This window comes from Aulostomus chinensis, chromosome 17 (assembly GCF_037954235.1).
Source record: "Aulostomus chinensis isolate RoL2024-O1b breed Wild chromosome 17, RoL_Achi_v1.0, whole genome shotgun sequence".
Classification (NCBI taxonomy): Eukaryota; Metazoa; Chordata; class Actinopteri; order Syngnathiformes; family Aulostomidae; genus Aulostomus; species Aulostomus chinensis.
The window spans coordinates 24,555,190-24,697,262 of NC_141336.1; the positions used below are offsets into that span (position 1 = coordinate 24,555,190).

Consider the following 142,073-nt stretch of genomic DNA (forward strand, 5'->3'; position numbering starts at 1 on the left):
CACACACACACACACACACACACACACACAAGTGTGTTTACCAGTTCAGCTCCATTTAGCCTCATTTGTTAATGCTCACTTTCTATTTTGGTTCTAATCTATGCACTGGTGGGACTGGAGCAACACGTGAAATAAGCCTTTGCTCACTCTGGCCAGGCGTTGCTCCTCCTCAGTGACAACAGGCTGTCCACACAGATGCTCCTGAGAGGTAGTTGAAGGGTTTCTGCAGGTTCTGTAATGATTATCGTACCATTAAATAGCAGTAATGACATCATCCCCTTTGTCCACTGAAGGTGGTTTCCCAGCAGGAAATGACTGAATCTGCAAGTGAAACGAATATTCATTCATCTCTCCTCTTATCTGAGACCGGGTCACAGGAGCAACCTGGGTAACGCGTCACCCCTGGAAATCCACACCTCCAGCATGCATGGAAAGACTTTGCTTTGGAAAAGGCTAAAATTTCCTCCAGCATTCCCCTCTGACCACACTCCAGGATATTAGGCTCCTTGTTCCTCGGGAGTAAAGGGGACTTCCATGGTGGCCTTGTCAGTATCAGGGACATTCATCTGCCAAATTCTTTGAGATTTTGGGACGTTCCCGAGTGCCCTCTATCTTTTCCCTTACACCCAATTCACGGAATTTGAGATGTTTCCTGAGACCGGAGACCAGAAACAAGAAACCTAGTGATCTTTTTCCATGATGGCTTTGATTATCTTAATTATTTATGGAACTCCATCAAAAGTCATGGACAAAGATTATTACGCAACCACATCCACCGCAACTGAATCTGACAACCCCTTTCGGTCAGAAATTCTTAGCAGATGCTCTTTTGGTCTTAAGGCAACCACGAATGTCTGATTTGAAAAGAACACAAGATGTACTGGAAGACCTCAGTGCCCCGTTTCCAGACAGAGGCAGATTACATTTGCGTATACACAAGAATCAAAAGAAGGCACGAGAGACGGCTAAAATGATATATCTGGCTGCGCAAAAAAGACCTATTGATTCTCTGCTCCGTATCCAGACCCTAAATCCCTCCATCGTTCACAACAACATCAGTTGCCAGACAGAATTTGAATCTCTTTTGTAAGGTTTCTTCTCTTAAATCCCTGGGCTAAGTTCATGATGACCTTTTCATCTAGAGTCTGAGATTTTCCTCTGTCACATAATCACTCATCTCAGCGTGGCAATTGGCTTTCACTGCTTCTGCTTGGATCATCAGACGAAAAGATAAAAAAAAAAAAGTGCACGTGCATGACTTGTTCCAGAAACCCAAATCTATCTTCTAATCTATGTATCTAAATCTAGCTTCTTCTTCTTCCACCGGCTAAAGAAACCTTGCTAACGTCTGCATTGATATCTGCATTCACTACCAGGTCAAACGCCGCCGCAGCGAAATGCAATGATGTTTTTCTGTCTTCTCGGTTGGAATTCAGCCCGTCTGTGTCGCAGCTACCAAACATCATTCAGACGGCGCTGAGTTTGAAAAACAGATTGAGGCAACAGAGATAAAATAGTGACCTCTGCGACAGCGTCACTGCCCTCCATGCTAATTTCTAATTTACAGTTGACCCTGTTTTTCAGAGCATTTGTGACGCTGAACGTGAACCACGAGTAGAAGGAAACAGAACGGCAGCTCAGGTTCTCACAGCGGCCTCTTCTTTTCCGCAGGTTTAAAAACCCCTGCATGTATGTGAGCGCCCGCTGACACGCGCCTCTCATCCGCAGGGTACAACCGGCCCTTCAGCTGGTGGGACACGTCATGGCCGCATAAACACAGGTGTAATAAATATCATTATTTATGGCCCCGTTCCATTTAGCTGAGCCGGAGCACTAGAACTGTGCAGGCTGGTTCACCGTAACACAGTAAACAGACTGGCAGCATATTTACTTCTGGGAGGGGCACCTGTTTATGTTAATGACACAGCGCTCGCCTCCACAAACTCCTTCTTCGCCGTCGCCCTGTCGACGTTAGTAGGGCCTGAGCCTGAAGTACCGTCAGGCGAAGACCCTATTATGTTTGCTCGTTCTCTCCTCTTTTCTCTGACATATTCAGTCCAGAATGGTTGCGTTTTCCCTCTTCAGCTTCTGAAATCTTTTCTGCAGTCCTTTTGTTTTTCACCGCCCTTTTTCTCACTTGTTATTAAGTCTGACTATTAGTCGTTTTATATATATATATATATATACAGTATATATATTGTGTATATGAATGGACTGCATGGCTGAGGAAAAACAATCGGTGAGCAAATAAAACATTCAGAGTGTCTGAGATGAAGTTAATGTGACTCTCATTTTCAGTATGATACAGTCAGGAGTTAGCTTAGCATCAAAATAGTGGTAAACAATTAGCAAAGCAACTAGCAAACCAGCACCTGCCACTCTTTCAGAATGTTTTCTTTTAAAACATTTTATTAAACTAAAAACTGTATTTATAAAACACACACACACACACAAGGTGTATCACAGGTTTTGAAAGTTGGACTTCTTCTAAGAGGGGCGCAGCAACCTCAGTCTTCTCTGACCCGTAATGATTTCCTGGAAGCCTGTCATCCCTGTGCGGTTGCTAGGATACCAGCAATCTTCTCTTCCAGCTCTCAGCAAGAACTGGAACCAGCATCTTTCCTCACATGTTGATTGATTACTGAGTAGATTGGGGGTGACTGATTTTCACTCTAAGAAACAAATCCTTACTCCTGAACCCGTTTATGAACTTTTGTCTCTTGTAATGATGCTCAAGTACTTCTCACACATCCAAAACTGATCATGTTCCTCAGTGTCTAAAAGACACTCAAGGTTCTCTTAAGTCTTCAAAAGAACACGTACCAGAGCACTCAACAGTAGGGTTTGAGGTCCCGGGGTTTTCACTAATCAGACCTGGATGAGTTTTGCTATCCTGGAGAGTTTGTCACCCTGGATGCTTGCAGCTCTCCGGTCTCCATGTTCTCACGAGGAGCCGACTTCATGCTGGTGTGATACTTTGAGGGAGAAGCGTCCTCACTTCCCGGTGAATGATTGAGATGTGTGTTTTCTCTCTTCTGTTTCATGTCCAACCGTCTTATTAATAAATGTCTCACAAAAAAAAAGTTTTCCAGATTTTAAGGTCAAACAAATTAGTTTGACATTCAAACCATTTGTATATTTAATTCACAACAGCCCTTTAATTCGTGGGGTTGATCAACTGTTCGCTAATTTAAAGTTAGAATTTCGAGTGTGTTGATAAATCTATAAACACGTCGAAAATACCGAGCAGAGGCTTGATGGAATAAATTATCAACGAACACTCACAGGAAGCGACATAGCGGAAGTGCATCTCCAAACCCGGATGTACATATTCCCCAATGTGACTTACCTGAACTTAAGCTAACGTAACTGTGTATTAATACCATCGTGGAGGAGTAATCTGCAGTCTGCCAAATGTTCCTCACCTCCGTTAACCGTGAGTATGTAACGTTTGCATGAGCTGATGTCATGTGATCATGTGACCACATCTCCAACGCAGATAAATCAACCATCTCTCAGAATCTTAACTAGCTAAGTGCTAGTACTAGGCTAGCATAGCTGCTAATTCGCACCCTTAATTCGTACATACCTTTTAAAATATCTTTCGTTTCACTAGAACTTATTTGGGTTTTATTTACTTCGATTGCAACATTGCCGTTGGTGTATTTTTCCCCGCTGCAGTAGCGGCGTAGTTTGTAACATGCTACTAACGTTAGCTAGCTAGCTAGCTAGCTAGCTAGCTTGCTGCTCTTTCATTCATGAGCTCTCCTCTTGTTTGTTTCAGTGGCCAGGTCAAAAACAAAGTAAGTGAAAGTCGTTGTTTTTATTGCAATTGTAAGCATGCTAGTTCATGCATGTCTCCCCCCGTTTGACCCGAGTTGCTCTATTCAGGGCCGTCCTGGTGCAGATGGTGAGCGCTGCGGGGACAGGCTACAGCTTCAACGCCAAGAGGAACCGGCTCAAACCGAAGATGGTGCTGCGGAAACTCGACCCGATTGGTGAGATGGAGTGAAGTTTTATTAATGATAATTCTAAAGTGTTCTTTGCTTTTGCAATAAGTGTTATTGCAGCTGCTTAACCTGAAACAGGATGCCAGCAACAGCAGGGAGGCACGATAATTTGAGCTCTGACATCAGATTAGTATGAGGATCAGAACCCAAGAAAATCTAGTTTGGTGCATCTTCGGATGCGTTGTGTGATTCTACACTTCAGCTGCAACAGAGATCCTCCCGTCAGAATTATTTTGGAGTATTCTACACCTGGTGCACGTCTGGTACAGGGACAGAATCCCTCTGTGCTGATGGTGTGTGTGTGTGTGTGTGTGCTGGCCGGCCTGTTGGGGAACTGGAACTGAGCAGAACCACTGACAATGTTCTCAATGTCATAAATCAATAATGTCTCCTGTGAGCAACGTCACCGCTGGCCTCGGTGTGTTGTTTCGGATGTTTCCTCGACCAAATAGTGAATTTTGCACAAGAGAACATCGACGGTTAGTTGCAGTCCTCCCACTACACAAGACGATCTCGAACGAATCGCTTTTCATATATCAGAACATGCCGTTATTGTGTTGTAGTATTTAGTGTTTGAATTGTGTTGTTTTTTTTATTAAAAATGTGTGTTAAATAGAACAACCTGTTTTGTTGTTGCAGTGAAGCAGCACGTTCTGTTCGTAGAGCATAAGAAGATCAGGTCCATTTAAAGGAGGAACTGGAATACACGGACAACAGAAACCTGCAACAGACAGTAGAACATTTGTGGATTCTAAACATGCTCCTGTTCCTGTGTGGTGGAAGACTGGAAGTGTTGGGGAAATGTTGCAGCCCCCCCCCCCCCCCCCCCCGAAAAGTTCAGTTTCCACCACTCGAGAAGAGAAACGACTGCTCGACTTGTATTTATTGGGACCACCACAGCTGTCATGCAGTAACACGCGACTGAGCTCTTATACACTTGTGTGTTTATGTACTCCATCACTGGTTATGACTCGATGAAAGGTTTTACAATTAAAGTCAAGAAAATAAAATGAAGTCAGTTATGTTGCCTCAAGTTTCCAGTCATTAATTCCCTCAATTACTGAAATAAAAAAAAGATAAAGAAGCACAGTCAGTGTATTAAGATGCCATGTTGGCACAATACCTAGAACCGTGATGACGCGCCAAGGTTTTCATGAAAACATTGCTACATCAATGACAATCAGATTTATACGCTCATGTTCAGATTCCTCTCGAGCAGCACCTTTACTCTCGGTCCGGGAAGAGCAAGAATTAAGACCAGCGGTTCGTGCCGCCTCCTAGAAGAGCTCAGCTGGCAGCTTCTGTTTGAAGGGGAAGGAGGTCTGAGTGCCCATCGCCTGCACACTCACTGCTGCCACCTGAGAGGCTCTTCTGGCCATCTCCTCCAGAGGCATCGTGGGATAATGAGCCATGTAGAACGCCAGCGCACCAATAAAGCTGTCGCCGGCTCCCTGAGAAGAAAGCGTATCAGATCAGTGCTCAACTTTTCTTTGATGAAAACCCTTCCATGTGTCGTGCAGTTGAAACACAAAATGGCGCCAAGTTCCCTTCCTTTAAGCCTTTAGCTAGCCTAGCATAACAACACAACATTTTTCAGTGGCATTTATTATATTGGAGGGTGTTTTCATTACATTGCAGGTAGCTTTTCCAAGTGCCGGTCAATAATTTTGAAACAACCAGAACACAAATGTCCTGTAACATTTAGAATTAGAACAAAACCTGCAGGCATTGGGTGCATGACTAATAAAAGATAACGCAAAGGAAAAGGAAGTAGCTTGACAGGAATTTGCAGCAGCATATTATTTTTAGGCTTATTGCAATTTTTGTAATGTTCTTATTTTTGGCCCTTGGGCCCCACTGTGGGCAGCCCTGAATTACAGCCAGCGTTCTTCCCCCTCAGTTAATCACTAAATTGAACACTACTATTTATTCTTGGTGTACTTTTAAAGGTAGGGAGGTAAAAGAGCAGCTGTCACCAGTAGGGGGTGCTGTGGCATTTGACAGACGTGATTCCGTCCTGACATCACAACTAGTGTGGAAGGAGTTGCTGAATTCTTCCTGCGTGTGAAAGTGTCTCAGTCAGCTCTTTCAGACAAACATCTGTTTTAAGTCCATTTATGATTTTCACAAAAACCTCGTCCTTACCTCAGCAGAATGCCAACGTTAATGTAATAGTCCCAACAAATGGCTTCAATGTGGATAGAGAACGGTTGTCATATTTAGAAAGAGACAAAAATAAATTAACCACAGAACTCCATATGTGTTGACAGGATGAACAAATGATTAATACGCATATTGATTGACTCATTAAAGAGATAAAGCTATTTTCTTTGTCTGGTAATTGCTTCAGAGTGCTGTCGCTGGTTCATGACTGCTCTGTTAATCACTCAACGGTGGCTTGGACTCGCAGCGCCAGCCGCTCTGGTTTGGACCATCTGTATGAACAGATACATCATCCTCGCTCCCTCCGCATCTATTGATAGAGATGGAATGTGCTGTCTACGCCCTGAAGGGGGGTTGGCTAGGATCGGACGCCAATGGGGGAGGGGGGAGGGGATGGCTGATGGGAAAAGGCACAATGGCATGTGGCGACACGCTCATGTTTAACCACAAATGCCCCCCCTACAACGCTGGTTCTCACAAGCCCGCTCCATTACTCACCACTTCGGCTCTCAAAAGAGTTCATTGCACTCTCTCTTCTGAGCACCTCTGTTGCCCCCCCCCCCAACCCCCCTCACCCTTCAACCTCAAACTAACCCTGATGCCATGGTTTTACCAATGAAGTGGTTGTCAGTTGTGAGGGGATGATTCAGTGACACGGGGCAAACAAAAACCCCTCATCCTGACCAGGGCTGGGGCAGGGTGCCACAGCCTAGGACTGACAGGCTTCTGGAAACTCATGGGGCCAAACGGTCCATGGGGCACCCAGGGGACGTTATTATTGCCTATACTGGTAAAATCTGAACAGAGCAATAATGGATCCCACCCCCACCCTGGTGCTGGTGCACACCGCGGGTGACTCCCGGACTGCAGAGATGCTGGAAAGAGTGAGATCAGAGCTCAAACATTTCACAGGCCTGGTGGATTTCCATGTTTAAACCTGCGGTGTGTTTATGTCTCCTGTCTGGTAGCTGGGCTGGGCTACAGCACTGCGAGCGGTCGATGCAGTCCCGCTGGTCAGGCCCCGGCCAGCTCACACGTGGTGGTGGATGCTTGGAAACTGATGAGCTAACGAGCCCAGTACGATGGCGAAGAGGCCAGATTCAACAACTACATTACGTCATAGAAAAAAGCTCCTTCTGGTTTTCATGGTGATGACAATCTATGACCTCTGCGACTTGCCAGTCACCTGTTGGCACTTGTGGCATGGACCAGTGCGTCTTTGTCTAGCCAACCAGCTGTGTCTAGCCATGTGTCTAGTTTTGGAAAACTAAAACTAGACTTGCAATGGGCCATTCTACGAAAAGATTCTGCACAGAAAACTACAAAAAATATTCTGTGTAAAGATCTCTTTTGGAGCCTGTTTTGCTCAGTAAAAAAAATAAATAAATAAAAAAAATTGTTTTCCATATTTTACCAAAACCATCAATATGAATATATGAAGTTTGAAATCATTTCAAATTTTGAAAAAAAAAATATTCTGCAGGATTCAAAAATTGGAAGTGATGACAAAGAGATTACGCTGTGTTCATTTAATGGAGGAGAAATCAGATGGTTGAAGTAGAATATCCCAGGAGCTAACTAGCATTTATTAGCGAGTGTGCATTCCAATCCAGGATGCTGCTTGGCTGACGTCAGCAGGTCAACGGCGTCACAATGCTAACATGCTAAACTAGGATAGTGATGCTGTTAGCGCCGTCATTATCACACTAATCTTAGAGTTTCCCTCAAGTCACTGCAGCAGGGCTGTGGAGGATCTGTGCACACCAACTCCTAGTATTTCCTAAAACTGGATTCGTGATTTTAAATTAAAAATACTGGAGCGATATAACATTTGCAGTAGTACACAGTAAACATTAAATAAGTAGTTCTAAGGATGTATGCTCAATAGTTCTGGTCTTAAGGGACTTGCAACTCACATCTTTATAAAAAACACATGCATACACACACACACACACACACACACACACACACACACACACACTCTTCTAATCAAAACTTAGAGTACCTTATAGCACAAGACACCACCCATCGTCCTCTGAGACTGGCATGTGACGCTACTGGATCCACTGCATGAAGCTCAACAAGGCTGACAAGCATCCCCCCTTCAGCCGCGCTGCCGCTGCCCTCGACACACTGTGGTGAAGGTTAGATTTGGAGGCCTGTCAATCAAGTGACACAAGCGCTCGCCGTGGATGAGCTGTGATGCTCATGCCGGTCGTCTTCGTCCGCCGCTCCTTGACCTTTGTGCCATTCCCCTGCCTCTTCCCTGCTGGTACTCAGACTGATGTTAGAAATGAGCATGGCAGATGTGTTAGAGAGAAGCTCGCCAAATGAACCAAGCAGGATTTTGGAAGTTCTCTACGGTACAAGTGTTTGCAGTAGAAGTAAAACTTCTTTGTTTTGTGTGTATGATCCTTTGGATTTTATCAGATTACTCCAACCTTCCAAAATCATATCCTTTCTCATGCGAGGAAGATTAATTCCATGATTGCTTTGGTCAGTTTCAGGCAACATATAAAGGTATGGTGAGGCTGTTAAAAGCCTGCCCATCTGCAGCTCTCCAGACTCGTGTGTCTGGAAGGCTTTCACCGACAGGGATGTGACCTTGTTTTAATGTTTCTGGCAGTGAGATGAGTGGTGTGTTTAAAATAGTTAACACAAGCACCAGTAACCGCCGCGGCTGAACAGCAAACAAAGGAGCGCATACAGAAACTCACAAGTCCATCAACAGAAAATCCAAGGACAAAGATAACAGCAAGCGCCCACATGGTTTGATTGACAGGTGATCTTTGTAAAGTGCAGAGCAGCAACACCACAGCGATGAGTGCTAAACATGGAACTCACATTAAAAACAGATCTCAGTGTGTTTGCTGCATCCAAAGAACCTTCCAAACCTCCAGAACTGGTGGTTACATTTCCCACGCTGGTTGCCACCACACCAGGTTCACAGTTAGCCAGAGCCCTGACAGCAGAATGAATCTGTGTCGGTATTATCACAACTGAAAGTGTGTATCATGTGACGTGAGCGGAGCGTTCGTGTTCTGCTTGGAAGCAGGAAGTGGCGTGTTTATTCTGTGGTCGGTTCAGTTGCAGCACAAACACATACAGATGACTAGGAGTTGCAGAAAGTACTTTGGAGGAAAAGGAAGACCCGAGATTTTCTTTCCTTGAACTGACGACAAAGTGGAATAAAAAGTAGCACAAATGTAAGAAGGTCAAGGTCGGGGGAAGAATCTACTGGCAGCCATCACAAAGCAATACCAGCATTTTGGAGCTGCATCATCCATCATCGCTGGAGGAAACCATGGCGACGGGAAAGTGCTCACATATATAATGGACATAATCTGACAACGCAAACACTGGTGAAATGTTAGCATGAAACCCTCATGTTTGTCAAAGCGGTTTGACCGGAACACTGACATTTTCTCACCATTCCTCTGGAATGAGTCAAAGTGCAGTAAGCAAAGACAACAAGGTCAGCAACGCCTGTAAATCACTCGACTCGCTGAAGCTGCTGTTGCTTTTTTTCCAGATAAGCTTGGTGAGATGGCGACTGCATCATCATGTTCAGATGTCAGCAGTTTCGCACCCACAGTCACAAGGCGATTTAGCAACCGTCCAGTTTCCAGTGAGCGAGGTTCAGCTGCGTCACCAAAGGTCTGCGTTAAAAATATGCATTGAATTTAAAACGTGTTAGCGCGGACGGAGCAGCAGAGGCCTCCCACGATCTCGACGCCCATCTTGTTATGACAGATGGTGCTAACTCCTGAAGCCTACTGCCTTTCTCAATGAAAGGCACCCCGGGGAGAGCAAAGACCGACTCAGGGGCAGCGCTGACTCACAGTGGCTTCCACGTCCGGAAGCTGCCAAACAGCCGGGGACGACTCAAGGAGGAACCAGGGAGGAAGCTTCAGAGATCAAAAAAAGCTCTTAATTGTACCAATTAGACCTCTCGCATGTTTGATCCATCTGCAGTCTTCTTTCACCCTTTTGTGTGTAACACTGATCGTGACGATGCACTGGCAGAGGGCTGGCTAAACATCTGGATTGCTGAACAGCAGCTGCTCCTGCATACGCAGTTCATGAGAAGATGGTGATGTGGCAGTTTTCTCACTGTTTCATACCCCAGCTGTGTAGGTATTCAGGAATGCAGGAGTTGTTCCTTCAACTCCTGCTCCCAGGACGAAGTCACGCAATCGATACTCAACTCGTGAGTGAGAACCGGGGCTAATTTGACCGTCCAGACCCACTGTGGTGCTGTACTGTCTGGTTTAGACAGCGCTGTCTACCTTGTGCCTTCCACACCGGACCTCCCGGAACAGTGGAAACCAAGGCCACCCAAGTCCTGTTGGGGCAAAAAGGCACTGTGTGCGTGTTTGTGTAATAACCTCATCTAACTGTCCACACAAAAGCCTCTGATCTAAGAGAGGGAAGCCTGTGCTCAATTTAAGACAAAGGGGGGAACAGATTCATGACCCTGACTCAGCCCGTAATCGCTCATGCCATGTAAACCGTGATATTCAGACAGTTGCCGGAGGAGCAAAGCGTTGCACATGATGACAGAGTAACAGTCAGAGGAAAATGATTTAACAGCCACGTAGCAAAAGTAGATCCTCAGAGGGGCCAAGTGGGACAACCAAACTGTAAACTGCGGAGCCGATGTCGTTCCCATCAGGTCATGTGACCAGCTGAGCTGCAGCCTAGCTAAAACAGCGAGAAACCGCAAGTGATTCACTGTTGATATTGAAAAACTGCAGCACCCAATGAAGCCTCGATTCACAGTTAAATACTCGTAAAAGTGCCGAGTGGCGGCGGGAGATTTCAGTCGCTACTGCGGGAGAAAGAAAATGAAATGGAATAATGGAGGTTATAATGAAGACGCCTGTTAGCAGAACAGGCTCAGAGAAGTGAATAATCATCTTGATAACAACCTGTTTTTTTTCCTCTCCCGTAAAAAAAAGAGGGCCTTACTGGAAGAGGGATTATGATGTCCAAAAGAGTTAAACACTCCACGATTTATGGGCCCATCAAAGAGCAGAGGGGGTGGGGTGGGAGTGTGTGTCTAAATGGGGGGGATATACAGCAGGCCCGACCACAGCCAGGCTGAGCAGCTTTCTGCTGACTGATGCAGGCCCAAGAGGTGAGTCACGGCAGAGGATTGGGGGGGCTTGGGCAGATTCTCCTGGGGGCTACTGGGAAGTGGGGAGAGTGACGACAGCGAATCGGGGCAGTAATATGTGTCGGCTCCAGGGCACCGAGGAGGTCACACACCCTTGAAGAAAGCGAAGCCTTTGTTCCTGAAATGACCTGCGACGCAGCCGACCAGTTCAGCCGCGGTTCAAACACACTCACACACACTCCTGCTTTTAACTTCCTTCGCTGCCTTCTCTCTTTCACAACCTCAGATGTGGGTTCCACGTAAAGTTGCACACTCGCGCTTGTGTAACCCCACTTTTACGACTCTGCATTATGAATGGCTTTTGGGAAATTATGGCACAATTAAAGTCCCTGGGGGAACAATTCAGTAACATAATCCATTACATAAACAATTAAGCCTTTAATCAGACCTGGTACAAAGAGCTGATTAACACCTCTGTGTGATGACGTACTTGGTTGGTAGAACACGCAGCCCACAAAACCCTCAGAGACAGGAAACACAAACATAGAAGCGGGACTGCTATGACGAAAACAAGCCACAGAGGCTGGTGTGAAATGAGTCCAGCTGACTTCTTTAAAAGATTCAAATCAGGGAGGAGGAACCGGCGCCGGGCCCCACATCTACCAGCCAGCGCTCCACTTGAGCAAATCAGCAGCTCAGCCGAGCAACATGATGAAGAGACAGATTCACGTATGACGAAGCTTCGCAGTGGAATTTAGACCTGAAGATTTCTACTAGAAGATAGTAAGTTCCAGTCATTGCTGTAATTCCCCAATGATGCACACACACACACACACACACACACACACACACACACACACACACACACACACACACACACACACACAATCCCCTTTTACTAATATAGTTCGCACAACATCCTCTCAGACTTTGACTATATAAAAAACTATGCACGTCCAAAAGGTTTGAATTCTATTAGAACAGAATATTTTTCGTCAAATTATCTTTTTTTTGGTTTGCTTAAAGGGGCGGACAGTAACACAAGCAAAAACGAATAAAGATATTAATATCAAATTGTCGGGATCAACAGAAGAATGTGTCAGTTTTCATATTATTGGCATCATCATATTTCCATTGGCTGATTTTTATTTTCTAACATTTTTATTTTTTATTTTTCAGTGTGTTCAAAGTTCACACTTAATGCGCATAAAAGTTTATTCTTTCTAAACACACTTTCCTTCAAACACTTGTTGTTTTCTCACTGCCTCGTGTATCGGCTATCATTCTCCTTCAATCACCAATAATCAGAAGCAGCACTGACAAAACTTGAAGGTCGAGTCCAAGATTTAAAAAAGCTATAATTTTTTTCTTTTACAATTTAATATGTTTATTTATCAAAATCCCTGATAATTAAAAAAAAATTGTAGAAAAAAACATTTCTAGTTCTTTTTCTTCATATCCCTATTAAGGGACACCAACAGTCAGATTCAAAATATGTTCAATTATTAATAATATTAAAGGCAGCCAGTTGTCAAACTTGTGTGCCATCGACAGGGAGGTGACCGGCGGTAACTTCTACTATCAGCATGCTAACGTGGTCACAAGGCTTCTGACTCTGAACTAGTTTTGCAAACATTTGGTGTCAAAATAGTTGTTTTTTTGTTTTTTTTTTTACTGAAAAGGGCAAATTATGGGATCACTAAAAGTCAAGAGGATCCATGAATGTCAGACTGAAATAACGCAGCAACTGTTCAACTGTGCAGGGAACACTAGCACGGCTAAAATGCTACACATTCTCTGAGTGTGAGGATTTCCTGACGTGTGTCTGAGTTGGTGTGACGGTGGAACACCCTTACTGTCGTGTCCACCGCTGTGACTGCCGTCGTCGGAACCTGTTTTGGGGTTGAACCCTGAGCCCCCAGCACCACACAGCCTTGGGCTCCCAGTGTGATTATGACAGATCCACATCCTCGACTCACGAGCTCCTGAGCAGCCCGGCCCGCCTCCTCCACGGTAGCTACAGGGGAACCGGTCAGCAGCTCAGCCTGAACGGAGACACACACAGAGGACGTGACGTCTTCGTTATCATGGGACACATTTTCTCCTGCAACAGCCTCTTTTCTTATTTAGATCAGGGAGGCGCGTTAATCAGCGGTTAGGCACTAAAATGAGAGATGTGGCGCTGGTGTGGGAGAATGGGAGGTAAATAAAGAACCACATTATGGAAATTCCCCACAGCAAAACAAAACAGTGACTGTGTGTGATGCTAATGAAGGCACTAAAACGTAATATCTAATTAGCTGAGCGTCGCTGGTCTATTGCTTACCTGCTACACTTTACTGTTTGTCATTAGCAGCTTTGCTATGACTCATCTGCTAATTACACGCTGGCGGAGGTCAGACAGACTCACGGTCTGTTGAGGCTTCGCCGGCTTCGTCAGCCGTCTGTGGGGGCAAAGACCCTCAAAGAGAAAATCCTCAGGCTGCTCGGCTTCATCTGGCTGCAAACTGACTAAACAATGACAAAGCAGGACTTGAGAGCTGATGTCACAACCACAACCGCTCTTCCAGAGTGAGCGGCACCCATGAAAAGGATCCCACTCACTGGTATTGTCTGCTTTCACTGCAGCTGTGTGGCGAGTGCGTTTGTGAGAAGGGAACGTCCAGAAAGACTCAGAACTCTGTTTTCATGATGTAATTACACACCTTTTATGAGAACCACATTTTAGTGCGATTACATTTGATCTGCTAACAAAATATCAAACATGTTAGATGGTAGAGAAAAATTAATACTGAAAGCTACAGTCATATCATGTTTTATTTTCCAGGGATATGACTGACTGTAAAATGAATTAACCATGAAAATGGAAACAAACTGCAGTAAATGAAAGTGTAACCTGAAGCAGGGCAGTGCAGTAATGTCACATATTTCTAAAAGAAAAAAAAAAGCATTTTCCAAGCGTAAATCTACATTGTTTCAAACCCTGTCTGATACACGTTCTCTCTTTGTATAATCCTGAACAAACAGAGACCTACGCTGACATTTTCTACCATAAAAAAGCAACGTATTTCTTTACAAATATTCGTGGTGCAGTAAATTGTTTTTGATGAGTTTAGGAAACTGAAACAGAATGAACAAATTCAGCCGTGAAACGCTGTCATAAGTAACTTTTTTTAGACTATTTAATCTTCCGTGTTTATTCGGTCGTTTGCTGCAAATTAAACAAATCCATTCTGAACAAGTCTTCTTTTAAGACAAACCTTTGTTGTATTTAATTCAAGATCTGAAGTGTACCGAGTGTAACGTAGCCTTCTGAAGTCAGAGTCATTCAGCGTGTGGTCCTCGCCGGCTGTTACAAATCAAATATGGATGTCCCCCTTAATTTGCCTCTAAAATTACACATTTACAGAATTTTAGAACACGGACGAGCATGAAAGAGGGAGAGCAAATGTCAGGGAAACTCTACGCCGCGATCACGCCTCTGTAAAAGTGTGCATGATGGAAGTGTGGCTCCGCGTTGGCAGGTGAGGTCCTCGGGTGGACATCAAAGATCGGCCCCCTCGCTATAAAGCGCTTTGGCATGTGGGCTGACGATCAAAGAGTTCCTGCACTTTGTCTTCCTTAATCCCTCCTATCACCCCCCCCACCCCGCCACCCCCGTTACCCCTCAGCCTGTTACAGTGAGACCACACACACACACACACACACACACACACAATCACACACACACCTGTACACAGTGTGTGCCAGCTGACCTCACAGGGGAGGGCGAAGGCACGACTGACACTAGTGTTGAATAGCGGTCTGAGGATCCGATCCCCCCCCCCGCCGCCGCCCCCACCCTTGCTTTTTTTTTTTTTTTTTGTGATTTGTCAAAGCGAACAATGACCTTGGACAGTTCAAAAATAAACCACAGAGCGTATCAGTGCTTTTAGAGCCCGCAGCCACCCCGGCGCTGTCAGACGCCAAAAGAAGAAGAAGAAGAAGAAGAAAAAACAAAACAAGCTCTTTTGTTAGTCATCAGCTTCACACCAGGGCAAGGAATCAATCCACCTCCCTGAGTGTAGCAGCGCACGAGAAGGTTGAATTATGTCTCTCTCTCTCTTTCTCGTTTACACACACACACACACACACACACACACACACACACACACACACTCACCTATATTCTGAAGCGATATGATACTGGCTATTTGCCAAAGAAGAACATATATATACTGTACGTATCAGCAAACCTCCACAAGTAGCAATAACATGCTTTTCACGTGGTCATGTGAGTGTTTGGATTCCAACAGTTTTGAATTTTGCTGTACATAAAGTTTTGAGTTTGTTTGTTTTTTTTCTCCACGTCATTCAGATTTTCTTACTTCCTGAATCTCTCTCTGGCTGGATTTGTATCTTGCTGTGCGTCACATTATTTTCTGTTGAAGTAGAGAATTGAACCTTAGAATATGAAAGGACACTCAAGCAGAGGAAGCCCTCCTGGTCCATCACCACAACCGATGGGGTCATTTCCAAAATTCACAAGTTTCACAGGTACACCAAACTTTTACTAAGTTTGCATCAACAACAACAACAACAACACAAAGACATAAAACATGTTATAAATTAAACAAAAAAATAACAAAATAAAGAAATTAGACATAAAGAATATAAATATATGTTGAAATCTACTTTATTTATAAAAGTGAAGAATGTATGAATCTAAAAGTGAAAATGTATATTTTGATTGGTACCACAGTACATAAATATCTTCTACAGGAAAAACACTCAGCTGGTTGCAGTGCATTATGGATCGTAAGGCTCCAATAGTTTTTTTGCCTTTTTTGGCCTAACATGAGTGACAGCTACACATAATATAATATAATATAATATAATATAATATAATCATATGATAAATATAAGGGTGGCGTTGTGTCGCAGGAAGAACCCACTGAATGTGGTATTTTTACTTTGGGTTTGTCTGAGTTTGCCTCGGCAGACGTCAGCACCATTACACCTGCAATCATCCCTGTAGTTACACCTGTAATTACACCACGACTACACTCAAGCTGTGGTGGTAGGTCAAAGGTCAGTCGGATAGCTACTCAGTTGCAGTACCGTAGGAATTACTGTAGAACCTTTTTAAAGTCTTCCATTAAAAATGGCCTTGTTGCATGTTGTGATTTTCTCCTTTCTTGTTTTTGCCTTATATTAAATCTTTCAATGCCTGTTGATGTACTTTGAAACTCTACCGATCCCTAAATTTTTTGTCTGCAGCCCCCAAACCCTCAGCATGAGTGCTGGCGCCTGTGAGGAATATTCCGCTCCAGCGTACTACATAATATATAACATGACTCTACCTCCATGCTGCACTTTCACCAACTCTCCCTTTCATGTCCTCACACCTGGCTTTAGTGTTTCTCCACCCGGCATTGCCACATCAAACAGAGGCCCGGGGGCAAACTCACATCCACTTTACCCCCGAGGGGGCAGCTGACTCAGCCAAAGAGCACATCTGCCCTGTTGTTTTTACTACAATTCCCATCTAACCCTACCCCACATCGCTCATCTGTCATCGCCTGACAGTCAAGATGTGAGGTGCCTCGACACCAGTTTTTACTGTAAAAGGGTGGAGAGACACGTATTTCCATCTTCATACCAGAGTGTTTACACGAATGGCTAAAGGCTACAGTGGGGGGTATTGATGTGCTGGCAGGGGTCATGACCCCCGAGGTACAGTTGAATCACTGTGGAAAGATGTGCGCACATGTGGGCGCTCATAACATCTCAAACCTCTGATCTTTGTCTTTCACACGAGGAGGAATACTTTTTTTTGCTTGTGTGTGACTTAAGGCCACAACAGTCTTTTGTTACTGGGAGCTGATTGGATATTTTTAAGTCTTGATTTTCACAATCTTAACTCAACTCTTCCCTAAAAACAACCACAGCATGAAACAAGTTATAGTTATAAGGGTGTGAAGCTTCCAATTTGTCCACATAATGAGCCATTGGCTGGGTTTAAACAGGCCAAAATATTCTTGTTACATTCAATTTAGCAGCCTTAACAGGGTAAAAATCATCCATATAAACAGCTGCTAAAGAATAAATAAAAATGATCAAACATATTGAAATGTAACGAATTACACAAGTGGGGGACTCCTGCTTTTGATGTTACCTCTGATTATGTTGAAGTTAACCTAAGCATTCCTCACGCTAATGCTACCCATGCTAACATTACTCAAGCTACCGTTATCCAAGATAACGTCGCCTAAGCTAACACGATCTGAGATAGAAGCCCTCGAGTGTTTCTTTACAAAACAATAAAAAAAACAACATTCCTGTCAGAAAATATGAGCAAGTTAAATCAACAGCCAAACGGGGTGATGTTTATGGAGGGGAAAGAATTTCTCCTCTTCATTTATAACTACCAACTTTCACTTTTCTTCCATGTGACTCACACTTTCAGCATCAGTCTCACACTCCCAAATAGTTCTCACGCCCAACCACGGCGACAGAGATGACTAGGGTACATAATCAGAGCCAGACGACTCTAGAGGCTCACCATATCAGTTGGAGTCTCCGTACATTGTATTTTACTTTCATATTTCACAGGTTTGCTATATCTTTAGCAGCGGTGCTCATGTACACATACATTTTGCCGAGTGTGCGCCAATATCTTAAATGAGTGCGCTAGCATGTAGCGCTAACTGAAAGGATCACCCACTACCAATTAAACTTTCCCCTGCTGCTTCCTTTCTCAGCTCGTCTTGTTAACTGACAGTCATTTCCCGTGCACAGCCAATTTCATTAAATATACCTTGTGTTCCATTTCTGTGTGAAAAAGACATTAAAGATCTACACGGTTTAAAAAAAAGAAAAGGACTGTTTAGAGCAGGGCTTCCTGTAGTGGGCCCAAGGAGGTCAAATATGGCCTGATGAGGGAAAAGGTTTTGGTACTCCTGGACTGGACCATTCAAGACCGTTTTCAGAGTCCGTGTCCATGCTAATGCACTGTTGTCATGCTGTGTGTAACCATTTTTGTAGATTCCAGCGCAGCGTAGTGGTGTCGAAGCTTCTCCACCCGTGTGAACAGACGTTCAGAGGGCTACGCTAACATTCGCTGACTACGGCACGTGACCAGCATTTGCTCAGTTTAACAGCACGCCACCACAAACTCAGCGTTTGCCTGCTACTCTCGACGCTGCTGCAGTGTTTTGGCGTGAGAATTGTTTAGGCTGCATGAGAAATGAAGCTGAATGTCTGCGTCACATGCCAGAGGCATGAGCTGGCAACCCTGACTATGAGTGGTAAATCATCAATGTAAACTGTGTTACTGGTGGATACAACATAACCCACTGTTTTGCCGTGTGGGACTGGTTTCTTTTTCCTCGGCTTGCTTGGATGTATGAGTTAGGAAGCCAGATATTGTGTGAGGATGAGGCTGTGATAAATATTATGAGGTGTGTGCGTGTGTGTGATTCATCACCTCAGACTCATTACAGCAGAACACATCAGAGATTCTGTAGAAATCAGGATCCAAGTCGGAAATAGCTGGCGCCGGGTTGAATATTGTCTTAACTGCAAGATAAGATAAGGAGCTTTTATTGTCATTGTAGAGACACCCTGAGGACACTTGTATAACCAAGCTGATTTGGCCTCAACTGAAGGTGCATTTGGGATAAAAACAAGGTACAAATGTCGACGACACCAGAAAAAGGTGGACAAAACAAGGACACGAGATGTCATAATAGCAACAGCAAGAAACTGTTAATGCCCACAGTGACAAAGTCCCATTATTGCGCTCGTCTCCAGGACTATAAGGCATTCACATTAGTGACTTTCACCTTTTGTTATTGTTCCATACTTACTACCGTAAACTTTCAGCTACAGATGTTGGTAATTACTTCCTCTTAGTTCCACAGTTTTCCAGCTTTCATGGACAAATTTTGAATCCTCTATCCGTCTAGTCCACTCAAGTGTTAAAACAAACATGAGTGATCTAATCCTGGCCCTTTCTACCGACAGCTCGTCTCCCCTCCATAGTACACTCAAGTACACTCTCTTCTGATTGGCCAGCCTGAGGAAGCCTCCTGAGGGGCAGCATCTCTGTATGTCTGTATGCCTTTAGCAGTTGGCAATGTACATACAAAGACCAGCTGACCTCAGCTCAGCACGGACGTAGAGAACGAGTAGTGTCTCAATACTCCGCCAAGGCCCAAACTGTGATATCTAGACAAAGACGCACTGATGATGCTGTGTTTGTCGGGAACTACGATCGTATGGTAACTAACCCACTAGCAGTAATCGTCTGCTTCGCACTGCTCCGGCCGTGGTTGCAGACTCTCCTGATCATTACACTCTTTTTCTAACAGCCATTCAATCTTGCGCGTCATATTTTTACATGTATATACAAACAGCTCTTAAAGCAATCGCCAGATGAGGGCGGCACGGTGGAGCAGTGGTCCTCACTGTGGCCCCCCAGCAAGAAGGTTGTGGGTGGAGCCCCGGCTGGAGCACGGGGTCTTTCTGGGTGGGTCTGCATGTTCTCCCTGTTCCTGCTGGGTTCTCTCTGGTACTCCAGATTCCTCCACAGTCCAAAGACATCAAGAGGGACCAGGTTAATCCAGACTCTAAATTGACCGTAGGCGTGGCTGGGAGAGCCAATGGTTGTCTGTCTCTATGTGTTGGCCCTGCCATGGACTGGTGACCTGTCCAGGGTGAAGGCTGCTGGGATAGGCTCCACCCCCACCACCCTCAACAGGAGGAGAGGGGGAACATGGAGGGATGGATGGATGATGGATGATGGATGGAGGGATGGAATCGCCAAATGAGTTTACATGTGAACTGTGGATAAATAACTTAATCAGGTGGCAGTTAAAGACTTACAAAATGTTGTTCGTTATTTTATTATCATTATCTAAGATTGTAACATTACATGGCAGAAAATAAGGAAACGCACAAAAGGGCCCCTCTACCAAGACTTAAGATGTGAATAATAGTTTGTTTTTAAGGACACATTCCTCATTTATGTGACACTTTTTTATCCAATTTTCTGAGCTTCACTGTCAATGTCTGGTGGTGCCTTAATTAAAATTTCAATGGGAACAAAGCATTGTGGGCTACCGCTGGGGATTGCTCTTAACGGGCAAAGCTCAAGTGGATAAGCTTCTACAAAAAAGGCACCTTTTAAACGATTAAATTAGCATTCCCCGGGAAAGAACACAGGAAAACAAGCTGGTGGAAACAGGCTCACATCCTGCAGCCGTAACCCCTGCGTTTGTGTGTGCAGCAGATACAACATGAAGCACGTAACCCTATATATGTGTGTCAGAGAGTGGGTGAGATGAGTTGTGACCCTTTCTAGCGTGTGTGTGCGTCTGCATTCAAGAGCGGGAGAGAGCCAGAGTGTTTGTCAGAAGTAATCCTCCGTACGTGTTGCACATCGCAGTTGGATGCATATTCATGAGCAGCTCGCATTAATGCAGCTAATACCGTGATTTCTGTGTATGTGTGAGGATAAGCCCAGCTTGACGAAGTGATTAATTCTGATATCGCTGTATACAAAATAAAGCCTCATGCAAGTGTGTGTTAGGGAGATGTATGTTCAGTGTTGGTGACATCAAAGTCTGTTGTGCAAAAGTGTGTACCTAGATTCTGTTTGTGTTTGCGTGGGAACATAAGAGAGCAGCTGCGTGGGTTTGCGCAGGGCTTTGGCCACCTGGCGCTTTGAGGTGGATGTTGGGTTCCTCGCGAGTAAAAGTGGAATTAATGTCTCCCTTTTTCCAGCACACACACACAGACACAGACACACACAGAGACACACACACACACACACACAATGTACTGCATGTATGGCAGCATGAGAAAAAAAAAAAAGAAGATCTTTCCGTCAACTGTCTTCTGTCAATTGCACTTCAGTTTCCATCACTTTGGCTTCCAAGACAAGTGTGAAATGTGTGTTTCAGTATTGCATACATTTGGATTCCTCCCTAGACTTTCCTCAGCCGTGTGGATCAGCCTCTCATCTTCGTTTTTGTAGTTCGAAAATGATTCTTCCCCCCAAAAAAAGTACTCACAAATAGATGTCTTGAGCTCACAGACTATTTTTGTCCCCTCCTGCTTTTCATATTAGTGACTCCAGAGTACAGAAAGAGCCAGCCACATATATGCTTACCTTGAAGCTAACAGTGATTGATGGCTAACAGCAGCAGAACTGTCTAAAATGTTTGTTCAGAACACATTTTCCTGTATAATCCACATTTTCTGAATCCAGCTGTATGCTAATGATGCTCAAACATCAGCAAAAAACAAACTATGACACTTGGAGTTTGTCGCCACAGTGAATGAGTGACCAGTTGGGGCATTCAGCTGAACCAACTTGCTAACGCTAGTTCACAGTAGCACAAAACCACAGTGTTAGCAGATAAATGAGCAGCTGGATAAAGAAGAAGTGGATTAAAGCAGGAGACACACTTGAAAGCTTATAAACATACAGTTTTGGGCAGTTTTGCTGTCCTCCGGCACCAGTCGCCATTAGCTTCAAGCTAAATATGGATGGCTGGCTTTGACTGCACTCCTGAGTGACATATAAGCAATACAAGAGGTAAAAAAACAACAACATGTATTTGTGAACTTGATTATCCTATTTGTGAGTCAGGATCTCTGTAACTTATCCTTACTCTTGAATTTCCTCCATCTTAAAATGTGCCACCATCTGTGTCTACATGATGCTTTCATCAGTGTGGAAGGTTGACTGTGACCCCAGCATATCCAGGTCAGTGTCAAATGGATCCAGCTTGAATTTAGAATTACTGTGATTTTAATATTTGAATTACTATGTCAGCTGTTCTTTGAGTCTGAAGAATGTTCTTTTCTGCAAACACGTAAAAGGAGCAGAGGCCAACTGCACATTCGGTTGTCAAAAGAACATTGAAGGGCTCTCGAGGATGAAAAAGATGACAACAAAAAAGTCATATTTGAGGGAATCTCAGCAAGCGCTCACCAGTAAGGTCAATTAAAAGATGGATGCCTCTTGCAGCTCCAAACTTTATGCCGCTGCAGTTAAAATGAAGAGATACCATACACATCACTGTTCTTACTGTGAGGGGAATGCATTTCATTGCACGCTTTCATTTGAGACGCACTGCTTAAATATGATGTTATTAACATTTTGACATCAGTGTCGGATGTCGCTGTCTTCACGACACAGCAGCAGGTGTTTTAAACCACAAGCACGCCAGAGTAAATAAAGCCTTTTTACTTATTGCTTTTCCTAAAAAAAAAACGTCTGCTTGCTTCGTCAGCAGCAGGATCAAACATTTCTGTAAGACATTAAGAGGGACAATTAGACAAATACACCCGCTGGAAGCAGCAATGGGCCTGGTGTACAGAGGTGTCACTTTCTTCTCTCATCACACAACTAATGGTCTCTGTCACTTCTCCTGCGTGCAGCACCGTTAATGCCGCCGATGAAGGATGGTTGGAAAACGAGCGCTGTGCTGCTCTCAATTTAAATTCATTTGGTTGAGAAAACAAACAAGCAGAATTCTTGGAGGGACATCAGAGAGGCAGCCATGAAGACACAGCTGGCTTTTCCCATTTCTGGATAGTTCTACGTCTTTAAATGTGGTGGGACGACACATCATGCAAAAGATGCAGCACAATGTGAGTCACATGACGGAATAAGACAAATGGAAGACTTAGGAGCAATAAACCATCAACAAAAAAGATTAAAATGTAGACATCTGGCAACTGGATTGTCAATAGATAATCTTGACTCTGGATTCAAACATCGACTTGAATCCCCAGTGAAAGGGATATCTCTGGTATCTGCCCAGTTTCGCTGAAGTCTCCTCCTCGCTCATCATCAACAATGAATGTGTGATTTATGTGCATTTCCAGATGTTCTGGAACTCAAGAAAAAATGTGTTTTTTTTTTACAATTCACAAAGTTTACGCCGTCCTCTGGGTCTAATATATCCAAATTCAAACATTGCAACGGATAATTTCCTGGTTGAATAGAAACATATACAGATGATGATGTCATGTCGCACCTCTGCTGAGTACACAAGACTAACAACAGACTATTTTACAAGTCTAGTCATTTCTTGACCTTCTAATATCGCATTTTATACCTAAAGTGTAACAATCATGAGCCTGATTCTGATGTTAATGAGTGAAACACCGGCCATGACTACTATGTTGATAGGATTATAAGTGAAAATATCACTGAGTCATGTGACAAGCTTACTCATCCTGTTGTCTTACTCAGACTACGGTCAATATTCATGTTAGTATTTGTAGCCATGGACAAAACCGAGGAGGGAGTCGAATGTTGTCTTCCTCGCTCTGCTCCTGTATCCGCCATCTGTGGCGTGACCACAGTGTTTGCGTCAAGCTTGTCATTTCAGTGTTGATGCTGCATGCATGGGCTCATGAAGTATACATGCAACTACGGATGGACACACAAGAACAGCTTGTTTGTAATCCTCATACATTGATGCACACTGGGATCTGCTGTGCTGCGGGGGGGGGGGGGGGGGGGGGGCAGAACTGCAGACGTCACATTGACCAGCACGTCTCAGGTTGCTCTAATTTTCTCTCCAGGTGTTAGTGAAACCACAAAAACCCACTCTAGCACATAAACAAACACACACAAACACACACAGCTGCTGGGACAGATGTGGTAATACTGGGATGCGCCCACACTGAGTCATGTCTGGCAGGAGTGTATTGTGTGTGTGTGTCATGACTCTGGGCTTTTTTGCTCTGAAGTTCAAAGTCTGGTCACAGATGTGCTGCAGCAAAGAATGCTGGGAGAAACAGTTCATAAGACATAAAACTACAGCTACAGGATTTAAGAGGAAAGGTGAAAACAAGATCAGAAGGAAACAGATGAAGATGGAGATTGCTCACACACTCTTCTATCCACACACACACACACACACACACACACACACACACACACACACACACACACACAAGAAATGAGTCATCAGCGAGTGTGTGAAAGGGTTTTAAGTGGCTCTAATTGCATGTGGTGAGAAATATAAAAGCGGCTTCTTGCGCAGACAAGGAGGAGGGGGGGTGAAGACGTAAGACGAAAGAGTATAACTACACAACTCCACCAATTTTCCCGTTCCTAGAATTCATTTCATGCCATTAATGTACACTATATAATATAATACAATACACATATACATGTATGCATGTTTTCTCTCCTATAGTAGATGCAAGGAGTACAATTTGTTATTAGTTTATCTTGGCAAGTTTTTCTGGAAGTTGGCATCGCCAGTATGGGATGTGATAGTGACATTTGTGTAATTTGAGCGACGCTTCACCCTGGCATCATTAAATCCTCACCAGCAAACCCATTAACACCCAGTCTCTCCAGAGAACTCCATTTACGCAATGCCGTGGTGCCGCAATGTCGAGGTGGCATCTTTGCCAAGCGTCAACGCTCGCCTTGCCTCTCCGCTGCCACATGCTGAGCCTAATCCCGTGGTATGGTTGATGCAGTGAGGAGGGGGCTGGAAGGAAAGAGGGTGGCGTACGGCGAGGCCATCTGGGTATCCCATCTGCAACACAGTTATGGCTGCGACTCTTTCATTCTGGCAGCCTGCAGCAAGCGATTACCAGTGACAGGTCCCGATGACAGAGGTGAGAGGCTCCCCTGACGTCTTAAATGACGCTGTAGGCTTCTAATAATAGGACACTGTTACCAGTAGCTCAGTAACCAGGTTATCAAAAAAAAAAAAGGTGGAAGGAGGAGGGGGCTCCATGTGGGACAACAAGGACCATGTTGAGTTTCGTGTACAATAACGGTGGGTGACGCAGAACTGAGGCAGCAAAGACTCCACAGTCATGAAAATACACTTCTCTCACTTGATGAGTACAGGAGGCCTTTCACTGTTGCAAGGTGAGTACAGAATAAAAGCAGGCACCTGACATCTTACAGACATGATAAATGGGCCTAAGATCTATAGCCTATGTTTTAAGATTGTAAATTCTGCTGCCACTGTGGACACAAATGGCCAAAGATCATTGTCTTAAAGTATGTATTACCTTTGGAGTTCTCACGAATAGATGTCTTGGGCTCATTTTTTGCCCTCCCGGATCGATTTTCTGTGACTCCAGAATGCAGAAAGAGCCAGCTACATATATTTAGCTTGAAGCTAATGGAGTGTGACGGCTAACAACAGCAACACTGCCCAAAAACCTTTACTTACTAACTCTCAAGTGCATCGTCCAGTATAAGCCACGTCTTCTTAATCCAGTTGTATGCTCAGTACACTTTGATTTCAGAGAAAACTTAAACCGCCGGCGCTCGATCAAAGTAGTGTTGAAATGGAACAGTTCTAGTTTTTGGATAAAGAAGACATGGACGTGATTGTTGGGGCAGTTAAGTTGTTGTTACCGTCAAAACTCTTCAGTAATTTAGGTTCCTTGCAGCACATGAAGTCAGATACCCTGTTTGTATTGTCTAGATTTCTCCTTCTACCATTTTGTGGCTGAACGGACACGGGCACATGACTCTATCCTGCCAGTCCGGTGCGGCACTGAGGATAGAAACATAGCACGTACATCATTTCACCGCTCTTTGTCTCTACAAACGATCAACTGATAAATGAATCCATCCAAACAAAATGGCACTTCCTAAATTCAAATTAATTAAAATGTGCCCCCAATAAATAAAATTCTCGTGGGTAAAGAAGAAGAAGCCACAGCTGCCACTGAAAATGTTGTATAAAAGATTTTAGCCAGACTGGCTAAGTGTCTTCCTCTGTAAGCTATATAAATATATTTTCCCCAAAATATATGTAAATACTCTTGTTTCCTCTCAAGCTGGTGGTTTATGCCTATTTACAGTGTCTTCCGTCTGCTCTCACTTTTGCCAGAGCTGCTTTTCATAGCTTCTTTAATATCTGTCATAAGAACCTGCCTGCTTCCCGTTCATTGCTCCTACTGTGCTCGTAGAACACATCACACAGTTGCATACACACAATGGCTAATAATTTACTTTGGTCCTCTCAATGACCTGCGATGAATGATGAACAGCCACTGACCTTTGCTCTCCCGAGCCATGCGAAGCGTCTGCAAAGATGTTTTCGGGCTGATCTCCAGCTGGCAAACCAGCACTTTTGCACGACTGATGGCTGGAAGAGCCTCTTGCAGCTCCTCGCTGCTTAGTAGCATGTTGGCGCCGGCTACGATCACGATGGCATTCTCACCTGACCGGGGGACACCGAGAGATTTGTGAGGACCTCTCCAGTCCATTACGAGGTTTAAATTGGCGCTGGGGACATAAAAGCTGTGATAAATCATTGTTGAGTTACTTTGGCAGCTGAATTGTCTTTCAAAAAAACCAACAACTGACGTTGGACTTTATTTAAATTAGAATCATAACTGACATTATCAAGCAGCCCAAGTCGTCCAGCAGACAGATCCTTGTCATGAATGAAAACAAATGAACTCTTGCATTTACGGACTTGTTGAAATGCCGTTTTATTGCGTCCACAAACTATTTCTCATTTAATTGTACATAAACACGTCTTTATCCTGTTGTACCATTATGTTCTCTGTTTTGACCGACGACAGCAAAACACTAACTGCATATTCATAGAGCTCGAAGGCTTATTATGAGCTAATCAGCACTGTCTGAGTGTACCACTTTTAGACACACTTGTGTCTACTTCAACACAATTATGATTAGCGGATGGAATACGGATGTACTTCATCATGTCTGAAAGCGTTTCCTGTCCATGTTAGAGGGTAGAAAAAGGATGCAGGGGGTCACACCCGCAGCTGAGTGCATTTCAGAATCGCAACAGACCAGAGAGTTTGCCGAATTCTCAACATAGTTTGGTGAACTCATGTGTTTGTCTCTTGTAGGTTTATGTAAATGTGTGTGAGTATATTTGCCGATTACAGTGTGTGTGTTTCTGTGTCTGCGAGAGAGAGAGAGAGAGAGAGAGAGAGAGAGAGCTAGCTGTGCATGCACAATAACATTTCAGCAAATGGAGGAGCTTTTAGGATCTCAGCATGGTGGCAAAAGCATTTACCTGCATCATTGACAATGATGGACGCAGCTCCTGTGGCAGCGTCGGAGGTCTGACCTACTAAGTCTGAGATAGAAAGGTGCAACACAGATTTTTGAAAGGATCCGTTATTTGTCATTCTAGAAAAAAAAAACAGTTTTATTTGCCTTTTCTTTCTTTGAACTTGTGCTTAAAACTTTCATCAAACGAAATGTCAGCATACTAATCACCCCTAATTGCTTGGATGTGTACTCAGTATAACTTGAAAAGACATTTCGCTTAAAGTCCTTTTTGTTTGGCAAGCACTTGATTCTTTCAAAAACAGTCAAATATTCCAGTATATCGAAAAGCCAAGAGAAAGAATCTACAGATTCAGACTAAAAATGCCTGCCCCTGATATGATCTCTGCTCCATGCAACATGAAAATGGAAACCAAATTTGGCATGTAATGCAAAAAACCCATTTATAATACCTGTGTGCACGCCATTGTCCTTGAAATTCTGGATATAATTGTCTCCAAAGAAGTCTTTACCAACCTAGAATAGACAGAAGGCAAAACGATTACAACAACAAGAGTGTCAAGCAGGGTCAGACTTGGTTAGCGGCAACTTTTGAAAAGTGGAATACTTAAACCTCAGTTGGGTTGGAATTTCGTGTGCCCTGCCAGCATACTGGCATCGTGCCGCTACGGAAAATGTGCAAAAACGAACACACAAAAGCCAACAAAAGCACACACGTGCAAACACACGACCAGCTGCGCCAAGCCTTGAAGACACGATTACCCCGCCTTTACGCCTCTTCAGGCCCACCTCGCTTCATTTTCTTTCCCTCCTTCCGCTCTTCCCCTGATCCGCACTGGGATGTCCACATCTGTAGATACTTTGGGTTGTGGAAGGGGTCCCCACCTTGCCCAGAGGCACCCACTTCGAATCCACGCTTTCCAAAAAATGTGCCAAAACTCGGGCACTTCGAGCTGTCTGTGATGGTGGGTTGGGCTGGTATTGGCTGCTTGGCCCCGTTCTCTTTGAAGAATGGCCTTCTGTCTTGGATGTTTTTGACAAGCCAGGGTGTCTATTTTTGGGTTCTCCCCATGCCCGGAGAGCTCCTCCCGCACTGGGTTGTTATCGATCGGGACTCTTTGTTCTGACAGAGGTGGGGCTTCGGTGCTTTAGTGCTTGGGTTGAGAGGCCACTCTCTGCTCACTGATTGGAGACTCGGGGTTGCATGGTGTGGGAATAGGCCTGTTTGAAGGCGCGCAAGTGTGGGTGGGCGTATGCATGCACTATGGTATTGATCAAGAGAAAATGAGACATGGAGAGTTGATGTGGTAAAATGACTGAAGTGTGAATGAAAGTTTTTGGGAGTTGCTAACTAGTTCTTGGACTACACACATGGAAGATCGGATCCACAGTGAACCAGAGACAAATACAGAACAGCTGCAGTGTCTATGGCTGTAATCTGAATTCTGGTGACATACAGTACCTTGGCAACCATTGCTGTTTTGGCCCCTAGTCTGGCAGCCTGGATGCACTGGTTGGCCCCCTTTCCCCCAAAGCCAATGAAGAACTTGTGACCGTGGATGGTTTCCCCAGCTTTTGGTAGCCTCGGTGCCTGGCTGAGGGTCAGAAAGGTAGGGAAGGAAACCTCATGGACTCACAAATGGAGTTTAAATACACTTGAATTAGCTTTATCTTATTAAGTCTTTCCACTCCTGTCAGCCTACAGATACAAATGTGAGAGTTTACTTCTCCAAAGGAAAGAGAGAGCACTGTAAGTAGGGAGGTGGGACAATTTGTCGACCGAATGACCGATTTCTATCGACAGTGGAAGCAGTAATCACAAATCTTTCCTTTTTTTGGTTTGACTTGCCAGGTGTGATCCTGGATCAGTGGCCTGCAAATCACTTCCAGTAAAGTGAGCTTTACTTCAAAATAAAAGCAGCAATGCTTTATTAAAATCACTGTTTTATCAGAGCTGGTGAGAGCTGAAAAATTAGGAAGTCAAGGTTAGCTTGCTGTTGCTAGCAAGGTTGGTTTTGAGTAATTCATGTTTCCATGTTACATACTACATACTGTATAGGCCCATTCTTTTCAGCACACAGACTCATCTGTAATCCCCTCTGACACATCAACAAGGAAAAACCTGCTACATTCACATCCCTAACGAATAAAGTCAAATGTCAGAATGTGAAGATAACCACTAAAGGACAAAATATTCCATTAACCAAAGCTAAGCTTGGAAATCAAGAGGTTTCTTTTGTCTTTTGGCCTTGTTTTTCCCCAGGAAAAAAAATCAACCAAATGCAACAATTGCAATAGACTAAAGGGAGCGTGAGAAACTTTTCCTCTGAGATGTTTTTTCTTCCTTTACCAAATATCGCATACTTACAAGCGTAAGAGTCACCACAAAAGCATCACGGACTCAGAAAGGACTTTGTCACGATAAAAGCGGTATTTGACCTGGACATTCAGTCGGCTTAGTGGCTCCAGATTTTTAAATGATGCAAAAAAAATAAATAAACAAAAACGCAAGAATGACTAAACTTGACACCAGTAACTCCTGACTCATCAGGACTGGGTTAAGTGGCGCCACTCCCCTAAGGTTGATATGCCACAGGTGGGCGCCCTCGGGAAGAGCAGTCTGTCCAATCACACAGCCGGAGTGGAAGGTGAGTAACACAGGGATGAGACGTCAGACGGCTCTGCCCTGAACGTCACAAAGCTGTGGTTTGGTCGCTGGCCAGGATTTGCGGATGGGAAGATGTTGTCATAAACTTGTTTTTCACCCAGTTGTTGCTCTTTTCCTTACACTTGTATGTGAGCGAGTGTGTTTGTTGCAGGTGTGCTGTTACAGTAAGTTCATTCAACCTCAGGATTTCCAGTAACTGATGGCAAACACTTGGGCTTGTTATAAATGCTGCTATGTTTGCATCAGCGTGTGAAAACAGTAAAATGCCCATAGCTATAACAGGATGTAGAGTCAGTGAGGCTGAAATGTGGTGAGAGGGAAGCGGAACAAAGGCCCGACACTTGCAAATACACGTACACACATACGACCTATTCTACTGCACCTCACATGTGTCGCAGCTGTGAGAGAAAAACATTGGTCCAATCTAGAAATCTGCTGAAACAACAAGAGGCTGTTTTTTTAAGAAAGTTCTGTTGGGTTCTCATTGGAACAATAATGCAGGAACACAAAATGCAGCGAACTGTATTTGCCATAAAACTTGTGAGAAGATGAAGCCAACGTCTCCGGACATAAACCTCTAAAGCTCAGAACTAAAAACATGGGTCCAATACTTCACAACGAGAGAGACCCCGATGACAGAACTCAAAGAAGAAATGTAATGTGACAACCAGTGAGCCTTGGGGGTTCTGTGCCTCTGGAGAACCCACCTAGAACTTTCCCACGTGTCAGTCTTGATGATCTAAGCAACTCGGCTGCTGCCTGTGGCTTCTGAACCAGCCTGTGGTCTCTGAGCTGAGTCGGTTGCCTCGAAAACAAACCAGAAACTCTTCCATAAGCTAAGTCACATTCAACATGTAGCATATATGCTAGGCTGGCAATTATTACATCAGCTGCTAACTGGTGCAGCGCATGAAAAATTCACTGCAACTGCAACAATAAGTACACGAGAAGTTTTAATGTTTTCAGAAGCAGTAGATCCAAGGGACTCGCTTTTACAAACCAGGGTATCTTGATTTTGGAGGAGGGTAAAACTTTTTGAAGGTTTGACATTTCTGGGTTCTCTTTCCTGCCGGGATCCAAAGAGAAACTTCACCCAAAAACTGGCTCAATATATGTGGCTGGCTCTTTCCGCATTCTGGAATCACAACAAAGGGGGGCTCACGGCAGAGATTTGAAAAGTGAACCAGTTTCATGATACTGGTGTTTTAGATATTTAACAAACTTCTGTCGTTATAGAGAGTCCTAGAAAATGGATGCCAATCCTCTGTGTGTACAAAGCCAGATTCAAAGCTCCAGTTATTTTAAAGACTGGAAGTTGTGTGAAAACAGCTAACTTGACTCTCTTCAAAGCAAATAGCAAATAGTTTCCAGAGAGACGCACACACACACACACACACACACACACACACACACACACACACACACACACGCGCGCGCGTCTATTGTTGTCTCTGATGAGACCAACAAACAAACAGGTGCTAAAAAGTGCAACCTAAGTGTGTTTTCTCCCACGGAACCGTAGCAGGTGTTCAGTGACGTGACGTGTTTGCTCTGAGGCTGCCACACATTTCCTTCTTCTCAGAGTCTCTTCAAGTCATTCCTCAGCTGTTAGTGAGCAACACGGGGAAGGAGACGTGGACAAAAACAAGTGCTGTTTCCACAGTTTAAACGAGAGCTGGTCTTTCCAGCTCCATGCACACGCATACACACACACACACACACGCACACGCATACACACACGCACACACACCCTCCCCGCGGTGAACTCTGAATGTTCGACTGTATTAATCAAAACAAACAGATGAGTGAGTTATCAGTGGGTGAGTTATTACAGGAAAACCAGTCCACATCTCCACATCATGTTCTGACTCAGACAGGTATGTCTGGCTCAATCCCAGTATGAGCCATTTGATACTGGGTATCTGCAGGCATCCAATCTGACACTTAACATTCCCGCATCAGCAAAAGATTTGTCATTTGATATTGAAACTGCTGCATGTTCGGCACACATTTTCAAGAGCCGCGAAATCCAAACACTGCAGGATCAAAAACCATTATTCTGATCATCTTAAATTAGGACACAAAGGAAAGATTATCTGGAGAATGTAGCAGAGAGACGCGGTGTGATGAGATGAGACAGGATCACTTTGTCGAGCCAGACGTTTCTCTTGTGTGCTGCAGCAACGCCGGGCAGCAGAAGCAAACAAGCCCAGGTGGATGCCATAAAGAAGAAAACATTTATCTAAATAAGGGATTTTGATTGACCTCATTTTGATAGATCCTTCAAACTTTCTGAAGTAGCATTCAGAACTTTGGGCATTTCTTTCTCTGAAGTCGCTTTTCAGGAATTGCGTTGCTGCAGCCACTCACACTTTTGTTCTCATCTTGTGTAACATTCCTAGTCTGCAAAGGTTTCTGATTCAAGAGGCAGAAAACCAGGACAAGGTGACCGGTCGAACAAAGACTGCAGCGTCTGGCTTGAAGTGGGCGTTTCTTTTTGTGTGGTCGAACCATTTTCTGGAGCCGCATGCACATTGTTATTATTCTCTCTATAATCATAGCTGGGGGATATAATAAACCACTTATCAGTCTATTCATTCTTTGAAATGGTAGCACTGACGTCAGCATCCCAACTTAGTAATTAAAAAAAACCAAAACCTTTGCAATTAGAAAGAGTGACCGGACACTCAGATTGTTATGGTGTAGACCCGGTTTATGATGAACCTCCTACTACTCTAGATTGTCCAGACGACCTGAAGACTGAGCACATGCCCGTCAAAATACATATACATATATATTCTATTTTTTTCATATATATATATATATATATATATATATATATATAATTCTATTTTTTCTTTATATAAATATATATATATAAAATTCTATTTTTTCTTTATATAAATATATATATATATATATATATATACACACACACACTCATTTATTTTGTGAAAAAGTGTATATTCTTTTTACTCAATGTCCACCAAATGATATTATTATTATTATTATTACTATTATTATTACTATTATTATTATTATTATTATTATTATTATTATTATTATTATCATTATTACTATTATTATATGGCCACTCCAGGACCAAGTCAGTACAAAAAAACCTTAACTTCATATTTGTCATTGTTTATGGAAGAAAAGTAATTTGCTTCATTTAAAAAAAAAATGTTGATAATATAAAAAGATCTAAAAAAAAAAAAAAACACTGTTAAGGAGATGTTGGGAAGTTTTCTATTGAAAAAAGCTAAAAAAAAAAAAAAAGGAGGAATACAGGAGATGTATTTCTGTTGTTGGGGTGAACGACACGACGACGCTCACGTTCAAGTGCGCACCTCCACATTAATTTTCAGAGTAAAGGCTGATGAGGCTACTTGTGAGAGTTGGGGGGTTCCCTCATTCTATTATCAGGGACTCCTACGCAGCTTATTTTATATAGGATTCATGAAAAAGACATAAGGCATAAACAAGTACATATAAGCAGCATGCTTCTGCCTGTTCCTGTCATCATATGTTAATTACTGTCACAGAAATATGAATTCATGTGTTAACGTAAAACAAGAAAGCTGCTGCAACTCAGTTGGGCTCAAGACTGAACAATCGATGAACAACAAGAACTCTCAGTGGGCAGATTCAGGGTCAGAACACTCCTCGAGGTCAAAGGTACATCTGAGGAGATGATTATCAAAACAGGTCTGAAGAAAGAAGGAGTTCCGCTCCTGAAAAGACTTTTCTGATCTCTGCCTTCCTCAGTTAAGAGTGGATCGTCATCATTCCTTTCCAGAACGAGCCAAGCAGAGATCCAGTGTGACTGCATTTTGCCATTTTAGTCTCTGAACAGAGGGCTTAACTTCAGTCTTAAATCGGAGTTCAACAACGTACACTCACCTGTACATATTATTACAATAAATACACTTGGGATGCACAATATCAGATATTTTTTGCTTAAGATTTGATACATCTGTAAATTAAAAAAAAGAGTTAATAATATTACGATCTTAATCTGCACACACTGAAAGAGTGTGAAGCCTGTCAGTTCCATCCACAACAGATGATGCAAGCCATCTTTACCAAGCGCTTCACAGACCCTTAAAAAGAGGAAAATCAATTCTAATATAAGACGTACCAACATGGAGCAACAGGGAAAAACAGAGCAAGTGAGAAACGTGTGAAGAAACATCGTGGAAAGATGGACCGAGAGGACGAATGACAGTGAAAGAGACTTCTAAAAAGGTTCGTCTCCGAGGGTGAGCCAGTCCAGAGACCAGCACATCTGACAGACCCAGGAAGCCGATTCCAAACAGTTGCAGATGAACTGAAAATGCACCTTCACTCTTTTAAAAGGCTTTTTCAAGACACACGAGTTGAATACGAGCCTGACTTCCTGACAGCCAGAGAGTTCACACTTGAGAACAGTTTGGATAAATGTGCAATTGCTGTGCTTTGATCGAATTAATCCTGTGCTCCAGAATTTAGGAGATCCTCTCAGTGAGCTAAAGCAGTAGGGGGCACTGTATGGCTTTGACAACAGGCCTGTGCTGCTCCTCTCTGCACCACATACACACCACAATTAATCACAACCTTTTACAACCAAACAACAAGCTGTATAATTGGAGCACAGTGTGTTCTAAAGCCAGACGGATGCATTTAAACTCAAAACCACAGAGACTTATGTTACACTTGTGTGTCTGTATGGCAATGCAGCAGAGAGAGTGAGCATGCGTGTGTGTGTGTGTGTGTGTGTGTGTGTGTGTGTGTGTGCGTGCACTGTCTGTCAGTCAACTGCAGCACCGCACAAACACTGGCTGCTCAAGACAACTGGATTTTTAACTTCAAAGCCATGCATATCACTTTGAAGGGCTGTGAATGTATTCCAACTACCCTCCCCTACCCGCATTCTGACCTCCATCCAAAAAGCCCCCCCCCCAACACACACACACACACACACACACACACACACACGTTCTAAAAACAGGCCATTTCCCGTTTGCTTATTAGAGTTTTAATTGACAACTCCTGCCCGTCAAAGCAGAGTCACTGCTTGAATTTCTAATGAGCAAAAGTAAACACATCTGTGGGTAGAAGCCATATGTTTTTGATAAGGTGGGACTTCTGGAGCAGTTTGAGCAACAATGTGACAACTTGAATTGTTAGTGTGCTCTTGAAAAAATGCCGTGAAGCGACTCGCCGCACCAGCAGCCGCAGCACAGATCGTTATCATTTAGTCCCGTTTTCACGCGCTGGCACCAAGGTGATAGTTCTTCTATTTCTTGGGTTCTGCACAAAAATGAAGTTTCACAGCTAAACTGACAGCAGTCATTAATGTTTCTGACTCTCCGAAAGACTCCTGACGTCATAGTGACTTCAGGAATCTGCTTGATTGTGTCATTCCACATGAGGGTTATCGTAAATGAGGGTGACGAATTGTTTTCAACCAAATCACTGTGATTGGTTGATGACTAACTCTTCGTGGGAAAGAATTCTATTAGGCTCAACACATATGAGGATGATGCAACGCTGACATTTCAGTAAGCAGTAATTATCACCTGCTCTCTTTGAAACTTCAAAAGTTGAAGTTTTAACAGCGGCGGTGACTTCTGCCGGATCGGTGATTTTATTTTCTGTAGCCGTTTATCAGCTCAGCAGCAGATGAAACCATTTATTCTTCTGGCTGTAAACGTAGAAATCGACGGGGCTTCAAAGATCAGAACCTGGCGTCCGCTCACTAAAAACTATCAGACCAAAATCTGTTTGACTGCTGATCTTCCCTATAACATTCTGGAGCTTTCAGTACAAGCACTGAAAATCCAGCAGCATTAGCTAAGTTTAGACCACTTCCTCTATTTCGCTGTAGACAGGACAGTCATTTTCAAGCCATGATGGAAAACACCCTTCAGACCATAGGCCATATTTTCCACAAGCTTGCATGTCAAAATAAAATCCCTGAAGGAAAATACAGGTCATTAATAATAAGGAGAAATATGTTTTAAGAAACAATTGTGGTTACGTAAAACTGCAGCTCCAAAATTATTTGGCAAATTTATCTCAGGTCACATCTTCAGCCTCTTTCACACCGCCGACTACAACCATGAATGTTGCTTCTTTATTGTTGTTTGTAAAATGTATGAACACAAAATGGCGGGCGCGGTGTCAGAAGTCACCATAGACAGATGTTTTAGCATTTGATGGCCCAAATAAATTCATGGAGGAACCAAGTGCGTGAGCAGCGCATCACTTGCGATCACAGATGTTAGTCTTTAAGAGTTGGCTACGTCTGCAACACTCGTGAGAAACGTTTTGAGAACTCCCCAACACGGCTTATCAGTTAGCACCCACCGCAAAGAATTACAGGAATCATCACCAGAGGAGTTTTGGAGGCCATGTCACTGCCTGACTCAGCTCGCAACAGTTACGGTAAATGCTAAACTGACGATCTGCCTAAAATATCCCTCATTCAGTCAGTCTGTCTGTCGGCCATCTTGTCCAGGTTCTATGGCCGTTGAATCAGCCTACAGTGACGCGTGAGTCACTGTCGATGAATCCCAAAAACCGTGATGATCATAACTTTCCTCCAGCAACAGTTGGTGGTCAGCAACTGCTGGTATATTTCCAGGAAATGTGATAAACCCAAATCATTTAGGCCCACATGGGCCTCCGTATGCAGTCCATCACTTCAAGTCTCCATTCCACACCTCAAAAGCAACTAAAAGTAGCGCAAAAACACAAAAGCATGATTACCATTCCCCTTTTCACTTGTCTCTGTTTTAAAATTGAATGCACGAAAATTTACACATCATTTTTTGGGGAGAAAAGCTCTAAACTAAGGGGATTGACTGCCGGAAGCACAGCTACCCGACAGTGCGTCTGTTATCGATACCGGCCAAGGTTTGCTCCAGCCTCTTCCTCTTTGCTCAACAGCAAATACATGGTTTATTGACGGCTAACTCACAAATTCACAGTGTTTACATACGTTTTTCAGGGATATATGAATACCATACAAGCTTGTTTTCATACAGAGAACAGCGACATCAGTAAATATCAGCAACTGGACCAGATTTGTTGCAACAACAGCAAAAATGTCATGAAGCCCTACAATAAGCACATTAAAAATGTGACATTTCAGTCAGTTGTACATATTTCATGTACTCCTAAATGCACTGCATCCAACAGGAAACCCATTGCAGCATCATTTCCATACTGGAGTCCATCCATCCATTTTCGATTGCTTATCCTGTCCACAGTCTTGACCCAAATTTAGAGAAACTCTGCTGTCATTCTTTTAACAAACATCGTAAAACAACCCTGAACATTTAGCCAACATGCTGCTTCCTGCTGGACCCACCTGAGGAAGCAGGAGTTTCCTGCCCCCAGACTGAGTCAAGACATTTAGATCCTCTCATGAAAGGAAAGATTTCTTTGTGCTAATTAAGAAAGTAGAAGTACTCACACTTGATGAGAGAAGTTTACTTACCTGACCAAGTCAGTCATGCAGGAGCCAACCACCATCACATCAAAAGCCTCCTCAGTCATGATCTGATTAAGACACAATTGGTTTTTGTTGGCATCGTTCATCCCCGCATCTGTAACAGCTTTCATTTCAGAATATTAACATTTGTCTTTCTGAATAACACACCAACGGTTTAGGAGATTTCCAGTTTCAGCGCTGGTCCAGGCCTTCCCAGTAATACTTATTCATAAACACAGTGAACTCCTTGAGGGCATTTCAGGCTAAATATGTAAACTAGTGTCTCAACAGCCTCCAAACCAAATCACTTGATATAATTTATCTCCTACATTAGCATGAGCTGGAGTGAAACAAGGAAGAAGGTAAAAATAGAGCATTCATCGCTGGCTGACTTGGACAGGTTCCAGTCTTATAGGGGGTGTGGGTGTGGAGGGGTTCAACGCTAAAGCATGTGAACGCGGCGCAGCCCGGCAAAGTCTTTAATTAATTCAATCCTCAGCTTGTATCAGAGCTAATGCTAGTGTGTTAATCTCTTCAAATCTCTTCCTATGCAGTGGAGGACTTGGAAAGCCTGGCCGCTGGCTCTAGGATGGTTCACTTCTCTCTCCCACATCTCGCAGCATATCGTCTTCCCTCTGCAGGCATCGGAAGCTAGAACCTTCCACGTTCCCCTGCAGGAGAATATTAAGAGGTACGCATTGTCCAGTCCCTCAAAACAAAGGGGGACCCTCTTAAAATTCTCCATCTTGCCTTGAATTTGAGGCTGAATTGTCAAAGCTGACCAGTGTTTGAGCAGAAAGGTGCAGCACAGTGTAAAAGGTGTTTAAACATTCCTTATAAGGGTGCAGTAATACTGCCGGTGTCGCTGCAGACTCTCCGAATACACGTAATACTTGTGTTTATACTGTCAGGAGTCTACAGGGAGCAGCTGTACTGACTGCTGTTTTCAACATTGTTGCAAAAACAAAAAAAATCCACACTCAGGCCAGTGGATAGACAGCAAAGATCACATGATTCATGGATGGTAGGAAACAAAAATGCAGGCCTGATGACTAATGACATCACGATCAATTCTGACAATAAATGTGTTGGAATAGTTTGACCATCAGCTCGCTGGCAGGAATCCACCTTCAACAGCTCCTCTGATGACTGACATGCTTGTGGCTTTAGATTATTGACTCAAGACATTCAGCGACCTTTAACACAGACAAGTCAACGTGGTCACAACAAATGAGGACTGGTTCACCCAGATCCTGCACATTCTGTCGGCAGAGGAGCTTAACGTGACAAAACTAAGGACTCGGGTTTAAGCTACCATTCATCCAAAGGCTAAATGGTGTACCTCTCAAATGAATGAAGGGGGAAATTAAATTTGTTGTTAAAAGTCTACTCTAGGGGGGGCACGGTGGAGCAGTGGTCCTCACTGTGGCCCCCCAGCAAGAAGGTTGTGGGTGGAGCCCCGGCTGCAGCACGGGGTCTTTCTGGGTGAGTCTCCATGTTCTCCCTGTTCCTGCTGGGTTCTCTCTGGTACTCCAGCTTCCTCCATAGTCCAAAGACATCAAGAGGGACCAGGTTAATCCAGACTCTAAATTGACCGTAGGCCTGGCTGGGAGAGCCAATGGTTGTCTGTCTCTATGTGTTGGCCCTGCCATGGACTGGTGACCTGTCCAGGGGGAAGGCTGCTGGGATAGGCTCCAGCCCATTCTCAACAGGATAAGCGGAAACACAACAAACTACGCATCATATTTAAGTTGATAAATTGTTTTCGAACATTAATTAGAATTAATAAAACCATCACCAATACTCACAGGATGAATAAATGCGGAACTAACAAATGGAAATGAAAAAACCCTGCAAATGATGGCTAAATAGTGCAAATATCTTTAGTAGCACAGAACAAAAACTTCTTATTGTGAGAGGGACTTGTAATATCACAGTTACGATATGGCAGGCAGAAAATGTTTTTTTTAAATTCTCACAATAGATAAGTCTTCTTCTGTCATTACATCCACGCCACCGAGAGCATGTGGAAAGGCTCTTTTTTCATTCCCGCCTTCACATCTGCCCAACCGCTAAAGACTAACACAACACAACAACAACAACAACAACAACAACACAGGGAACTGCAGCTGGAAATCACAAAACAGAATCCACCCACTGAACATATTTTGTTGCCTTGTTTCTGCTGGACACTTCAAGAGAAATTCTGAATCACCTTCATGTAGGTGGACGTTCTGATGCAGCAACACCACTGATCTTACTGCACCCTTGTTTACTCGCTCCGTGTCTCCCTATTCAGCATTCATTGTTATTGTTTGACTTTTCCTGTTTGTAAGAGACAAAAAAAATAGCCAGGAAACTAAAACCTATCGTTTACATATGACACATATGCTGTTGTCATTTACAAGTAGAGATAAAATTATTTTTTAATCTCGTACGTGATCCAAAGTTTGCTGATGCTTCAAACCCACTGAGTGATGCTGCTGAGACAACAGATGCCTGCAAGTCTGCTATATGCCACCGCAGATTCAACACAGGTGTGTTTAATAACATGTATGTTCCATGTATTACAGCCTTGTGCCATTTAGGTGGGCCGGCCCTGGTGTTGTGCTTGCTGGTTCTCAGGAACGGCCATTACCTCCTAAAAACATCAGATCCCTGATCAATTGGATCAAAAACATGCCTTTTCACCCTGCTGCATGTCGAAGTCCTGTGAAAAGACCCTAAAAGCTTTATAACTATCAGGATTTCAAGTTTCGCAGTTGCATGAAGGCCGAGTAATATTAGAATACTCTGTGTAATATCGACCAACTTATTATTTGCATATAAATCACTGTTGTGCAAAGTCACAAATTGTCGGATATTAAATATAAAGTAGCGACGAGTTGTCATGTGTTCTTTCAAACTTTGGCCTACAGGGAATACTGTGCAATAAAAACACTAAAGGAATATGGCAAAGCTCCATTAGACGACCATTAGGGTCAATTAATGTTGAGACAAACCGATTAAGAGAAACGTGCCATAATATTTACCTCGCAGTCAAACTGGCTCTAGCCGAACGGACTACACTTGAGACTTGCGACGGTCAAAGTGTACAATGAGAGCGCTATGCGGTTAAAGCTTTTGCCTGAAGCGTTGGTGTTCATATGCCGGTAAATATATCTTTACAATAACATTTATTTATTAAGGCTTGATTTTAGGAACTTAAGCTAGCTTTTTTGTAATTATACATTGATAAACACCAGGGTTTTTATCTTAATATAGCAGATTTCGTCATCAGGCATTAAAACGGACAGCTATACAGCAACACATCAGAAGGACCCAAACAACATGTACCGGAACGTTTGAGCATGAAGTAAACATCGGAGTTACCACTTTAATTATTTGACTTTCAGCTCTTTTAGGTACTTTTACACACATCGAGTGTAAACTGTGGAAGGAAAATGATGGATTTGTTACCTTGTCCGAGACAGAAGCGCGCAATTTATACCAAATTTTACATCGTATCCCCCTTTGCTAACGGTAGCTACGTGATTTTAAACCTTGTACTAGGTATTTACGGTATTCTGGGTAATTTCCTCTTAAACTGTGAATTTATATAAATTGAAGGATGCTATATTTGTTTGATAGAGAGTGATTCCCAAGCATTGTGGTAGCTAAAGCTCGGCGAGGGAGGTAACAAGTGCTCTATTTTCGAGATGATCTGCTCGAATTCAATGTGATCATAATTCCAAACTTCCGTGACAGGTGATTTATTCTTATTTAAACACACTCACCCACCCCCGCCCCCAACACCGTGTGGCAAGAGGCCATCTGTGAAAACAGGAAACCAGTTGTGACGTGCTTGTGAACATGTCCAGGAAATTATCGAACTTGCCCTGTCGCGTACGTGATGTCGCTCAAATACCAGCAGAAACACTCAAGTCTGATCATTGAAACACTGCTTAGATTCAGTATGGTCTGTTTAAAAGTATCAATATGTTCCCACAGACTCGTCAGAGTGGATAAAATGAACAACATGTCCCCCGAGGTTGCGCTGCACCGGATCTCACCCGAGTTGCGGCCGCTGCTGTGCAGCGTGGTTCGGAATGGCCGTGTGGGTCTGGACTCCACCAACTGTCTCCGCGTCACAGACCTCAAAACTGGGTGAGGTTTATAGTTTGGCATCGCACCAGTGACACACAGGAATCTGTCGTTCGGGTGATGCTCCATGAAAAAATGTGCACGACTCCCCTGCACACTCAGTCATTTGGTCTGTGCAGCTAAAATGCTGTGGACTTAAACACAACTCAAATGCAACATCTATAATTCATCACCTTGGGAGAAGACAGTATCTTGTGCTCAAGGGTGCCAAGAGCACCTTGAGATTTTTTCCTCTCCTCAGTGGTCGCTCATACGTTAAAACAGGCACTGCTGTTGATAGAAGACAGTTTCTCAGCTCTCATTCTGGTGTTCCAGCAGGGACATCCTCATGCTCATCCAAGCCAGCACTCAACAACCATCATCTAAAACTGGATGCAACAGCACCTTGATGTACAAACATTGTTTTACCAACATTTCTCAGTTTACTGCTCTGTTCAGCATCAGTGTATTCTAGAAAAGCGGTAAACAAGTTGTTTGTGCTGTAAAACTACTTTGTCTCACCATACAAATCTTTTTTGTGTTTGATTTTTGATGATTTGCAAGTCATCTCTCAAATTTGAATACACAGTTTCAAGGGCCAGTCCTGAAACATCAACAAGGCTGAGTTGATGCCACCTGGCTTCACACTTTTCCAACTTGATTGTGTACAATGAACACACACTGGAAGCAGCGTCACACAGGTCTGCACGGCAGCAGCGTCCTCTCTGCCAGGCCAGGAAACCTCTCACCTACAACATAGAACCTCCAGTTTCTAATACATCAACAGTGAGCTGCATTTATGTGTTTGTGGATATGACAGCGTGAAGTCAATTATAAAATTTAACCATCTTTTTTTCCCCCTGTTGTCATAAAACCATTTAAACAACAAAGTAAAGGTGGCTGAATTAAATCTGCATGAAAGAAACTAAAATCTGTGTTTTTGGTGACACAAAGACAGACGACGTGAGAGATGTGGATTTTATCCACAGTCAGAAACATCGTGATGTTTAGTGTGAGCTGCTCTCAGGCTGTTGGCTTGGCTGATGATTGTCTTGTACGTGTCATTAACTTCTGTGTTCAGATGTACGTCTCTGACTCCCGGTCCCTGCTGTGATCGCTTCAAACTTCACATCCCCTACGCTGGCGAGACCCTCAAATGTAAGTGAGCTCTGAGAAATGCAGTTCATTGAATCGCTTTGTGCTTTAAACTGTCGCGGGGATGAAGTATTTCTGTAGGCCAACCCAGAAGTTACCATCTCCATTTACTGACCGCGACAACCTCCGTTCGTCTCCTCGAGCATTTGTGTGCACCCGCCATTTACGAGGCACACAAATGCTTTGAAATTCACGGGTGAAAACCCCATTCAAAATCCCACCGACTTGGAGCCGAGGGAAGCGGACCTTGTTTCAAGGCGGTAGGAGTTATTCCTGAGCCTCTCCAGTAATTACGTCTTAGAGCAGCTGGCCTGCCCTTTAAAAGGCTTTGACAATTGGCAGTTGAGTTCATTTCTTTTTAAATGAACCATTTCAAACTGGTCTTGATTAAGCGTGTGGTTGTGAGAGGTCCACCTCTGTACATCCTCCACTCAAGTCCTCAACACCATGTGAAAAAAATGTCATTAAACATGTTTGGCTGCCGCGAGAGCTTCTCCATGGTCTTTTCCCTCTCTTTTCTATTTCTAAATGATGAAACATCAGAGGACGGGGGCATGAAAGTGAACAAAGAATGTTGTCAATGAGAACGCCATTTAAACATTTTTATCACTTGAACAAAATGAGGAATGAAGCCAACAGCCATCAAAGGAATGCTTTTTCCTCGCCGTTCCCAAGCAAGACTGTCAGTACCCACAGGAATTCCTTTAGTGTAAAAACATGGGGAACACATTTCTGATTTAGATGCTTAACCAGTCAAATGATTCCAGTAAACATGCTGTTGTTCGAGCCACTGAATGTTACAGGAAGGCCTTCTCTTGGAAAGAGGGCTCATCTCACAGCTTAAGCAATATTTCAAAATTCTTAGGCTTTAGAATGGTCTGAACTTTATGTTACTGCTATTGTGACAAGTCATGTTTGACTTGTGCGCGCACAATTATCAGTTCAACCAAAACACAGCTGTTTTAGCCGAATGCCTCCATGATAATCTATTCAAGCTGCTCCGCTGACCGAGAGGGCTGAGGACAGATCCCTGCGTCTGCTCCTCGGCCTTTAACCCTCACGGTCCTCATAAAATGACAGCGCTGTAAGGAAAATGAACCCATTCTAATCAAGATGTGATCGTTTCAGATGGAATTTGAAGCAGCAAAGCAACATTGTGCATTTTTTTAATGTTTTCACAGGATGAAATAAGTCAGATAAATCTAGACGTACTCGTGATCCCGTAGTTGAAACGATCACTTTAGAGGCAGTGAAGCTGAGCAGTGCGCAGTCGAGTCTCTGACATTGACGGCTTCGTATGGAAAAAAAAATAGGTTCTTAATAAGACTGGAGTGTGAGCATTGAATGAACTTCCCTTCCATGCTACACCTACTGATGCTCTCTATCCTCAACGGGTGCTTCCCCTGCCTCCTTCCTCACCAGGGCTGGATCGGTAATGAAAGTGTTAACAATGACATTCAGCCACCGATATGCAGACTAGATTTATGAGACTAGACCAACCAATCAAAACAAGATCCAGTCTTTCCATTGGCTCACACGTGAAGGTGAACCTCAAGTTTTTTTTGGTTCCCTGTGTGAACCTGATATATGGGTACGAAGTTTTATGGGGAGAATGCTCGGAACGGTTCAATGAAAGACTCAAGAACGTGCGTGGAACCTATTCCCTGCCTCGTCCGTTGCTCGTTAGAACTACAGATTATTCCCTAGAAGTATTTGTAAGCTCCGCCCTCAACAGGCAACTGTTCCAAAATCTAAACAACTGTCACTGAAGCAGCTGAGTGATATAATCATCTCAGTCTGAATGAGAGTGTTAGTGTTAGAATGAGTGTGTGGTTCCAAGTGGCCTTGAAAGGCAACAAGCGCAGTGCATTCTGGTTGTGTTAGGTTTTGTACAGTTTGAGCAAAAGTAAAAATACCACAGCCCCTTTTGTCTGCGTTCTCTGCTATTGTGGCACCAGTGTCAAAAGGTTTGTGCTTTTCAACTGCATGCACATTTCAGTTCTTTGATAAACTCTCTTTACAGCTAACAAGACCTGATTTTGAACGGTGTTCCTTCAGCAAAGCTGTTGTGATGCGGCCCGCTACTCTGCCCCATCTTTACTTGTCATAAGTTAAGAGCAAGTCTTTAATTCATGGAGTCATGAAGGCTGCAACTTTGAATAAACAGAAAACAGGCCTTTGGCATTCCTTCGTGTCACGTGACACCTCTGCAGCTGTTGTACTAGTAGTTGTACTTTCCTGTGCTTTGGCCTGAGGAAGAACATTTGTGTAATCAAGGATGCAGGGCTGCAGGTTGGTGTCTGCCAGCCTATGGGCCTGCCTACTTCTAGCGTGCAAACACACAGTTCTCTCCGTGCGGAGCTGAGCACTGCTCCACTAATGTGGTTGGTACTGCTGAGCAACAATTTGTGGCCTTTGTTGTTATGCATATGCAACCTCAGTAAAATGTCTGGATAATTTAGAAATAAGGCTTAGTGAAGGCTTGTGTGTCTCTAGAGTAACGTTTCAGCGAGGCGTCTTCCTCGTTACCGTCCGTCAACAACGATATATCATACCTGTCCAGTTTGGAGTCATGCCAGTATATTTAAGACCCCCTTGCAGGAGCACGTAACACAACAGCACATCCTCTGGTCAGCTTGATCGTTCGCCTTTGGAAACCTACTTCCATGTGTGTAAGTTTTGCCTGTTATTTTGTTGCTGTTGTTTGAAGGACAAAAAAAAAAGCAGAACAGAGCAGTCTTGCAGCACACAAATGGAATTGTGTAACATCATATCAGAACATTGTGATCCTGTTATGATGTCTTCTCCTGGCCTCAGCGTGGCTGTTTGACTTCACAATTCATTCTGCATCTTCTTTAAAAATATTGTTGTATTTCTCCTCTCGAAGCCGTAAATCCCCCTTTGGAGGAAAATGTGTTTTGGATATGCAGTTGAAGGCTTTTTGATGTTCATTGAAAATCTGATTAACCGCAAGCATGACTTATGACATGGCAAATATTTCGGAAGCTGATCCTGGTCCAATATTCAGGATACACACGTGTGGTGAGGAAATCTGTAGCCTCCAGTGCACAAACACTGTGAACAGGCTTAAGACGGAGACTTGTGTCCAGCATGTCAACTTGAGGAATATTTGCATATTAATATATTCTTGAATTTTTAATCAGGGAAAAGAAGTGGGTGGCATTTTGATGTTGCAGTTGTGCATTTTTCCCCTATAAATCCACGTCAGCCACTTATTTAGCGTGCATATACCTTTGCTGTTAATCTTCACACGACCAAATTTGAGTTGCTTCCCTGCTAAATGTCAAGTGTCCTCACTACTTTTAGACGCTTCAATTAAAAGACCCCAGAGCTCAAATCTGTGTCGTGCAGAAAACAACTGCCTTAACAAGCCATTTCATGTCAGACTCTGGCATCAAGACTTGTGGGTTAAGATAATTTAACATCTTTCCTGCTGCAGTTACACGCGTTCCAGCAGTGTTCAAAACATTACGCTCCACTACTTTAAACGAGACAGAATAAGGCAGGTTGGCACGCTAATATTGGCCAAATGACACTTGACGGTGCAATAATCACACCCCTTTGGCATAATTTTCTCTCGTTCAAAGAAAATGAAATTGTAGGCTCAGTAACAGAGAAAATAGCTCAAGAGTGAGTGCAAGTAATTGAAAATGAGCTTATATGAGGTGGGAGTTTGATCAGTTGCTTGATACTTGAGGTTCATTACTGTATGGTTTCTTCTTTTGTTCCAGGGGATATCATATTTAATGCCCAGTATCCAGAGTTGCCCCCAGATTTTATTTTTGGAGAAGACGCAGAGTTTCTCCCCGAACCTTCGGAATTACCTGTAAGTATCTGCACTTGAGAATCATAGAAATGTATCTTTTCAGAGTGGATAAATAGTTCAGTTTGCTTTTGTTGTTCTCTTCCAAGTAAGGTCAGCCCTTTTCTTGTCATCTGCTGTGTTGCATGTTTCTCCTTTGTGGTCCTAAATATCAAACAGATGCTGTTCAAAACTTCACTGCTCCCAGTAGCCAGAGGGAGTCGAAGCCGTAGCAGCAAACTCCCACTGCAGCCACTGTGGCTGTGCAGCGGTGGAGCGCTGGAGATGTTGCAATCGTTGGCAGTTGCACTTTATTATGCCACATGCTTTGTTTTGACTTGGTGTTCATCTGCAGATCAGATCACTGTAAAGCCATGAATCACTGGCACACTAGCCTAAACAGGAATAAATGGCCTCTACTAGCTAACGTACCCAGACAAGATAAAGACAAGTTTCAGGAAATTCACCAGGAGAAATTCCGGCCCAAGCTGTGTTTGATGTTGGTTTGTGTAACATTCCTGCAGAACTGCCCGTCAGAGTTGCAGAGTATTTAAGCAATTTAACAGGAAACAAGAATTTACCGGCTGAAAGAACCTAACATTTTCAGTTCAGTTTTATCGTTGATATATTTACACAAGGGCTGCACAGTGGTGCAGTGGTCAGCACTGTGGCCTCACAGCAAGAAGGTTCCAGGTTCGAGTCCCGGCTCGGGCGCGGGATCTTTCTGTGTGGAGTCTCCATGTTCTCCCTGTTCCTGCGTGGGTTCTCTCTGGTACTCCAGCTTCCTCCCACAGTCCAAAGACATCAAGAGGGGACGAGGCTGATTGATTCTCTAAATTGACTGTAGGTATGAATGTGAGTGTGAATGGTTGTTCGTCTCTGTATGTTGGCCCTGTGATGGACTGGTGACCTGTCCAGGGTGAACCCCGCCTCTCGCCCGTAGATGCTGGGATAGGCTCCAGCCCCCCGCGACCCTTACTAGTAAGGAATAAGCGGAAGATGACGATGGATATTTACACAAGCAGCTGCCATGATGACGTGACCATATTACATCTGCCAAGGATGCTGTGATTTCAGCGGCGCTGATCTTTCTGTCAGGAGGATGCAAAAATTATGAGGCTGATTTTCACCAGACTTGTTGGAGGGGTGTAGTTTGAACTACGGAGTAATCCATTACATTTTGGGACAGAGTAGTCATCGCGCGGGGGGCAGCATGGCTCAGAGGTAGAGTGGGTCGCTGGTTGGATCCCCACTTCCCCCGGTGACCATGTCCAAGTGTCCTTGAGCAAGACACTGAACCACTAATTGCTCCTGATGGCCCTGCAAAGGACTGGTGACCCGTCCAGGGTGAACCCCTTCTCTCAGAGGGATGATTGGATGGATGGACGGATAGATAGACATAGCGCCACCTGCTGGCAACTGGAAATACTTTTTTTTTACACTTTGAGGTCCTCCTCCTCCTTGTTGGCAGAATAGCTTCACCACGGAGGAATTGATCAGAAATGGCTTGAGAACTTGATGATGGATCTTAGGCTGAAGACGGCGTAGAAACACCTGGTGGTTACAGGAAGTTAACCTGGCCTAAGGAACACGATTTGAGCTGGATCAAAATGACGGTGTTCACGGTGTGTACAGGTGATTTAACAAGTGGATATAGATCTATAGCAAGTGTGTTTACTCCAGCGCCACTCCGCTGTTTGCAGCGTTAATTAGGGCCCCAGCATCAAAGTGCCTGGTTTTCAAATGAATGTGGATGTCATACATCAGAAAATATAAAATACCTTTCATTGTCTGTCGTTTGCATGATTTCAAAGATCCTGAATTATTTCATGATGTGGTTTGTGCAGTTGGGAAGTGCGGGGCCATCGTGAAGTACGGCCAGGAAACTGTATCAGTAAAATCCCTCTTGAAGTTGCGTTTCATGGTACGTTTGAACTGGTTTTACAGCACGATTCTGCTCTGAAGGCTGAAGAGCTGCTTCATCACACCGGAGAGACTAAGAAGCTGTCCAGGAAGTTTCAGCGAATACTGGGCCTCATTCATGTTGGCACCATTAAATCTTTGCGAGCCTGGATGATTGTTGGTTACAAGAGGTGGACAAGAGATGTCAGAAGCAAGGAAGTAGAGCAGCCATGCGGCTGTGCTACCACGTCTGTAAGATGGAGGTTTCAGTCACTCCTGTCGTGTTTATGAACAAATGAATGTGGAGGAACGTTTCATGACTGAGGCCCATTAGTTGTGCTGGTGAGGCCACTTTTGCCATCTGCGTTAAATCTGTGTTGGAGGTAAAACGTAGCTGCGAACTGTGGCAGTGTGACATGACCGCTCAGTCCATCACAACGCTGCCTTTTCAGCGACGCATTTCCACCTCTGGTTCTCTTCTGCATTGTAATGATTTCAGTTGATAAAACTTTCCACACCTCTTTGACCTTCCTTGGCAGTCGAGCCACTCTGAAGACTTCACACACCATATTGAAAGAAGCAGGTTACACTCGATGTGCCAAGAAGAAAAATGCCGTTGTGTCTCTCAGACATGCAAATCTTTTTCTGAACCCGTTAAAGAAAAACCTTGTTTATGTGCTTCAAAGAGTAGACAGGAAGAGTCACACTCTCCAAAGTTTAAAAACAGCATGGTGTTGCTTTTGTGTTGGCTCGTATTTTGGTCTGTATTTGAGCAGCATAGTATGGTTAGATCATTTCTGTCCACCTGACCCGCGTCGAGTGGATTAATTGGAAGGTCTTAATGGAGATCTACACTCTCTGAACACTTCCTTCTGCTTGTTGCTGCTATTAGGCCATTACTTTGCAGCTACCAGTGCTATTTTTGTAGCAGCCTAGCATGGAGCAGCTAAATTCCCCTGCTTGTGTCAGAGTCTGGGAGAGGAGAGGGGAATATTGCTCACTGTCTCAGACATCCAGCTGTGCACATAAGGGGAAGTACCTCTGCTGAGCTCGTGCTTGGCAGCCCCTCCGCATGTTTATTTTCTCGCTTATACTCTTGCTGTGCTTTTCTGTCCATACTTTTGTAATTTTCCTGCCCCTGCCTGAGATCCTCCTCTCAGACTCCTTTTTCTGTGTAAATTTTCAGTAAGTACATCCCCCTCTTCCTCTTTAAATGACTGAATTCCCAGCAAATCCTTAAATTCCCCTCATATCCCCTGGGAGCATTGTTGAAAAGAATGCTCTTAAAACAAATGAGCCGTGTGCTACAGGATAATTCTTGGTGACTTGTGTATTATATAGTTTTAGTAAAATCTGACATGTTTATTTTTAAGCAAAATGATGAGAGGATGGAATAATACAAGTTGAATTAACCTTGTCCCGCAGAAAGCAAAATGCTCCTGGCCTTTGTAATCCAAGAGGCTGCAAACATTAGGCTAATTTTAGCTCCTCTCTCAAAGTCTGGTTGAATTCTTGATGTCCCAGCAACACATTGCTCTTGTTTACAGTCAGCCAAGGGTATCATTAGCTGCTCTGTTTTGCCTTGTGTTTTTCCCCACTGTCACCAGACCTCGAGAAGGTTTGTTAACCATGTTTCTGTTTAGACAAAGAAACTTAACACATTGCAAGAACAAAAACAGACTCATAAAACATCCTTTGTTAACCCTGATGACACAGTGTCCATAATAGAAATATTCATTTGCAAAAATAAAGTGAAACAACTAGGACAAGATTTTCGGTGAAATATCTGCACGTCGCTTGTAGAAAATACAGTAATTCAAACCTGAAACAGCAATAATGAAGAAATCCTCAAACCTCAGTGATTAAGAAAAGTCATTTCAGCGTTTAAACCACGAGGGATGAAAGAGACTTAAATACCCCAGCTGGATGATGAGAGGCCACATGTCACATAAATAAACCTTTTATAGCAGAACAGTTGCAGCGCGAGCGGCAGAATATGAGCAAGGTCTGCCACACATTTATTGAGGTTCAGGGTAGCGTTGTTGCAGGGGTGGAAGGGGGTCACCGAACAGTGCAAATGTGGGCTAAATGGCACCCGGGCTGAGGCTAATTGGCCACCAGGGCAGTTCCCCAACCCCGGACTGCTTTGAAACACATCACGGAGAGGCTTGTATGATAACCGGTCACTCATGTTCACCCTCACACCAGTTTCATGAATCTAATTGTGCCTGGCACTGTGGAAAGTCATCTGCCAGCCTAATGTGCTTATTTTGGGGCCAGAGTTGAAAAAATTGTCCCTTTGAACCTGGAAATGAGTCCTAGATTGATAGTTGATTGCCTCTTTAGTCCTGATCATCACTGACACGTCTACAGCCGTGCAAGCTAAAGACTTGTGGCGTCACATTTGAATGATCAGATGATTTAATTGTGGTGGCCATAATGAGAGTGCTGTTAAAGTTTTAAATATGGAACATCTGTTGTTGATTTTAAGGAACAGAAATAACCTGCTAGTTTAGTGGTCTACTCCTAATGCAGGTAGTGTGTATAAGAAGGTATGTGTTTGTAGAGTATATACACTCTGGGGCCACTGCACATAGCTAAAAGCGATGCCGTCTAATACAACAGTCCTTCAATAAAGGTAGGGGGATGCTTGAAATGAGCTAATTTGTGTGAAGTGTTCTCCGTCCACAGCTAAAGGCAAAAGTGCTCTGCACTTCTTAAAGTGGGCTGCAAGGGAAAGGTAGTGATTCAAACGAGGTAATGGTGCACACTTAGGCACTGTTTCTCCTCCAAGGCATTCTTTATGGCACACAGAAAGTGACAAAGTAGTTGTGTCAAAAATGCAGAGAGGAGAGCTGGAGGAAGAAGTTCAAGCCTAGATGGCTCGTGCAGCTCCAAACTCGAGGCCAGTTGCTTTGTCGAGAGATCGCAAATGCTCGGAAAATTCTACCAACGGCAATTCCAAATGGTTCGGTGGCAGCAGGTTTAAGGCATAGGGTTTGCAGTGTCATCTTAAAGGGGAGCTTCAGTTTTTTTTCCACCTTGACCCAGTTTTCCTAACTGTTTTAGTCCGAGTGAGTGATGGAAATAAGGACTTTTGAAATGGCTCCTCTGTGGAGCGAGGGCAGAGCTGCACTGTCATGGAACCCAGTGGAGCAGATGGCTGCTGTCAAATTAGGCTCATTAAAGCGCATTTTTTGACACTGAGAAACTCACATTTAATGTAATGGCATTTTCTGACAACTAGGAGAGTATATATGAATACACTTATATCTTTATATTCAATATTGCATTTTTGGAGCAAAGTAAAAGGACCAAATAAACTAAACTAAAGGCAGATTCCACCACATGCTTTTGGTGATGAAGGCAACTTTGCTTGTGTGGATGGTGGGTTACCCAAGCAGCAAGGGACTTTAAACCAGAGCAGAAAAGTGACCAGAGAAGAGGATATGACAAAGACGGAGGCAATCACAGAGGCCGGAAGGGAGGGAAGGTGGAGGTCATTACCACCTAAATCCCTGACGTAGAACATGAGCTGTTGCATCATAATGTTCTTTTTACTTCCCTAATTCAGGAAGTGATGACTACAGACCAGATTATGTTTTGCTTCAGCAGGATTTTTCTATAAATTTTGAATACATTTCATATTTGTTGCAAACATTTGACTCGATTCAGTGCTCATCCGGCAGCATGTCTGGCCGGCGTTGTTGTGGTGACGTGTGTTGCTTGTTTTTGGATCAGTGCTATTGTGATGCGTGATCCTTTCCCTTCCATGATTTGTTACACACACTTACTGGACACAACCACATGTGTGCAGCGAGCTACAAGTATTGCATTTTTTTGTCAACCAAACAATGCGAGCCATGAATAGTTGGTTCAGTAACTTTTGGCCTTGTCACTAAAATCCATGTTTACCACACTTCTCTGATTTGGATAAACAGCACAAGATATCCAGCTTGGCCACAGCGAGTGAGTGAGAGAAACTTGAGGAAAACTTTAGAAACATTGGAGGAAAACCACGTTTTTGGAGTGTTTCACCTCTAATGTCTGCAGAAAAATGTGTCAGGAGATGAAGCACTCTGAGCCACGATAAGAACCAGTTAGACATTCCATGATATATTTTAATCCATACTTACAATCCGTAGTGCTTGTGCCATTGAGCAGTCATGGCTCTATGTAACCTGTGTGCTCTGTGTACAGAGGTACATGCCGGCAATATGTTGACCAACAAAATGTGGTTCTACCGTGTGATGAGAGGAAATATGTGTGTGCTGAGCAACAAGTAGAGCAGTTCTCTCTAATTGCACCTCTATTCTAACTTGTCAAATGCTACTACTTGTCAGCCCTTCTGCCCCCTTCTTTGTGCAAAATGTATCATTTGTCAAGTCTAGACTTGTCCAGCTATGCATGCAGGCACTACACATTTCGGGAGTTTCCCCATGTTTTGCAGGTTTGAGTCTGTGTGTGTTTGACCCAGACCAGGGGGTTGGCCCCGACGGCCTCTCTAGACACAGCAACAACATGCTTCCACTTATCCTGCCGTCCTTCGCTGTGATTTTCAGAGGCACGCTCTTTCATCGGAAATTCCAGCAAAAATGGCTTCCACAGCATTGCGCGTATTTGTCGTTGTTTGACTCTTTTCATCCAGCGTTGATCCCTTTGGGGTTTTCCTCTGTTTGGTTCCTAAAGAATCATACAAGACAGTAGGAAAACAGATGACATTCATACTGCACGGCTGAGAACAGACTCATTTATTTTTGTAAGAGTTGTGATTTGAACTGTGGTCAGTAGTCCTTTGATTTAGTGCACGACATAAAATGTCAAGTATTGACAGGAGATCAATAACTAGCATGTTCGTCTGTGACGAGCATGTTCGTCTAGTTTACTACTCAGCCCTCCATCATTAATCAGCTGCTAAAATTTATTTTGTCTTTCCTCTGCCTGCCCTCCCCCCCCCCCCCCCGCCGAAACCCTAATGGGGAGTAAATGATTGAGTTGGTAGAGAAGGTCTGTGTGCACACAAGCTGTTAAAATTTTACAGGTTCTTAGAAGTCAGTAGTTTAGTATTTTTGTGTTGTTTTTTTTGGGATACTCTCCTCTTTCATTCGTGCCCCCTCAGGTTGCGCATGTGGATTATTTTTTTTCGAGATTGTTTTTTTTTTCCAGACACGTTCTTGATTCAGTATTGTGAAACTAGGCAGGTTTTGTAATGTACTTTTTACGAAAAATACTTCCACATTGTAGGTGCAAGTTTGCCGTCAGCGGAGGTTTTTTTGAGTTGTGTTCCAGTGCAACTTTGCGGCCCAGACACCAGCAACATGGAGACAATCTACAAATGTTAAATGTGCCTTTACCCTTAAAATTGAGAGCTTTTCTCTCCCGGTTGGTTTGGGTGGCCAGAAAGTACTGAAACAGACAGCATTGGCCGGGCTCACTGGTTGGTAAATTGTCATGCTCTTTATTTGCCTCATATTAAACAAATAATTAAGACTCCTTAGAGAAGTCGTGGTCTTGTACAATGTGACATTGTTTGTACTTTTACATCAGGACAACTCCCATTAGAAAAGTGGAGTGGAAAGCCAATCAAAGCACTTCCTCGTTTAGGAAAAGGAAACATTTCCGACTTGTCGCTACCCCCTGGTAATCCTGAATGCCAAGTATTGGTGTGCGCTTCCTATCTGCTGCTGCAGCTCGTCCCCTGTTACTGCTCTAACAATGGACCTCAGATGGCCCGTAAAGCAAGATTATGTCAACCTGGGCATAGTGTACCAACTGTTACTCCCGCTTCCTTCCTGCTGTAGGGAATAATGCGTTCCAGCTTTTATTAGAGTTTATTATTGGCAGGACTCCCTGACAGGTCTGGGAATGCTTTTAGTGGGCAGGCTATTGTTTGCCACTAGAGATGGTTGATGGAAAGTGGTTTGGCTATTCCTAAACACCAGCTGAGGGATGGAAGAAAACAAGAGAGATGAGTGCCAAGACCAAGATAGGACAATGGTATCAGCCTGCAGAGTGTACTGGTACAAGGCTGAAGCGGTTAACCAGTTAGAAGTATTTCCAAAAGTGCTATTTCTGTCAACAAGTTGCACTGTGTTGGACACAAACTGCACTGATCACAGTTAAAAAAAACACTGGGCTGAGAATGCCAAGTGTCTTAAACACATGACAAGAGCAATTTAGCATGATCTTAGACTTGGCACTCTCCGGGGGCGAAACAGGGTGTGAGCCCACACTTGAATTAGAGACTAACAGAGATTAATTTAATACTTGGGAGTTTTTTAATACCTCACACTTTCAAGTCTACAGCGATTTATTGGATCAGGTTGCCAGCATCTATAAAAATCACATTTAAGACATAGAAACAAATATCTTCCCTTGGCCTATATTATTATCTTACATTTTCAGATGCCAGTCCCTCTCTTATTGGCCTAAGATAAATATTGGATCGAAGATGGTACAGACGGATGGCACAGGAAGAAATAATTCTGTCAACTTGGGTCTATTTAGTGTGAAGATGCCCAATTTAGGTGTACATGTTGTTCTTAAAGGGAAACCCTGTTTTTGTTGAGATCTTCACTTCTCCTGAACAAATGTACGATCCAGTCGACCACATAAAACTATTGCTTGTGCAAACCTCTGCACCTTGACATGCAGGTCACTATTGAGAGGATAATTTAACAGCCCCGTGGGAACCCTGTGGAACAACTAATCAATGTGACTGAATCTCATAATTCTTTTCTCTACCATCATCATCAAAGCTCGAGATGCACGGCGCCGCACCTCAAGCCGATTCTGATTCCGACAATGATATTCCAGATATCCGCTTATCTGGAATATCATTGTTTCTGGCATCATGTTTAAGGTTACAGCATGTGGCTGCTGTTAACCACACAGCATGTGTTATCAAAAGCATAAGAAATATTCACAAATGCATTCAATTTAAAGGTATTCCAGAGCTTTTATTTGAACCGTTCCATCGGTGACATCTCATTTTACGACGAGTTCACTGACCATCATCCATTTCCGATATTCCCCGTCTGATATCCCTCCTCATCCAAACAATCGAAGGAGGAGAAATCTTTTGGAAGAATGGTGTTCAACCACGCAGTTGTTCTGAAGATTAAAAACCCATGATGCTACCTTTCAGAATCATTGATTAATACTGTTTAAAGGTAATTAAACAACTCAACCAGGGACAGGACTGTTGCCTGTTCCGTGTTTTCATAAAGATTTTCTACTTACTCAGTATGTGTGCGTGACTGCTGTTGGATTAAATGAAATTATGGCTGATAAAAAGGAGCAAGAACTGATGAAATAAACCCAGACTCAATGGCTATAAAATTCATATGCATAGGAACACACAAGTGAAGTACTCATGAATCTCCATGCTGCTGTTCTGCATTTTGCACTGCACTGTACTGCACCTTTGTTATTGCACCCAGTGATACACCTCAAGCACTGTGAATATTCTGTCTGTCTGTGTATGTTGTGTTTACACGACTATTTCTGCGTTGTGTGTTAGTTATGTGTGTTACATGTTGTGTGTCAAATTAACACCGCACACTGGAGTTTCTGGGGAAACGCAGTTCCGATCCTCTGCGAAATGACTGTTACAAGGCAAGACTGACAATAAAGTTGTCTTTGACTTAAGTCCAGCCACTTGACCACGGACAGGAAGGACACAACTGGCTAAATGTAACAGTTTTCTTGTTTGAAACCTACTTTTTCTTAATCTTGCTGACTATTTTCTGATCTGCACGCTGCCAGATTCCTAACTTAAAAAAGGCTTTGTTTAGATTTTTTAAAAAAAAATCGTGAAGAGGCAGACAAATCACTTCTTTTTAAGTGGATTTACAATATTTACGTCTATGAAATGAGCTATTTTTTACCTTTTTTGTTTAATCATTGGCTAAAAAAAATTGCCACATGAATACCCCAAATCCTAAATCCTAATCCTAATATTTTCAATATGCAGTTTTTAATATTTAATCAAATCATAATATCTTAAGGTAATATGATTATACATTGCTTTATGTGTGTGTGTGTGTGTGTGTGTGTGTGTGTGTGTGTGTGTGTGTGTGTGTGTGTGTGTGTGTGTTGTTTTTTTTAAGGGCAGATACCAGTGGTTTATTTATTAGAGGTGGCAGGTTTTATCATAAGCCAAGTTTAGGCTTAATCATCTGACACAGGTTTAACCAGTGTGTAGTGACAAAATAATTGGATTAAAAGGGTCCAGATTGAAGGGGGGAATGTCGTTGAGGGCTGTGATATCCACCCCCTGTGGTGAAATCCTTCAGGAAGATGTTCCTTCCATGCAGCATGTCGTGGAGGGCATAAAGATGGATTTTTATTTTTATTTTTAATTTTATTTTTTACAGTTCATCAGTTAAATCTCAGCTCTTGTGTAGCCCAGATTGTGACTCTATGTATCAAATGTGTACATTTTCCGCGGGGCTTCATGAAATAAAAAACACACATTTGTTTTGGCACAGACAGCCTTCAGCAGAGCGTGTAAAATCAATTCAGGGACGAGTCTGTATGTCCACACACACACACACACACACACACACGCATTGCAACACATGGACATTGCTTTTTGGCTCAGTGCTTTTCAGTCTCGCTCCCTCCATGTTTGACCAATGTATTAATGCAGCATTCGAGCTTGTTAACTCAAAGTTAGAACATGCAGTATCATACCAGAGTTTCTAACCTTGTTAGCATCATTCGACCCATCTTTTTGTTCTAGGCAGAAAGAATTATTTGCCTTGAAATTTAATCCAGATCATCAACGTCCCCAGAAGATGAATTGGTGATAACGTCACTCTTTCTCTTGCGCCACTTTCAGATGTTTAATTTTTCCATTGATTTCTGGTTGGTGAGAAAGAAAAATGTCAGCAATGTGGCAGTAATTGGGTCGGGGAAAATCCCTTCAACAGCACAGCAACATGACGAGTAGCAAGGCTGTAATTTGGAGGGACGCCTGATGAAACGGATGATAAAACAAAGTTCTGCCGCCCCATTTTCTGTTCTGTATGTGTCTGTTCATGTTTCACAAAGAGTTTAACCTGAGTCAGGTAACACAGTGGTGATGCAATCATCACACCCATATATCACATCCATTCAGTTCTCTGTATCTGGGCAAGTTCAGGTATCAGAATCAGGCGGGAAAACATATCAGAACATCTCAGCTTTATTTGGGCTGAGTGAAGTCGACCTGGCTGCTTTCCAGCAGCACCCTGATAAAGCCAGGAGCCGCCCCGCACAGCTCAGCTGCTCCCTCATTGGCCAGAGCAAAGTGAGTTGAGGTGCCCCACTGAGCATGAGGACAGCGTAACTCTGATTCTTCAAGGGAGTGTCTCCTCTTCTCTGTCTTGACATATCACTTGATGCTTTTTTGTGTCAGGGAAAACAAATCTGTGAATTGTCACATTTACATGTCGCTGGAGTTGGACTGCAGCGCTCGTCTCAGCTCATTGGTGGATTATCATCACGTTACAGGGTATCACGCCTGTTTTTATTGGTCTTGGCCTACTTGCTGAAGCACTCCAGTATTTTTTTTGCTTAACTTCCTCCTCTCTCACCTCTGATCCTTCCTCCCTGCTTCTCCTCCTCCTCCTCCTCCTCTGGAGTTTCACTGATATTCTGTGTCACAATCCTGACACAGCACTTCCTCAGTCTCTCCTCAGTTTCAGCTCGCTCCTGCCCCGGGGCACTGACTGCCTCATTTGGACAATGCCCATCCTTGTTTGTATCGCCCCCTCATTTCGGGAATCCCGGCATTGCTGGTAACCACTGGTGGATCAGGACGATGAGGTCACTGTCTCTGTTTAGCCTGTCCTTGCCATTGCAAGGGTTGTGAGTCGCTGTAGAACAATGGAAGCTTTCTCCGTCGGGCTGAAAGACAGTCAGACGGTCTTTCAGTCTGTAGTCTGTGAGACAAGCTAATGCAAGTCAAGTATATCCTGCGTCTGACACCTTAATATATGGGCTAGTTATTGGAGCAGTATTCTAAACACCTGTGACACACGACTGCTGTTCAGCACCAGAAATGTCTCACCCTTTATACTGACCTGTATTTGACATGAGTGCGACAGCACAGCAGAGAAACAATGATGAACACAAGGTTCACATTTACTTTGGTATTGCAGTTATGTCATCAGGTTTGCATGGTTTTTTTGTTTGTCTACTCTCAGCTTGAGTCTGCCAGCCGTGCCAGAATGAGCCGGGGAACGCATGCGCTTTCACTTTTACACTTTCACTTTCTATGACCCTTTTTTTTTTTTTTTTTTAAATCTCAGATTTCACATTAAATCTGCTACCTTCAGTCTTCGCCTTCCTCCAAAAGCAGGCATCAAGTCACAGCCAGTGGTCTGAAAGCTTGGATTTACAAGACCACAAAAGTTGCTAGATATGAGCTCGTACCGTCGGTGCAAAGTCAGAACTCTAAAGTCATTTAGCATAAAGTGCGCGTGCACAGATTCGCGCCCAGAACCTCTGCCATACGTTGTTATTTAATCTGTTTCCAGCTGTATTTTTTCACATTGCTGGCATCAACTACAAGTATTTTCTTTGTGAAAAATAACTTGTCTTAGGTAGAATTAACGCCATAGGGGGTCAAATGTCGTTTTTTTTTCTGTCTAATGGGAGACAGGAGGTTGCATGCGGTTGTGTTTCTCCCATACTGTTGCGTGTCTGCTGCTTGTTTCAGCCGTTGAGTCTAGACGGAAATTGTCACCTTTGTCCTTTCTAGGACAGTGAAAAACTCATGTAGATTAATTCCGCAAGTGTGATGTGTTCATCCGTGCTACAGATAAGCAACCGATCATGAATCTGTCGGTGCTATTCAGCCTGGACCCTGAGGGCGGAGCAGTGGCAGATCAAGGTGGTCAGGATCAGTAGTTTTCCATATCAGTCTCCATAAATAAATTAGTTGGGTAACAGGACATCCTCCTGCACAATCCTTTCCCTCTGATCTGGTAACGGGGCAGCACAGACACGTCTTCCTGCCAGACAGTCTGTTCAGTCCAAAGGACCACCTCTGACTTCCCACCACACTGCTACTCTTGCCAATTAAAAAAATTCCTTGTCTGTATCTTCCCGGGTTGTTTAAAGAGGTCAGGCTCCTCATTTATAAAACAGTGCACAAGATCCATCCTCAACATGCACCTGGGCACAGAGGCGCACACAAAGACAGAGAAATGAGCCTGGTTCATGTGTGTGCACACCTGCAGGGAGTGCTACTTTGAGGAAGTCCACCTGCACGTATGTGTACATGGAGACCGGAGTGATTGTGATGTCATTGCCTGCTCTGATATTGGCAGATATTCATGGTCTCACGCCATCAGTCTGATGGCGTGAGATGATCATCGATTCTACGAAAATGTAAATATCCCTTAAACTTGTATTTATACTGGTAATATGAACACCAGTGAGGAAATATCAACTATCGGCCAAATCTGATGTAAATCCGTCTGATGGCAGATTCCTTGCAGATTCCTGGCAGTTCCGGCGTTGTGCATCACTAGTTGGGTGTTGCTATTTTTACATGTTCTATATGCGTGTGGAGAAGATGCGTTTAAGGTCGCAGCCGCTGTGTCCCCAGTTACAACGATTGAAACTCTCCATTATTGACTATTTATTTATTGATTACTCTTTGACATGATCTTCGATTTCTACAAGTAATGATGATAATTTCATCAGATACAGCCCCGCCCATCATGCAATGAGAACGCAGTGTTAGATTGACTTTGATGCAGATCTCTGCAACACTGCTGGTTTGAAGGTTTGTGAGAACTCCAGAAAAATAATCAACTCTTGATGTCATGTTCCTGCGCGCCGGTCACAGATGCACTGACGCTCCCATCAGGGTTGTTTTTAGATCGCAGTGTTTATGTAGGAAGTGTGTGGGCTTGGTGATGGTTATTTTGAGGTGTAACGATGTAGAATAAAGTGCATAATCTTATATTCGTACGCACACACACTCTCACAAACAATAAACAACATGTCAGGATGCTGGTTCTAAATAAGACCCCTGGTCTTCGGAGGTTATCTTCCAACCACTTGTATCCCAGTCAATTCTAAGTGTCTTGTCTTTCTACAGTTCTGGAAACAAATGATACACTGCAAAGATAATTGCTACTTACTCTCAACGTTACAAAGATTCCTTTCAACCCCAGTGTGTATTACTGAGATCTTGCAATTAGGAGACATTTTAAAAAAGCTCAGTTTGTACTTGAAGCATCCGCTTGTGGTGGATGTCATATGGAAATGTCTTCCTCTGCCTTAACTGCCTCAACAGAAAAGAGTCGATGTACATTTAGATGCTGCTAATAAAGAGAGATTCTGAATGTTGTGCTTTGTGTCTGTCTTCTCTGGTGACCTCAGCATTTGGTCCAGTGGGACGCTGGGAACCCTGAATCTTTGCTCCAGTTGGTGAAGGAGCTTATCCAGCAGTACCACCACTACCAGTGCCAGCGTCTCCGTGAAAGCTCCCGGCTGCTCTTTGAGTACGACAGCCTTCTGGAGGACCCCAGCTACGGCCGCAACATGGAGATTTACGCTGGACACAAGAACAGCTGGGTAAGTGTGTGTGGGTGTGTGTGTGTGGTTATCTAAAGATCACAAAACTCCTCTTTAGGTGATCCTAATACGACATGCATGGAGGGAATTTCCTATCTCCTGTAATGCAACTGTAATGTCAAGCTTGATTATTGCCATTTGAAGAGCCACATTCTGAAGAGTAATTGTACACAATTTAGTCTAACATTCAGCCATCAAAGCAAATCTCAATAGTGTTAAAAAAAAGTGGCAGAAAAATTGGAATCCATAGATTTTGATTATTTTTCTCTCTAGTTTCGGTTTGAATTTGCTGTATTAGATGTTCCGATGATTTTAACGTCATGTTGCCACCGCAGGAAACATTAAGCCATGTTTCATACTTATGAAAGGTTTGAAATGCTGGATTTATGACCTGGCTAACTGTGAGGGAGAGTTACCTCTGAGCTACCGTGAAGGAACGATGTCTGCAGCAACCAGTCCTTCACGGTCCACCACAGTCCCACCACAGAGCGCAAGATGATGTATTGTCATGCTGTTTAGTTTTCAGGTGGCAGACGTTCACAGTAAGTGCTTAAGTTGACCTTTTAATTAGAAGGTTTCCACAACTGGAGGTCCTTAATTAACCCCCGCCAGGCCTCAGTGTCTGAGTCTTTAAAATGTATTTTTACGCCATGGTCAGAGGGCATTATTTGTTCTGTCGTCTGTCCATCCCATTCTCGTTCACGCTCCAGCTCAGCAATGCCTTGAGGGAATGTTTTCACATGGCGAACAAACATCCAGGATGAGCTGTAAAGGTTTTGGAGGTCAAAGGTCAAGGTCACTGTGAGAGGCACATGTCGCAGTCACACAGCCGCAATATGGTGTTTCTTTTTTTAAGTTTATTGTTTTTTTTTTAACACATTAAACAAGTAGCAAAAGGCTATGGTTTAAATCACTCTAAAATTGATGAATTGATAGATTCTAGACAGAGCTGCACTTCAGAGGCGTATCAGAAAGTGAGTCCTGACAATCTGTCCCCACTTCCTCTAAAAGTCCTCATTAAAATTGTTAAAACTCAAAATTTACCTCAGAAAGATTGCTGTTCAAACACGAGAGCACACATACACACACACACACACACACACACACGGGCTTGTGTTACCTCACAGGTCATCTTCACACATACTCCCTATGTCACACACAGTCGAACATTTCTTTTCTTTTTCTTTTATTTCAGACAGGAGAGTTTTCAGCTCGCTTCCTTCTCAAGCTCCCTGTAGACTTCAGCAACATCCCCGTCTATCTTCTTAAGGTAATACAGCCGTTTCCACTCGTGGTCAGTTGACACGCCTTCATGCGCACGCACACACACTTTCTGCAAACAGCTGCATCCTTGTGAGTCTATTGTGGTGTTGCATGAGTTTCTTTAAGACACAGTTTGATATCAACATGGTCTGTGTGCAATTTCACAGCAATAAGTTTTATTTAAATTAAGCTCATGCCTTGGTGTAAGTGTGTGTGTGTGCGTGCGTGCGTGCCTGAGTGTGTGTGCGCACGCACTCCGGTCTTGGGGGCTGCAAGTTGACTAATCAGCAAGCCGTCACTCCTGATCTGCTCTGAGCCGTGTGGTGTCTGGAGGCAGCTTAGTCTAAGCGCTCTCTCTCTCCCTCTCTCTCTCCCTCTCTCTCCCCCCCCCCTCTCTCGTTCTCTCTCTCTCTATCTCCCCTTCTTCCTCTCCCTCCCCCCTTATCTCCAGTTCTCTTCTCACTCTCTGTCGCTGCCCCTGTCTTCGACTGTCTGCCTTCCGACCGGAGGCCTGGGCTCTCTGGCCTTTTCCAGCATGGTCTCTGTTTGTGAAGGGAAATGATGGTAAACATAAGGGAGACAGCCTCCACCATCAGCCTCACATCAGACTCTGTCCCCTTGTCCCTCAGACCTGGAGCGCTGAGACTTCTCTGTCTGCAGGCTCCGGGTCGACTGGCCCAAACCCGTAGCTCAGAGCTGTCACGTTATTAGTGGTCTTCCAAGGTTTGTTTATTTATTTATTTACCTGCAAAGTTTCTTGAGTCAACCCAGAGAGGAGAGAACTACTGGTGACTTTTCCTCTATCTTTTAAATAAGCATGCTGTCACTTGCTGGAGACCTGGTAGGCTTCATGGGAAGCCCTGTAGAAGTGAGACACTGACACCTTTAAAGTGTGGGTGGTAGAACCACTGACAGATTGTCAACCAGGAACTATCTGTAATATTTAATGTTGTTGTTTTTGTTTTTTTATTGCAGTTAATCTTGAAAATGAATGTACATTCCTGTCACGCTAATCATATCATATATACAATACACACACATGCACATGCACACACACATGTCCACACAACGCAGTATAATGCTGTATTTGGCAGCTGGGGTATACATAGTATCGCCACGGGAGCGTTTGAAGACTAAGGAAGAGTATCGACTTGCAGAAAGGAAAGTAATGAAAATCAGCCTACACCTTGTCCACCTACGCATTCCTGAGGAACAGGATTATACAGCAATAGGCTGGACTCTGCCGCCATGCACTGAGCACCAACCAGGACCCCATGAAATCTCGTTCTATTCCTTCCCCAAGTTCCATGTTTTCGTTTTTTTTTAATTTCTCAATTGTCTCTCAGGATTAAACACATTTAGTCGTTTCAGCAGTTCACAATGAAATTGTTCATTTTCCTGAATATCAATTGACAATGTTTGATTCAACTCATGTCCTCTGACTCATAGTAGGGTTTTGGATATTGCATACTACAAACACACAGGAAGAGACTGGCAGCAACCGGTCTCTGGTTCGCCGGTTGACACGGTGACAATGAGCAGAACGATGAGCTGTGCACTAAGAGTCTCTTCCGCCTGAGTCCTGCTCTCAGTGACACACAGATGCTGCACATGTTCAGGCAGCTTTACTGGTTTTAAAAAACTGCAGTACCTGAGTCACTCTGCCTACCTGGACCTGCACAGGTCCAGGTACCTGTACCTGTACCTGTACCTGTACCTGGAGGTGATGGCCGCCTCACTGACCTGCTATGACTCGCCACTCCTGTTGTGTCTACCAGCCCTCTGTTTTTACATTGAAAAGTAGTTAAATATTCCATGAAGTATTTAAATATTAAGTAGTTAAATATTCAATTTCACTGTAAAATACAGTATTTAGTTTTAACAGAAAAGGGTTTGAAGCACGTGCTCAATTTGAAAAAAAGGCCACAAATGTGTCTCCTCATCTCTGACAGATGTTGACTTTTAAACTATTGTTACTATTTTACTGCTTATTTTTTATGTTTACTGAAATTCCATCATGTCTGAAGAAACAGGATCAGGATCTGGAGACGCCACGCAGCTGGTTGTGCATGGAACACCAGCAGTGCAGCCTTTTCTGAAAAACTCTGTCCACTTTTAGCTAAATTCCACTTTATTTTGTGTTTAATATTTCTTTCCATATTTATGATCAAATAAAAAAAAATCCACATCTGTATCATCCACAATATGGAAACCATAGGTCCCTTACAAAAACTGTTGACCTTAATTTTCACTTGATTTTAACTGTACAATAAACTCTGCTCATGCTGTCTGGAGTCAGCTGGTATGCAATATGCATGTCACCAGTTAGTTAATCTGACCCGAGTACTAATAGTCTGCAAGAGGAAGTGGAAGCACCCGGAGGAAACCAACAATGATGTGTGTGTGTGTGTGAGGTGGGGGGGTGGGGGGGCATGCAGACTCTGCAAATCCCTGACAGGGCGGCAAAATCAAACCCACAAGCTCCTCACTTAAGCAGACGGCGCTAACGACAGGGGAACCACATTCACGGCTCTATAAAACCAGGCGTTTGTTCATCAGAGCACCTTCAGGTGGCCTGTAGAAGATGAATGCTGTGTTCCTCCTCACCGCCTCGCCCTGCTTGTGGCTCAGTTTCTCTGCCAGAGTGGTGGATGCACTTGCCTGCCTGTCTTAACTGAAGTTGTGACTGTCTGCTCTGAACTGAACAGTGTAAGACAGAAAACCACACTTTCTGTTTAGTTTTAATTGTATGTTTAATTGCATCCGTTTTGCATCGGTTGCACAAAAACTAGTATCTGGCTGTTTTTTCCTTCTATAATCATAAAAAAAAGCTATTTTGCAGACAGAATCCAAGCAATCAGCCAGGTATTAAATGTAGAGGTCAGACAGTTGGTCGTGATTTGAATCAGCCTCCCCATCAAGTCCATGGACGTCCTTGCTGCAGGAGGAGGGTGGGTTTGGCGCTGAAGCAGAAATCGGTTCAGACATAGGCTACTCTCCGCTGCTTGTGAATGCTGAGATGTTGCTGGTGGGTGCAGAGCTGTGGAGGACGACTGTTACCTGGAGCGAAGCATCCGTGTGGTCTGAGCTCACCACAGTGGACATGTTTACCTTCCTGCATGGACTGCCCAGCCTCAGGGAGTGGGGAGGAATGCTAGATGATTTTACTTATTTCATTATTTTAAAGGGGGCAGCCTGTCATAGTCAAAATAAACGAGTGGGAAGGACACACAGAGCAGAGATGAAGGAGGGATAGTGAAACGCACACAAATGGATGTTTGCAGTTCTCTTCCCGTCTAAAGGGCATCTGGTCCTCTTGGGCGCTCTTGTAGTGTCTCATTCTTTTATCGTACCTTGACCTCGGAGTTTTCACCCTATTTAAGTTGCTTTCATAGTACCCTCACAATTAGCATCGGTCTTTGACGATTGTGCCTTATCAGTATGATCGCACTTACCCTTGGTTCGTGCTCCCTGTGATTCCCTGTCCGCCCATCACAACCACGGCCTTTCCTTTAAACGCCATTCTTTGTCTGTCCTTCCTGCTATCTCGTACTTCTGTGTGCTGCGGCGGTGGCTCGCCTCTAAACGTCCACAGCGATCGGCACGGAGTGACGGCACGGAGTGACTGAGCCCTCTGCTCCCGCTTCACTTGAGCTTCGTTTCGCCCACAAGCGCTGACCCATACCACCAACTTCAAAGCAATTGCAGTCTGCAGCTGTCATTGATCCAATTGGATGTTTCAGGTGACCTGATTCTTGTCTACTGTCTTGAACAGGGGTGTCAAACTGATCCAGTAAAGGGCCGGTGTGGCTGCAGGTTTTCATTCCAACCGAGCAAAAGCAACACCTGATCCAACAAATGAGCTGTGTGGACACAGCTTGATTGATTTAAGTAGAATCAGGTGTTGCTTTTGCTTGGTTGGAATGAAAACCTGCAGCCACACCGGCCCTTTACTGGTCAGTTTGACACCCCTGGTCTTGAATATCTGAACTTGTGCACTGTTGTGTGCTGTAAACAACGCAGGTTCTGAATTTCTCATTTTCGCCGGTGTCATGCAGGATATGTGACGTGTATATGGTAGCGCCGTGAGGAACAGAGATCTTACACATCACACGAAGACCCTTTATCACGTTCATTAAAAAAAAAAAGAACAGAGCAAATAGTTTGAACTTGAAACTGTAAGCTGTCACCGTTGCCGGGGGCTTGTCTAATTGTCTCACACTTTAGTCAACGGGACTATGGACTCGTCATCACATCTACTTTGCATGCTTAATTGGACGGTGATGCTCCTGCTGAGGGCCGATTCCTCCACACTGGGGTTTCAGACAAACACCTGGCTTGCATTGTTTCAAAGCTTTCTCAAAAATGAGGGAAACTTTCTGAAATTCATGTAGGAAGGTTGAGTCTTTTCTCGTTGACAAGTTTATGTCCAATATGACAGGTAGGATCAGAGCGAGGTACAGTTTAGCCACATAAGATGTGAAGAGATGTGTTTATTAAACCCAGAGAGAAATTCAGGTATGATAGAAGCAGCAACATGCAAATATTAGGTAACTTATTACCCAATGTTTGCATACAAGCTACCCAGTAGCTAGCTTACGAGCATCAACATGCCCACAGCAACAAGTGCCAGAAGTGATGACATGCAGTTTTCTTCATCTGTACATCGAGAAGAAGCTTCAGCTGTTTCAGTTATGCGTTCAGTGGTATTCAAATGTACTTTCAGAGGGTGCTCAAGTCCATTTGTATTTGTACTTTATTATCCTAGCTCTCTCTAACTCATAGCAAACAGGTCTCACGCCTCAGGTCAGATTTGGCTTCTGCAGAACCGACCTGCGGAAGGGTTGCTAGTCGCCCCGAGCAGCCCCGTATTCTCCCTTTTTTTCTGTACAAGCTGTGCATGCTTCAACAAGAGTACTTACATCTAATTATTTTTACCCTAATTAATTTTGGTCCTGCACACCCTGCCACCACCATCACACACACACACACACACACACACACACACACACACACATACTTTAACCTCCGAAGCTCCACAGGCAGTAACTGACAGGAGTGTGTTGGGGTGAAGCAGAGCCGTGGGCTCTCGCTCTGTCTTTTTCATTTGTTGTGCCAGCATCACTGACTCGATTATTTCCGTGCATCCTTTGCATTTCCTGTCTCTCTCTTCTTCTTCTTTTTTTTTCATATCAGCACTGGAATTATCCTCAGGCAAACGCTTCAATCCTAAACAGTCGTGTGGCTAAGTGAGAATTAAAACTAAAATTGAGTATAGAGATCAACCGCAAAAGGAAATTGTTTTTTTTTCCTGGGTTGTCTGTGCAAGTCCAAATCTAGGTGACATTTGGGCGTCATTTGAAGCAGACTGGCAGCCATGGGGTCTCCACTCTGATGGTACTTCCAGTCCTGCCTCTATCTCAGTACCATAGAAAGTGCTACAAAACTGGCTTCAGTAAGCACCTCACAGAAGGGGAGAAAACATCAACATTCCCGTCTAATGACCCTCTCAGAGCGTGTTCCTGACGTCCCCCGGGGCTGTCTTTAACAATGGCGCTGTCTTCCACCTCAGTAGCGGTGGGGGGGGAGCTGGCGGAGCCCCCCCAGGGGCACAGTGAAGGAGACTGTGAATTTCGCTGGGCTGGCGAGGCGAGCATGTCGCAACCCCATGTCTGTGCAGTGGATTCTTTTGCATTAAGAGCAACAAAGTCCTCACATGACATCATGACAATTTCTTGCGTGTGATCATTTTCCATTGTCGCACCTGAGATGTAATTGGAGTGCTTATCTAGAACAATTTGTGCGGGAACACTTGTGGCGTCAGTGTTTGTGTGCTACACCGAAAAATCTCTCGCAGAATTGTATTTTTTGAAAGATCTTTGTAATTTACCACTGTGTTTTTATTAGACATGGAGTCCAGTTTCCCTTCCCGTCTGGTTTTTGGTGCTCAGTTGCCTTCAGGCAGCCACAAATGTTGGGTTACAAGTACCACGTCAATGATTAACCTGTTTTCTTTCTGCGAAATTTGAGTTTCAACATCATCACTAAAAACCCAAGCATCTATTTAACCTACGGTCGGTTTAAGAGTGTTTTCACCATTTCAGTGTGAAATAGCTCAGTGATGAGGTCAGATTTTGATTAATTCTGGGGGCTGATTAAGTGGGTGTTATTGTTTTTTTTTCAACTCAATTGATTTTTACCAACCCACTCTTCGCCTACATGCATTTCTGTATCATCAGTCTCCAAGTGAGGTTTTAAAATAGATCAAGACGAAGGGGAGACCTTCATAACCAATAATGACCCCGTGAACAGCAAATTTTGGAGCAGGAATCTGATCGTGTGCCTTACCTGATATTTACATGCACTCGTTCATTTTAATCATGAAACCTTACGGAGTTTTTATGGGTCGTTTCTTTAAGATCCTGGAACGTTGCGTTTCTGTGGCCGATGTTGTTGTGTTCCCATTGCCGTCAGTCAAACGCAACTGCAGTTTGTTTGAAAACCTCGAGAGCAGAAGTACTTTCACCCATCGGTCTCAACTTTACTGCAATATTTAGATGAAGGAGATGTCAGCAATCCCTGTCGGCTGACAAAATGCTGAGCAGAAAAGAATCATTGAAGTCGTTTTTTGAGGCACCAGAGACACGGCCGAGCCCTCAGGAGTCACACTGGGAGGTGTTTGACGTGGTTTGACTTGATGTTTTATCAGTTATCAAACTTGAGGCTGGTTTGTCTTTTATTGATCCACTAATCAATGGAGGAGCTTTTTCAACTTGTCTCTGAGGGAAAAGTTTGGTGTGAGGGTTGGCCCCGCAGCTTCCACTGGCTGAAGCGGGACTCCATCATGGAGGGCAGTACTCATCAATCAATTTGATTCTTTTAGGGCTTTTGTTTTAGATTTTTGGTTTTAACTCATTTGGTGGAAAGCTAATTGAGGGCAGGGTTTCCCACTGTTGTCTTGTTGAATCTGTCATTGTTTATGCAGTGTCACTCTTTCATAGAATAACTGACGGCAAAGTAAATGCAACCAAGATCTAATTAAGAATTGTTTCTCTGGCTTTGTAAAGTTCCGCTGCAGCATTGATATGAAGTTTGCTGGAAAGAAGAACCAGAACTTCAACCTAACATCTGTAAAAAAGGCCTCATTCATGAAAAGTTCTTCTGCTACACCACAAATTTGTTTTTACACACTACGGGACTTTATTTTAGCCCTCAGTTTAGTCTTACAGACAGGAAGCACAGGCTGATGGCCTCTTGTCAGGCTGTGCTCCTGACGGCTGTCGTGTACCTTTTGGAACCCGCCGACAGTCCGGCTTGCAAAGACTTTCAGGTTAACAGATTTAATTTCATGAACAGGTCCTGAATGAGGCCCGTTGTGCCCAAATCTTATTCAACAAGGACAACATAGTAAAAGTATTTTTTTTTTAATTATCAGGAGAGGGGAAAAAAAAGTCCTCATGGGTCACATTTGTTGTTCCTTGATTCTCAGAGCCTTCCCTCAGCACCTGGCTGCTGCCTTTTAAAAAGCACACTTAAACTCAACACCCCCTCCTCTCAAAGCTCAGATTAAGGCAACCTGAGACTGACACAAAGCCACTGGTGACAGCCCACACCACTGAGTCACGCTGGCAGCTAGCACCTTTCAGGTATGCCAGGCCGGCGTTCATGCGCGCCTGTTTGTTTGTCCAAATGTTCGTCTTTTTTGTGGAGATATTGTTTTCTAAGACTTAAGCCCCAAACCGCATCAGCCTGCAGCAGCTGCGGTTACCTTGCCGATTCCGGTTGCCACATAATTGTTGCTCCTTTCTCAACCGCCCATGAGGCTTTCGTTGTTGTGGTTTTCTGTCCAGCTTATGTCCTTCTGTGCGTGGCAGTTGAGCTTTTGGAGAAGTCGTGGCTGAAGATAGCCATGTGTCACATGAGTCTTTCACAATTCTCCACACAGACCTGGAAAAGCACAGTGGGCCTTCACACACACACACATACATACACACACACACACGTCACCTTGCTCATGTACATACTGTCACCGTACGAACATGCGACAAAGAGACTGTGGCTGTAGCATCAAGTATGACGTCAACACTCACCATTAAAGGTCCATTAGGGCTGGGATTAAAATAACCGTCAGTCGGCCTTTCCAGCCGGCTCTGCTGATTAACTGTGCCGTTTACTTTGTAATGTCACCCACGACTTTACGTGGCCCAGTGAATTAACTAAAATTAACTACTTCTTCATGGTGCAGCTTACAAAGACGCAGGCAGACCTGTTGATCATATGACAAATGGAAAACAAAAAGTTACCTAATGGCCACTTACAATCCATTACCTTTCTATTTCTGACCTGTCTGTTTCTCTGAGGGGGGAAAAAAAAGCTTGTGTCTGTGCGTGACTGTTGAGCATTTGGTGCCAAAGCAAGTGGTTGTAATTTGTGGCCTTGCCATGCCCTTGCACGGTAAACACTGACTAAGAGCTCAGGAATCTTAAGTGCTATAAAATAATTGCAGGTTACTCCCATAATGCCCAGAGTGTGCTGCTCCTTGTCTCTGCCCGGCCATTTTAGACTCATCTCTAATTCTTTTTTTTTATTTTGTAAAGCCTCTATTGGAGTGATACACAAAAAAGTAGTGCCGTTCCCACTGCCTGTCCTGCCTGATGTCTCACTACTGAACATTCAGTGCTCACTGAATCACCGTCACAAAATGAAATGATTTTGTTTCTTAAATGTCAAACGGGTTAAATACACCTGCTGCATTAAAGCCATGCCGTAATTTTTTTTTTTTTGGAATGACGGACTAAATGTAACTCGCATCATTACATTCTGAATTGCAGCTAGCTTGATATGGTGGCGTGAATAGATTTAAACCGATCACAATGTTTTGGTGACTATTTTTGGTAATTATATGCTTGAAGGTATGGAAATCTCTGTGGGCCACAAGTCACATCAGCATTCAGTCTTGAGAACTGTGCAAAACACAAGTATTGATTTAAAAAAAAAAAGGGCAATTAATCAATAACCAGTTCAGTTGGTTAAAAGCTTGGAATGAGTTCCATACATAAAAACTCAAACACAGATACACGCAGCTTTCATAACCGCACCCCAAGATTAATGCGCATGCTGCAATAATTCTTCCCTCTGTAACAGAGCAAAATGTGTTGAAGTGTAAAGAGGTTCTACAGCGCCGCATTGACGACGTGGAGCAGCAGTGCGTTTGCTGAATTTGTAAAACTCAATCTTTCGGTCATGTTTGACTTGATTGAGAGGAAACCAAAGCACGTCAGTCCGTGTTCACGTGGATTGGATAGTGCTGTTAAGAGCGCCGTTGCTGAGTGCCGGCGTGTCTTGATAGCAGTGTGACATGGCATTTTGGAGGAAAGCAAGTTGCCCAAAAGACATTGTAAAGTAATTGCCAGTTTGGGCTTCACTAATGCAGTATACAAGTGAAATCTGAAAAGGCCAGCCAATGCTTCCACGCAGATAAACAATTATGTGGCTTTTAAATGGTGGGTGTATTATAGCTCGGTATGCTCTTGAAGACGAATTTAAATGTCAGGTGTAACAGCTCTAAAACACAAGTAGGAAGTGAGGTTTTAAAATTTCCCTCCCGTGATCGTATTTTTTACATGTCTGCGTTAAAACTGCACGAAAATTGTGAATACTTGGGTTGTTGTGTTTTTTCCCTCCTTCTTGTGGATTAATGTGCTTTTGTGTCAAATTTCCAATCAGCAAAAGCATCGTATGATCGTCATAATGGCTGACATCTGTTCCTCGATTCCAAACTGGTGTCAGGAAATGCACACCACTTCAGGATTTGCTGATACAGCAAACTGAAACTCTGAAGTTGCAAAATGGAAGGCTAGAGTTGGACGGTGGGTAATTATCCAACATCAGTGTTTCATCAGCCCTTGGGTTGATAGCAGGGGGAGGAGACCAGGGCCCGACAGCTGGAGGGGAGTGAAAATGCCTTCAAAAGCTCATTATTACGAGTATCGGCCATCATATTTATTAATATTCATACTGAAATGAACACTTTATCTAGATACAACTGGCATTAATTGTATTTATAATGTAACAAATTTATTGAGAATTTGAGGAAATGAAACAAAATTCTGCCCTTTTAAAGTTCATAGTGTCCTGCTAGATTTCTTAACAAATTCTGGACTGATTTGCTCAAAGTTTTGAAGCCTAAACAGTGCAGGATTTTGCAGTGAAGGCCTCTGATCTTGACATGTCAGCCAGTACTCTTAGTGTGCAAAAGGTAAGTAGGAAGTAGAAAAAGTCAATGTTCTCATCATGCAGCGTAAGAGCTTCTTTTTAATTGGGTATATTTGTCATTTTATTGGAAGTACAAGCACTCACAACGCTGTTGTTGGGCTTAGTTGTACTTTCATACATTTAACCCACCGTGCTTCTATTAATATCACGATTCCGTTCAAGTTGGCCTGACAGGAGGAAATAAAGTAGAAGCAGATTCCAAATCTATCTCTCAATCTACTGAGCAGCATTGAAATGTGAACGTGGAGCTGATTGACTCTGTTAGCCTTGTTGAGGTAATTGATCATTTGAAATATTGCTATGGAAACTATTCAAAATGGCGCACATCAGCCATCATTTAAGCCATGACTGGTTTACTGGTGAAAACCAATCAGGCTCCAGCAGATTAGCATGTAACAGCATAGAGTGGCGCCGGCAGAGGTTCCATTTAGTCACTGCGCCTCCTTGTTGGACCTCCAGAACTTTGCCGCTATCTGATGGCTCTTATTCACAAGAACCCAGCTGTGATTACTGCCAGGTGCTTTAACATCTGGTGCTCCGCAGCTTCCAGCCCTCTGAGAAAATGTCACACAACAAGAAAGTTTAAAGGGATTCTGGATGAAGCAGCTCCTCTTAATATTAACAGGCTTTCATCTCGCTCTGATGTCTGAGGCTATCACGAAGAGGGCAGGCCGCAGCCGCGTAACGACCAGCCTGGAATCAAAGGACACCTGTGCTCTGGCGTGTAGACAAATAATGTTTAGGGATAACTCGTGCAGACTCAGACTGTGGCATATTTTTAATCTCAAGTGCATGTGATTAAGTCCTGAGACCTCCCTGAAAAAGCACCTGCAACCGGAGATAAAACATTCGTCTCCTGCATTCTGCTACTGGAGCTGAAACGCCGTGCTAGGAAGTAAAGAGTGCATGGAAGTCTGGAGCTGGACAATCGCATCAAGGGTTTATTAAGTTTGTGAATTTAATGTCATTCTTAGGTCAAATAGGCACTTTTCTCTCTGCCCTTTTCATTGTGTCTTCCTTCTTCTCTGTCTTTTTCACCCCGCGTTCCTCCACCTCCCTCATAGGTTTCATGCTTGTCAAGTGTGCAGCTGTATTGCACACAAGCTCACGTTCTGTGTGCTGATATCTTGATTGACAGCATTAAAAAGCAACAAGAATGCACTTGTGTCGTTCTTTTACTTATTAGAATTTAAGGAATGCTTTAAGTGAGCTCTGAATCAGACAACTGAAGTGACTGGGCCCTAGTTTACATGTTTAGATCAAATCCTGTACGCTTTTCTTTTCAAGATTTCGGAGGGTTTGCAGGCTCCTGCTGTTAACGGGCAGATGTGGTACAAACCGGAGGGTCCGTTGTTTTCTGTCAAATTTCAGGACTGAAGGGATTTGTTTCTGCTCTTGTGTTAACTGACTGCAGTAGCAGAGACGTAAGCCGCGTTGAGTCAACCACCCCGATGTGAAAGCTGTTGTGTGCCAAAGTCCTAAGCAGAGTGAGGTCATTACAGATGAGTGAGGTATGACGGTGGAACAGATACGACCGGGCATGTCAACAGGTGCATGCACTGCAACCTCGGTTTTAATCCTAAAAATAGAACGCCCTTGGAAACCAGAACGTGCTTTGTTCATGTGCTTGTAAATATCAATTTGAGGTCGGTGATGTCCACACCCAGAAACACCCGGAGAGCCAAATGTCAATATTTGAACTTGATCTTGATCGTTCGTTTGTCTCCAGAAGCTCTCGTCTCCTGGCTTCATTTGAAAGAGTGTTTCACTCCTGATTTGGTTTGTAGTTGTGGAGAAACACGTCCAGTCGTGAAGATAAATGTTGCACTCCATGTATTTATCCAGTAATAGGAGTATATATGAAGTACTCCACAGGTCCCAATGAAAACACTGATATGACAATTTTAGACAAACATGACTGGAAGAGAGGACGTAATGTGGTAGGCGTGGAGGCATAAACCCTTGTTGCTAGGTTACCTAGCTGGCTGCCTATACCACAGTAGTGTAGCTGAACTGATAAAAGTTTCCACTAGAAACCGCTGATAACGCTATCTTTGAATTTCTGGGGTAACTGTTACGTCTGCATTGCTGTTTTTATTTTTCTCAAGAGTACCGAGTACATTTGCAGCCGTTTAAAATGTCTTTTGTCTTGTTTGCCTCTCCTTGTTTTTATTCTGTTGTACGTCGACCTTCGGCGCTGTGAAAGGTGCCTGTCGATCATTTTTGTGGGGACAAATGCCATCCTGTACCATCACGTGAGAGAAGACCGTCCGCTCTACTGCGACATCTCCAAAATTCAGCAACTCACACTAAATAATCTACGTGCAAGAGGTGAATGACATTTTAATTCAGAAAGAACTGTGCCAGTGTTAATGTTGGCTGTCTTGGCGTAGCGTGTTGGCGTGCTAGCCTTTAATTAGTTTCTGTCATGGTTAAAATGTAAGTGTGATTATGTCAACTGAGTATGAATGTACACATCCAGCCTGACACACACCTGGTCCATTGACGGCGTGTAGCGTGATGGCGGCGAGGGTCGGGGCGGTCAGTGATGATTATAATCAACTGGAGCAGGGACACAAATGCTACCGCTCATCTTTTTATTCATGCGTTTTCTTTTCACTCCAGCCGCATGTTGTTTTTAGAACGTGCCAAGAAGTACAGAAGAGTCCTGTCAGCGTCCAGTGTGCTCGCGGTGGCACGAGGTGAAGGAACCAGCTCACAGAGCAACGGAGGGCTCACCATGCTAGCTCAGACATCCAGAGCGAATCCAGCAGATGCGTACATCCACATCAACAGCACTGCAGTAGTAGTAGTAGTACTTGTACCACTGGTAGGGAAGCGTGTCCAGACAGAAGTAGAAGCTGATGGAAACTGTGTGTCTGCCGATCACCCCTCAGCTCTGCTCCACACACATTTTGAGCGTTTAATGAATGAGTTCATCGTTGATTTGATTTTGTAACCCGAACTGAAGATTTCCCCGAAGGTTCAGCAGGTTTAACCTCTTATCTGCATCGCTATTTTGCAGGAAAAAGTCGGGCCGTTAATAATAATTCATTACAATAAATCTCAGTTTGTGTTCCAGATTTCACAGCAGTTAATCAACAAGTTACTGCAACGCATCCATCTGGAGGTGGAGTATCACCGAGCAGACGAGCTAACCAACAGAGAAATAATACATGTTTTCATTAAACCTTGTATTTTCCGCCACCCTCCGTCCATCCTTGCACTTCTGCCTGCCTGGCAGCGGCCCGCCTCCTACCTCGCTATTTAATGTTTCACTATGAAGCTATGAAAATGAAAATATGTGCAGTACGTTCTGAAGGACATGTTCCTTCTCTGCTGTCACTCTGAAAGTAAATGGTCCCTGCATCTGTCATTGTGTGAGTTTCAATTCATTTCACTGAAGAGAAGTAAATATTTTCCAAGGGAGAAAAGATGGGGAAAAAAAACCAAGCCTCATGGATGTTTTTCATTAACTTCACAAAACTAAACGGAACAATGATATGAAAGACACAAGAATGACTTATTTAAAGCCGTGGTCTTTGTCAGCAGAGCTTTCTGATGTCACCTGACAGATGAATGACCTTAGCTATCTGCAGCCCATCTGAAGAGCGGGCGCATACATGTTTCGTCCCACATGTATGAAGAGGGCAGCTGATGGAACATGAGAAAGCGCTCCAAGCGCGACGATTGCTTTCACTTTGCCGTGTTTCCTGTTGCCGTCACAATAGATGAAGCACGTATGAGATGCACGATAGCGGTCGACGGTCTGGAGTCGGCAGCCGCTCACATTTGTACCACTTCTCCCACCGGTTCTTGGAATTCAGTACCAGAACTTTTTTTTTGTGTTTTTTTTCTGATCTTACCGTTGATGACATAAATACTGCAGCCGCCACTCGTGTGTGTCATCAAGAACCTGGTCATGTGTCTCCGCTGGATCATCTGGTGTGTCAATTCTTATCCTAAATCTGTCTTGGTGTCTGCAGGCTTCAACCCTTTTATTTGGTTAAGATTGTGAATTCCTCGCATGTGTTAGCCGATCATTGGTGAGGTGGTTAGGTTGCGATCTGTTTAGCGTGTTGATGTTCTCACCTTTGTCAGCGCGCTTCCGCTGACCCATCACTCACGGCAGCACATCCGAGCGCAGCATTGACAGACATGCTGTCACAAAGGTCGTGCCCTGTGGTGGCGGAGTCAGGCGTTTTCCATCATTCCATGTTATGACACATGACTAGTGGCACCGGAACCTCGCCACATGATGAGGTGCTAAGCAACAACGTGAGCTTCTTGACCTTTTTGTCAACCGTGTCCTCTTTCTTTTCACGGCACCGTCGTCATTCAAGTCTGCATTTTCTTCTTCTCTTCCCTGTTGTTTTCTTTTTCCTCCTTTTCAGTTTAACTCCTATCAGGCCGTGACACAGTGAGCCAGTAACCTTCATCAGAGACCCTTGGTGATGTCACACGTGTGCCTATTTAGCTTTGCTGTGTTGCATCACAAGGAGGTGTGGAGTGACTAACGGCTGCAAAGCCTCTGATGCTACTGGATTGATCGTTGTGTGCTCATGATTAACAACATATTCCTCCCTGAGTCACCTCTGGCTTCATGATGTCACAGGCAGCGTACACACAGTGTGTCTCATCCTGGTGGCGATGACACTTGAGGCCATTTGTTTGGATTGGATTTTAAGAAGCTTTTAGTCTAGTTTTGCTTTCTGTGCGCTGTAATTTCAGTGAGATGAAGTTGCAGTGATTTACAATCATCACAATCGACATTTCTCCATCGAGCACTTTTCAGACACACGTTACCAGGTGCCTCACATGTAATGAAACAATAAGCAAGCGTTTAAGAAGATACATAAAATGGAGAAAGTAATGAAACGCAGATAATACGCGTGATTGATTTTGCCCCAAAGGAACTTCTGCGTCTGGAGATGTTACAGTTGCTGTTGAAACACCTTTGACAAACATTTAACCCCGAGAAATCGGACCCACCATCACTGGAAAATCAATTCAAAATAATGATTGTGGTCTTGAAGGTTTTTCCGATTCGCGTTTTATTATTATTAATTCATGGTTTTTATTTTTTGCTAATTTTCTGGTAACCTTGTTGCTAATTTGCCTTCAAATTCACTTCACATTTTAAAAAGGAATCAGGTGGAAATTCTGCGGGTGAAGTACCAAGGCGAACTGAAAGCTTTCGTGAGATTAGCAACAAAAAAATAGGTAAAACAAGGTACAAGGAACTGATTTGAGTAAAATGTGAAAATAAACATTCCTTGCTTTTGGGCCCCTGTGAGGACCCGTACTTTGAGAACCTCTGTTCTAGCACACTTGCAGAACAATTCCACATTTACCTGTGAAAACAAAATACTCCTGCTTTAATGACATTCTTTACATCCATATTTTTTTGCGTGTGTGTGTGTGTGTGTGTGTGTGTGTGTGTGGATGAAGCACTCATCTTCTATATCAGGAGCTGATGAAATGTCACAAGCCTTTCAGGAGACATTGCCACCTCTTGAAGTGAGGAAGATTATTTGAGGAGGTGAAGGAGAGCACCTCAGCATCCTCTGAGGAGTAAGAGACTTAAAATATCTCTCAGCCTAAGGATGGAAAGCTCAAATCTACTCCCTAATGCTCCTTGACCCCAATATGACTCCACGATAGCAAAGGTCATGCCCTCCTCCCGTCTCCCTCCGGGACTCTGTTCTACCCCTCTCCCACCATCACCACCCACACCGTGTCTCCCATCGAAGATTCCCAGCTACCTGCTTGTACCCCCTGCAGAGCATCAGAGGTTTCCCGCCTGACAGTCTCAGGAGAACACACACCCCCACCCCTCCTCCTCCTCCTCCTCCTCCTCCTCTTCCTCCGTTCCCCCACACTTCTCTACGCCTCCATGGAATTACTTCCATCTGGCCTACTTTCCGCCCTCGCTGTATGTCAAGTTGTACTCTATCTATATGTTGTTTTCTCTGAAACACCTCCAAAAGCTCTTCCTAATCCTTTGTTGTTTTTTTCCTCATTGTAAACCTGCTGTTATTGGTCTGTACTCCCGATTCTTCCCTCTGTAGCGCTTTTATTGACGTATCGATGGCTTCTGGGTGATGTTGCCTCCCTGCATATGTCGGCGCTCATTTGTGTGCGTTGATGTTGGCTTGCCGAGAACCTCTAAAGCCTCACAACGTAAGAGAAAAGAGTCTGAGAACCCAAGTGTGGCAAAAAACAAAAAGAAATTCATTTGGTTGAGCCACACAAATGATTTGTGTCTCTTTTAACCAAAGTTGTGTTTCACTGCTTCTAAGTGTAGCAACTGAATTGTATCAGCACTGCAGAGGATCAGTTGAACTCAAATCATGTGGTTCCATATTTCAGTACCCAGAACAAATGCGTGAGTGAGACCCTGAGACGTCCCTCCTGCAACAAGTCCAGTCTGAACACAGGGAGAAAAGTGTGGCTACTCTGTAGAAGACCGTGCAGACGATGCGCTCCGCAGTATTTGAGATGTAGTTGTGAAGCCGGCACGAGGCAGCAGCTCTGACTGGAGGAAACACCTGGTCAAACACAAATATTTCGAAGAGCTGAAAAGATTACACTCCCTGAGTTGCTGATGGAAGCAGCGTACCTGGAAATTTAGAGGATTGGATTCATTTTTTCCCACTTAAATTACATTTGTTTGTCATAAATTAAGTACCAAAACAAGTACCAAAATTTTGCAGTAGAGGTACCAGTACTGATTTAATGTGACTACACCCAGGCTTGATTAACTGTGAATACTTCTACGAAGCTGCCATTATTAGCTGTCTGTAGTAATGCATATCAAACTAATATTTAGGGCTGTGCAATAAAATTGAAGAAGCCATCAATTACAGTACTTCTTTCACAATACTCTGCCGACATGGTGAGCTCCTTGCCAGTAAGCAGCCCTGATAATGTCGCGAGCAGCTTTGATCAACTCGATCTCCATGAAGTCGCAAATGTGTGCAGCAGAGGATGATTTTCAGTTTGACAAACGCTCGTGGAAGAGATGGCAAATTGCACAATAAATGCTACGTTTGATGAGCCTCACCAGGGCTCAAGGCTGAAGTGAGCACTGTTGGCATTTGTCCGTGGTTTGCTGTGTTTGGCCGGCTCCTTCTACGCGTAGACACACGCCCATGGAAACCTTCATTTTTGTCATGAGCTAAATTATTCGTGTCAGTTCGGGCCTTTGGTTCACAGTGGTTGAGGACCAATGTCCCGTCACACTCGAATCCAGGCAGCATTGGTTGAAAAGAGCAGAATCGTCTCATTAATGGTGCATTGGGACAAAAACGCCCTCCAACACTGTAAGTGAAGCAATATTAATGCAATTACAATTATCGCCCCACAAAATGCCACAAAGACCAAACCAGTGCATGAAGCCTTCTGCTCAAAGTGTTTTCAAATTAAACTTTGAGCAGTGAGTGCAAATGGCTTTTTCATATCAGCTGTCCAAAGTGAGACGATAAAATGGCTGAAGAAACGGCGCGTTTCAAAACATCTTTGAAAGCTGGGATGAAAATCCAGGGAAGCTGAGCGTGATTCTCCCTCTGTCAGCTGTACAAGTCACCTGCCACTTGACGTGCGTCGCTCCGTATCGCGTCATCGTCAACGTACAACCACCACCCAATAAGTTCTTAAAAAAGACACGCAAAGACGTGCCCGAGTCCCCCTCGTGGCTAGAAGCCCATGAATCAAACACTTTGAGTCCACACAGACGCGCCACAGTCAGACGTCATGACCGTGACACGCTATCAGTGCCACACGGCAGCGACGCCTGGCCGTAGTCACACAAACGACTCCTGTTTCAGTGAGATATGAGCGGCTGGCTCAAGTGAGCCATTGACACATCGGCACTATCATCAAATGTGATAAAATACTTCAAGCTCTATAGAGGGAAGAGAATCTGAGGAGAGAGGGTGTGTGTGTGTGTGTGTGTGTGTGAAGCTGACATTGCATTTGAAGCAGTTATCGTGATTTTATCTGCACCGATCAATTTTTTTTTTAACCTTTTTTAACACTATGGGCATTTTCTTTTTTTGAGATTTCCACTGTATTCACTGGAAGGCTTACATAGACTGTGTTTTTTTCGAAGTAGCTGATAAATATCTGTTTCCGATGTGTTTGCTTTATGGAAGAGTGAGTTATCAGCTGGTTCCTTTCCAGTTCACTAACAGCTTTACACAATAATTCAGTCTCCTTTCCAAGGAATACATGTTTCAGTAAAGAGTGTGGGTTTTTGGGGTGGAGTCACAATTAGTCAAGGCTTGTGCAAAACACTGCACTTGTAACTCCTGCTTTTTCTGTCTCCATGATATTGGATCAGGCTGACTTATTTAATGCTTTGGTATTGAAGGAACCTGGCCATGTAACCAGTGTCGTGTTTCAGTCAGAGATTTTCCACTGTGACAGTCTGGCCTTCATCGGATTCGGTTCCTTCATGATTGTAGATTAAATGATGGCCTGCATTTGTTCCACTGTGTGTTTGTAACTGTTGAGAGTTTATTGCAGTTTCTAATCAAATGATCTATGCGGGCAGGAGACACCTCAGACAGCCTGGTGGCATTGATGAACTTTGCTATTTTCTGAAAACCGATCCTGAATAGATTATCTTTTGATGCCGCACCTACGGCATCAAGACATGTGCACGTGAGACCAAGAGGAACAGACGCGCGCGCACGAGCATGTTCTTGTTTTTCAAAGAACAAACGCACCACGCACACAAGGCTTTTTTTTTTACTGTGGCTACAGGGAAGTGTTGAGGTGTGTTCTGGTCCTGCTCTGCCGTCATGATTCCAGGTGGAGCTGTGTGTGCTCTGTAATCTCTCGCTTATTGTACTCATGACAGAATTAAGCCCTGGCGCTGGGTACAGCTATGCGGGGACAGAGAGCTGCCTGGTTAATCATCCACCAAACTTTTCTCACCTCAGCGTGAAGTTTAAAGCATGAAAAACAGCAGGCCGGAGACCAGAAAGGGCAGATATTTGAGAAGAGGGCGTTAGGTCCTCATGGACATGCACGCCATTTGGGTTGTGGTGACCTGTACTTGCGACCGGATGTTCTGTATTTTGAGGTGGAAGGAGCGAGATCATCATGGCCCCTGGAGTCCATCGCAGCCCAACTCATCCCCTCCCCACAAGCAGCAGCAGCGCCGCCATCATTAGGGATAAGACGCTCAGCTCTCGTTCTCAATCAGAACATTTCATGTCATGCAACTAGACATTTTGGCAGCTGCCACCTTGACCTTGTGCTTCTTGCCCTTTGGGTGTGATGGCGTAAGTCTCTGTCGAATCTATGAGAGGGCTGACACAAACACATATCGCAGTATGTCAGACAAGTGTTATTCACTGTACTGGTCCGTGCTGTGAACACTGCTCTCAACACTGGAAAAATACCATTTTAGTTTTGTTGAATGAAATAAAGAAGTTGAGAGGGAAGACTTTTAGTTGATTATTTTTAGCTCTCCAGATGAGAGCACCTTTCTGAGACTTCAGCAGCAAAACGGTACGCGTGGATGGATGTTGAACAGAAGCACATTGCAAATTAGTTTCATCACCAGTGTTTGTTACATTGGAGATGGTGCTCAGCCTTACAAGTGCAGACCTTCAAATGGAAATATTACTAATCAACTTTCTTCAAGTTATCTCCCGTGGTTTGACTTGGACATTACGGAGGATGTGACCGGATCTGGAAGGACACTCTTCTCACTCTTGTACTCTTGTAGCGCTCTAATCTCAACACTATGAAGCACAAAGAGACATTTCACTTGATTTCTGATGCGGTCCGCTTACATACACAGCATCGTTTGTGTTAGAAGCCTATTTTGTATGATAGAGAAAACCCGTTCAGAAGTCCCTGACATTCCGTCATGCTGACTTATTTCAAGTTTCAGGGCAAATTTCTGGGCCTCTATATTGGATCTGGACATCCAAACAGGTGCAGATGCACTTTCCTTTTTACAAATCCTGTGTCCTCACCATCCTTCTCTGCCCGGCTGCCCATGACCAACCTCTCTCGCCTGATTAATTGCAGTATATACCTTAAACGTTAGGTGATACCCTGATCGAGACAGGAAGCACATCACAATACCTGGGTTACAGCTGCTGAGCAATTCTGATCATAGTTTGCAGCACACGGTTTTCTTTGCAGGCGTGAGGCAGTGTTCTAGCATATGTACGGGGGCACTCAGAGCTCGCCTAGAAGCTGGACACGTCCTTGCACAACAACCCTGCTGTCAGTCAAGCTGCCCCATTACATTGGGCATGACATTTAAAGTTGGGCGAAGAAGGCGGACAAAGTGCCCTCACCTCCTCCGTACTAGGCCTGCAGTCGAGCCCCTGTGTGGCGATTGTGGATGAGTGTGTTAGTGTGTGTTGTGACTTTAGCCAGACTTGGTCTGGCATAAGGACAGCTGTCACATCTCCAACCTGTCACATGCGACACAGAGGAGATGCCAGAGGCCGGGGCATCAGGAGACACAAGGACGGACACAAGGAAAAGGGTCTGTGCATTTGTGTGTGTGTGTGTGTGTGTGTGTGTGTGTGTGTGTGTGTGTGTTCATGAAGCCATGTGTCTAAAAGAGTAAGGACCATGGAGGATGTGGGGTGGTGGCCACGTGAAGGGGTTTGACCTGGAGGCACCCTCTAACCTTGATGTCCACACATACTAGTACACTATTCACCCTCTTCCTTAAATCCAGTCCTTGAGTGGTTGAGTCACATTTTCCGGGGGCATGTAGTAAATACTGCGTTAACGTCCATCCGCCACCCCTGCAGGACGCCCTCCTTGTCTTGCAATCCTCTGACGGAGGCCATTTCAGTGCTCATTACTCCCCAATGAAGAGGTCTCTTCATTAAGGTCCCGCCTGTGGCCTGTGGAGCCGAGGCTTTTTTTTTTTAATGTTCTATTTGTGCTTTACATAAGCAAGCAGCAGTTGCCCTCCAGTGTATTTGCTTAAAAGGGCTTAAGATGTGTTTTTGTGTGTAGAGACACATTAAAAGCAGTTTTGGGGGGTTTATATCGTGATGGGCGGCATCATTATGAGGAGCTCCTCTGTTTTAGTTCAAGCTATGGTTACAAGGCAGGCGGGCTAAAAGGTCAGCTTTTGTTCTCATTAGGATATCTTTTCACAAGCTCTCTAGGGAGAAATGATCATGAGAATGTCTTCAGATGCCTCTAAATAACCACAAGGGTAGCATGCTGCATGTTCTATGAGGAAAAGTATGTGTCAAAGAAATCATCGTCGTTGTCCCACTACACGTTAATTTACATTCCAATAAAGAAGCGTAAAAACTGTCCAGGAAAGAGCATGACATCCCACACAACCTCAGAGATAAATACTGCTTTTTGTTCTACCGGCAAAAATCATGTAAATACATGCAAATGTTTATTTTTTTCCCCGAATCCCAAGGATAGTTATTAAAGACCACAGCGTCTCTGCGGGCAGCCGTGCTCGCTGTTGTTTGCACGTTTCAGAGCTGTGCAGGTCTTCCTGCCACCGCAGAAAGACCCAACAGAAGGACAACTGAACCTGCCGCACGCCATAATAGCACAGCCGCTCATTCATCAGACAATTCAGAACTCTGGATGAGCAGTTGTTGAGAAAATCGAAGGATGGAGCCACAAACTCATATACTAGATTCCTTCCTTTGTTCGAGAGACGTGCAAGGGCAGCCTGAATAGTTGGGACTTTCTCTATTAACATTTCCAGTGATTTTTTTTTTTTTCAAATGGCTGTAGAAAGGACTGATGTTCCTTGTGTAGACATTTTGTGCAGTAAACCTGTTGCAGTGTTGAGTCAGGCTGCCGTCTACCTTAACGCTTAAAATGCAGTTTTCCTCAAAACTCAAAGACCAAGTGGAGGCAAGGATCCTGTTGACCTCACTAATATTGGCCCCAAAAAACAAAGTCATTGTTGTTCATTTGATACAAAGGTAAAAACCCTGAAGGACACTACCAGGGACCCAAATAGTCCTTTCAAACTGAACGCCGTAATTTGTCAGATTTACGTTTATTCTGTGTAAGTGGACGGCCCTGGATTAGAAAGACAGCTCCAACAAGTAGGAGACAAATGAACAGGGGGAGCAAATGAATGTCTTATTGCACCGTTTGTGAGCGGTTCATTCAAACAAGCTTTGAGTCGCGTCAACGAAGCCACAATGGCAACACAACAAATACTTCAATACAACCACAACAACAATTCAAACTTAATCATGCGGAATGTATAAATGAACATTCGGCAACGCTCAGATTCAGCATTCAGAGAGCTGGTCGTCCGCCTCCTCAGACGTGAAAGCAGAGCGTTGCTGCTGCTCTGTTTTATCGTTTGAGTGCAGTCCTTTGACTTAACAGAGTGTGTGTCCGTTTGTGTGCGTGTTCCACGTATGGATGTGTTACAGTATGTTGCTAAATCTTCACATTTGGTCCGAGAAATGCATTGTTGCATGTCATTGCAGACGCTGCTGCTCTTCGTCTTTTACTTAATCTTCATTAAACCGCTTGAAAACAACAGCAAGTTCAGGTTCTAACTTCCGTAGTCTAAATCAGGGGGGGTCGGTGTTTGGGGCAGGGAAGAACTACAGCTATGAGTGTGAATTTGGATGTTTTATTTGTAGCGTGTTTGTTTCCACCTGAGCTTTAGGGGAAGGAGAAGGGGAGGAAAGGGGTGAGAGAGTCGGGCTTCATGCGCGTGTTGTCTGTCCATTTCTGGGAGCCCTCCAACTCTGGGACTGTTGTTCAAATGAGGAATTGTGCATCGTGTTGCAGGTGGAGGTGATTTCCAGCAATTAACACGAACATCAGCGCGTCAAGACATCGCAGCTGCTTGGTGTTTGGCATCGTGCCTCCGTCTGAAAAGGGTTAAACCATCATGTTGTTCACCAAGAATGAGCTGGACACAAGTGCTGCAGCCTGGTACGCTCACAACTCAGGCACAGCGAATGTATTTTATAGGAGAAAACTGGCAGGAGAGTGTTTCCCATTTTTATTTGATATTATTAGTAATCGGATTTAAGATGCTTTAAATACAAAGTTCTGCTCAACAAGCCGCAGACATTTACGGCACAGCAGATTCATCAGAAACAGCCGTAGCTAAAAGTTAAAGGGTTAGTTTTTGCTTGTTCATTTCACTGATGCAATATGACTTGTGACAGCTCTTCGCTGTCTGCTGGGACGAGATGAGTCTGATTCATTCCACAAAAAGGCTCTCCCTTCAACAGCGCCCTTGGTCTGAGCCAATTGTAGGATGGTCCACTGAAGCCTGTACTGAGCTGCCCCATGTTCCTCTTCTGGCCCTCTCACCTTCCTGTTAGTTCTCATCCATCTGTTTACTCTGTCCCAGTCGAAAGGAGGCATCCATTAAATCACCTTTAAAGACGAGAACGGGACATGACAGCTACAAACTGGAGCAAAACAATCTTTTCCCAAACCCCACGCCCACCGCAGCCCCGCTTCTCCATGCCTCTTCCTGTCTGTCCCATATCGTCAGCGGCAGGAGCTGCGAGCGCTGCTGCGAGACACAGAGCAGTTCTTGTTTACTGATGCAGACTATATTGATGTGAGCTGATTCCATCAGGCGACACTTTTGGATGCCACACACCCTGCCATCTTTCACTGCCTCCTTTCCTCTCCTTATGTCTTTACCCCCAGTGTATCCGCCACGACAAGGCAGACTGTGAGCGGAGCTGCAGACTTCATTTTTGTGCTACAGGATAAACCAATTCCTTCTCTTTCCAGCCCATATTACATTGTTAGACTCTCATCTAAAGCTATTAATAGCTGCCACCTGGGGCTGCAACTATCGAACGCTTTGATTCTGATTCAGTTAGAAGGTTTTTGTTGTTGAGATCATTAGATTACATGCAAATAAATTAATTCTACTCCGCTGTAAATGTTCACTGAAGGAATTTCCCTCTCCGCCTACTCAGTGGTCAGTTTGGTTGTGTGATCAGCAGACCAAAGCGTCTCTAATTAGTTAATAGGCCCTAGCACGTTGGGCGCCGCCTCACTGTAAACTGGTCGCACTGTGCCTCTGTCCATCATGTATGGTGGTTAGAGTTCCTCTCACCGTGGCGGGGAGCAATTATAACAAATGGATGAGTTCAAACCATCTGTAAGACATTTGATTAACGCTGCGGAGCCTTTGTTGCGGGAGAGAGAGCCCAGAATATTTGATGTGGAATTGCACTAATGACAGTGGCGGAGACGTAGCCATGCTCTAGGAAATGCATCCCGGAATGAGGAATTAGAACCGAGGAGAGGACCGAGGAGGGTTGTAGCGCGCAGCTCCGGGTGGCCTCTGCATCCATCTCACACATGATTTGATTGGTGCTCGCAGTCATCAGCTCAGCCTCATGTTGCAGCTGTTGAGGCTAATGTGGCATGAAACAAAACAGATGTTTCTTCTGGTGTCTTTCCTCTTCTCCTCTCTAAAACCTTCAATATTTTGGGATTTGCACACTTGGGGTCCTATTAAAGCGACCAAGAGGTCTCAGACACACGGGGGGCATGTGCAGTCCTGCCAGATCAGTTCAGTGATTAATATTCTGGGTATGAAATCTGGAACAAGGCACGAAGGGGATATTGTAGTCCACATTGATCTTCTTCCCTCTATTTCCAACTGTACACATCCACATCCACACAGGTTTTTCAGACCCAGGTAAACTTGCTGATAAAAGCAAATTGATGCGTTGGCAATTCCGGATGCATCATGTTCCAAATCACAAACACAGTCAGTTTGTAGTTGGGATCACAAAATGACACAGAAGTTTCCAGTGGAGGCGACAGGAGTTCCTACCTCCATGTGTGTTGCTGTTCGTGGAGCTCAGACCGTTAGCCGTTGGTGGGTCCGGAAGCTGGCCTGCAAATAACCACGTTCATCCGGGTTGAGTGTCCCCGTCGGTGCCAGGTGCACCTGCATGGACTGTAGTCCAGGTAATGGGTCCATGGATCTGACCGTGGAACCATTTTTGGCACCTGTATGCTTGCTGGAGACTGAATCTAAGTTCCGTTTCTTAGTAAGGAGCCCTGACAGGAACGTTGCTGATCCCTCACCACGTCTCACTGGTCGGTACTGATGGAGCGTCCCCTTACTGATAATCTTCCCACTTCTCAGGACACGGTGCTGGACCCTGGCGAGGATGTGGCCCTTCTCTCGGTGAGCTTCGAGGATGCCGAAGCGACTCAAGTCTTCCCTAAACTCTACCTGTCACCGAGCATCGAGCAGTGAGTACACCAGTCCTTCGCTTGTGCATTCACCATCTGAGTCAACAGAGAAATCCTGATTTGAGGGAGGTTATGAATGAAAATGTGAAAAATGATTCATCAAGAAATGTTTGTTTCCTAAGAAACCTGTGAAAAGTCCCAGTAGATAAAGTAGCACAAACCTTGAATTAACCACCCAGGTTCATTTCCATCACACGCTAAATCTGTTCGTGGACATATTCACCTTCAACAAGGCTCCTTCCTCTCAGGTAGAGCAAGTTTGTTCCAGTAAGTCACCACGAGGAGATAATCTAGGGGTCAGCTGAAGGTGACGTGGCTCCGCTTACTACTGAGGATGCGAGATGGAGTTGACGGATTAGCGTGAATATGTTGGGAAATTAGGGATTCGTTATGTCATCATGAATAACCCCACTTCCCAGTCTGGACTCGTCAGTCTGTTCCTCAAAAACAATAAAGGAAGAACAAAAAAAAAAATAAGGGATGGATGACACACAGCGTCTGAGCTTGAGATGACTGGATGTCTGCAGACGTGTGTGTGTCTGTGTCTGTGTCTGTGTCTGTGTGTATTCCCTCTGTTCAAATCCGTTTTTTGTCTTGGTGGATTTAGTTTGTACGTATGTGTTCGTCAGTTTAGACTTGAGTTGTCTGTCACATGATGGGTGTGTGTGTTTGGATTAATATGTGATTATGTGTGTCTGTGTGTTTTTTAATCACGTTTTCATGTGTTTGTTGTGTGCATCAATGTTTGAATACTCACTGCTCTCAACATAACTTCTGTGTCTCAGTAAGTGTAGATGAGAGAGAGTTTGTGTGTGTGTGTGTGTGTGTGTGTGTGTGTGTGTGTGTGTGTGTGTGTGTGTGTGTGTGTGTGCGCATGCAGGCGTGTGTGTGCGTGCATGTGTGTGTGTGTGTGAGCGCCAGGTATGGGCCCACTCTGACCTCAGGGCCCCATGGTCTAGGCTTTCGTGCTCGGAATAATCTGATGTTTATTTACAAGCACACGCCCCGTCGCACCAGGTTAACAGACCTCTGCCCCCCACACACACACCCCCACCTCTCTACAGCGCCACCACAACACGCTCTCTCTCTCTCTCTCTCTCATGTTCCCTTTTCACCCTCATCTTCCTCCGCGCAATAATCAAATGCTTCCTCTGTCTCTGGACGTTTTCATCCCACTTTTGCACATTATGTCCTTCTTTTTGCAGTGTGTCCACTTATCTTTCACTCTACAGCCCCTAAGAACAGACACTTTGGTGCCTCTCCTGTCCAATGTGTTGAGATTAATTTATATTTATTCGGGGATTGCTAAAAAAAAGAGAGAGAGAGAGAGAGAGCCTAATTACGACACTACCCAAAACAAAGGTCATCTACCTCCAGCTTGTCCTACTTATTCATGTTACACATGTTAAAGTCCTATCTAATTGCTAATTTTGCAGCGCTTCATTACCTGCATCCACCAGACAGGACTAACATCGATGTCACGCAACCTCCAGAATTCATATATAGGCTTTTGATATGGTTTCAAAGCAAAAACCTTTAATGAATTCATTTAATATTCATTCATTTTCTTAGCTCCTCCCTTGTCTGCATGTAGGAGTCCTGTGTATTGCCAAATTTTAGCATTATTCTGCAAAGAGCATCCACTCAGTTCGAGAGGCTTTCATCAAGAGTGCTGTCATGGTATTGAATTTTCAGGCTGATGTGCAGGTGTGTGTGTGTGTGTGTGTGTGTGTGTGTGTGTGTGTCAGCCTGAGAGAGACTGACCTCACACAGGCACCAGCGTTTGCAGTGGTTTCAGAGGCTCTGTTGCTCTGCTAGTTGCATGAGGAGAACAGACAGAAGGAGGCTGAAGGCTGTGGGGTCAAGAGCAGGAAGTGGGAAGCGGTGGCGCCCAGGTTAACGGTGGAGAGGCAAAGGGTTGGATAAATGAGAAAAGGCTATAACACAAACTCTGTCTCTCTCAGTCTAAAAATGCTCGTCTTCCATGGTGCCAATCTCTCATTTGCCACCCTTCTCCAGCTCAGTGTTGCCTCTTTTGTCTTCAGACATTTGCACATATGCATATCAAGGCCGGTGCATGAATATACGCCGCTGCATGCTTTTGTGCACCTTTTTTGTCAGCTGTGTGGGAGTGTGTTAATTCATGACTTGGGGCGAAAAAATGTATGTCTCCTTCACCGTTGTTTCAAGACAAATGTTTGAATGCGTGTGCGAGATCGTGCATGACTGCATTTGCGTTGTACCCATTGTGGTTGCTCCTTAATTTAGCATGTGAATGTGTGTGAGCCAGCCTTTTACCATGTTTATGCAGATCTGTTGGCCTGCTTGTGCTCCTGCGTGTCCTGACTGACCCTTGTTAGTCTTCGTTCTTGTGAAGCTGCCCATTATGTCTACACCGGCTCCAGTGAAGAGGAAAACCCATTTGTCTGCAGTGTGCTGTCACATTTCTCTGTTTTGCTGGCAAGCATTTGATAGACAGCGACATTCTGCATTAACCCCGGCTACTGCTTCACATAATGGGAAAATAAGATTCACATCAAAGCAGCTTTGGGAATTGTTTAAATCAGTTTTATTTTGGTTTGAAATGCTGAGTCTAGCTGCTGCGTTCACTAGTCTCAGCTTTGGCTTTGACATCATGATTGCTGGCATTTTAGAAACTGGCCCCAGCCCCTGAACCTGAATTTTTCTAGTCCTCAAAAAAAGAGGCTCAGGGTCTAGAATGACGCTCTGCCCTGGTTGGAACTCCCGTTAGCCAGCCAGTTGCTGCGAATGACACAATGTGGATGAAAGAAACAAAACTATTATGGCGTTGAAGAGGTGGTGTGAACGGATAGAAATGATGTCGCGACTGACGCTCTTTGGAGAAGACACCCAGGATTATGATGATGATGATGTCTCGTGTTCTTTCTGCTGGATCTTAGAGAAAAGTTTCAAATAAAATCAATAAAAGACCGCGTCAAGATTTCTTTTCTCCTGGTTCTTTCTCTCTTTCTGATCGTGAACCTTTAATACAAACCACGCACCTGTTCTCTGGATCAAACTCCACTTTTGAAAAACAAAGCAAGAGATTCACCGCAAATCTGGAATAAAACATTGGTAGCGTTCTTAGCTCAGAAGCAGCGGGGCGTGCTGATGCTAGCTGGACCCGTTAGAAGGGAATGCCAGCTAAATTAGGGTCTGGTTCTTGGTGCTGGTGGGTCGTTCAGGTTGAGGTTTGTCGCTTCCCGGACGTCTGCAGGGATTCAACATGAGACGTGAGATCCAGCAAGGGGGACATTTATTGTTGATATTGCAGTTGTTCAGCTTCCTCCCAGTGCGGTTCTCACTAGCCAGCGGTGACTGACTGGTTCCCTCTTCAGCAGCGCGCGTCTCAGAAGGCCTGGTAGATGGACTTAGAAGGACTGAGTGATGGAGGGACTTGGAATGTAACTCAGTCTGAGTGTCAGACTCACCATCGCGGCTTCATGTAGTCCAAATATTTATTTGGTTTCCTTTTGTCCATTCATCCTCCACACTCCTTCCCTTGCTTCCTTATCCCCTCCCCTGCTCTCCGGCCTGTCTGTCTTTTTTTTTTTTTTTTTTTTTACTTAATTCATTTTCCAGTTTTTAACTCTTGTCTCCTCGCTCTTATCTCTCCAACAACTCCCCTCTGTTTTCACATGTCTGCTGCCTGTCTCCTCTCTCCCTCTCTTTCTCTCTCTCGCTCTCCGTCTCTCCGTTTTCTATCACTCGCTCTCCTCTGCTGATCCCTCTGGCTGATCCTCAAAGGGAAGCGAGAGAGTGAGTGGGACTTAAAAGAGAGAGAAGCGCTGTGCTCTACCCAGCAAGGTCATCGCTCGCTCGACTGAAACACAGAGAAGAAAAACACCACCACACACATTCAACACACCGGAGAGGAGAGCTTTTCCCTCTCCTTTTCTCCTTCCTCCACCTCTCTACTCTTCTCCCATCACTCCTGAGTTGTTTGATATCTCACTTTTATTTTCCTTCAGCAGGGGCTCAAATCTAAGAGCTCTGAACAAAAACTCATAAGCCCCCTGAGCTACAGTGTTATACCTCTATTTCTATTCCCGCTCCCTCTCTCTTTCTTGCTCTCTCTGTATCTTTTTCTTCCCCTGTCTTCAAACGGAGCATCACTGTAATGTTTTCCTGCCTTACAGAGAAGCATGAGGGAAAAAAAAAAACATGTTGAAATACCCCGACAGACACCCACATTTTTACCAATAATGTAAAGCGTATGCAGACCGATGCATCGACTGCCGTCTTTGATGGGACTACCCTGCCATGTGGGCTTCTTTTTCTGGAGAAAATATTGATTGTGAAAAGTCAAAACTCTAATTCTGTAGGCTTAGACTTTCACCTGTTTAAGATTCAGCCCTCGTTATATAATGTTGTACAGCCGGCCGAGAAGAAGATGTATTTTGAAAACCACGATAATCACCTGAGTGGATCTATGCGGACAAGCTGTGTGGTTGGTAAATAGATGGAGACGTTTAAGGAATGTGCAGGGAAAAAAAATGTTCTCTGTGGAGGGTAGAATTTGTTCTTGAGATAAATCTGATCAAAGATGGTGGCTGCGTCATGAGCCGGGTTCCACATCCATGTTTTAGCTGTGCTGTGTTGATGTTTGTGGGAAGATGAGCCTGAGCAGAAGGGTCCCGTTGATGCTTGGAGCTCCTTCGTCAATTTGATTGTGTGCGTTGCTACTTTTCCTCACTTGTCGTACGTGGGGGTGTCAAACATGTCACTAAACAACACATTTGTGTTTTCTAGATGATCGCAATGAATGAATATATACAGACTTTAAACAAACCAAAGGAAAAAACCTCATTAAATGAGTACAGAAACACAACAAATGCTTCTGCACAGACGCCCTGCTTGGTTCAATTAAGCAGGAAGCCTTGGATCACGCTGTGCAGTCGCTGGAAGAAAAGAGGACAATATGGATGGGACGTTTGTAGAAGCTTTGCTGTTGGGACCCAAAGGCTGGAGCTTCTGTCACAAAGCTGCTCAACTGGCTGGCGTTTCGTGATCTACGGATCGATGGAAAGATTCTTCAATAGGTTCAGTGTTTTGGTGCAGAGCACAAATTTGATTCCAGTCCATTGACAATCAGATGGAGAGGTTGCCGTTCTGGAAGCAGACCCTCCCCACGGTTTGAAGCCTCACTCACGGCGGCCATCAGCTGGAGCACATAAATGCAGCGCCAAGCTTTGGACAAACTTCCCTCGCTGAGGTGGAAACAGGAGAGAAACCCGGGAGGAAAATGCAGGTCGCTCAGTCAAGTACTTGACTTGTTCAGTCGGAGGTTGGGCCTCTGCAAGTCGTTAGGGGTGTTCAGATTCATCACTTTGACCCTGCGATGAAACCTCTCTGCTGGGTACAGGCAAAGACGATGACACAAGGATTTGATGTGAACATCATATTGGAGGTATACATCCACAGACAACATACTTCACCTGACTTGTATTTCTTTAAATAAGAGCTGAGCTTATTGGCGGTAGAATCAAAACTTTTTCCTTTGAAATTTCCTCTCTCGTGTTTTGAAACGATAATTGCAGAGTTGCGCTCTGGTACTGAACAGAACGTGCTGTCCTGCTGTGACATCACAGTGAAAACATGCCGGGCCGCGACATCTACGGAAGCAGAGATTTATCAGTTCTCTCACGTATCAGAACTCGGGGACTCGACTGCCGGTCTGGTATTGAGTGTGATGATATATTTCTGCATCGATTTTTATCACACAGCCCAAATCTGTCCTGGTGGGTGGGATGACACAGGAGTGCTGGCTGATGTGTTCAGGTGTGTTGAGATCACCGTTACTGACGGTATTTGTGAGATACTGGAGTGAATTGTTCGAGAGTACATCATCACAACGCCGAATGAGGGAATATCTTTTGGAAGAATGGAGCTCCAGAGACTTTAGAATCTGTGTCAAGGTGCAACAAAGCCGTTCTGGCGGCTCCCTCCTCGCTGGCATATTTGAATTTGTCAGCTTTTGAGGCTGATCGCTTGCCTGAGCTCAAACATATAAATTCAACGAGAACATACAGATGCTGAAAGAACATTTTAATTCATGTAGCTTGCAGCTTGATACAGTTTTTCTTGTACTCCAGTGTTGAACTCTGTAACCATCATTAGGCCCACACATCTGCACAATCTGTTATTTCAACCTGATTGCTTCTATGTCTCTTTCTACGACTGTTTTATAACCAGACTCGTCGCTCTTTTCATTTTCACTTTCAATTCTCTTTTACCTGATTGTACCGTGCCCATGAGATGAGTTGGATACATCTCTCCTTCCCCCAGAAAACCTGCTGCATTGCATAAAAGAATCGAGTGGGCACCGTCTCTGCCCCCAAACCAGATTTAGGAGCCCAGAAAACTCAACACAGAGAGACAGTTTTAGGCTGCAGTGCACTAATGTTTGTGTATCTGCATTTGCCTTTAGGTGCCTGTGTACGTGTGTACGTGTGTGTGTGTGTGTGTGCAGGCTTGCCTGGCTGCTGATGTGTGTGTGTGTGTGTGTGTGTGTGTGCGCGCGTTCCTGTGTGGGTGTACAGTTTGTGTGTCCCTTCTCCAGGGTCTGTCGAGGTGTTTTACTGCCTTTGAAAATCTTTGCATTTCGATCAGATATTTTTCAAGGTTTTGTGAACATCTTGTCACAGTCAGGAATTGTCAGTCTGATAAAAATCAATTCATCACTAAGCTGGCAAACCCACTCGACAGTAGTGCAGACACTTCTCTCACTCTCAGCAGCTCAAAGTACTCTGACGTGTACTTCCTCTGCCTGGTCTCCTTGAAAACTTCTGCATTATGTGTTTTTCTATCAACCCGTGTTCAGGGAGGTTTACATCGCTGCTTTATTACAGTATAAAACTCTCCTCAACATGTTGACTGAGGACAGGCTCCATATAAGAAATATACAACGAGTCAAGTCAGGTTTGGGTCAGGAGGAAACCACTTTACACCATAAAAAAAGGACAGAAATTTTCAGTGTGGAACCAACATGCAAGGAAAAACAGCTCAGTGTGTACGCGGTCCTGCCAGGAGCAGTCGCCCAACAGAACAAAACATTAAGATATAAAAGGGAAGGATTGGGGGAAAAAAGAGCAAGTTTAGAAAAAAAAACATGGAGAAAAAAATGCACTACTGTCAGTACAGATTTGATCAATTATCCTCTCGTAAACCTAGAATTTGAGAGATGTTTTGACGCAAACATCATGGAAACATGGTTTCAGGTCTTCACGTTTTGTCAGTAATAGAATTCTGCATGTGTAGATACGCAACAATCACATTTATAACCTATAAAAACCCTTCAATAAAAGCTGATTGATCAAGGCTGCGTGGGTGTAGTTTGATCCAATTGGTTTGACGGTGGTGGTGTTCTGCTCCGTCTGGATTGGTGCAGCAAGGCTTCCACTAAAAAAGCCCCCAGAATACACAGAAATGGTTCAGAGTTGTCAGGTTAGGACCTCCAGGTTATGCTGAGCCTCCATCTCTTGTGGTCAGGAGCTGTGACTCTGACTGTTTCGTCTCAATTTATGGGTGTGCATGGATTCTTTATCCCCCAATAACCACCACACCACCAGCCTCCATCATTTGGCACACAGAGTCTACAACACGGCGATAAATACAACCTTGCCATTATGACACTTTGCTTGTTTTCTCAGAACCAAACAAGGCAGCCACAATGGCGCCCCTGGTGTGTGATTTTAGATAGTTTGCAGAAGTGGTGCAACCATATAAATATATATATAATGTGTGTGTGCGTGTGTATGTATAGTCGATCCTCTGGTGTTTAGATTTGTTACCCCATTTGTGTATAAGCAGCCTTCAGGTGAGAGGCAGGGTTCACCCTGGACAGGTCACCAGACCATGGCAGGGCCAACACATAGAGACAGACAACCATTGGCTCTCCCAGCCACGCCTACGGTCAATTTAGAGTCTGGATTAACCTGGTCCCCTCTTGATGTCTTTGGACTGTGGAGGAAGCTGGAGTACCAGAGAGAACCCAGCAGGAACAGGGAGAACATGGAGACTCACCCAGAAAGACCCCGTGCTGCAGCCGGGGCTCCACCCACAACCTTCTTGCTGTGAGGGGACAGTGCTGACCACTGCTCCTCCGTACCACCCAAGACAAGATTTCATTTTTAAATTTTGAAGCAAGTGTGGGGCCTGAAGTTCTTCTGCATCAGGTTCTATGGAAGTTGATGATGAATCTCTGTTGAATTTGTGGCTGCAGTTCTACGGTGGTCACCTCATAACAGAAAGGTTACCGACTCCTGTTGCCATGGGCCAAGGTTGCCTTCCTCATTCACAGAGGAAGAATATGACATTATTTAGTCCAGACAGTCAACAAGCAGAGTCTGCGGGCCTCTCAGGTCCCTCCAGGCTTTGAGGAAATGAAGAAGGCGATCACAATGGAAATGCTGCTGCTCTGAAAGTAGGGCTGCACAGTTCAACCCAAATACTATAACAACATGGCCGAATCTAGTATCCAAGTCACAGGAGCTGCAGGAGCTTGGATTCTACAAATCACTTCCTGCAGACAAAGGCAAAGGCTTGTTGGATACACACCCAAACCAGTTCACATCGTTTAGTTTCGTGAAAAGAAAATGCAAAAAGAGCGTTGAGTCACATCACAATTGCATGATATCATAATTACAATGGTATTTGTTTATTCTTGTGTTCCTGCATATTCTGAGCCTTGCTACTGTACTCACAACGGTCCATCTCTGCCTTATCTTTCACTTTTGCTATGAATCATGCCTGCCCTCTTTCCAACTGAGCTTTTATCTGTTCTCACGCTGTCGCTGCACTGTCACACACACACACACACACACACACACACACACACACACACACACACATAAACAAACAAACTGAGCTTCGTCACCATCCACCTGAGTCACAGAGGATAATCTCTGGTTGATGAAGTCACAGGCAACCCTGTCACTGTACAGTACGAGTGTGTGTGTGTGTGTGTGTGTGTGTGTGTGTGTGTGTGTTTGTTTACATATGTGCATGTACACTGCTACTGTAAATATGTCATACAGTAGGTTGCATTGCTCAGAGGGGTTGTGCAAGGCAGCACGTCTGCATGATGACTCCAGAGTGTGTGGGTAGTGTTGAGCGCGGTGTCACCAGTGGAGACAGAAGCGGGGACTCTTCAGGGTGCCATCGGAAAAGTAAAACACCATTATGCCTCGATTCTGAGCCCACCCACAGGAAGCTTAAATTAAAGCTCACGCTGGTAGTCTGATAACGCTGGCAGAGTAGTAAAGACACCGTGTGGATTTTCTTTTTCCACCATCAACTCTGTCATTACAGTCGCAGCAATCTTCTCCTTGCTGCCCCTTCAAGATGTCTGACCCAGTCTGACCCAGTGACGCTACCAGCCGTCTACCACGCGGCAATTGGTTGCATTATGGGAAATGTAGGGTTCAGGATTTCATGAGTTTGACCAATACTATGAGCAAAACGTCGACGGCAACGTGTGTCTCCTGCCTCATGTTGGTTCTGATAAAAGGAGCAAACAGAGGGAGCGAAAGAAACGGCAAAAATCAATTAGAGATCCACTCCTATTGTTTCAGCTCCGATGTGATTCTGACAAGAGGGCGCTTCCTTTTTAAATGTATCGTTATTGTTGTTGCGGGTGTTAAAGGTGTCATCATGAGGCTGTAGTTTGCCTACCAGTTATGCACAGATGCATTCAGGTGATTCCAGATTCTGTCATTTAACATGTATAGCGACATTTGTCCCAGGGTATGGAGGGTTCAGGGTCCGGCACAAGCTGGGCATTGGAATATGGATCAATGATGGGATTTTTCATCGTTCCGATGTGTGACCAGACATCTGTATGGGCACCTGATTCCTTCTTCCGTGTGTGGATCTCTCTCTCTCTCTCTATCTCTATCTCTCTGTCTTTTTACATAGTGTTGTAACCATGACAACAAATGCTCACTAACATTTACATCCAGTGGGCCACCACAGCTAAACCCATACATCTCGAGAGCCTGGTTACAACGTTTACAGGCTCACGAGCAACAGGAACTGCTTTCTAAAATACAAAAACAAGCGAATTTGAGTGAGGCGCCATGAGTGAGTTGGAGGGAAGAATCCCTCGTGTGTCATTTGGGGAACTTTTTAAAATGTTGTCCATTTACTTTATTCTTTCTTTAAGTCGTAGGTCATGTCAACACCTGTTGAAGTTATTGTAGCTCTCATTTTGTCACAAATAATCAAAGGTGAGTGTTCTGAGAGGAGATGATGAGTGAACGGGTGTTTGTATCAACTGGGGCTCTAAAACTTGCTGGGAACCACTGCTCTAGATATTGATAGACCGAGGAGTCATCGTTTGAATGGTTTTGTCTCATCAGCTTCTATTCAAATGAGCGTGGAAATCCATTTGTTCACATGCCTGCCATTGACACAAATGAGTGACGAACACACCAGCGTCTATTTTGTGCCTCTGTCCACATTTCCATCTGAATGATGGGAAGCTATTCTTAGATCTGGGGGTGGATAGATGGGCATCATTTAGATTTTCATTTTCAAAAGCTTCTCTCCTCATCGCTGTGAGCCATTCTCAGCCCAGCGTTTGTCTGTGCATGGCGAAATGCACACGCTAATGCAAATGACCCGCACAAAGCCTACTGTAAATGGTGGCTTTGGAGCGCGTGAAAAGAGATTGTGACAATAAAAACGGCTCTGTGAGAGTAAGGATCTCTGTTAATAAGACCTTGTTAATATTCAGCTGCACGTCAGTTCCCAAGAGACTGAACTAAGATCAGTTTTTGAAAAGAAAATTGAAAATTTTTGTCTTTGTGGAAGAGCTGTGGGGAGATTTTTATTTGTGTTTTTTTTTTAATGTAAATTGAGGCAGAAAAGGTCTTTGTTTAGATGACACAGCAGCTGAGGAGGAATCAGCTGTTTCCCATCAAGAGCAGTGTTCTCTGTTTATTCACTCCTCCACCAGGTTGATGCACAGTCCAGTCATTGTTGACCTTCTACTGACCTCAGCTAAGACATTTTTCCCGTCAAAGTATGTGGTATTGTGTCACACCGCTGAAGCTGGACGGATGATGCTAGGATCCACCTTCCTCCCCAGTACTCCCACACTGCTCCTGGGAGTTAGAATGAGAAGCGCTTCGCAGGCATTCAGGTTTCGTCACTTCGAGTCTGGAAAAATGAGTCAGTGTTGAAAATTTCACAAGAATTTTATTTTGTCACTAAAGGCAACAAGAAAGCTGAATTACAACACTTCACAACAGATATCACAAATAATACAAAAAATATACAAAAATAATTCAGTGATATTTCAAATTGAATAATTTATCCCATGGCAGAAAAAAACACAAGTTACTTTCCCAGGTTTTTGTTTTGTCAGGAATTTGTCTGTGTTTATCAAATCTTTTAGAAGTAATCACAGTCCAAAGACATCAAGAGGGGACCACAAATTCAACAGAGATTCATCATCAACTTCCATAGAACCAGATGCATAAGAACTTCAGGCCCCACACTTGCTTCAAAATTTAAAAATGAAATCTTGTCTTGGGCGGCACGGAGGAGCAGTGGTCATCACTGTGGCCCCCCAGTGAGTCTCCATGTTCTCCCTGTTCCTGCTGGGTTCTCTCTGGTACTCCAGCTTCCTCCACAGTCCAAAGACATCAAGAGGGACCAGGTTAATCCAGACTCTAAATTGACCGTAGGCGTGGCTGGGAGAGCCAATGGTTGTCTGTCTCTATGTGTTGGCCCTGCCATGGACTGGTGACCCATCCAGGGGGAAGGCTGCTGGGATAGGCTCCACCCCCACCACCCTTAACAGGGGAAGATGGAGAAAATGGAGGGAGGGATGGATGGATGGATGGATGGATGGATGGATGGATGTTCTCAGAAAAAAAAATGTGTGAGCGATGCGTTGATGTCACTCAGCGTCCACCGTCGTCCTCCTGGCTGTGGAGCAGAGATGAGATGAATGTGCAGGATCATGACGGAGGTCTGTGACTTACTGCTGATACTTTCTGATCGACTGAGAGCACGCCTCCAGCGCCGCATGGCAACATATGTGATCTTTGACATTTGACGTAATGTTGCACGATGGTATTTACATGTATCATGCCATGCATGCTTAACCTGGTAAATAGCAATCATCCACTTTGCCCTTGCTTTTAAAATGACATAACAGCATTGGAAAGAGCCCTGCTGTAATGAAGGGGGAAATAAAAATAGAACGTGGCGGATGAGACCCTTCTCGACGTGGCTTAAAACGAGCAATAAAAGCCAGTAAGCGGCTCCTTAAGACCTTTAACCCGTCCTCGGGGTATTCCCTCCTCTTTTGCCCCAGATCAGAGAAAAATGAGGGAGTGACTACCTCGCCGCGTGAGTCACTGGGGAGCTGCAGCAGCAGATTTCCTGATTAAACAAACGTGCACTAATGGAGCTGCAAGACTGAATCAGGACAACGTCAAAAGAATAAATGATGGAATGAATACAGGAATACAGGAGAAGCCACAAGGCTGAGTCACCTCTGAGCGGAGAGCAGCCAAGTGATGTGATTAGTGTTGTAGGGGAGGCGCTCCCATTGGTCGCTCCAGCAAATGAAAGCAAATTAATAACAAAATTCTTTGAAAATCAATTGATAGTTTCAGTCTTTTATCAAGGAGGAATATCAAATAATTCCTGGTTCAGTGCTCTAGAATATCAGGATGTATTTGAGAGTGTTTGGGTTTCGTACTGTGATGAGCATTTCTCAGAATTTGATCTTGATCAGTCAAAGGATCAGTCCAGATCAATCGGCATATTAATTGATGATGACATGAATTGTTCCTTACAGCCGACCACAGTATCAACGTTCACCAGCATGAACTGATTTTCTTTTGCTATTCATCACTGAGCACAGGAACAATGTACATTTCATTGTGGAGGGATTCAAGCCTCTTTGTGCGGTGTCGTAATCCATCACAATAACTACATCACATGATATAATCACAGATGTGCTTTGTAGTTAAAGACTAAGCATTGTTTCATGGTGCATCTTGTGACTCTATGAACTAAATGTGTCTACTTATGTTGTCTTATTCTGACAGTGCTCTGGGAGGCTCCTCTGCACTTCATATCCCAGCATTCCCCAGTGGCGGCTGCCTAATTGACTACGTCCCCCAAGTGTGCCAGTTACTCACAAACAAGGTAAAATGTGTTGTTGGGTTGTTTTTTTTTGTGTGATTGTGTTGTCATCTTCACCTTCGGTTGTTGTCATTATTTGTGTGTTGACGTTTGGAAGCTGCAGTGCAGCGAATCATGTGTCCACGGCTGTGTTCTGTCAAGCGTGTGTGTGCGTTCATGCACGTGTGTTGGCCGTGTTCTGATGTGGGTGTACTGGCCGACCTCCATGAGCCGTCTGAGCGCTCCTTGGCCTCCGCAGGTTGACAGGTAGCTATGCCGTGTAGACAGAATGTAATGCCATTTTCCCCCAGGAGGGTTGCCCATCCCCCATCCCGTCCACCCACCCACAAACACGCATGCACATCAGGCTCTCCTATAAAGCTCTGATCTCTCTATCTACCTGGACTTGTGTACTCGGGGGTGTCTGGAGCCGGGGTGTCCTTGACTGACCTCCGTGTCTCTGGGTGTTTGAGTCCAGCAGCAGTAAAGCAGCTCCCTCCACCTCCCCGGGGGAGTCGCACAGACTGCAGTCTGCGTTTGAGTGTTGAAAAGTAGAACCAGTAGTAGAAAACAACAAAGTGAGGAGTGTTGATCATCATGTCAGCGTCTCTATTTTGGTACTAGGCTGTAATTACAAAGCGCTCAGAACAGAACATACGCTGCTTTTATCCCACATCACACACATTCATTTCACTCAGTGGTTTATTGCAGTATGTCAAGTGTAACCAGCCCAAAGCGCCACATGTTGATCAGTCTGAACGTCCTTAAAAATGCTAAACAACCAACTACACGTGACATCATAGGGAGAGCTGCAGCCGGCGGAGGCGCGGTCGACGGTCAGCGGCGTATTTCACGGTGTTGCTGCACCTCTCAATCTAGATGTGAAAATCAACACGTGCTTTGAAGGTGCCAGCAGGTTTCCATCAGACTTCAAGATGCTCCTCGCAATGTTGTGATCTCCAGACGGTCCAGTTAAAGAGATCAAGACCTGCTGGTTTATTACTTGGGCCTTAAATCAACGTGGCCCTGTTGCCGTAGCATCCACGCCATCACCGAGCATTACACCAGCTGGCAGCCGGACTCCTGCGCCGCTGTGGTTTTGCAGTTTCAGCTGGTAATTGTTGGAAAATAGTTTATTCACTGAAAAAAAAATCAAACACCAAAAAAGAGCTCTGTGACCAGAGCAGAGATGGTGCGGAAATGCATGTTTATTCATGCTGTCGAGGATCAACGTGACAGTGTGACAGACAGGACGTCAGGACACCTGCTCGCCTCGGCTACAGCCACACTGAAGTAACAGACCCGCCTCGCTCAGTGGCAGACGTGTTGGGAGTTCAAGTTCATTGGCGCCGTAGATGTAGACATGTTTGTTGTCTCCTCAAGCCAAGAAAAAGGAGCCTCAAACTTTCAGCAGAGACACAAAGAAATATTCACCATTGGTGTATGTGATTGGTGAGAATGAGGCCCAAGAATCGCACGAGAAAACCAGACAAAGAGATTCTCGCCATCTTCATGAGAACAGGCTGTGCAGCCGTTTTGTTCCTTTAACAGCATTAGTTATTTCCTCCCACTTATTCCAGATGCTGCGATTGAATTGACACAGCTAATGCTGCCAGATATGGTGGCTGGGGTTGCGATGGCAGCACCTGGCGTCTGCATCGCTCCACAATTATTCATGAAATTCAGCCTCAAAAGCTGACGGAGCCCAGAGCCGCTGTCAGTCCTCCACCGCTGATGCGTCCACGTTCGATCAGCTCAGCTTCTTTTCTTCTCAGTAAAGCCTGGTTATTGATCCTCAGCAGCTGGTAATTGTATTATTTGGTGTGATAAGCAGAAGTTTTGCCAACAAACGAGCCTGCTTCAAACTTTCACCATTTGTCGGCCATTTATACTAATTCTACATTACACGCTCTCTGTCTCTCTCTCTCTCTCTCTCTCTCTCTCTCTCTCTCTCTCTCTCTCTCTGTACGTCTGGTACGTTGATAATCCCTCCAGCCTCTACATGTGAACGTATAGCTGGCATGTCACGTATGGGCTCTGACTGCTGGCATCCTCCTTACATTTTACACACGTGCTTTGCAAAGCAGGCTGTAGGAGAATCCCTGTCAGCAAAAACAATCCCAGCAATCGTCTGGTCATTGGACACATTTCTATACAGCTACAATCTGTTAATATTTTTGGAGAAAATTGTTGTTTATTTATTGGCAGCAGATGAGCCAGCAAATCGGCCGTAATTACTGCAGGCAGAGGAGGAGAAACAAACAGCCCTGTAAAGTTGATTTTGAGATAATATTTAATCGTTGCGATTATTTTTGACTTGATATTACAGTGGCGATATGACTTAGGATATCAGAGGGACTCTTCATGACAGTGGTGGGATTTTGGGGGCGTCTGCATCAACCAAGGATGTTTTCTGAAGTCTGTAAACACAATGAAGAGTCAGGACGTCTCTGCAGCACCAGCACGGTGTTTAGACTTCATTCTGGCACAGTTAGCCTTTACCAAATATCACACACCTCCTTGATAAGTTGTTTCTCCCCGTGATCTGATATACAAGAACTTCCCTCATTGGTTTTGAGATAATAATAAAGCTACAACCATAAAGCACTTTTCAGAAGCAGTAAGTAAACATTGAAGTGCTGTGTTCAGGTTGGTCAGGATCAGGGAGTCAGGAGCTGATCCCCTGTAAAAGTGAGCATTATCATTTTAAAATCCACTCTAGAATGGAGGGATTTTCAAATGTGTGTGTGTTGGATCCAGCTGTGATTACATCTGGTTACATTTGAATCAGTGGAAGTTTGCTGAGATTGTCTTGTTTGAGAATTGGGGGAGAGAAAAAAGAAAGTGCACCGCAGGCCTTGGTGAACTTGGCGGCCAGGCTGGTTTGATTCCTGATCAGCTTCTACAGGACTGCCGGTGTGTCACGTGTGTTTGCTGGCCACTTGTGTGCCGTTAGGAGGATTAAGTGTGCTCCTGCACGTTGGGCCGACATGTACTAACATGACATAATGCAGCCTGCGTCTTAATTATTCATAGATATCATCTGCAGCGCTGATGAGAAAGTGTCCTGGGCTCCCACTTGTGTTTCTGTGAGTGTTATTTCAGTCCATGCAGGTGATGAATGTGGAGTCCACAGGTCGGTGGCTCTTCATAACGTTGAAGAGAGACGAGAGATTTCTTAATCACACAGCAGGAAGCACTTCCGGCGTTATTGCATCACATTCCCCACGGACACATGTACAAACACAATAAAAGGATGCGCGGGCGATGCAGTCATGGGTGCGGGCAGGTTGGAATACCTGCAGAGCCAGATCACTTGTCTTGCATCACTCCAACCTCCAGGCAGCCAATAGAAGGACGTGGCTATGAATCACGGGGAGGTGGAGGTGGGAAATCCTTTCTCTGTATGGGTGTGAAAGTTCAGTGATCCACAGTTCCCTTGAACACACACACACATGCATTGTAACTAAATAAACCGCTTATTCAGAACGTGACCTTGCAGCTTTTGAGAAAGCTCAATTGCCGCCTCCACTGTCCCAATGTAAACCTAAATGAACCGGGTGCTGAGTCACAATGCATGTCTGTGTTTAAGAGTTCTGGCAGAGATGAAACCCATCTCACACTTTCTTTCTCTCTCTCTCTCACACGCGTGTGCACACACACACACACACACACACACACACACACACACACGACTGCATGTTTCAGAGATTTGCTGCTTTCCCCTTTCACAAAAAGGCATCATTCATACATGTTTGATGAGTAATCACAACCATGCAGTGGTGCAGTAAGCGGGGCAGTACTGTGTCTGACTGTACTCCTGATGTACCCTGTCCTCTGCTGAACTGCAGTTTTACTGGTCGGTTTTGTAGATCTCACACAGGCTCAACCCTTAAAAGCCGAATAATTGAACACAGTGGAAACTTCCAAGTGAAGCTCAGCACTGTGACTTTATGTTTTTACCATTCATTGTCCTCATCCTGCACAGCAACCCACAGTTAAACAAGACAAGTAGAACATAAATTAGAAACACACCTCAGCCGCTGTAACATGAGGTCACCCCGGCGCTTGGAGGCTAAAGACCTGGGTTGAACCCAGTTTCGGTATCTGTAAACATACCATAGGAACTACAAAATGTTTGAAGTTTCTGGCCAGTTTCAGTCCAAGAACCGACCGTTGCGGGACTCCACCAGGGTGGAGGTCTCCAGAAGGCCTCTTGGAAAACGAGTGTCAGCATCTCTGCGTTTTTACCTCAAATGTGACTTACAACTCACAGAACTTAAGTTCTGTGTTGTGAGGGTTGTTAGCCTGGGGTGGCCCGAGTGCGGCGACCCGCCGGCACCGTGCTGAGGATCGGTGTCACTCGATGAATGGAGCAGGTCACCTTCATGGCTGGCTGGGCGGCTGCAGGCACCATCACCTGCCTGGGATGCTCAACAGGACCTGAGCACTGACCTTAAAGATAATTGTTAATCACAGCCGGCCAGTACGAGTCACACTGGTCCCTGCGTTTGAGGAAGGAAACCAGGAACCAAAATTCCAACTGATTTCATCTGTCAGAGAAAATAAAACAATAAGATCAGACTGGTATCACTGACCGGACTTGTTCTCTCCTGTTCTGACCACAGACAAAGAGCATTCTCATTATGTCATTTCTGGGTGGTATAAAAAAAAAAAAAGGTGTATGACAACAAGCGCAACAATCAGCGCAGGGCTGCATGACACCAGTGAAGTGAATGTGAAAGGCTTTAGTAAAGAAAACTTAGCATGGAGGCGCCACATAAAAACCAAAATGAGGAAATTGTATTAAAATGAAGGCAGCACCTGCAGCAGACAGTTGCTTCTAGTTAAATTTGACAGATTATATGGTAGAGCTTTTAACACCAGCTTATTTAGCTGTCAAGTGTTAAGCTGAAGACTTTGTACTTATGTGACATTTAAATTCTCCCATACAAAGATTGCATGTAATGCTGCTCTTATACTCTGAGACGTCTGGTTTTAGACTGAAAGCAACCATTAAAGCCTTCACCTCTGTTAATCTCTCTCCTGGCCACTGCATTGTTTACATTCTGGGTGGGTTCGCTCTGCTGGTGTAGGCAGTACTGCATTTATGTCCTTAAATCCTCCAGACTCCGATCTTCTCTCACTCTGTCAAATCAATTTAAAATGCTATTCAGATCATCTCCAAAGAAATAAAATCTGGTGCCTGGATGAGAATCTTTTTCTCTGGAAGGCTACGAGATGAACAAGACTGAAGCGCAGATGTTTGATGATATTGATTACAACCTCTTGCCTCGACTTCTATGACAAGTTGCTGCTGCGATGTCGCCGCTGGCAGCACAGAGGAGTAGATGGCGTGTCTGGAAGCACCGAGCAGTAACGCTAGCAGAGTGAAGACAGCTGTAAGTGCAGTTACTGCAGAGAAGGACTCAATAACAGCAAACGGGAGGAAGCACAAGGGATGCTTTTCTGTGGCACAGATGTTTTTCATTGTTCTACCGTCGTATGATGCATCACATTTTGTTGCGCTGATTCGCTGAAGGACTTTGTCTGTCAAGGCCGGTAACACCGACCTCTCACAGTGGTGTCAGATCAGAGGGGGACCAGACGTCGCTGCCAGACCCGGATGGTCGCGCCAGGCTAGCATCAGCTCACCATTACCCTTGACTGTTAATGAACTTCAACACGTTCAGCGGGACATCACGTTTGCTCTTTTCCTCTGACGTGCTTCGCTCCCAAAGGAGTCTGTACTCAGCTGAACAGACCAAACCGGCTCAACGCGCTCAAAGGTTCTGACCCAAGCCAGTGGGTTCCTGCACATTTCTCTTCTTTCCTGTTGACTCATCCACCTGTGTTGCTCTCCATAGGTCCAGTACGTCATCCAAGGCTACCACAAGAGGAGGGAGTACATCGCTGCATTCCTCAGCCACTTTGGAATGTGAGTTAACATGAGAACCACTTCCTCCACCTGAGGGTTCAGCTGCCACTCTTTTGTCTCTAACGCTGTATCAGCCAGTGCTGGAGAAGGAAACTGAGTGATTACTGCGTGTATTGCAGGGGGGTGGTGGAGTACGACGCAGAGGGATTCACAAAACTCACCCTTCTACTCATGTGGAAGGATTTCTGCTTCCTGGTTCACGGTAGGAACATGAGGAAACACTCGGCCAGCCCTCACACCAGAGCCCATCAGGTGCACTCGTCCCTCAGTCTCTCTCCTTCTTTTCACCCGTACAGTGGATCTCCCACTGTACTTCCCCAGGGACCAGCCCACCCTCACGTTCCAGTCTGTCTACCACTTCACCAACAGCGGTCAGCTCTACTCCCAGGTGCAGAAGTCGTATCCTTACAGCCCGCGCTGGGACGGCAATGAGATGGCCAAGAGGGCCAAGTAAGTACAACCTGCCCACCCGCTTTGTTGTTGTTGTTGTTGTTGTTGTTGGGAAATACTACAGTACAGTAAATATTGGAGCCGTTTACATGCGCACACATCTGGGATGAAAGGTTGCACAAGGACCGTTAACACCCAGTAAAGCTGTTTCCTCCCGGCCACACCTGGTTGAGATAAGAGTGAATATGATAAATGTGTGTTTGATGTGTTAGGACAGGACTTTATTGTGTGGACTGCAATGTTCTTTTCCACCTGCAGTTCCTATAAACTGGCACGACCCCGCTTAGAGTAAATCTTTAGCCGTCGTCTCTGTTTGCTTTTTGCATTGCAAAGGTCAATAATGCTAACATTTGGCACCTCGCATGATAATGGAAGGTCATCTCATAGGTTACCACTTGTTAAGCTCTTGTTTGAGCTGTTGAAGTTCCATCAATCAAGCTGCCTGTTGCATTAACAAACCTACAAATCAACCATTTATCCCCACTGACATTTACTGTTTCCTGTATGAATTAATTCTACATTGTCAGAGCTAAAAAAAGTTTTACAATCGTCCTGAAAGTGTTGTTGCTGTTGCTACAGGAGCTAAGTATCAGGTTCAGTAGTGCTAATCACCACGACATGTCTGCTAGCCAGCAGGGATCCTTGTGTCTTGTACGTGAGCCCACAGCTGTGAAACCACCACTGCACAGTTTAAATTACATGTTTTTGAACAAATGGAAATTATTTAGGGGTGTCTTAAATCTTCAAACTGAGCTAAGCTAAGCTATGCTAGCTCACTGTTCGCTCCAGTTCCAAAGTGAATGGACAAATGTGAGTGGTGTCAGTTCAGTCATCCATCTTTGGCAAGATTATATGAGCTTTAGCTTGAAACCTCAGACAAACAAAACCCAGAGTGCTTTGGTTTCCTGTTTTTGCTGAAGACATGAACCTTGCACAGCTGCTGGTAAACAGAAGGTAGCTTTCATCTGCACTTTGACGTGTGCTGTGGCTGAGACCAACCCAGAGAATAATGCTTTGAAGTAGTTGAATCATAATTATTGTCATGATATGATGCATTATATGCGTGTGTGTGTGTTTTTCTCTCTCTCTCTCTCTCTCTCTCTCTCTCTCTCTCTCTCTCTCTCTCTCTCTCTCTCTCTCTCACCTCCAGGGCATATTTCAAGAGCTTCATCCCTCAGTTCCAAGAGGGAGCCTTCGCCAACGGGAAGCTCTAGTACCCTCTAGCTTAATGAAATGCCTGGAGAGTTGACTGTGTGTGTGTGTGTGTGTGTGTGTGTGTGTGTGTGTGTGTGTGTGTGTGTGTGTGTGTGTGTGTGTGTGTGTGTGTGTGTGTGTGTGTGTGTGTGTGTGTGTGTGTGTGTATACCTGTTAACATGTATGTAACGTGCTGACATTTAGAAACTGCACTGTGCCGCACCGGTGCAGTGAGCTTGACGGTGTGTTTCCTGCACACAAACTCGGTGAATTCTTCACGGTTGAACCTGAAGCCTCTTCATCAGAATCTTCTCTTCTCATTAGGCTGGTAGAGAGAAAACACTCCGCTTGAGATGTTTTGAATAAATCGTTGTTTTTAAAGAAAACTAGTTTTATTAGCGATGTCGCAGAGGAGTACTACACTACCCACAATCCCAAAGTGTATGGTGAGGCCCCTGATGGAGTGGAGTGGAGTGCGCTTTCTGCATTTTTTTGAGTTCTGGTAACCTTTTAGGAGAAAGCTAACTGCAAGAATTCAGTGAGATATTACAAATATTACAATATATATTTACTGACCTCAGCAACAGGTTCGCGGTCTGTTGGTTCTGAAACATTGTTATTTTAAACAACGTCAGGTCAGTTTGCAATGGTTTACTCTTCAGATAACTACGGACACTGTCTTGTATCTTGGTTCTGAAGGTGGGCGGGCACAGTTGGGCTCTGTAAGTTCTGACAATGTCTGTATGATTTCACTGTTGATGTTAAGACGATCCAGTTGACCTTTGTTCTGACCACTTAAACCCATGTGAAGTCTTGAGCTGACATGTTGACAGCACTGGAAGTTACTGAAGACGGCGTTGTTCTGTCAAACATGTCTATCCAGTAAACGAGCGTGTCTCCACTGACGCTGTGTTGCTGCGTCCTTCGTCTGCTCTGTTTTGACAGTTGAAACAATCAAATGGAAAATGTGAAGGTTTTCCTTTTTGCTTTTTTCCTTTGTAAAGTCTCAGATCTCAAACCACAGGTGTGATCTTTGTTTATCACCCCAACAGGCGGGTGGGTTACGTCACTGCAGCGCTGACTTCTTTGAAAAGTTTTAAAAATGTTTTATTCGTCGTAGCGAGTCGTCGTCCGCGTGCGTCTCAGTGGTGGACTGACCAACACAGCCTTCCTAAGTGCTTCATCACAAGCGTGGCTAAAACCAGACCGTGAAAATATTCTAGAAAGCCTCACTCTCACACCACTGAGAGACAGTCGTGCCTTTTCAAGGACCAGTGTGTAGGATCTTGTCCAGGTAGCAGAGATGCTGCGATGGCCTGCAGGCTGACATGCACAACTTCTCCCATCAGAGTCATTAGTTAGCACCAGCTAGTAGAGGTCCTAGTAGCTGGTGCAACTGAGACTGGACCAGAACGGACAAATGTCGACACCACACCTGCAACCACCTCTTCAGAATCACTTGAAAGAGAGTTTAAATTGATCCTTGCAGGGAAATAAGTTTGCTAACCTGCTCAAGGACAGAGGAAACCACGTGATTCTCTGTCCTGGTGTTTTAAAAAAAACAAACAACTGATATCACAGTTTCTGCGTTAAGGCATAAAACTACAAACCTCGTTTGAACAAACAATAACACAATGATGCACCTTCAACCCACAGAGACGCTGGAAATGAGTGAGGGTGTGTTCTTCAAGCCCCCAGTGCATTTGTGTAATAAGGAGCCACAGCATCGTGTGTGCGTGTGTGTGTGTGTGTGTGTGTGTGTGTGTTGTGTGTGTGTGTGTGTGTGTGTGTGTCCATGCATACATGTGCACATGCATGTGCTGGAGTGAGGCAGAGTGTGCGCCTGCTTGTTTTCATCATTAAATATGAGGGTCATAGTTAGGGGTCCTTCCTGTCCTCAGGCGCAGCCTTCTGCTATATTTATTGTTGGTAAAGCAGCAACTGTCAGGTCTAATTGAGAACTATAGGCTGAATGTATCTGGGGCATTTAATAGCATCAAGGCTCTTAATAAAATAATTAAAAAGCAAGATTCTTTTTGTCTTTTCCACTGCCCCGCTCCATGTTTCTTGCTCTAACCTTTCCTGACCTGCTTACAAAACATTTCTGTTGTCAGCCGCAGGACGAGCTGCTCTCGTTTTGGAGAGCTGGGTGTTCCAGATGGATGCGGGGGGGGGGGGGGGGGGGGGGGGTTGGAAGGATGGCTGGGGTCTTTAAAGAGCTTGGGCAAAGAATAGTTTAATTTCAGAGTCAACTCTAGTCATGTTAGTTCGCGGGGGGGGGACAGCTAATGATCTACAGTCGTCTCAGACTTCGTCCTGCCAACTTACTGGAATCATGACGTTTCATTGAGAGAAAACTTACATTGTTTGTTTTTGTTTTGTTTTGTTTCTTTCCTTTTTTTTTAAAAACAACAACTTCCTGCCAAAATTTAATTCCAAACTTGATGTTGATCCCAAGCTGACATAAGCCCTTTAGGTAACTCGTAAACAATTCCTGCAAATTGCCTTGAATCGTGTCACTGTTGGAACATTCCAGTCTCATGTCTTCAGCCTCCTCCCTCCAAAGACGCCTAAACACGGCTCACCTTGACACACTTTTAAGCAAATTAGCATGGATTTATCCGGTGTAATGATCCCGCGAAGGTGCTGCTCAACGTACCTTTTGAAGATGTGTTTCTCAGCCCCCAGAATCACGGTGCAGAGGTCTGCCAACCCTCCCAGCTAATACTCCAAATCCACTAATCCAGCCGTCTTTAAGAGATCTCAACGGCAGTCGGATGGAATCATTAAAGGCTGGAATAATTAGCATGGAATCTCTGGACAGCAGATGATTAAATTGATGAGAGTATTTTGTGGTCTGGCTGAGTTCACGCATTGCTGGGCCGAGTCTCAATCTGAGCAGCGATTGAAGACGCGACGGTCGTTGTTCCCTCGGAGCTTGAATGGATGATTTAGCCGTGTTCTAAGCTGTTTCATGGCTTGAGGTGAGAAGAATCTAATCTGCACTCTTAGCCTTGTTGGTGGCGGGACGGCTAACCTAACTGGAGCTAATGAGTGAGATGGATGGAGAGTCTAGATGCTAGCGCCACAGGCAGGTGTCCTCAGCTCAAGGGAGCAGGAAAACATGAATATTAGCATTAGATTAATTTGAACTGCTCTGGTGACAGCCCTATAAGCAGCTAGCTCAGAGGCTAAGGACCTGCCAGCCTGGAGAACTGACAAGTGTGTGAAACAGGATCACTTAAAGCTCAGCACCTTCTGGGCAATAACCCGGAGTTAGCTGTTGGCATCACCCCACCCCTTTTCCCCCTCCTCTCTTCAGAAGTTGGCAAAGGTGGCACTAACTTCTGAAAAGTTTCTTGTTGAAAAGGGACACACAAAAAATTCTCAAGCAGAAGGAAGTGAGAGTGATTGAAGCAGCAGGAAAGGTAATCAGAGGGAAACAAGGAGCCTCTGAAAGGCCTGAATATGTCGGAGCTCTGCAGTGGAGATTGTTTCTCTCTTGTCACTGCGTCCAAATCTCCCAGTCTGCCGTCCGTGCCTGCTTGGTTCTTCTTTGCTCTCCTCAACGCAGCCCTTTGACTTACATTCCCCCAGAAAAAGACAAACGAAAGAAGTCGCAAACTCTAGTGACTGTGGGGTACTTTGTGTTTTGTCTGCAAGTACAAATTCAGAGTGACATATGGGGAATTTTCTCTCCCCCCCCCCCCCCCATCTTCAGCATGTTTGGCGAGTGCGTGTGTGTGTGTGTGTGTGTGTGTGTGTGTGTGTGTGAGAGAGAGAGAGGAGGGGTGGATTTCAGAGGCTATGCAGCATTTGCGATGCAGCGTAGGGTTGTTGATGCGAGCCATGTTGAGGATGATGGAGCTGAGAGGCTTAACTAATTTTGGAAAGAGAGAGCAGGAGGAAGAGAGTGGATGGGGTGGGGGGGAGGGGGGGGATTTGGGGCCTTTTGTTGCAGCCTGTTTGATCTGGGAATTTAAAAAAAAAATGGCCCAGAGATGTCGTGAAAATGAGAGAATTACTGCTCGGGTCCCTCACTCTTCTTCCTTTTTTTTATCAAACTGAAGTAGCACGGGAAGTCTAATGCACTCTTGAGTCAAAGTAGTGGATGCCCCCCCCCCCACACCCCCCCCCCCCCACACCCCGTCTTGCTTACAGATAATAACTGGATCTAGCTAAACCCTGATTGTTAATTGCTAATTACTCCTGGTACACGAGAAGCCAGGAGAGCGTAGCTAAGCTCATCAAATGAGTCTTCACTCCGGATCTGCTAGGTTTTGTCTGCGTGTTGTCGAGGCGTACTGGATGGGCTTGTTTTTGATGGCTTGTGACAAGATAAAGACAGATTTTTGCGGAACAGAGGAGAAGGGGAGAAGACTGGTGGGGGCTCCTCGTTCTCCCCTTGGGTGTGATCATAGACACTTGATTTAAACCTTTCATGGGTTAACCAAAGCACATCCCGCAGGTGCTTTTCTCTGGAATGCAGCTCTGCATTTAGCAAGCCGTTGTTTGGCCTCGGTTCAATGTGCTTGATTGTCGTCAACAGATGAGACTCAATTTGCTTAAAAATACCTCGCGTTTCCTTGGCAGGGAAGAGGATTCAAGGCTGTAATGGAAACATTTTAAAGGTAATGTTTGGGGATAATTGCTCATTTACAAAGCGTTACGAAAAGAATCACTTTAGTATCAAATGGTGAAATCCAGGAAAGAAGCACTGAAGCGATACTTCACCTAAAAAGGGAATGTTGCCTTTCAAGAACTCACAAATAGGAGCCCTGAGCAAGACGTTTCCCCCTCCTGAATCACTTCTCTGTGACTCCAGAATGCAGAAAGAGCCGGCCACTTACATTTAGCTTGCAGCTAATGGTGACTGACGGCTAACAACAGCTAAACTGTCCATTGTCTGGTGTAGTCCACATGAATCCACAACACTTTGATTTGATCTTAAAAACAAACACCACCACTTCAGGTTCGGCAGCCTTTTTTTTTCAATAATCCTAAACTGCCAATCGCGACATCAGTTTGCATGCGATGTTGTAATATAAACTGACAGCTTTTGTGGTGGTAAAAGTACATTTTTCTCATGGTAATAGCAGGGTTTTTTTTTTTTGTAGGCTAACAGGCTAACGTGCATTATTGGTTCTCTTCCTGTCGCCACATATTCCACATGACTGGATGGCGACAGACACGCACAACTGGCATCTTACCAACAGCTAGCAGGCGACTGCGTTTGCATGCTCATCCTCTGATATTTCAGGTCGATGGACACAAGACAAAACTTTACGGAGATGTGTTGGTGATTCTGTCCTATCAGGTGTATGGTTCTGGACAGTTAAGCTGTTGTTAGCCGTCAGTCTCCATCAGCTTCAAGTTGAATATACGTGGCTGGCTCTTTCTGCATGGCAGAGTCACGGGGGAGAGATGCAGGATGGGAAGGAAAAAAAGTGGGCTCAAGACTCCCATTTATGAGAACCTGAAATACACTTTATGGGTGAAGTAGGAATTCAGAATCACTACAGGATGCAACCTTGATTTACTCCTCCTGTTGTGTGTGTTCTCTCACTCCTCGGTGGCCTCCCTCACTCCCTCCGTCACCCCTCCCTCCATCCCTCCATCCCCCCACCAGCTACCTGAGGAGCTGTCAGTCTGGATTGCCATGCTGTCGGTTCAGCCTGTCATGCTGAGGGACGTGTTCTGATCAGCCGTGGACACTGATAGACCTGTCAGGTGCGATGACAACCACAAGTGAAGACAACCACAGACAGGTACATGTAATGTGACAAGACTCCTTCATCCCTCCACCACGCCCCCCACCCCCCCACCCCTTTCCGAATAATAAGTATCCATGCATCGGAAGTTGGGAGAGTGCACAAGGGATGAACATGTTTCCTGACGAGTTGGAGGAAACTTTTCATTTGAGCCTGAGCGGATGTGATGAGGCCACGTGATGAAGCTTCACTTTAGCATTGTGTCAACTTGCAGTTTATTTCTGCTCACAGGCTGCAAGAACAGAAGCATCAAAGTTTTTATCCATCTTTTATTCGTCTGTTGTCAGCAGAACATCATCAACCACAGTATCGAGTGGGGGTTTTTTATCTTCTTTTCCTCAAAAAAATCTCATGGTTTCAAATTAGTGTTAATGCCCAAAAAAGAGCGGCTTCACTTCTGCATTCAGCAAACATTTCAAGGAATGTTCAGTTTTGCTGGCAGATCCACGGCAGCGACGGACTCGGGTCTGGTTTCTCAGGCAAACATCAGAAGGCAGACAGAGGAGCCATCCATCATGGAGAGGGTCAAGATGTGTTATTGTTTTAAAACGGGGATAACGCATATTTTCTGTCTCTCTCGGAAGCCGTTCACAGTGTTGCACTTCACATGAAAAGTGACAGAGGATGAGAGCCACCTCCGCACAGATGGCCAATCACTGCATGAGACGGGTGTGAATGGCGGGTTCGGAAAGTTGCTGAAATTGTCAGCCTCAGCCCGCCGCTTCCAACAGCAGAGAGGTCTGAGGGTTCTCCAAAGACGACCATCCGACAACTCGTTCTGATTAAAAACACTCTCGCCTCTCCAGAGCGACAGGACGCTGCTCCCAGGGGTTCGGCACCTCTACGTGTCTTCAGGGCCAGAACTAAAAATGGAGGGACTGAACAAGCCTGTCTACACCCGTGTCTGAGTCTCATAGTAAACTCTGAATAAAACATCAGAGGCTCGCTGATAATGAGGCATGCTAATGCTAGCACTGCCCGCCAGCGGGGAGTTCTGGCAAAATTAGGTTTTGACTTCTGAACAGATATCATATTTCGTGTTTAATCACTGAAGCTGGCGGTGAATGTCTGGATGGTTTGCCCTCGTCGGGCGGCACAGACCCCCAGCTAGCATCCCGGCTGGCTGGGCCCAGCCGCTCGCCAGCGGCGAACGCTTGTGATGAAGCAGAGCAAAAAAAAAAATTCAATTTTCATCAAACGTATTTTTTCTCTGTTGTGAATACTTTCACATTCAAACCGTTTTGGACTCTTTATATATTTTTTGGACCTTTTAAAGGTTAATAGCTGTTATTTAGTGTCCACACCAGCGCTGACGCCATGAATGCAGTCAGTTAGGAATAAAAACATTTGATCTGAAAGTGAACGTGTGAGCAACGTGCTAGTTGGAGCATGTATGTGGTGCCACACAAGAAAGAAGAGAAAGAAAAGTAATCAGTGTGTTTGTTCGGCTCAGCACGCAGCTCTCAATGCCACACATGGCTGCTCTGTGGCGCCTTCGCCGCATCAGGTTGCGGCGGCGTCACGACCTCAGCGCAGCTGTAAACTGCTGACCTCGATCTGCTCCTTTGGCCCAGTGGGTCAGAGCCCGGAGGAGGGCAGATAAAAATATGAAAAGAGCAGCAAACAGCGAGGGTGCTGCAGCAAATGAGATAAGAGCAAAGGGTGAGCGAGGGAGGGAGGAGGAGGGGATCACGGCGTGGGGGGGGCTGATGGTGGTAGTGGGGGTGGGTAGGTGGGGGATGGCTCGTGCCAAGTGACACAAACCCCCCTTGGCAGCCTAATTAAATTTTCCACTTTTCCACACTCACATTAAGCCTCCATCGAGCCGGAAGGAATGGACGCACTGGAGGAGTCGACCCCATGAAGAAGATCAACCACCTCCCTCGTCTCCTCCCCCGTGCCCACCCCCACCCCCCAGCAGTCCCGCAGCAGATTTGATTGATTACTGCTTTCTCACAATCCTCTCAATAACACAACTTATAGAAAAGTAAGGAGGGGGGAGGAAAATAGTTTTTTGGGGGAAGTCATTGGTCGATGAGACCAATCACATCTCAGGTAGAGTTTTGTCTCTCAGACGGCAGAACGCCAGCGAGTCGGTGGGAATCTTAACAAGCCAGCAATCCTCCTGTAACAGCAAAGGTTTCCAACAGGGTTCCTCCCCGCGAAACCCCGTCAGCGGCAGCGCAGACACAAATCTTCAAGTGCAGGAAAGCTCCTTGTTCGAAACGCGCTCACCACTTCCTGGAAGAAAAATCTGTTTCTGGTGCAAATGATGTCATGACTTCCAGAAGAAATCAGAAACTTTAAAAAACTTCCCGAAATGAGCCACCCACACGTTTAGATTAACAGGGTGAGTTCTGGGAAGTGTAGTGCGACAGCAAAGACGTTCCATAATCTGCAAAAACGACAAGACTCTGGGTATTTTGGTGTTCTGACGAAGTGTTGACGGCCCCTCAGGTGCTCACCAAGGCATCCTGAGCCCTCTGGATGATATACTCTGGTTATGGTGATGTTATCAATCTGAAACTTCTCTTTTAAGTCGGGCTCAACCTTTGAGCCGTAGAAAGCAGGATTATGGGGGGGGGGGGGGGGGGGGTTCAGCTGGTGTCAAACAACTGGAGGACAACTCAACCAAAACCCATTAACATTCCAAACTGCCGCCTGCTCTCAGAAAAACATACTCATAAATTACACTGAAAACCTTGTTGACGGAGTGAGATAAACTGGTCCATTGTGTGTGTGTGCACCATGGCTGCGCTGAGACGCGTCACTCACAAACGCTATTTGATTTGACTGTTTTGGGCCAACGGCGAGGAAAACAACACGCCGAGAGACCAAAACAAAATGATACACTCGTTTAAAGCTCTTTTCTGTCAGCCGGCCAACATCATTTTTCCTCTCCTCGGTCTCCAGTGTGAGCATTTCCAGGAAGTCCAGTAAAAGTGGAAGGGTCCTGTTTATTTGGGCGCTGCAGGTGGTTGTGTTGACCGTGCGGCGCCTGCTCAGAAGTCCCCCGACTACTTGTGATGTTTTCTTCTCTCAAGTCCTGTTATTTTCTCACTTCTTCCACCTCGCGCTCCAACATTTCCCCTTCGCTCTCCGCTGCTTTCTGCCTGAGCAGAGTTCCATTCTTCTTTGTGTGGAGGTACAGCGGCGTGTGTGACGCACTTCCTTCCATTGTATCAGGAACTGATACCTTGTGAGGTTACTGTCAAGAGTGAGCTGCCGCTGCCGCTGCTGCTGCTGCTGCTGCCGCTGCCACTGTGTGTGGATGGGAAGGTGCTGTGTGTTCCACACAGGTGATTACAGTTTCTTCACCCGTTGCACTGTGGGCAGCTGTGTTGTCAGTTGCAACAGTGGAGGTGGAGCCCCTTCCATCGTCTCTGTGTCCGGTGGATCTGCGCGATGGCATGAAAGTACGCTGGCTGACGTTGAGTCACGTGAGGTCGGCAGGTTTATTTACAGCAGCGGAGAACAAGAGGAAACATTTCATCACAACACCATGACGCTTACTAAGACCTCCACCACCCGGCAGCGCCAGAGCTGCTCACTCCCCAGTTTCAATTAATGCCTGAATCTGTTTTTTTTGTTTTTGTTTTGTTTCGTTTTTTTTTTTTTTTGTCTTTTGTTTTTTTTGTTTGGCTCATAAAAGTAAAAAATAAAAGAAGGTTGCATTCATTTGATGCACATTCAGCTCAGCTCCACCAGCGTTGTGGCAGCTTTCAGGCTGCAGAACATCAACCACATCTCCGGAAATATTTACCTGTTAACCCTTCACGCAGAGACCCTCCAGGTCGGTGCTCCACCCCTCCACCCCCTCCGCTCTGCTGGTGGTGTCGGTGCTCATGAGGTGGGAGGATCCCGCTCAGCATTTGCTGGCGTGAGTAGGAACAGTCAAAATCGTTTCACCTCACTGAGGCCTCTTCTGAGATGATGAGCGTCCTAAAAATCCTCCTCAACCATCAAATTGCTTTCTTGAAGTTCTCATAAGAACTCGTCTGCAACGCTAGCAGGTGTTTTTCAGGCAGTGCTCAAAAAATGTCCACTTAAACAGTAGCAGGGGCGTTTACCTCAATGTTCTGATAAGACATTTTTAATAGATTGCCACAAAACCTCGGCATGTTGGTAAATCCCACTGTTCCAACCTGCATTGATCTCTCTGCAGTCACTCGTCAATAAACGCACATTTTAAGAAGGTTAGAGAAGTTACCCTGCTTAAAGCTGCAGTGTGTAACAAAAGGAACCAAAACAACACCGGTAGCAGGCGCAATGCGCCACAAGCATCAGTTCATTTATTTTTAGCTTTTTTTTGGGGGGGGGGGGGGGTCTGCTGTTGAGTTTGTGTTGGATTTCGCGTCGTCAGGGAAACAGCAGTCACTGATCATCTCCATGTCTCCACAGACTCGAGTGTGAGGAGCGTTCATTTGTGTGTTAGGGTTACGCACTGCTGCTTGAAGAAGAGCTTCCTGTTGAGGTAATTACCTGAAAATTGCATGGAAATGTTCTCTGAACATTTTGTTGCCTACCTTAGAACATTCTGGGAACAAAGCAAACAACTTCCTGATGAGAACACCTCTGCAACATCGCTGGAAATATTCTTGGAATGTTTTGTTCTCCGACTTTTAAGTAAAACAATCTGGGAAGAAACAACACATTTAAAAAAAAAAAGGCTCCCTGAGGAAAACATTTCTAGAACATAGAAGGGAAATGTTCTGAGTATGTTGGGGGGGCGCGTTAGAACCAAAAAAAAAACCGGTGTATTGGAGAGAGAGAGGGAAAAAAATCAACCGAAGATTTGATAGTCTTCTCTCCACAATCCCACTCTCCGGAGCCGAGGAACAATCAAATTATCCATCTGCGTTGTTGTGTTTCACTGTGTTACATGAGTCGCCATGGCAACCGGTAACTGAAATCACTGAGGGATGGTTACTTTAATTCACAGGAGCTGCCTGCCCGTCTGGCATCCAGCCTCCATTTAAAGTGATGTTGGGCGCCCTGATGAAACTGCTGATTAGATTTCTATTTTAAAAAAAAAAAGTCCCAACTTGGCGGAGACGAGAGAGGACACGTTCTCCCCGGGAGCAGGTGTTTTTTCCCGTATTTGAGTGCTGGAAGGACTTCAGCTCCCCTGCATCATAAGAACAACATATGAAGTGTGTTAGCGGGCCACTAGCGCAACCGCAAATCCCACTGTCACTCACACTGATTGTTCTTTAACCCACTCACGGCCCTCCGAGTCAGCACTTTGCCGCCTACGTGTGTCCTGCTGGCGACACCTGAGCTGACAGATTAGCCACGCGGCTCACGCTGAGCTATTATCCTGGTTAAGGTGTTAGATGCTGACAGGTGAGCGACATTAAATGAACACAAATGAGAGACGGGGGGGGGGGGGGCAGAGAAATGTGTGATAGCGTTGTTGTGACATCTGAAATTGAAGGAAAAGTTGAGACAAATCATCCTCTGCTTGTTCCGCTCTGGCGTTTTCCTGTGAATCATGGGTAACATGATGTAATGATACTTCTAAGTACTGCACAAGCACTCTGGAGTACTTCATATCAGTCTGATGCATCACAAAGTGCAGAAATGCTTTTTTTCCACACCTGAACATCAAAAATTGAGCACATTTACACACAAAATTAGGAATTTTGCAATTTTTGTGTCACAAAATGTCTCTAAATTGGAGAAAACAATAATCCTGTCGTATTTTTAAACAAGTTTTATGTAATATATCAGCATGTTGTTTGTGTTTTAGCTGTATGCGTAAGTACGGGAAGTCGTAACCAGCTCCTCTACTTAAAATAAGAGTTGAAATACCCAGATTAAGTAGTACTCTGGGTATTCTGGTGTTTGACCTTGCGTCAAGTTGCTCCAATTCAAAGTATTTATTCATAATTACTGTGTTTAAAGATGTTTTCTTCAAAGTTCAGATAAATGAGAAGAAGCACAATAAATCCTTAGAAATGTAACGAAGTAGAAGTACAAATTCGTTAGCACTCAGTATCTAGTGAGCACTTTAACTTTTGGCTGACATCTACATGTAACAAGTATTTTATATTCAAATGTACAGTAAAACATCAAAGTACAATATTCCACTTGTTCTGCATGGACAGTTACCAGTGGTACTTCGTCTAGTTTCTGAGGCCAGTATTTCTCCACTGGCATCAACTCCTGACAGAACAACGCAGTAGTACTACTACACTCTACCCGGGGTTTATGAAAGCGTCCTGTGTTTCCTGACCTCAGCGGGTCACCGACGGTCCGCGAAGGCGTCATTAGGCCGTCACCTGTCTTGCGTCACAGCGCGCGCCGGCCGCGGCCAGGTAAGCCTCTTGTGGCGCCAATCGCAGATGTTCCTGGTGGATCTGATGTCTGATGATGTGTGATGGAGGAGCACCGACGCGGCAGTGGCGCACAAGCTGCGGATCAGCCGGCCTCCGTGCGCAACTTCACCCCCCCCCCCCACACACACACACACACACCTGACCTGACCTGACCCGACCCGAGGAGTCTCCTCTGCTCCCGGGAGCTCGAGGGTCTCAGGGGTCCCTGGAGGTGTCACTGTCACCCACACCCACGAGACTAATGGCGAATTAGAGCGGCGGCGCGTGATTGACAGGCGTCACCTCGCGCTGTTTGTTGTCTCTCCCAGTTGCCGCTCGACGATTCGATGACGAGCTTAGAGATCAAACCGGTTCCGGTTGACATTACGGCATCAATTATGGGACTGTGGCAGATTAGACGACCCCCCCCCCCCCCCCCCCCCCCCCCCAGCAGTTCAGCAGAAACTGTGTCGCCTAGCAACGCTGATATATAAAACGCCAACATGGCGCCGGCGGCATGTCATAAATATTAATCATTGATCAGTAAAATCAAGATGGAGATTGATTGACGCTCCGCAGGCGGAGGAAGGAGAAGCAGCGCCTGAGGCCCCCTCCCCCCTCGCGCGCGGGCGCAACTTTTCTTCTTCTTCTTTTTTTAGAGCAGCGTCTCTTCCTGGCACCGGCTTGCGCCGCTCGGAGCGGAGGGTTCGCGTTGATGCAGATTAAAACAGAACCGCAGCGGATGCGATTAGAACCTAATGCGCCACTTCACGTCGCGTCGCGTGTCAGATTCTGGGCCGCGTGCCGTTTTTGTTTGGGAGCCGCGTCCGAGTTTTAATTAGCCCACATTTCCCTCGCCGGACCCACGCGGCCACCGGAACACGCAGCGTGGTTGTGTTTTTGACCGTGTGTGTGTGTGTGTGTGTGTTTTGCACCTTGTTTTTGTCGACACCCCCCTCCCCCCGAACTCGAACCGGGACCCCGTGAGCTCCAAGTCCAAAAGTGCATCAGCAGCGCGCGAGGGGAGGGGAATCCCTCCCGTGTCTTGTTTCCTTTATCAAGGAAACCCACACACGCGCGCGCACACACGCGCTCGCGAGCGTTGTCTGACGCAACTGCCCATTTTAGGAAACATGCGTCAATGCAGCGCAGCGACTCGGACAAACAGCGGCGGAGTCCGCAGCGAAGCTCTGACGTCCGCAACGCAGAATAAACCTCCGCAGACATGCGTGCGTTACTCTGACTGCACCCCGCGCGCGGCTCTCCCGCAACTCCGGCGTCCGCTGCTTGGAGGGGGGGGCGGCGGATCTTTCTATCTCACCGCCTTATCCAGCAGCCACCCCCCCCCCCCCCCCTCCCCGGTGAAGTCTTAGTCACGCCCCGCCGTGACGTAGGATGTTTCGTTGGTGTTGAAAAGCCGTTGCGCTTCTTCATTAGTGCCACTGAAGTGAGTCATTCTAGGAAGTGAGGTGAGGGACAGGAGAAGAAGAAGAAGGGAAAAAAGTTCCGTGAGGTGAGCAGCAGCAGATAGAGAGAAGAAGAAGGAGGGGAAGAAGGAGGAGGAGGTCAGAGCCGTCGCTTCACCTGCTGGACGTCAGCTTCGAGCTTGCACACTTGAGCGGATCTACGCTGCCCGCGAGTCCAGAACCAGAACCAGAACCAAAGCGCCTCGAGCCTCGCGCGTCTGTAGGATGTTTAGGTCAGTTTAGAGGAGCGAGTTTGCACTTGTTTTTTTTTTTTTTTTCCTTTTTTCTTTTTTCTTGTTTTGCTGCTCTGGATAAACGACGAGTCTGAGGATTCTCCTGTCCGTGCCTTTTTTTTGCGTGTGTGCTTTTGTCACTCGGGGGATTTTAATCAGCTTCCAGAGCTGCCGACCGTCTCCTGACAGCGTCTCCCCTCCCGGATCATGTACCAGGACTACTCCGGGAACTACGACACGTCGTCCCGAGGCAGCAGCACCTCTCCGGCTCAGCCCGAGTCCTTCACGAGCGGCAGCAGCACGATCGGCAGCCCGATCTCTACCTCCAACTACCAGGTAAGTCAACGCGCGGGTGGGGGGGGGGGGGTGAACCCAACGGCATGAGGTTGAATCGGTGACTCAACAGATGCAGGAGTCCGGGGTGCGCGAGTGTATGAAGCGCTGAGATCAGACGGTAATAAAACACACACACACACACACACTCACGTGTGGACTTACTGGCTGCATCACTTGCACGTGAGGATATTTCTCTGATTTGAACTTTAAAAAAATCAGTTTAATTAAGGTTTGCCCTTATCAGACACAAACTCTCAGTTCTGGCTGGCGCTTCCTGTTCGTGCGTGAAACCGCATCAGCGTTTGCGCCTCCGGTAGCGCCGCGTCTGCTGTCGCGTGAGAGGATTTTGGACCCACAACTGCCAACAACCAGGAGCGATGGAACTTCGGAGTGGGGGGGAGGGGGCGACAGGCGTGTTTGATGTCATAATTTAAGGAGTTCTGTACATCGAGTCTATGTCTGTGTCCGTGTCCCCGTCCCCGTCCCCGTCCCCGTCCCCGTCCACGTCTCGTCTTCCCGGTTCTGTCTTATAGGTGAGCTTCAGGGAGCCGGGACCGTAAATCCGGGAGGCGGTGAGCTCCCTCGTGCTCACGCAACATAACGGTCTCCGTCCGGTCCGCGTCTCTCTCTCTCTCATCTGTCTGTCTGTCTCTCTCTCTCTCTCTCTCTCTCTCTCTCTCTCTCTCTCTCCTTCGCTCTCCGGTTTCCTGTTGGAACCCCAACCCGTCAGAACCAGACGTGTCAGACCTGAAGTCCCAGCGGTCCGACTCTCACCCGCCGTCTTCGATGAGGAATTTCGATGCTTTTATTTTGAAAGGGAACTTCCAAAACATTCCCTTTTTCCCGTAAATTCTGGAGAACTGACCGGCGCGTTCCGGCTGGACGCTTCCCGGCTTACTGGAACTGAGGCGCGTCTCACATGTGCTGAACGAATCCCACAAACAATGATTCACCAGAGGAGCCGAGTTCCAGAGAGACTGCCGGGATATCCGACGGGAAGCCGGGAATGGCTAGGATGCTGGGATGTGCGTAAATTACGCTCTCTCTCACACACACACACACACACACACACACACACACCCACACACTGGAAACTCCAAAGACGTGAAGCATCTCTGATGGGACATCGGTTTCTCCTCCTCTCTCCTCACTGTCACTCCTGGTCCTCTGCATCACTAAACAGATTTTTTTATTTTTCTGGGTCCAAATGTTTCAACAATTAGAGAAGTTTTAATCTGGCGGAAGTGAGAGGAGGCCAGAGTCACAGACGCAGATGCTGTGAGATGAAGCCCCCCACCATCATTGCCACCACGCCCCCCCCCCCCAGCCTGTGAGCTGCTTTATCTCTCTGTATTTGTTATTGTCGTAAAGTGAGGCGTTCAGGGACCCCCGGCTTCCCTGCGTGATTCAGCGTGTGTCACTGCTCCTCTCGGGGCCTCTCAGACGCACCGTTCATCTGAGAGTTGTATCATTGTTAAAAATCATTTTTAAAAAAAGCTTAAAATGAACAAAAGAATAAAAAGATGCGATTCAAGACGCAGGAGGTCAACGCCGCACGTAAATCGACTCTTGCCCTCGTCAAACTTCATCCTTCCTCACCGCTGTCTCGTTTCTTTCACCTTCCAGAAGTACCGAGTCGACATGCCCGGCTCCAACAGTGCCTTCATCCCCACCATCAATGCAATCACCACAAGCCAAGACCTGCAGTGGATGGTGCAGCCCACCGTCATCACCTCCATGTCCAACCCCTACTCCCGATCCCACCCGTACACCCATCACCTGACCAACGGGCCCGGGATGCTGAGCCACAACACGCTGGCGCGCCCCGGTGTCATCCGCTCCATCGGGGACGCCAGGGGCCGGCGCAAGAGGGACGAGCAGGTGAGGGTTATATTTTTAATCCCGTCGGTAAATTCCCGTCCTCGTATTCCTGCTCCCGGCCCGTGTGGTTCACCCGCCGCCATCTCCTGTTTCCCCTCAGCTCACCCCGGAGGAAGAGGAGAAGAGGAGGGTGAGGCGCGAGAGGAACAAGCTAGCTGCCGCTAAATGTCGCAACCGCAGAAGGGAGCTCACCGAGATGCTGCAAGGGGTGAGTAGGACCTCTCTCTCTCTCACACACACACACACACACACACACACACACACGGAACAGAAATCTCTCCTGTCTTCTGCTTCAATAACATAAAACCATAGTTGCTCACCAGCTTCTACACACATCCTTGTTACGAAACCCAGAACATCGGTTTAAAGAAAAAAACAACAAACCAAACGGTACCACAGCCAGAGAATAAAGGATTTGCATACAGAGAATAAAACAGGAAATAGAAAAGCTTCAGACGTCTGGCAGCCCTCCAGATGTGCAATGAGTGATTGAACTCCACACCCAAAGTTCCAACCTGGCAGTACAGGTTCTGCTCTCGGAGCGTGAGGTCTGAGGGACAATGACAGGCGCTGAAAAGCTTTTTTGTCTCGGGCGGCAGCAGACGGGCCGGCAGCTCGGCCTGGGCGACGGTAGCGGCGTCTAAACGGACCAATTAGCTGAATTACAGTGAGGTTGAGCCTGTCAGACCTTAAAAACTCCCAGGAATGGAATGTGCTGGAGGCAGCTGTCTCCCTGAATGCAGGACATTTTGTGAAAAGGGGGCAAATTGCTTGTCTCACAATCCCACATGTAGAATTGCTACACACACACACACACACACACACACACACACACACACACACTATATCAGCTGCTTCCTGCAGGAAAAACAAATTGTTTTTCACGTCCCTGTTTTTTTTCTGTTTAAATTCCAAATAAGGAAGAATCAGTTTCCAAAGAAATGGAGACACAAGCCTCCTACAAATGATTGCCATCACTCATGCTCCCTGAAGCCCCGCCCCTCCTGGCTCCTTTCAACTACTTCCTCATACCTTTGGCCATGAGTCAAAGTTCCCAGACAGCATGTCAGCCTACCTTTTATCTGCTCGCCCGTCTGCTGCTGGTGACATATTAATGACAATATCTCTGTCACACAAGCGCCGCGCGGTTATTACCTGATACCTGATCTACCTCATCAGCGGGGAAACGTCTCAGTAGCCACTGAGCAGCGGTTGCTCTGGTGGAGTTTGATCTGTGTTGGGGAGACGGCGCCATCTTGTGTTGATCAAGGGTGCAAACTGAAGAGTGAAGACCAACGTGTCGTTTCAGGCGTCAGAAAGTATCAGAAGTGTTGATCTCATGAGGAATTTCCTCAGAGGCGACCGAGAACAGTGAGCTGGCGACAGCTGGCGGTGACAGAATGCTGGGTTGATTGGTTGGTTGGAGGAGAAATAAATGAAATAAAGCATCAAAAATAATTAATCACGCCCTCGACCAGGTGTGTAGGTTTAGCTTGTAAATGGAGGTGTGTGAGTAGCCAGTAGGGGGCAGCAACACGCCTCGGCTGCAGCGCGACTCTCAGAAACTTGAAAATTCCAACTTGTAACGGTGTTTATGAGTTTATTCACAGAGCGGTTTCTCTCGCAACAGGAGACGGAGAAGCTGGAGGAGGAGAAAGCCGACCTGCAGAAGGAGATCGAGAACCTGCAGAAGGAGAAAGACAAGTTGGAGTTCATGCTGGTTGCTCATAATCCCATCTGCAAGCTGCCCACCGACGAACGCCATCCGTCGTCGGGGCACCAGCAGCACCAGCAGTGCACCGCCCTCCCCCTCACCATGCGCCCCAACATGGGCACCCGGAGCCACATGAACCAGGTGGTGGTAAAGCAGGAGCCGGAGGACCTGGAGGAAGAGGTGGGCAAGCCCCAGCGCTCCGTCATCAAGCCCATCTGTCTCGGCGGGATGTACTGTACAGATGGAGACAGCCTCAACACGCCGGTGGTGGCGGCGTCTACCCCGGCAGCCACGCCGAACGCCCCGAGCCTCATATTCACCTACCCGAGCATGCTGGAGCCCGAGAGCCCGTCACCTTCCTCCGAGTCCTGCTCCAAGGCCCACCGGCGCAGCAGCAGCAGCGGGGACCAGTCGTCAGACTCCCTCAACTCGCCCACCCTGCTGGCGCTCTGAGCGAGGGCGGAGCAACGAACACTGTGGCGAGCACCAGGATCAACGCCCCCCCACCCCAGTGTTTTTTAAAGACCCAAGAGCACATTTAAAGGTCCAGACCAAGCTGACCGTGTGAGCCGTTCCCCCTTCGCAGGGAGACCCACAAGGGCTACGCTGCGTGTTTCTTCTCGTTCTGCTTCAGTGTGACATTTTTTTACTTGTACACGTGCGTGCGCCGATCCTAGAAGTGTCACCCCTCGAACGCCATTTCAACTCTAGGCTTGTTTACCGGGCAGATAGTCGTGAGGCAAGACGTGCTTCAATCTGGCAGTTTGAGATGACTTACATTTTCTTAATATATATATTTTTTTGGGAGAAAAAAAATCAAAACAAAAAAAAATCAAGGAAAAGCCATGTGGCCGCCACTTGCACTCCGCCAAGACAAATCAATAAAGCGAGGTCAGCGTCCTACAGGAACTTGTGAGGAGACGATGAGCAAAGACTTCCTCATCTTTTTAAAATTCCTATCTCTGGAGCTCGGACCTGGATTCAGGAAGCCTGTCTCTATTTCCATCCTTCACTGTATTTATGACCTGTGCTGAGAAAGTGTTCTGTTTCTGGTTTTTTGGTTTTTCCTTCCCTGAGACGTCGTCCTCTCCTTAACACGCCTGTAGAAAAGCAACATGGCCACCCGCGTGTGACCCAGCAAAAGGATACGAGCCAACTTTAGTTCCTCTACCTTCTCTTTCGCCATCGTGGCTTGACTACATTAGTATCGGTGTGCTTTTCCTCAGTGATTCTGTACCTGAACTTTACAACATGTTTATGACAAAGTGTATGTGATTTACATCGATGTCAGGGAAATCTCTCATGTGTAGTAGAACCCCGTTCCAGGACGGCAGGTCGTTGTATAGTCCAGCCAAAGGCTCGGTTCCTCGTGTCGCATCGAGAAAGGTTGTTTTTGTTTGTTTGTTTGTTTTTGTACCGATATTTCAAACATGAGAAATGCACCGAAACCCTCCTGGTTCTTTCATATTCTCTCCAAATCAAGAACATTCTCGACGCCGCCACTCAGGCCAGGCCAGGTTCCACCAAGCCAAAACGGGTTAATCCTGCAAGTCTAAAAGGAGGGATTCGACTCCCAACTGCCAATGATGTCAGCCCTGTTTATACTGTGTTTGTAAATCTGTCACTTTTAGTAGGTTTAAATGTTTAAATCTACGGGAGCATTAGCCAACCTGGAGGTACTGGTCGAAGCCTCGCCGGCTTCCAACGGGCCACGAACGGGACAAGAAGACTTTCCACAGCTGGCCTGAGACGAAGAGTTGACACCTTGTTAAGATGTAATACCTGAAGGTCTGCGAAGCACTTCTTTTTCATGGTGTGTGTGTGTGTGTGTGTGTGTGTGTGTGTGTGTGTGTGTGTGCGCGTGCGTGCGTGCGTGTGTTAAAGGGATGAGGGTTTTAATAACTGCACTGACGAGGACAAAAAAAAAAGCGATATTTTGTGTCGACTTCAAACATTCCTAATGAATCTTGTGTCAGGGGTCAAAACGGGGGCGTCGTCTTTGCTCAAACCCCTTTATTTTATTTTTTTATCATTTATAAAAAAAAAAAATTTGGTTTTGTTTTTTATTTTTCTCTCTTTATGTGAGGAAATGGAATTTTGGCTGGAAGACTTTTGTTGCTCCAGATGCAGGAAACAGACGTTTCAATACAAGCTGCTGCTATTTGGTTGGAAACAACGCGTCAGCTGTTCATCTGCTGGGTTTCGTTGGGATTCGAGAAAGAAACTGACTAGAAAGAGAGTTAGAATTATTACCAAAAAATAAAAAGAGGACAAAAAAATCAAAGTGGGCGAGTTTGATGTGTTGGAATTTTCCTGGAGCCCTTCGACATAAATAGGAAAGCCATCGACTGTAGATCTTCTACTGTATTTGTCTCTGTCTGTCACCTGTTTTCAACTGCTATTAATTATTTTCCAAAATGCTTTAACTGTTAAAAATGATTCAAAATTAATAAAAAACAGCAATATGTATAGCAGTGTTTGTTAATTTAAATCAATGATGATAATAAAAATTTAAGAAAAAAAATCCAGTTCTCCTCGGAGTTGTCCTGTTTTTGTTGGAATTCTTAAACTGCCGTTGTTCACTCGGAATCTAAAAACGCCACAAGCGGAAGAACGAGTTCACCACAAGAGGCTGAGCTCCTAAAACTGGAGTTTAAAAGTCTTCTCTTTGAAAAGTTTCCCTTCCAAAAAGGTCAGATTCAAAAGGTTTGTCAGGTGCAGCAGAGATGCAAAACTGAACATTCTTGTGTGTATTTGACAAAAGTGAAGTATCTCAGTGACGCAGTACTTCTACTCTGAATGCAGCTGAGGGCAGAATGACTGAACATCAGTATTTTGTAGTTCCACCTGTTGACCCTGACGCTGCCTGATGGTCGTCTCCAGGTGAGCGAACTTTTTCAGAGCGAGTTCAAGAGCGCGTGCCTGCACTGCCACCCAGTGGCCACAGGTGGAACTACAAAACTCCAATGACATCACATTTACCTGCTTTGTTTTCAAAGCGTGCACGTAAATGCAGCTTTAACTTATCTAATTAAAAAAAAAAAAACATCTCCAGTAGAAGTGATATTTTCTGTCTGGATTCATTTTCTACCGAACGTGTTTGTGTTTGACTTTACTCACATGAGTTTCACAGGTTGGATGACGGGATTAAAAATGCAGTTTTAAAGTAAAATAATCCCTCATTCAACCCAAGCTCCTCACAGCCGATCAGTAAATCTATACACAAATAATCTGTAGTGATTACTTGCTGCATTTCTCTGTTGTTTTTGTATCAATATGAATTTATGTTCCTGAGCTCCTCCTCCACGTTGGCATCGATACTTCGGGAGATGTAGTGACACAGTCTGACCACGAGGAGTCGCTGTACACTCATCATGGTAAACCGTAATTCGCTGTGCATTGAGTTATCAAACCGCACCTCCTCATACATTCATTTCCCTCTCTTCTCATTATCTAATACAATGAGGTTGCCTTGTTAAAGTTTTGGGGACAAAAAAATAGCACAGTTAGAGAAAAAGTACTATGTTATTGATTTAGTGAGACACAGATGTGTGAGCAGCACGGATGAGCGGCGAGTGTTGGATATTCCTTATTCACCGCTGGCACCCACAAATAATGCTTTCTATCATAGAAATACACAAAGTGGAATTCTGCTCCACCAAGTGTCAGAGCGACTGGTTCCCAGCTGAGACTTCAACAAGTCCAGCGCACAGGAGCGTCCAACAATCCACTTCATACCTTGAAAGTGAAACCACCTTCTTCTCCCTCACTGCAAAGCCCAGCATGTTGACGCTTTATCTTGACCTTTATCTGGTTTTCACTCCCCGACGGATCAATTCATGCATCCGGATTCATCCGATGCTCTCTTCATCTTTTCAGACAGCAAATGAAAATCAATGGTCGTCCCATGGAGAACATTTGATCCCGACCTCCGACACCACGAGGTCTCCAGCAGAACATCGTTCATTGGTTGCACGAGGAGAACCTCAAGTTCCCTGATGTTTAGACAAACAAACAAAAAAAACCTAAACTACACACAAATATATCAGTAAATATAAATGTATATTTAGTCCCCAAGACAAAAACTTGTCCCTTCAAGGCCCCAATAACTAAGTTCAGGGGACAAGATTTTTCTTGCTGACACAAATTCATTAAGCTATTTTTTTCTCTATTTATATCCACAGAAGGAGCTTTTAATTTTCTACACGATGTGACAGGGGACTGAACGTTTGTCTCACTGGGATGAATTAAAACGCAAATCAGCAATATTCAAATTCAAGTGGCGCAGTTCCGTCATAGATTTGAACTTTTAATGCGGGAGATGAAACGTGAGCGGCAGGCTCCTGGTGCTGCAAGCATGAGAGAACACGTGGTTCTGTGTTTCCTGAGCTTAGATTAGATTTCTAGCCTGAGATCTGATTACATCTTAGTGAATTAAAGGCGTGTAATCATAGCCGTGATCTTTTATTCCCCAGGGCTTCTTCTCTTTTTAAAGCTGACGTTTCCACAAGAGAAAAATGCCCTTCCTTTGATGAAAAGTACACTTGTGTGTGTGTGTGTGTGTGTGTGTGTGTGTGTGTGTGTGTGTGTGTGCACTCATGCGTGTGCTGAGTGAGCAGAATAGCTGATGGTCCTGCACGGGTTATTAAAATAAGAAATTGGTTTCACTCTGGTGTGAAGCTGGATGTTCACAGCTCGTGCAGCTCCTGGAAATGTCTTCTTCTTCTTCTTCTTCTTCTTCTTCTTCTTCTTCTTGTTTTCTCACTGCTTGAGCAGATCGTTTGGCCACGTGAAGCCAAAGTTTACGCCCTGATCTGAGAGTACGAGCCGTTCCACACTCACGCCGGTGCGCGTCACGGATGGACTCGCCGGCGTGTTTCAGGCTCCAGATGTCCTTTAGCCCCCCCAAGCTGAACATCCCTGGAGCCGCCCCTGCAAGATTCAGCTAGATTAAAAACACAATGAGCGGCTTTTAGAGAACACACAGCAGCGACCTGTCTGATAAACAGAGGTGCGTCTAAAAGCAGGATGTCAAAATACGATTCTAAGGATCTCTTTGTTCCAGACTTCCTGTGCTGGGCTTTTTCCTGCACGTTGGCACCATGTCAGTCACCTCTCAGGTACTTCCAGGAGTGTTGCGGAGCGCTGGTGCCTGTGCGCTGGTTGCCACCTGGCTGTCCTTCAGCGCAGAGATGACCAGGGATACTGCTGACAGACACTTTCACTTCTAAAGCTGGAGGCAGTGAACCAAAACAGCCTGCAGTATTGTGACTTTGAGCGTAAAGGAAGGACAGGGGAGAAAAGACCAAAGCTTAGAAGGTGGCCAGCATCGACGCGGGCGCTGCAGCCCTTCCCCGACAGCTGCTGAACGCTGTTACTCCTCAGCTGCCAGGGAACAATCTGAATATGGACAGCGTCAAGTCATGATGTGTCTGTTGTCAACAATATCGGCGTCCTTTGAAGGGCGGCTCTGAGATTGAGCCAATTTCCATTGATCGTCACAATCTCATCTGGGGAGGAGATAACGCCAAATAGAACCCAAAGATAGCGCTGATGAAGGTGAAAGCAGGAAGGCGGCAAGAGCCGAGCGCCATGAGACGTTTGCTGACACAGACTCAACACCGGTTAGACATCATTAAAAACCACACGACCTGTGAATTCGGCAACGTGAAAGGATTTCTTTATTGACTTCTATGAAGCCAGCCTGGCTGATGAGGAGTTCTTTACAACAATGAGCCAGCAAACAGCAGGATTAGCATTGTGTCAGCAATTCAAAGTCTTAAAGACATAAGACAGGTAGCAGTAACGGACCAGGGTCCTGCCGGAGCTCGGACGCAGCTTCAGGATGCTGCATCATGCACATTTTTTTTGGCTTGTATGCTGATTTGGTCGTACCCAGTTAGCTTAGCATAAAGCCAGAGGAGGTGTAAACTAGCTTGACTCTGTCTAAGAGTAGAAGTATTTGATGCGTCATCAACAGATCAGCGAGCAGCCACATGCACCAGGTGTTAGCCTGACATACGCGACATCGAGGGAAGAGGAAACAGGCGCAACTTCTCCTGTAACATCTTCCCTGGTTTAGGCCGAAATATTTAACACAGGAAAGCGAGTTTTTATACGTTTGAAACTGCTGCTGTGTTCACGTTGTCTTTGATGCTAAGCTAAGCTAACTCCCTGTTAGCTCTCTCTCTCTTTCTTTCTTTGTGTTTGCACCTACATCACCACGTACACGAAACAACACCAAACGTACTGGATGCCGTTGCCGAATACTTAGATGAAGCCAGTTTTGTGACACTATAAACTAAAATTGCTGTGCTCTGGAGATCCTGGCTCACTTTGACCAACTTGTTTTTTTAACACTCTTCATCCTGACTGGGAATAACTTTTGGCAATCTGTAGTACTACAAATACTTTCCTTGGTCTGATAACTGCAGTGTGATCGGAAGTGAATGAACCTCCATGCCATGGAACAGATGTGCTGGCAATGGCACCTGCTGGACAATTAGCCTCCTGGCTAGCTAGCGCGAGTGGTCCAGTGCACGATGGCGCTTGTGCACACAACACAGGTTCACACAAGTGTGTCACAGTAAGCGTTTTGTTAGGAGAGAAGAAAGCAGGACTCACTATGATGCAGCTAACGTGTCTCAGGTGCTAAAACAGACGCTAATGAAGGGGTCACTTGTTCCTCTGGAGAATACTGCCCCCTGGTGGAGAGGGTTCTGTCACCGCTTCATCTGGGAGCTATGCGCTTTTGCCTCTGGTAGAATTTGGTGAACTTATTGAAGATGTTAGTGATGGGTAAAGCCACAACGAGCAGCCCGCAGATGATGCACAAGGTTCCAATCAGTTTCCCGCCAAGAGTAACAGGAAATGTGTCGCCGTAGCCCACTGTGGTCATGCTGATGGTGGCCCACCACCAGCCGATAGGGATCGTTTGCAGCTCCGACTCCTGAGAGTCTCTCTCCGCAAAGTGAATGAGAGCAGAGAACAAGGAGATGCCCACAAACAAGAACAGCACCAAAAGCCCGACCTCCCGTGAGCTGTGTTGAAGTGTGGCGCCGAGGGAGCGCAGGCCCGCTGAGTGGCGAGCCAGTTTGAGGATGCGAAACACTCGCATCAGCTTTAAGATCTGCATCACTTTGCCGACTTTCTCCAGCTCGGTGTTCTCGCCCTGGTCCACAAGGCCAACGTCACAGGCCAGGGTGACATAGAAGGGCATGATTGACAGTAAGTCAATAACATTGAGGGGGCTGCACAAGAACTTCCTGACTGACGGAGCGACGGCCAGACGGAGGATAAATTCTGCAGAGAAAAACAGAACACAGAGGTTCTCGAAGGACGTCAGCACCGGGTTTTCAATCTCTTTGTCATTGAGGTCCACCTGTTTGAAGTCAGGCATGCTGTGGATGCACATGGCCACGATGGAGACCAGCACAACGCTGAGGGACGCCACAGCCATCGCCTTGGCCGAGGTGGAGTGAGCCGGATTCTCTAGACGGATCCAAATACTCCTGCGGATGTCCTCACACCAGGAACCCTCAAACAGCAATATGTCCTGCTCAGATGTTGACAGCTCCTCCATAGATGAGTCCGTGCTGGGGACCTGCTGGTCATTGCTCCTTTGGTCCCAGCCCCCATCCTCCGCAAGATCCAGCAGTTCGTGGAATCTGCTGCTGCAGCAGAGGTCCAGGTGGCGCTCCATGAGGCCCCAGTACTCGATCTCTTGAATGAAGGAGATGACGCACAGCCCGTCCACCAGGTGCAGTTTTCCTGTGAGGTAAAAGTTGAGGACGTAACAGAAAAAACTTGGACTCCGGTCAAAATAGAACTCCATTTCAGCAGGACTGAAGTCATCGCAGAGCTCCAGGATCGCCTCTTTGGAGCTGCAGCATAGGAGACGTCCCAGACGCGTCTGAGGGAATCGCTTCAGGACGTCGTGCTCCATCCTTTGTTTGAAACCTCCTACATTGACATTGATGAAGCAGCCTTCAGCGCTGTGCTGGTGAAGGATCTGTCCATACATCATGAGGGAGCAGTAAACAGCTACTGAAGGCTGTTCCTCAGCGAAAATCTCAGAGGTTTCTTTGCCTGCACAGAAAAAAAAACCACACGTTAGAGGTCATCTAATCTCTCCCAGGTCCATTTCATCAGAGATGTCACAGATCAAGTTGCATCCCGGCTGCTGTGACACCCTGCAGTGGAGCGGTTCAACGATTGATTATTATTTCAGGGCAGGAGATTGCATGGTTCCGATAAGAGTAAAAGACTCATATTTTTACCTCCGCCAGGGAGATCATGTTTCCAGTGGAGATGTCGGTTTGTCAGGAGGACAGAAAAAACTACGGGCCTGATTCTCACCCAACGTGGTGTCGAATGGGAGGAAGGAACCCGTTCAATTTTGAGGCCGATTCGGTGGCAGTTGAAATGATCATCTATGTTTTTTCCCCTCCGATGTTCCCTCCGTGTGGGTCGACTGACGGCCAGGTTTGACATTTCACCGTTGAACAGGGAACTGTGGGAACTGGACTCAACCTGGTCAGGTCTTTTCCAAACTTCCCACAATGATGAGAGTCCTGGCACGAAGACGTCTACAAGCTTTGAGTCATAATCACAGTGCCACCTAGTGGTGATGGGGGGTAAGCCTGATGGAACCAGCATTCAGTTCTGGATCTCAAGAACACCGCGTTGTTTTCTTGTGATTTACAGCGACTCGAGCGTCAACTGTTGGACGCGAGAAGTGACATTTGCTCCACATTACGCACAATAATCCGCTTCTTCGTGCGCAACTCAAATATTATCAGGTTTCAGACGCTGCGACACGCGCGGGCTTGCATGCATCTTTCATTAGGGCCTGAACACTGAGGTGCCACAGGCAAACAGCCGGCCTTGCTGGAGGAACGCTGAGTGTTTTCTGGTTGTTTGTGTCTCTGGTTACAGCAGCACGCGAGTCCTAAACTACACGTCAAACCTCGCGTTGGATTAAAGCCATAAGACAGAAAACAGTTTGAGGAGTAAACTGAATGTTTCGGCTCACGAGAGTCCAACAAACTAAAGCATTCAGGGAACTAAAACATTCGATAAAGGCACCGTTTGCAGCACAGGCGTGACTGATGTTGTTTGCATGCAAACACTGAGTGAGTTGTTGGTCTCCAGACGTCACCACACGCCGTCACTCCTGCCTGTGTCTCAGAAGCAGAGGACCTCTGCCTTACTTGGGTTGCGTTCCGCACTGTAGAGTGAGATCTGACACGTCTGCTGCAACCAAAAGAGGAGGAACAGGGAATCTGCAGCGTGTAAAAAAAAAAAAAAAAAAAGTCTCAAGAAAAGACAAACAAGATTGTGACACTAATTAGAACTGCTCCCTGCAGAGACTGGTGCCAATATGTTCCCAACAAATTCTCCTTACTGCGGTTAAACACATTTCTGGTTCAAATTCCTAAACCAAGAGAAGGAGACGGCGGCATCTTACCTGACCATGCTGCGCTGAGGTGAGCTGTCCCGCGGCTGTGTGGGGGCTGAGCTGGCACCGCTGGGAGGCGTTCAAGCGCTGCTCGGGGCGGCGACGCAGCGGAGAGCAGGACGATTGATATCACGCCTGCGGCCCACTAACGGGCTGTAGTACAGAATACATTAAATCCCTGATGTGTTGGGTGACACCAGTGTTCTGGTTGCGCCGGCTCACTTAAGCTGCACCGAATTTATTGCCGTGAATATTTTACTCAAGCTAATTGCTCTCATTATTATTTTAGCACTTGCTTGTTTTTTTCCACACTCGCTGCAGTGTTTGTTGTCATGAAAACAGAGGAACTGCAGTGTGCGGGAGGTCAACAGGCAATGCCTTCCTTTAAAAAAAAAAAGAAAAAAAAGGAATAACCTGAAGCATTTTTGTCACCCAAACCCTCAGAAAGTTTCCTGAGGAACTTCTGAATCCTCAACTTCACTAAAACCTTTATTTCACTACCATGGAGATGAAGAGAAACGGGAACTGGAACTTGAATGCAGCATCACAGTGCTGTCACAGTGGCCTTGACCTTTGACCCTTCGAAATCTTCTCAGTTCACACCTGAGGTAAATTTGGGGTGATTCCTCCATGGCATTCCAGAGATAAAGTGTTACTGAGAGTAAGACGGAGGTGTAGAAGCATCCGGCTTTGACTGGCGTGGAGGCACAGTTAAAAAAAAGACAACAATTTGGTGAAAGACTCGATCGACCAATGAAAAGGAGCCATGGATGACGCTCATTGGCCTTATTAGCATCATTAGCATCATTAGCACTATTACAAAGTGCCAGTACTGAACGCGAATGTCCAACTACATTAGATAAGAGCTGAGCACATGAGAGCATCAACAAAATGAAAAACAGACTTTGAAATTGGGACCTTGAGTTTATTGACCGTGAAGTCCATGTAAAAAAAACCAGTTACATTCATTCAGACATTTTAAAAGAATTTAAAGGAGGAAGCCAACTTTTTAAGACAAGCAAGAGGACAGACGCTCCTCTGTTCATCGTGAAGAAACCCAGACCCACGCTAGTTAGCTTAGCACAACGGGAAGTGTTAGCCTATCTCCTCCAAATAAGCAAATACATTTCCCAGTCAGCTGGTATGATGCTTTAAACTAAAAGAATATTAGAGATATAAAATCCAAACAACGTTCATAAACGTCACTGGTCATAATGCATTCGGACAGGAGACGTTCTCAGCTCATTTCGTTAGCATCGTCGTAGCCGCAACTCAGCAACACAACTGCTGCCACACCAGACAGAAGAAAATGGACCAGCTTTTCTGAGAATCTCATCCTCTGGTTTGTCACATGAAAATCCACTTCATCACATTATGACAAACTTTTCCCGTTACAACATGATACAGTGTTAAGAAATGACAGGTTCTTATATCATAATAACAAGAAAACAACTCGTTAGAACAGCTAACTTTTCACATTATGACACAGCACTGATCCATGTTTCAATGACGCTGCCACGATTCACTTCAAAAATATTTGCCAAAGTCAAACATTTTAAGTGCACGATAACGCTGTGAAATGTAGTTTTGTGTGTGCTGGAGCTTCAGACGATGGGACTGTGGCAGAGCGGGCAGCAGTTGTACACGCCGATCTCCTGCTCCTGAGCGCAGTGCTTACACACACTGCACATCCAGAACTGGTACTCCTGGATGGGCAGGCCCGTTACGATGCACGTGGGCAACTTCCCTTCCGCCCTGCAAGAGGGAAACATTCATCAGTTCTGGTCATGACAAAGAACATTTTACTTTTTGTTTTTTTTTAAGTTGTTGAGGGGTCCATAGGGGAAGAATTTCAGCAGGTGGCGTCAAAGTCAACTTATTCATAAAGTGGCGGAACATTAAATGACCCGAATGATTCTGTGTGAGCGTGTCTGTAAGGAGGCACCACACAGAACCAAACCAGCAGCCCCCCATTACTTGGCAACACAGTTGCCCACTGCAGCACCTGATCTCACCTGTCTAACTGACTCATAAGAAAATACAGTCAAGTTCTATCCAATCTTGTGGCGTTGCTCAAACAGTCCTACATCTAGTCCTCTCACCCCTCTGAGGCTCGGTCCAGCTCCATCACCCGGCTGTCTTTCGGCGGGTGCTTGGTGAAGATCTCCAAGGCCAGGTCCTCATACTGCTGCCTCTGTTGAGGCTCCAGACTCTCCAGAGACTCCAGCTTGATGAAGGCCTGTGAGCACGTGCCAAAGGCCCTGCTGGCGGCAGAGCAGAAGGCCAGCAGAGAGTAGATCTCCACGGCTGGGATGATGTCCTCGTACTCACGGAGGTGAAGGGCTTCAAAAAAGGCGTGAGGACAGTGAATAGTTAATTTTACTGGAGTCCAGGATAGATGGCTAACTTGACTTTGACCTTCGTAGTCCGTAGTAAATGATCCCCTTGTGTCCTTGTGTTGAGATGTGCTTGATGGCAGTTGATGGAAGTGGAGGCTGCATGTCCTGCCACTAGAGGGCACTGCAACCTCACTGATTACTCCTGCTTTGTATTTTTAGGCCCCTGCATTCCTGCGCTTCTTCTTTTTTGTAAGTATTTTGTACTCTTAACTTGTTATCATGATCAATAGCAGTAATAAAATCATTACCAGTGTTACGGGTATTTTGTTCATAGCCTTGATAGTGATTTTATATTTTAGAACACACTTCCAAAGGATGTCAGAAATAAATTACTGACAGCTCACAACTCCGTGATACTTGGTCTCCAGTAGGTGCTAATAGCATATTAGTGTTCATACATGCTACAAATAAGCAAACTGACGTAATACCAGAGAACAGGCTCAGTAAAGTGCAAGTGCTTGTAGCGCCTGTGCTGTTGACGTGTGAAGTGTGTGATTGAGTACCTGTGCGTATGGCGTTCTCCATGTAGCCTCCATACAGCTGCCTCTGCGCAAGCAGGAAGAAGTGATACGCCTCTGCTCCACGCCAGGCGTTGTCGACGATACGGTTGTCTGTCGCGGTGGCATCTTCCTCAAGCAGCCCAGCAAGTGCAAAAGTTGCCTGAATGCAGCACAAGAACAAGAACTCACATGAATAAGAAAACATGGTGTATAAACACGAGAAATAATAGCTTCAGTTTGGCTGTAGTACAGAGTCCCCTGGTTGCCACAGAGAGAATAGATATTTTGAGGCCAGGAGATAAATCATGTTCCCTCAATTTAGTAATTTTATTTTGTAATTATTTTTTTTTTTAAATCTTGTCACCTCAGACTAAGGGGTAAGTTGTATCTCACGGCCATGAATTCGTTAACTTGAAGGAACAAGTTTTATCTTGTGGTGACAAATTAATCAAAGTTAGTTATTTTGAGGTTATGAGATTTAACTTGTTTATAGAAGCATATAATAGTTCATTGGATGGAACATATCATATCACATGACCTCTCGATGGCCACTAAATATAAGAAGAGCAGTGCTGATCTACCCCTGACTTCTTCCCTTTGGCTTTACTCTGCTGGGACGTCTTCATCTGCTCGTGGTAATCTTCAACCAGACGAGCTGCCAGCACATAGAGCTTCTTCACCCGCAGAGGACGGGTCCTCTTCTTCGCTTCCTTGTCCGCTATCTGCACATTGACAACACATGCTGACACACACCGGTCATGCAAGCAATGCCGCTGACGTACCGTTGGAGCTCTAATCTCCTATGAAGGTTCCTGGCGCTCACGTGAACCTACCTTGAACATGAGCTTGGCTGCATCAAGAAAATGGTGAGCTTTCTGATAGAGCTCCACCGCCTCTAACGTTTTATTCTTCTCAAGAAGGTGTGAAGCATATTTGGAGAGAAGAGATTTAATCTCCTTCATGTTGTGGGTCCTGGCGAGTTCCACCGCTTTGTTCCACTGAGGAAACAAAAAAATAATAAATCAGTCGAGGCACAACAGTTGGACGACACGAGCGGTGACTGAATCATTGCCATTAATTTCAGTGTCAAAATTTGAAATTAACATGAACAGAAAAACAGTGGCTAAGGGGGGGGGCTAACTGCTAATGACCTCTCCTCTCAGAGGATCCAGTCCATCTGTATACCACTGAATTAAACCTGACAAATGAGCTTTTTTTTCCAGGAACCAAATGTTAAAACTGACACTCAAAGAGTGAAGTATGAAAACAGTGTTCACACTCGGGAGCTAAATATCACTCATAGGGTGGGAGGACAGCAGGTGCCACAGTGTCCGCTGTGGTCCAAAGATGTCAATCTGTGGAGGGAATACCGTGCGTGTTTCAAATGTCACAATCTGTCTCGCTGTCTCTCACCTGGTTCAGATGGACACACGTGTCCACGGCAGCCTTGGGCTGGTTGCACTTCAGGTAGGCGTTGACGGCCTGTTCGCACATGCCGACAGTAGCAAACATCTGGCCGATCTCCTAGAGAGTAAGCGTGGAAGTAGACAGTAGATGAGATACTGTAGAGTTTGGTTAAAAGCAATACTTCAACCTAACATTATTTCCACCCATTCAAGAATTCACAAATTGGTGTTTTGAGCTCACAAAGATGTTTGTTCCCTCCTGCATTAATTCACTGACTCTAGGATACAAAAACAGCCAACCACGTATAGTTAGCTTGAAGCTAATAGACACTGACGGCTAACAGCAACAAGCAACAGCACAACTGCTCCAAAAACTGTTTAAAAAAAAAAGTTCCGTTTAAGCATCTCGCTCATTCATGAAAAGGACAAACTGGAAGTTTTTGTGGATCATTGACGCATTTCTGTTCAAGTAAATATTTAGAGTCAAGGATGTCTGAAACTACAGCTGAAAATATAATATCTGAGTTGCTTGACAATTTGCTCACTGGCAAAAGTTTATGGTTCTCTGGTAGCGTGCTGGTTAGCGTCTCCAGGTCATCATAGTCCTCCAACATGTAGTAGCACTCTGCCAGCCTCTCCTGATTCCTGCCCTGAAGGTAATACTGCACTGCATTAGCCCTTGACGGGGGGAAGAACAGACATTTAGTTACAACACTTTTTATTCTTGTATCTCTGCCATCGCCTGTCTTTAGTACGTATGTGCGTAATAAATAATTAACAGAAAAAAGGGTTGACAAAATACCACTTCTGTCTGTCAGCAAAGTAGTCTCCGATCGCGTTGTACGCCTGCTCCAGCAGAGCATCGTCACAGTCCCCAGAACCAGTTTTGAGCAGCTGCAGCACCCTGAACCAGTCTCCCAGCTTGATCCTGAGGCTGATGGCAAGGTCCCTGCAGGGACACAAAAAACCCATCCACAGGCTTCCTTTAGCATCAGGGCAAAGTAACTGCTGGCAAATCTCATATACGAACACTGGAATTACAAACAAAACACATGAAAGCAAAGAAGATCTGGATCTGTTACTTTTAAGAGTGACACTTCATCCACAAAGTGTGTTAAATAAACAGTAACACTTGCAATGCTGACAGCAAACCATGCACAGTAGAGTTAGCAAACACACATTTTTGTTGAGTTCTGCTGTTGTTAGCCAAATTAAGTGCAAATATTTAATACATGGCTTCTTTCTGCATTTTGGCATCACAAAGACAAACTGCAGGAGGGAAAAGATGCATTTGTGGGCTCCGATTACAAGAGTCAAAAATCACTTTTGGGGGGAATTACCACTTTAAGGGTGGTTTCAAATAAATATGGACGATCATACCTGCGATCCATGTCCAGGTACATCCGCTCAGCCTCCTCAAACCTGCTGAAGTAAGCCGCCACCTCCGCCTGTTTCATGGGCTCGCTCTGCATTTTACCCAGGCGCCTGACAAACTCAATACCCTGGTAGTCCTTGCAGCGGACAAAGGCCTGCTCAGCTGTCTTCAGATCTAGTTTCTGGAGGGCCGCCTCAGCGAGGAGACGCCTGACGAGGGTCATGGAGAGAGGAGGAGGTTAGCCGTTATCAGTAGAAGCTTACGTGGAAGCCTGTACCCACTATTTCATATTCTAAGTGCAAAGATTATTGAGCTAACAGCAGGCTGTGTGGCTAACATACCTATGTGACATTCCACTACCATAAGATGAGTGAAAAGATTATTTTTGTATGTATTCTTATTTGTTCTCCTCACAGCAATGAAGGCAGAAGTCCTTCACAAAGCATGTACAGCTCTGAGCAGCTCACTCAGCCCATGATGGAGGGGAGCAGGGGGGGAAGGTCTTATCAGCATAGGAGGATCATGTTGCCAGATTTTACAGGATGCTGCCAGAGCAGACATTCCAGCCAGGTCGAACATTTGCTATAGCCATGAAACCTCGCCACAAATCTCTACTGCCTCCATC

General features: G+C 45.1%; 6 protein-coding genes and 1 long non-coding RNA gene across 17 annotated transcripts in view; 3 read left to right on the plus strand and 4 right to left on the minus strand.

Annotated features, from left to right (window-relative positions):
- The first annotated feature begins 3,298 nt into the window (after positions 1-3,298).
- On the plus strand, positions 3,299-5,044 carry mrpl33 (mitochondrial ribosomal protein L33). The gene is made up of 4 exons (XM_086182192.1): positions 3,299-3,436; positions 3,785-3,803; positions 3,892-3,998; positions 4,650-5,044. Exons 1-4 carry the CDS (start codon positions 3,415-3,417, stop codon positions 4,697-4,699), a joined length of 198 nt encoding a protein of 65 aa, XP_086038318.1. The 5' UTR covers positions 3,299-3,414; the 3' UTR covers positions 4,700-5,044.
- rbks (ribokinase) lies at positions 4,825-41,292 on the minus strand. 7 transcript variants are annotated; one of them, XR_015109713.1, is made up of 12 exons: positions 40,512-40,558; positions 37,486-37,547; positions 28,794-28,926; positions 27,784-27,847; positions 27,336-27,398; positions 26,340-26,504; positions 18,761-18,852; positions 13,149-13,337; positions 8,179-8,306; positions 6,156-6,198; positions 5,987-6,068; positions 5,322-5,461 (listed from the first exon to the last, which is right to left on the minus strand). XR_015109713.1 is itself a non-coding variant. In XM_086182190.1 (10 exons), exons 2-10 carry the CDS (start codon positions 37,542-37,544, stop codon positions 5,356-5,358), a joined length of 999 nt encoding a protein of 332 aa, XP_086038316.1. In that variant the 5' UTR covers positions 37,545-37,547; positions 41,256-41,292; the 3' UTR covers positions 4,825-5,355. The 7 variants fall into 7 exon arrangements, 5 of the variants coding, with proteins under 5 accessions (XP_086038316.1, XP_086038315.1, XP_086038313.1 ...); XR_015109714.1 differs by lacking the exon at positions 8,179-8,306; XM_086182190.1 differs by lacking the exons at positions 5,987-6,068; positions 6,156-6,198; positions 40,512-40,558 and adding an exon at positions 41,256-41,292 and having other exon boundaries at positions 4,825-5,461.
- babam2 (BRISC and BRCA1 A complex member 2) lies at positions 40,794-110,589 on the plus strand. 2 transcript variants are annotated; one of them, XM_086182185.1, is made up of 12 exons: positions 40,794-40,883; positions 41,470-41,625; positions 42,683-42,759; positions 46,509-46,603; positions 60,866-61,060; positions 62,256-62,330; positions 87,729-87,838; positions 100,930-101,029; positions 106,873-106,943; positions 107,063-107,145; positions 107,240-107,393; positions 108,544-110,588. In XM_086182185.1, exons 2-12 carry the CDS (start codon positions 41,489-41,491, stop codon positions 108,605-108,607), a joined length of 1,161 nt encoding a protein of 386 aa, XP_086038311.1. In that variant the 5' UTR covers positions 40,794-40,883; positions 41,470-41,488; the 3' UTR covers positions 108,608-110,588. The 2 variants fall into 2 exon arrangements, with proteins under 2 accessions (XP_086038311.1, XP_086038312.1); XM_086182186.1 differs by lacking the exon at positions 40,794-40,883 and adding an exon at positions 41,222-41,364 and having other exon boundaries at positions 108,544-110,589.
- On the minus strand, positions 65,128-66,072 carry LOC147246877 (uncharacterized). Of its 2 annotated transcripts, XR_015109894.1 has the most exons (4): positions 65,779-66,072; positions 65,590-65,709; positions 65,384-65,477; positions 65,128-65,286 (listed from the first exon to the last, which is right to left on the minus strand). It is a non-coding gene; the product is annotated as an uncharacterized LOC147246877 (long non-coding RNA). The 2 variants fall into 2 exon arrangements; XR_015109893.1 differs by lacking the exon at positions 65,590-65,709 and having other exon boundaries at positions 65,384-65,518.
- A 3,430-nt stretch (positions 110,590-114,019) lies between the features above and the next one.
- fosl2 (FOS like 2, AP-1 transcription factor subunit) lies at positions 114,020-128,813 on the plus strand. Of its 3 annotated transcripts, none has more exons than XM_086182605.1 (6): positions 114,020-114,355; positions 118,760-118,832; positions 122,537-122,713; positions 124,340-124,594; positions 124,695-124,802; positions 126,225-128,813. In XM_086182605.1, exons 3-6 carry the CDS (start codon positions 122,585-122,587, stop codon positions 126,759-126,761), a joined length of 1,029 nt encoding a protein of 342 aa, XP_086038731.1. In that variant the 5' UTR covers positions 114,020-114,355; positions 118,760-118,832; positions 122,537-122,584; the 3' UTR covers positions 126,762-128,813. The 3 variants fall into 3 exon arrangements, with proteins under 3 accessions (XP_086038731.1, XP_086038730.1, XP_086038732.1); XM_086182604.1 differs by lacking the exons at positions 114,020-114,355; positions 118,760-118,832 and adding exons at positions 121,182-122,377; positions 123,444-123,738; XM_086182606.1 differs by lacking the exons at positions 114,020-114,355; positions 118,760-118,832 and adding an exon at positions 121,199-122,377.
- Positions 128,814-132,116: 3,303 nt separating this feature from the next.
- Positions 132,117-135,557, minus strand: LOC147246879 (delayed-rectifier potassium channel regulatory subunit KCNS3-like). The gene is made up of 2 exons (XM_086182518.1): positions 135,521-135,557; positions 132,117-134,396 (listed from the first exon to the last, which is right to left on the minus strand). Exon 2 carries the CDS (start codon positions 134,332-134,334, stop codon positions 133,039-133,041), a length of 1,296 nt encoding a protein of 431 aa, XP_086038644.1. The 5' UTR covers positions 134,335-134,396; positions 135,521-135,557; the 3' UTR covers positions 132,117-133,038.
- A 1,130-nt stretch (positions 135,558-136,687) lies between these two features.
- wdr35 (WD repeat domain 35) overlaps positions 136,688-142,073 on the minus strand; it is a 12,776-nt gene continuing 7,390 nt past the window's right edge. The window contains exons 20-28 of the mRNA XM_086181867.1: positions 141,454-141,657; positions 140,876-141,022; positions 140,619-140,751; positions 140,081-140,191; positions 139,501-139,665; positions 139,249-139,389; positions 138,671-138,827; positions 137,871-138,111; positions 136,688-137,523 (exon numbers count right to left, since the gene is read on the minus strand). Coding sequence (XP_086037993.1) covers positions 137,373-137,523; positions 137,871-138,111; positions 138,671-138,827; positions 139,249-139,389; positions 139,501-139,665; positions 140,081-140,191; positions 140,619-140,751; positions 140,876-141,022; positions 141,454-141,657 — 1,450 coding nt within the window. The 3' untranslated portion in view covers positions 136,688-137,372. The remainder of the gene's footprint in view (positions 137,524-137,870; positions 138,112-138,670; positions 138,828-139,248; positions 139,390-139,500; positions 139,666-140,080; positions 140,192-140,618; positions 140,752-140,875; positions 141,023-141,453; positions 141,658-142,073) is intronic.

What these genes read in the sequence shown, in the direction of transcription:
- LOC147246879 (XM_086182518.1), bottom strand. Translation starts at nt 134,334, where the DNA reads ATGATGTATGGACAGATCCTTCACCAGCACAGCGCTGAAGGCTGCTTC.
- fosl2 (XM_086182604.1), top strand. An exon ending in TCTCTACCTCCAACTACCAG is followed by an intron (nt 122,714 to 123,443) that starts GTAAGTCAACGC and finishes CCAACCCGTCAG; the next exon opens with AACCAGACGTGTCAGACCTG. An exon ending in AATGGCTAGGATGCTGGGAT is followed by an intron (nt 123,739 to 124,339) that starts GTGCGTAAATTA and finishes TTCACCTTCCAG; the next exon opens with AAGTACCGAGTCGACATGCC.
- babam2 (XM_086182185.1), top strand. Translation starts at nt 41,489, where the DNA reads ATGAACAACATGTCCCCCGAGGTTGCGCTGCACCGGATCTCACCCGAG. An exon ending in TTCCTCAGCCACTTTGGAAT is followed by an intron (nt 106,944 to 107,062) that starts GTGAGTTAACAT and finishes CGTGTATTGCAG; the next exon opens with GGGGGTGGTGGAGTACGACG. An exon ending in TTTCTGCTTCCTGGTTCACG is followed by an intron (nt 107,146 to 107,239) that starts GTAGGAACATGA and finishes TCACCCGTACAG; the next exon opens with TGGATCTCCCACTGTACTTC.
- mrpl33 (XM_086182192.1), top strand. Translation starts at nt 3,415, where the DNA reads ATGTTCCTCACCTCCGTTAACC. An exon ending in GCGGAAACTCGACCCGATTG is followed by an intron (nt 3,999 to 4,649) that starts GTGAGATGGAGT and finishes TTGTTGTTGCAG; the next exon opens with TGAAGCAGCACGTTCTGTTC.
- rbks (XM_086182190.1), bottom strand. Translation starts at nt 37,544, where the DNA reads ATGACTGAGGAGGCTTTTGATGTGATGGTGGTTGGCTCCTGCATGACT. An exon ending in CATCATTGTCAATGATGCAG is followed by an intron (nt 26,505 to 27,335) that starts GTAAATGCTTTT and finishes TCCCCCGGTCAG; the next exon opens with GTGAGAATGCCATCGTGATC. An exon ending in CATGGCTCGGGAGAGCAAAG is followed by an intron (nt 18,853 to 26,339) that starts GTCAGTGGCTGT and finishes CTTATCTTGCAG; the next exon opens with TTAAGACAATATTCAACCCG.